The sequence below is a fragment of the Notolabrus celidotus genome, chromosome 19 (genome assembly GCF_009762535.1).
Source record: "Notolabrus celidotus isolate fNotCel1 chromosome 19, fNotCel1.pri, whole genome shotgun sequence".
Classification (NCBI taxonomy): domain Eukaryota; kingdom Metazoa; phylum Chordata; class Actinopteri; order Labriformes; family Labridae; genus Notolabrus; species Notolabrus celidotus.
In genome coordinates, this window is record NC_048290.1 from 30,771,245 (window position 1) to 30,908,431 (window position 137,187).

Here is a 137,187-nt window from a genome sequence, read left to right on the forward strand (position 1 = left end):
AGGAATAATCACTTCCTTATTAACAGATTTGAAATATGTATCCAAAAAATAGAATTTCATCTTGGCTCCAGTTTTCAGCTGAGGACTCTTTCCACCTAGGAATTCTTTCATGGTGTTTTTTTCCCTCTGCTTAATTGGCGTGTGAAAGGAGACTTAATCATGTTTACACCATGCCACCAGAGAGCACCAATACGGAACTGATATATCCCTTTCTATGTATTAACACCTTTACTGGCCATGGTGTGTTTGGTAAGTGGCTGGTGTTGATGGGTGGCGTGGGCTTGATGCAGATATTTAATAACACACACACACACAAACACACACACACAAATGGGCGTTGGATAAAAAAAAAAAGAGAGAATACTGTGCTTTTAGCATGTATGGAACTCGTTTTGTATTGACTTTTTGTCATCCTGTGTTCATTCAGACGTTTCTGTAGAGTTTACATCCATAATGTTTGCATAGGTTTGACCCAAAGGAAAAAGAAAAACACATGCCTCAAAAACAGAATTAAAAAAGTAGATATTTGGAGGTTTCTTTTTTTGCTCCAACCTTCCCAGACATTTTACAGAATTAATCTTATGACACCTCCAGGAGACAACAGTTCCTGGCATTCTAGAACCACCTCCACACCCGCTGTCAGAGCTGATCAGACCCCTACATGTCTACGATACACAAGCTCCATCCTGGCATTGAACTTACAGTCCTGGTTGTGCCTGACAAGCAATGTTTGTCATTTACTGTAAATAAGGGCACATAAGTATCACCCAGAATGCCTTTAGCGATCAAAGAACCAAACATCATGTAGCGTGTATAGGAGAGTGAAAAAGTAGAAACAGCAGGACAGGGTGGAGGAGAGACGGACCAATAGAGATGAAGACAGAGAGGTAGGCCTGAAGACAAAAAGACAAAATGAGAGAGTGACAACAGAGTAGTCTTCAACACATATTTTAATCAGCAAGTAGACAAAGAACAAACTTCCATTCACAGCTACAGTGTAAAGAGTTGGCAGAGGGTACATGTGTGGGTTGTGCTGGGAGTGGGGGTCTATATTAATAGATATTCACACTTTGGAGGTGCCGGCACCTACACTGTTCTGAAGAGCTTCATATAGGGGAACTTGATATCACATTTTGAAAACTGTTTATTATCTCTGTTTCACTTTCAAATCATTGAATGTATCTTTGTTTTTTCTCCTATTATCTCCACTCGTACTTGTCGCAGTTTTGCTATACTGCAAGACTATGTTTTAAGTGTCCGACCAGTTTGAGGCCTTTTGTCAACATATTCTTCTGACGTAGCAAAAACTGTGCATAATGCAAGGCATATTTTCATATGTCAGGAGTTTTGCTGCTGCTGTCATATTCTGTGCACTGCCTTCACTTTGCTTGCAATAGCCCACTGCTCTGACACTTTTAAGTGCTGGGCACAGGTTTCTGTAGTGTCATTCTTCTGTGTTTTGAATTGATACAGCAAAGGAGTGCAACACTGCACAATCAGTGTTGGTATGGTGAACAATTAATCCAAAGTAATTCTGATTACTCACCAACCTCCCATGTTAATTGACAATGCACTTTTCAGAAGTTCCAGTTTGGTTGCTTTCTCAGTTTCATACAGGTCCTGTATGCATGCAAGTATTGTTCCCTGTGACAGTAAGTTTGATGACTGGTCACAACCATAGACTGTATAAAAAGTGGAGGTAGTATTCGTAGTGTCAACCATCTGTTTCTGAGCACTGATTTGAAGCCAATCGTCAGCAGGGGCCATATTGGAAATGCCGAGCACAACCAGACTTCATCCGAGCTAGTGTGAAGTAAAGAGGCAGGCCTTTAGCCTTTTCACTAACAGCTACAGTGTGCCCGCCTGTCAATCAAGTCGGCCATGTCTTATTCGGGGTTCATATTTTAAGACCGTAGGTTGCCGCTTGGTCACAACATGCTAACCTGACTGGAGTAAACAAAAAGATACAAAAATAGTATATGTGATCAAAAAAACTAGTAAGACCTTTAAAAAATGTAATATGTTCATTTTGGGTCTTAACTGTGATTCCACAAAGTTGTTACCACTTGCAGCTTTAATAATAATAAGAAGAAGTGCATAAAGGAAACAAGCACATACAGGAGAAAAAAAAAAGCTCAGACTTTTTAGAGTGATTGGTCTTCACTTGTGACATACACTACACACAGTTTGTTTACATTTTTATTGTTTTCATTATCATTCTTTTTTAAAAATTAAGTATTCTTCATTATTGGGCATTGAAAGACTCATTGCAGTATACAAGTCAATAACAAAATACAAAATAGTCAACCAAGGCTGTGTTATATTTTAGCCAACAATGGTTACCAGATAGAAAAAAATATATGGTGGACCTCACAGTAAGGCAAGGCTATACTCTACTTGTCATGTTGCCCTAAGGATATCAGTAAATCTCACAATAACCAGTGTAAAATATATAGGGTGGGGGAAGTGCTACCTGACTGTATAACAAGAAATATAGGCTTATGTTTGATTGTACCATGTAGTATATTCATTTGCTACTTCATATTTATTTTGTATTGCTTGTGGTGAGGCTTTGTGACCCCAACACAGCACCCCGCCGTCACATTGTATAGGAATGATAATTTGCATGGCTCAGGCATTCTATTGTCCCCATTCTCTGTAAAGGTTTTGGTTGGCACATGCATGACATTCTATTGCTGTCTCCAGGGGGAACTACTATAGCATTTATAGTGCCAGGGGGACTGATGAAACTCTGTCTGCTAAGAAATCATTTCTGTGATGTTCCAATGATTGGTGAAATATTGGACTGTAGGTGGTTTGTGCAATGATTCATCTTCTTTAAACACATCTCGTGTGACTATAGCGCGTAAAAAGTTGATATTCGATATGACGCTCACAACTTAACTGAAGTGCCATGCAGCAGGAGGTATGGAATACGCATAGTTGCATGTCTCTAGAAGTGTTTGTGCGTCTTAACGGGGGCTTCAAGTCATGAGCCGCCGCTCAGTTCAAGAGTCTCTCACTCATGCAGAATGACAGTCTCGGTTGTAGCATCAGAAAGTGATTAAGCTGCACGAGCGCAGTATTTAATAGTCATTTGAAGACGTGGGTATATACCGCAGCATTGTGCATTACCTGTAGAGGATCTGCTGTGATTGGGGAGACTTGCGCTTCACTCCGCCCCCCCGGCGCGCCGCCCGCCTCTCCAAATCCAGAGCGCACACGTCTCTTCAGTATTTCCCTCTACCCCACCGATTAGTATGAGCTCCCCTTACTTTGAGCGGACGCGTGACGAAACAAATGGTTTCTTTACGGCATCCCGTTTCATGGTGACTGAAGCTAGGGTCGTATAGGATCAAATCTCCCCCCTGTTACCGGTTGTGATTTTCGGATGCGCCATGCAATCTCGCTGGTGGAGTTTGGGCATTCGTTTGGTGGCGTGGACATGGGTTTGGAGTCTGGCATTGCTTGGAGCATTGTGCATCCCCGCAAATGAAGGTAAAAAAAAAAGCTCAGCTCAGACACACATTTGAGTTACTGACATGGTTGATTGGTACACGAGTGTGCTTTTCTCGGCACTGACAAGTCTGTTCGATCAAAGCTCCGTCATGTGCCTCGAGGACCCCAGACCGTCGGGCTTCTCCAGGCAGGCTGCACGGCTTCGATCACCTTAGTCAGAAATGTAGGTCGCTTGTAAAATTTGAGGAGATCATGCTTCTGACAGCTTTTGTCCTGCAGGCTTGGATGACTGCGTGTTCCGAAACGCTTAAAAGTGAAATAAATAAGGACCTTTGTATGGAACATGATGCTCTTCAGATAACCAGTCCTTTGAGGTCTTGGCAGCGCCGACAGACGCACGGCGCGCTGAGACAATCACTGTGGGCTTCGAGTCTGTTATCTTTTGCAGAGTGAGAGACTGGTGTATGGAGGAGACACTGGCATTTTAACGCACTTTATAGAAATGTATAAAACAAGGGTAAAAAAAAAATCATTGAATATCTTTTCCATTCCATATCTGAACCTATAATTACATAATCTTTGTATTTTGTTGTGATATTTTTTCCAAATGGCTTAATGATTACAGATTTGTCTGGCATCCTGTCGTCTCAGATGCGACAAGACTCACTTAAACGTCACTATGTGAAGTTGTGTATTAATGTACATTAATCTTATACTTTATCTTGTTGAGATAACTTACCTTGTTGAATCATTAACAGTGTAGCTTGGCATTCATTGAGGTGGCAAACTGTTAATCAATTATAGTTCTAAATGAACTTGTGCAAGTTATTGTTCCCACGGTAGGCTATTGTCCGCAGGCTGAGCAGCATTTTAATAGCACGAGATGAATGCCTTTGTTTGAGGCTATTAGACAGCATTATCCGGAAAAGGCACCACATTCATCAACCTGCTTATTCTTCACATGACAGATTTATTTGGTCAAAGTCAAAAGTCACAACAGTGGTTCTAAAAAGTGTGACCACAGGACACTGAGAGGTCATGGAGTGGTTTGCTATAAATATTGTTTTACATAATTTACCTATAAAAACCTACACCTCTTATATTATATAATCACACAACAGCAGTGGTATTACTATTTGTATTGTGTTCACATGGTTAAAATACAATTTACCCAGCTATGAACTTGCATTTGAAACTTTACTATTCCATTCATTTATATGTTGAAACCAGCTCTAGTGTCATAGAACGAAGAAAATAATGTCAAATATTTGAATTGACCTTTAGCTTATCCCTGCCTTAAAAGCAGCCAAGAGAGAGAGAGAGAGAGAGAGAGAGAGAGAGAGAGAGAGAGAGAGAGAGGGAGAGAGGGAGAGAGAGAGAGAGAGAAATCACATCAGGTTAATATTGTTGAAATACATTGTCTTTTTATCAGACCTATCATTTGACATGTCAAATTGGACATACAAACAAACAACCTAATTGAATGGAGAATGGATCTTAGATAGCACTATTAAAGAACTCACCTATTGAGAAGCTTTGGCCAATGGCTGCCTGTTAGCATTATTTTTTTTGCATTGTTTGAATAAAAGAGTGAAACACAGCATTGAGGTCTTAATTCACTGTAAGACATTTCAAGCTGGGTTAACTTGAAATGTAAATTCCCCTGCTGCCTTGAAAATGTAAGTTCATTCAACTTCAAAACTTGCTTTGTCTTAAATCCAAAATCAAAGTTCAAAAAGTTGATTTAACTATAATGTACTAGTTGTCACAATATTGTAGTTTAAGTTATGTATGTTAATCAACTTTTGATATTTCATTGATTCAACTTTATACTGCAAGTTAAAACAAGGAATCATATAGTTTTAACTTGTAGTATAAAGTTTGTCTTACCTAGTTGAACAAACATATTTCTCTGTTGTTTCAATGTACATTTCAAGTTGTTCTTGAAATTTACATAGGTAAAATAATTACATTGTTTTATAGGTAAAATAACTTGACTATTTTTTTTTACTTGTCTTTATAAGCTAGGAGAATTTCTGTTTCTAATTTTTTTTCACTTCAGTTATTTTGACAGATGATTGTAAGTCTGTATACCAGTAGGCTATGTTAAAATCCTCAAACCACCAACATCATGGTTTTCAAGCTAGCATTATTGACCATGCAAACTAGCTAGTGTCAGGTAAAACAGAGATAGCTTCACAAAGAAAATAATATCGTGCACCCTTTTACGTTTTTTTTTCTCATACGATACAAATGTTAAAGGAACCAAACCAAAAAGGTTGTAGGCAGGATGGTGGACGAAGAAGAATTGGCTAAACTTAAAAGTCTCCAACCTTTCCTTTCACTAAACTATCAACAGCACTACATGCATCCTCTTACAGCCAAAGGAAAAGTGTAAAAGAACATAATAGAGAGAAAATAAATTCATCTTAATAAATAGATATAAACTCATATCAAAATCTCCTATTCCCACTTCTTTTGTTCTTTTATTTTTTAAACTTGGAACTTGAAAATGCAAGTTCATTGAACATGACAAAATATCTAAATTGTCCAAACATTCTTGCAATTTTTACACTCATATAATATAGCTTAGTTCAAAGTCTAAAACTTCTTTATGCTCTTTGAGTTAAAGAAAAAACGTTAATGGATATAACTAATTGGGGCTATAATGTTTTACAGTGTTGTAACTGAACAGGATTATGGACTTTAGACACTTTTTGTGTTCATGTGAGAGCAACTCAGGTTTCAAGCTCACATCTCACTGAAGATACATCTCATACACATCATATTAAAAAGTTAATTTGTTCATTTTCATCTGCAAGTTTGTACCCTAGGCAGAAAAGGTCTGATGGATTCTTAGCTAGAGGTGTCCCGACCATAATCTGAACCATTGGATCCGAGCCGACTTGGGCATTTCTAATTAATTGCAGATCAGCATTTCTTACTCATTTACTGTCAACAGTCACTGAGTACAACTTGTGGCAGAACCCAAACGCTAAAGCAACTTGGTACCCAATCATTCTGGGTTCATCTAACTTTATATACTTAATAAAGAAATGATCTACAGGTCAACAATGTGGAATTCAACCCACGGCTTAAGCTTTATTACATGACCACACATGCACAGCCAGCCAGGTTACTACAACAACATCTGCTGTACGGCAGCCTACAGTAAATCTCTATAGGGACATATTGTTCAGAAGGCAAAAACATAAAACACAGGACAGTCTGTTGCAGTAGCATTAGCATTGGCAACCCTGTGGCTAAAGTGTCAGCAGTATGTAAATATGCTGAAGTAGAATGCTGTTGATCAAGTCACCTATTGAACTATTGTAAAATGAAATGAAACAAGCATGTGGTTGCTGGATTGCCTCTGTATGTGTTTTTGCAAGAGGGAGTATGCAGGCCTCTGATCCCTGCGTGATCCAAACCAACATGTAAATGCTGAATCGATCATGAGGTATGGATGAAAAAGAGGCTCAAGAAAGAGGCTGTGTTGAGGAAATTGCAAGTTTTAAGACCTAACTTTTGGTTTCAAGAGTAGGAGGAATTGCATGGTTTCAGGTGAGGCCATGTTAAGTAAAGATAAGGGGGATACATTTGGCCGTTTAGCCCGTCACCTGCAAGAGTACTAAAAAGTGCCATTCAAATTTTACACTCAGGAAGCCTTACCCGGGACTTCCACCAGATCTGCATCTGGTCCATCTCTGATCCGCTGCGGTCTGGCTCCATGCTCTCTCATCCATCAACACCCACTGGTTGCGTTATCAGAATGCAGCCTTGAGCAGGACCACCGGACAGCTGGAGTCATGTGGCCGAGGTTTTCTCACGTTAAATATTACAGTAATGAATATCTGACTCCTCTCCTCCTCCATGTTGTCTTTCTGGTCCTCTGAAAACCTCTGTCATGTTTACTCCAGGCCTGGCTTTGCTCATTATGACAGTTTGTTGCCATAGTTAAGTGAAAAACAATCTGGCGATACCACGGAGTGGTTTTATTCTGAAAACTTTGTTTTAATTTTGTGTTCGTGCCTGACTTCCTGTCCCGCTCGATCTTCTCTTTTGAGATTTATGCGTCGTGCTCCTGCATCTGGCAAAACCGAAGTCTTGAGTATCTGATCTGGAGGGCTCCGGCGTGCTGGATCAGAGGAGCAGCTGGAACACAATAGAGTGGATCCAGTGGGATTTAACACTTTGACTATAATAGAAACCTATCGACTCCTGTGCCGTGACAGATCAGAGACAGACCGGAAAAGGATCAGGTTGAATTTGGCTGTCATAGTTGTCAGATCATACATTTAAAAGATACTTGCATCAGTCCTTCCCATTCAGAAAATCTGTCGTGTAAGTAGTGTCACCAAAAGACTTTCAGTCACTTTGTTCATTCGCTTGCAACCACTTTAAACCATTAGGTATGGTTATTGTGACGGCTGTGCACTGACTTGTTAGGTGGTTTGATCCTTGGAGAGAATAAGTGAGAGTGAAAAAGGTATTCCCCTTATGATCTAGTTCAGCATCACTTATCTCTTCTTTATGGCCTAATTAGATGTCTAATCACCTCCTAAGGACATTTTTTATTATTCTCTGCAGAGCAGTGAAGACAGTAAGACTAGAGTAGTGCTCATGACTGTGAGTGTGTTGAGGTGGGCTGCAGAGAGAGTGTCTCTTCCTGTAGCTCTCACTTCATGTGATAAACTTACTCCACTCTCTCATGATGGATGGATGTTTGTTTGTTGACATTGTTGCTACAGTACTTAACTAGAGCTGAGATGAGAAAGTGGAAAACTAATGTGAAGCACAACTTTCTCTGCAATACACATTAACATGCAACTTTATTTTATTATCTATGGGGAAGAAAGGAGATTACAAATCCTAAAAATCAAATTCAGTATATACATGTTGAAATCAAGACCAGTTGCCACTGATGGAGATTTGGTTAACCCTAACCAAGACAATACAAGCAGTTTGCATATAAATCTGAACAGTAGTTCACATTCTTTTTATCACAGAAATTGTCAGCACAGGTAAGAAAGTTGCTAACTATTATGTAAAGTGGTTACAATATTTTTTCCTTCTTATATAATGTAAAAAATAAAAAAAGCATAAATCCTGCCCATCAATATGATTTACTTGGTAAGGTAAATTCACATGGAAATAATAGCATATTACTTCAACTTACTGTGCTTGAAGAAATAACTGCTCATGTGTCGAGGCAGATGGCTGTCTAACAAGAGTCTGGTCCTGCTCGAGGTTTCTGCCTGTTAAAGGAAGTTTTTCCTCTACGCTGTAACTAGCTAAATACGAGGTGCAATGCTCATGGTGGATTAAGATGAGATGGGGGAATGGGTTGTATCTTGTCTTGATGTTGGGTCATTGTAATAATTAAACACAGAGTATGGTCTAGACCTGCTATGTTTGTTAAAGTGTCTTGAGATTGTGATTTGGTGCTATACAAGGATTGATGGATGGATGGATGGATGGATGGATGGATGGATGGATGGATGGATGGATGGATGGATGGATGGATGGATGGATGGATGGATTGATTGATTGATTGATGGAAGGATTGATGTTTCATGTGGGTTCACATTGAATGATGTTGGCACTTAAAAATGTTACAGTAAAGATCAAAAACCTTGGCGTCATCTTCGATCAGACTCTCTCCTTCCAACCCCACATCCGTCACATCACCAAAACTGCCTTCTTTCACCTCCGCAACATCGCCCGCCTCCGTCCCACTCTCTCCAAATCCGCTGCTGAAACCCTAATTCATGCTTTTATATCCTCACGACTCGACTACTGTAACAGCCTCCTGTATGGTCTTCCCTCCTCCCATCTACAAAAACTACAATACGTACAGAACTCTGCTGCCCGGCTACTCACCCACTCCCGCTCCAGAGACCACATCACCCCTGTCCTTCAACAGCTCCACTGGCTCCCCGTAAAACAGCGCATCCATTTCAAGATCCTGCTCACTACCTACAAATCCCTCAATAACCTGCCCCCCCCCCATACCTCACTGACCTTCTCCAGTACTACCACCCCTCCCGCCGCCTCCGATCCTCTGACTCCAACCTCCTCACTCCCATTACTAAATACGTCCCATACGTCTGCTTGTCTTATATGTCTTTATTGTATTTATTTATTGTCTCTCTTGTATAGCGTCTTTGAATTATTGAAGAGCGCCATATAAAACTTAGGTATTATTATTATTATTATTAATAAATGACAACCAAATGTACAGTTAGGCCCAGAAATATTTGGACAGTGACACAATCTTCATGATTTGGGCTCTGCATGCCACCACATTGGATTTGAAATGAAACAACTACAACGGAATTGAAGTGCAGACTTTAAGGTTTAATTCAAGGGGTTGAACAAAAATATATGATTAAACATGTAGGAATTGTAGCTATTTTTATACAAACGCTCCTCATTTCAGGGGCTCAGAAGTAATTGGACAAATAAACATAACCCTAAGTAAAATGTTACTTTTCAATATTTTGTTGAGAATCCTTTGCAGGCAATGACTGCCTGAAGTCTGGAACCCATGGACATCACCAAACGCTGGGTTTCCTCCTTTGTGATGCTTTGCCAGGCCTTTACTGCAGCTGTCTTCAGTTGCTGCTTGTTTGTGGGTCTCTCTGCCTTAAGTTTTGTCTTGAGCAAGTGAAATGCATGCTCGATTGGGTTGAGATCTGGTGATTGACTCGGCCATTGCAGAATATTCCACTTCTTTGCTTTAAAAAACTCCTGGGTTGCTTTTGCAGTATGTTTTGGATAATTGTCCATCTGTACTGTGAAGCGCCGTCCAATCAACTTTGCTGCATTTGGCTGAATCTGAGCAGAAAGTATATCCCTATACACTTCAGAATTCATCCGGCTGCTTCTGTCTTTTGTCACATCATCAATAAACACAAGTGACCCAGTGCCATTGGAAGCCATGCATGCCCATGCAATCACACTGCCTCCACCATGTTTTACAGAAGATGTGGTGTGCTTTGGATCATGAGCTGTTCCAATTCTTCTCCAAACTTTCTTCTTCCCATCATTCTGGTACAGGTTGATCTTAGTCTCATCTGTCCAAAGAATGCTGTTCCAGAACTGGGCTGGCTTCTTCAGGTGTTTTTTGGCAAAGTCAATTCTGGCCTTTCTATTTTTGAGGCTGATTAATGGTTTGCACCTTGTGGTGAATCCTTTGTATTTACTCTCATGAAGTCTTCTCTTTATGGTAGACTTAGATACTGATACACCTACTTCCTGGAGAGTGTTCTTCACTTGAGTGGATGTTGTGAAGGGGTTTTTCTTCACCATGGAAAGGATTCTGCGATCATCCACCACTGTTGTCTTTCGTGGACGTCCAGGCCTTTTTGAGTTCCCAAGCTCACCAGTGCACTCTTTTTTTCTCAGAATGTACCAAACTGTTGATTTGGCCACTCCTAACATTTCTGCTATCTCTCTGATGGATTTCTTCTTTTTTTTCAGCCTCAGGATGGTCTGTTTCACCTCCATTGAGAGCTCCTTTGACCGCATGTTGTGTGTTCACAGCAACAGCTTCCAAATGCAAACGCCACACCTGGAATCAACTCCAGACCTTTTAACTGCTTAATTGATGACAGGTTAATGAGGGAAGAGCCCATGCAGCCTTTTTGCAGCCTTCTGAGTCAATTGTCCAATTACTTTTGGTCCCTTGAAAAAGAGGCGGCTGTGTGTATTAAACCCTTGCTCCAATTTGGATGTGAATACTCTCAAATTACAGCTGAGAGTCTGCACTTTAAGCCCATATTGATTATATAATTGTATCCTGAATATGTTTTCGTAAACAGCTAAAATAACAAAACTTGTGTCACTGTCCAAATATTTTTGGGCCTAACTGTATATCTCAATGAAGCAACATTGTGCAGCACTGAAATGCTCAGTAACACTTGTAAAATGTACAGTAAAGAGAAGAAATAAGGAAGACATAGCCTGCTGAAACATTGAATAACAGAGTAAAAAAGTGTTTTACAGATCTACACCCATGAGGATGAGTGATTAGGTGCCCTGGAGAGATTCTAAGAGATTTAAAAGCATGTAACAGATACTAATTTGCTTCTGTGTTGTGTTGTGTTCATATGTCTAGCCCTTAATTTGCACCTTTTTAATGGAGACCAAACCCTTGACAGTCTCACTCATTTGAACTTCCTTTTGTATTACTGTGTGAGACACAGAACAGGACAGATTATTACTGATGAGATAAAGAGATGGAACCTGACAGAGATTAAATTACATTTATTCAATGCATGTCAGGCTACACTGACATACGTTTTAAAGCTGTTTCAAGGCAGCAATGAGAAAAACCTTTTTTTCATTGATATGATGTAGGCTATTCAGCAATGCTGGTGAGGAGTGTTCACAATCACTTTCACAAGCACCACAGGGTTCAGCACAAAGGCTGTTTAATTAATGGATGTAGTATCCGTGACGTCATCCATCTGTTTCTGAAGCCATATTGGAAATGCTAAACCCAACCTAACTTCTTTCAAGGCAGTGTGAGGTAAAGAAGCGGGCTTTGAGCCTCCTAGCCAACAGCTACAGGGTGCCAGCCTTTCTATCAAGTCAGCTGTGCCTCTCATGATGGAAAACTCATGCTCTTAATATCTTCAAAACTGCAGTGTTATAACAAAACTAAACCCCTTACAGTGTGTGCCCATTGAGATTCAGACCAAACTCATTTTTTGTACCAGGCTGTAAACATGTTTTTATCTCTGCCGTAAAGATCAGTTGGTGTGTATGTGGTTTCTGGTACTTCTGGAGCCAGCCTCAAGCGGACACTCGAGGAACTGCAGTTTTTTCATTGACTTCAATTTTCGCAGCTGGAGGTTGCTGCTTGGTTTATGATGTGGAGGTCATCCATGCTAAATAATTATTTTAAGTTTTACCTTCAATGCTAATTAAGCCACAAAGAAAAAATTGCACCCTGAAGACATACGTATTAGCTGCTTTAAATTTGTTTCCAAGTGGATCCAAAAACATCCCCTGTGGGTGCACTTTAGCCAGTGATATGTGTCTTTATTTAAGAAGTTTTGAGACAGAAACAGTGCTACTCATGACAAAATGGAAACACTTCTGAGGAGTGCAGTGGTCAGGTAATTGTACTTGACAGCTTTCATATAAAAAGCTGAAGGCAGACTTTAATGGATCAGTTTCAGTCAAGAGCAGTGTTGGTGAATTGAGCTCAGCAGCAGTTTCTTGGTCAACAAAATGCACCAAAGCACAGTTACATTAATGGAGCTGAAAAGAAAATTGCCACCTAATCTTTCAAGGCTGTGTCTGGGGTTATGTCAACCCTGATAACATTGTATATGATGTGGGTTTCGCACTCTTTAAAGTACCATAGGCTAAAACACCTTTGCAATTCTCATGTCTCTGTTTAGTATATTTTACAATTGAAAATGCACCCATGTCCAACTATATAAGAAATACAATATTATGTTGCAATACCTAAAAGATTAAGTCCAAGAAACTGGTACCAGTTCATACCAAGTAAGCTCAAACCTACTCTAATCCTTGACATGACCAATATTGTAAATGGATCATTTGTGCACATGTTGATGAAAATCACACGAGGAGAAAAAGAAGTGTGATTATGGAATTGAAAAGTCACTCCGTTATATCCTTTTCTGTTTGTTTTCATGATTTAAGATAATGATACAATTATTTCTGTTTAATCTTTTACAGTTAACCTGCTGGAGTCTCGCTCTGTGATGGGAGATTTGGGATGGGTGGCATATCCGAAGAATGGGGTGAGTATAAGGATTGATAAGATGTTGATGTCTCTCTCTGTCTTGATGTAGACTTTAGGTAGTTTCCAATGTCATTGTTCCTTTATTGGTTTTCTTTCATATGCTTTCTCTTGATGAGTAGATGTCTCTAAATGTGTAGGGGGAATTCTGCTTGTTTGTTTTTGACATGGTTCATACACATTATGTCATAATGAGAGATCAAATGAAATCAGCTGCACATCAGCATCAATCATAACCTCTGGATGATTAATAAATGATCACGATAGCTACTACTTCTACTACTACTACTATCACTATCCATCTCATCACTATCGTCGCTCTCTCTCTCTCTCTTATTCTCCTCTATCCCTCGTTACAACCCCAACTCGGTCAAAGCAGATGTCTGTCTAACATGAGTCTGGTTCTGCTCGAGGTTTCTGCCTGTTAAAAGGAAGTTTTTCCTCTCCGATGTAGCTAGCTAAATACTGCAAGGTGCAATGCTAACTATACTGTAAAGCGGTTAAATCATTTTACCATGTAGTATAATGTAAAAAAAAACACAAATGCTGTCCATGAATATTATTAACCTAGTACAGTAGATTCACATGGGAATAATGGCATATTAATTAATACAGTATGTGTGCTTCAAGAAATAACTGCTCACATTTGTCAAGGCAGATGTCCGTTAAAAGGAAGTTTTTCCTCGCCGCTGTAACTAGCTAAATACTGTGAGGTGTAATGCTCATGGTGGATTAAGGTGAGATAAGATCGAGTCCTGTCAGTAAGAGGGGACTGGATTTTATCCTGACTTGATGTTGGGTCTTTTTCAATAATTAAACATTGAGTATGGTCTAAAGCAGGGGTGTCCAAACTTTTTTCAAAGAGGGCCACATATGATGTTGTGAGAATAACTCAGGGCCAGTGGCTCCTACTGAGACTTTGGAATCATAAAAGTTATATATGAAATATTTAATAACAATTATTTTAAATGTTTTCTCAATAACACAGTAACTAGGAAGTACCATGTAAAGATTAGTAAACTTTATCTTCTTCTGGAGATAAATGTTTTTCATTAGGGTCGGACAATCTGGGAAAAATATGTTATTATTTTTCTATGGCAGGATCATGATCTGGATTTCATCACACTTCTTTTTCATGTTGTTTTTAAGACTTTTCTGACCAGCAGACAACATATTAAGAACTAAATAATTATTTACCTGCATTCCGAACATTTTTTAAGCTCCAAATGTTTCCCTTTTCTGTACAATTTCCTGATTTTGATCTTGTCTTGTGTCCTCTTTTGTGTCTTCTGAACTTTTAGTGTTCATCAAGAACATTTTCACATCATGATGAAAACATTAATTTGAAAACCTGTCAGCTTTAAGAGTTCTTGTGTTTCTTCTTTATTGCCGTCTTGAAGAATCCCCAGAACCTTGGTTTTAGACAGGTAGTCCATATGAAGCTTTTTGAGAAGTTTCTGGATTGACTTTAGTTTTATTTGTGCGCTTGAAAGAAACTGCAAATGTACAGCAATTTCTGTATAATTTCTGTGCTATAAATAACACAATTTAAAGGTGACATATCATGCAAAATTGACTTTTTAATGGTTCTTTACCTGAAATATGTGTCCCTGGCATGTCTACAAACCCCCCTAGAATGAAAAAAATCCATTCTGCCCCTGTTCTGATTTCTCCACCTTTCTGTAAATGTGTGTGAAACGAGCCGTTTCAGACTTCAGTGTTTTTGTTACGTCACAACAATATCCGGTCTGTCACGGAGTCAGAGCTCGGAGCTTGTTCAGCCCATAGACTGTATAAAATAATACTGAATCCCTCCTCCGTTTTTCATTACCTGCACACATGTGTGCTAACAAGGAGCTTAGGAGGGAGGCATGCTAGTTGTAGGCTGTCTTAATAAACACAAAGGTCGGTTTTACTCCCCACGTCTTCAGATTTGAAGATATAGTGGATGATTTTTATTTGTCATGGATAAGTGCTAGCGCTAATTAGCATAGCCACATAGCTATATGTTCATAGCTGTAGCTGTAGCTGTAGCTGTGTACCAAGACACACGTCGACATACTGACAAATAAAACAACAAGAAACACTAAATCTGTGACCAATCCTTCAGAAAAGGTCCTGCTGCCTCTCTGGCAGAGGTTGGTTTTACTCCCCACATCTGCAGATTTGAAGATCTAGTGGATGATTTTTATTTATCATGGATAAGTGCTAGCGCTAGTTAGCATAGCCACATAGCTACATGTTCGTAGCTGTGTACCAAGACACACGTCTACATACTGATAAATAAAACAACAAGAAACACTAAATCTATGACCAATCCTTCAGAAAGGTCCTGCTACAGGCGCCTCTCCGTCAGGATCAGATTCAGAGGGTTGAAGTAACGCGATCTCTGAGCAGCCGTGTATATTCAGCCAACATGTAAACATTAGATCAACGTGCTGGAGAGCCGAGGCACATCCACTTCCGGAGGGGGCGTGGTCAGAGGGAAAACAGAGTGTTCTAATGAGGAATGAAGAAGAGGGTTTTTCAGGCAGACCAAAATCTGATTTCAAAGTGTTTTTTTGAGCATAAACTTTAAAGACATGTTTTGGGGACCTCTTAGACCAATATATGTTGATGAAAAAAGCGTGATATGTCCCCTTTTAAGATGGAAGCTTGGGGCCATAAATAAATGGACCTTGGGCCGCAATTGGCCCCCGGGCCATACTTTGGACATGCCTGGTCTAGAGTCTAGACCTTCTATGTTTATAAAAGAGTCTTGAGATAACATTTGTTGTGGTTTGGTGACATACAAATAAAGATTGATTGATTGATATTGATATGAATGCACTATTTCCAAAATAACTAATGTCCATCTTACATTCATGATTGTTCATTATTTAAAAAATTGCAGATAAAGAGTTAAGGTCACTTCTGCGATGACTCTTGTAGCTTTAGCATTTCACCACAGTGTCTCTTGTGTGTTGAATCAAGGTTAAAGTCATTTCTCTTTCAAAAATTCACATTTATTCATTCATTCATTCAAAAAAGAAAGACATTGAAAGTCACCATGGAATATTCTCATATGAGGAATTTAGTTTTTATTTCTAAGTATTCCAAATAAGGGCATGATGAAAAAATAAAGAGCATTAAAAACTATCCTGATGAAAAAGAAATAACATTTAAAAAAATGAATTATTGTTTTCTGGTGTTTCAGCACTATTTTGACTTGTAGGATGGCATTCACCTCTATAGGAAAGTAATAAATTCTCCATCCTTCACTGGATTGATAGTGCTGTTGTTGGTTTGAAAAGGAATTGATTTATGCATCCACTTGATTCACTTGTGAAATCTCTTACGTTGTCACTACTACTGTGGGCTGCTATACACGTCTGACCAAATAGTGCTGATTGTGGGGTTTTATCTGCTCTGGGTATTCAAATCACAACCCACTCTGTGGCTGTATGTAGATGGGAGAGATAGTGCTGACAAAAGCAGCTGTATGTGCAATCATATTAATGAAGATGTGATCATTGTGTGTGGTTGCTACAATGCAATGGCATAAATAAGTGTACTCAGGGTAGACGAAGGAGAGAAAATAAAGGATGTGATAAGAAAACGTAGGGATCTCATTATGACATCCTTTCTTATTGGCTGTTTTGTTTTCATCCTGCTCCAGATTTAATTGATGGGAATGCTTTTTTCCTGCTGAATTTACTCTCTGGTGAAATGAGAACATGATTGACAAATAAGGAATGTAGTCCATGTTTTTCATTTTAAATAACAGACACCATTGTTGTTCATTTCGATTCTTATCATGCTCAATATTTAATATAACAAAACCCAGTCTGCTCTCTGGGCTCTCTTGAACATTCTCTGCACAAACACACATGCACACTTGGCAGCAGCAGCTTTCTGTGGCTAAATAAGATATTGTGGAGCATCAAGATTTTTGTTTAGTCTCACATTGCAGATGGTTTGTATCATGCCTTGTTTTCTCCTCCTCCACTCACTTCCACCCCTAAAATTGTTTCTCCTCTCATTCTTTTTTTTTTTTGTAGCTCAGCACTAATCAGTGCCCCTCCCATCCTTTTTTTCAACCTAGCATTGATTAAACTCCTCATTCCCCCCTTTTATTATTTTTTGTCATCTGCTTGTCTTTCCATTACACCATCTCCTCTCAACTGCTTCCCTATGTGAAAGTGCTAAGGTGCATTTGAATGTTCTTCAAATATGCATTCAAGCAAACAAGAAATGAAGTAAAAAGACTTTATAGAGAAATGTACAGATAACATATCATTATGAACTGAATATTACACATTTCCATGAATAGCATGGAACTACCATAATGGGATTAAACATGAAGATTAAATATGAATAAACATCAATCTTAACATTTTAAGAGATTAAGATGTCAGTGAAAACTACGGGTGTAAAAGTATATGTATTCATACCGAACCGTTTGGATACGGCCAATTTAGTTTGATGCACATTACTAACACGATTCAGCACAGTCCTAAAGGTGATGCAAATCCAAGGTCCCCACACTGACTGACAACAGGAACACACCACACACAGCATGCGTAGGCCATCAGGCAGGCTACTGAAGCACTGGTTTCAGTGCAGTCACTTTCACTTTGCAGTGTGTGTTAGTGAGGAGCGGCGTGTGTGTATGTGTGTGTGTCGGCTGTATGGAGCCGAGAGTGCACTGAGTGCTGAGTAGATTGCGTTGTCTTGTGGAAAGAAAATACATATCAAGTCTCTTGTGTGTTTGTAGAAAACAAAGCCAAAACAAGCCTTCATCTAGTCGCTTCGTCATGATGTCTTAATTCCAAAAGAAGTGGTTTCATCAGAGAAGCTTGACGTTCAAAGTAATAAACAGTGGCGCTGACGTTCCTGTGTGTGCGTTTGTATGCATGTTTGTGTATGTCAGCCCAGGTCAGACAGTCTTCACCAACCACAAAAACGCTGTCAAAGTTAAGCATAGTTTGTAGGGATGCACCGATCCTACTTTTTAGGTCCAGATGCTGATATCGTTATCAATGGGCTTTGGTATCTGCTGATACAGATAGCGCTGCATATGTTGCAAGTTTCCGGCGGAGTTGTTAGCAAAAGAAGCGTGACATGCACCTAAACTTCAGAGCCTCTGTAGTTATCCTCCATCATGCTCTGCTGGGCAAAAATGCACAGACCAGCCGGCGCTGATGATGAAGGAGGCTGTTGTAAACACAGGAAAGCATAATACTGAGATGAATAGATCTGCCATATGGATCGGCACCATATATCGGCCCCTTGTCACCGATATCCGATCTAACTTTTTGAGCCCGATCTGACCGATATCCGATACCAGGATCGGATCGGTGCATCCCTAATAGTTTGTATTAATAACATTTTGGTACGGATACTTGACTGTTATGTAGTGAATAAACCTCTGACATCTACTCATCAAATGGAAAATTTGCTCGCACTCTGTGCTTGGAGGGGTTCTGCTTGATTCCATGTTTTAATTTCTAAAAGAAAGAAAATAAATCGGAGCAGGTCTACAAACCTGAACTGTTGAGGCTGCATGTAAGACCGTTTGTAAAAGTTTTTTGAGCTCCTAAGATACATGTTATTTGTGCCTCTTCTTCTCCCCTACCGAAGCTTCAAAATTGTGTACCAAACCAAACCAAAATGTTTGTGTTACACTTAGGGATGACCACAATTAATCGATTATCGGTTAATTGATTGTTAAAAAATTACTCGAAACACACATTTTTGTTATCAATTTTCCGTCACGTGGAACAAACATCATGTGGTCTCATATTACACTCATCTATCAGGGAGGTGTTTTAAGTTTAAAGCATGTTTGGATGTGAATCAGCTGTTAAAGGTGTTGCGCACAGCGGAGATGCTCTGCTGGCGGCTGCGGCTGCGCATCAGGTCTCCACGTGTGCTTTTTAAAAGAGGATCAATACAAAACTGCTGCCAACAACAACACAGACACAAAGGTTCACAACAATAAACAGGACATTTGGACATTTGGACCACCTTTGGATACGAAGGCAACAGACAGGTGGGAAATTCAGGTACACTATGTTTGCAGACCAGCAACATCAGAGCTGTCTGAGCTTTTCTGCAGCTGGACTGATTATGACCCGGTTGCGCTCCTGGCTGACACCTGACCGAATACACGTTTATTTTTCTCAATAAGAACGAGTAGACAGAAAACTGGACTCTGTGAGTCTGAAGTAATTTTCTGTTAGTAGTCTCAGCCTTCACTTTATAAGATTATGTCCGCGGAGAATATTTTAATGAGCCTGATGGTTGATAATCTGCGTGTCAAACATGTACCCGTATTCAATCCTGTCAGTTATTTGCATTTTGTTGCTGTAGAACATATTATTTAGGGGGAAAACAACGTATTTGGCTTTGTTTTTGACGTAAGAATAATCTTTTTTTTTTTTTATCAATTAATCGATAATTGATCGTTAACATTTCCAAAAATCGATCAAGGAAAATACTTAAAATGTACATCCCTAATTACACTCTGTGAAAACCCTTTCACTCATTCTATGACAAGATCCAAATTCCCTCTTTGCCAACTGTTTATACTTGTGATAGAAAAGAAAAAAATAGGATACCATTAAGCAAATGCCGCACTAAACTATGAGGCAATGCCTCATTAACTGTCTCTGCTGACAATGCGTAAGTGGACCCAAGGTAATAGTATGCTAGTGTCAAAGGCGTACTTGCACACTGCAAAAAACATAAGAGGATGGACAGGCACAGAAACTCTGATAGCTCACAAGCGCCAACAGTTTAAAGTCCTAAGTGCCAATGAGGGAAGAGAAAAGCGTTTTGAACAGGTTGAAGAGTATTTGCTTAGTCTGTGGCGCTGCAGCTCATATGCTTTTCAGCAGGTGCTCTTTGTATTGCTTATATCACATCACTGTACATTGCGAGAGCTACAATGGTCAGAAGCGACAAGAAAAATATCAGAATGGCAGGAATTAGCTGGGAAAGGTGTGAAAGGAGGAGGGATGCAGACATTCGGGACAAAGGCAGGAAATCAAGCGCTAAGTGACAAGGGATGAATGAAGTAGGAGGGAAGTGGTTGAGCAGTATTGAGACATAAAATTGGATCATTAAAGAAAGAATAGAGGACATAGGAAAGGTGATAATAGAACTGGATGAATGGAAAAGGTAGAGGAATGAGGCTCTACAGTGGATGTAGAAATGGTAAAATGTGGAGAGGGGTATTCCTGTGTGGTTAAGGGCTATAAGGGACAGTTCTTTGTTATGGGACAAAGAGGTGTCAGGGCTTAAGGAGATGGTCTGGAAAGATTGACAGTATTGACTGCACCCAAAACCCTCAAAAACCAGTTGGCTTTTTGATTTTTCACATTAGAGCATCAGTTCATCAAAATCAGAAACACTTGCATATTGATCCCAATATTTAGTAATATTCCTGTCCAAGTGATTTCATTGCTGCACAGCTTTGCAGAGCCACAACAGGGGCTTCCTATACACTCTTCTTCATGTGTAAAAACACAATGCTGTTCCATCCTGCGGGCTCAAAGTGATATCATCTTGCTCCTGTAATGCCTCTATTACTACCTCTGCTGCCAGCACAGAAGTGTGATGAATTGGTCCCATCATTATCCCTCTCTGACATTCATATTGAATGGGCTGTAACAGGAGTGTGAATGTCACCCCTTGAACTACTGATGTGATAAGGGTTATTGAGAGACAAAGGGGCAAAGCAGAAGTAGAACTAGTGTAAAATTAAGTTTAAAACATGTTCATTTTAAAATGTGCCATAGCTGTGCCTGTTTTGGTCACTTCACACTAACTTGGGTGGTCTTGACCCAGTAGTGTTGGTATTTAGCCCCAAGCTTAACATTGAACATAGTTATTAACCTAGGAGGCCCCTAATGCCTGATACCATGTTCAGTAGTATTTAAAAGTCCTATCAAACAAGCACTTGAACGTCAATCAATGAATCAATCTTTATTTGTATAACGCCAAACCACAACAAACATTAGCTCAAGACGCTTTTACAAACAGAGCAGGTCTAGACCACTCTATGTTTGATTATTAACAAAGACCCAACACCAAGACAGGATATGATCCAGTCCCCTCTTACTGACAGGACTCGATCTTATCTATTCTTAATCCACCATGAGCATTGCACCTCACAGTATTTAGCAAGTTACAGCGACAAGGAAAAACTTCCTTTAACAGGCAGAAACCTCGAGCAGGACCAGACTCAAGTTAGACAGACATCTACCTCGACGGAGTTGGGGTTGGAAACGTCCTTGAAAGCAGTTTCTTCCTAAGAAAAAAGGCTCCTTTCTTAGTTCAGTCAGTCTTTTCTTGTGACTAAAAAACCCTTTGTATATTTTCTAACTTATAGTTACACAATCTTATTTTTCTTGTAAAGGTACTTTATTACTTTATTGATCCCCAGGGGGGAAATTCAATTTTTTCCACTCATGCTATTTTGGACATGCTACATATACAGTTTTTTTTTTGCTATATACATACAAATGCACACACATGCAGTGAACATGCTTAGGGAGAGATGTCAGAGTGAGGATACTGCCGTCAACCAGCGCACCCTGAGCAATTGGGGGTTCGGTGCCTTGCTCAAGGGCACCTCCGCAGTGCCCAGGCAAGTGAACCTGCACCTCTCCAGCCACCAGTGCACTTGCCAAGCTTCGTCCATACTGGGACTCGGGCCGGCGACCCTTCTGTTCCCAAGCCAAGTCCCTATGGGCTGAGCTACTGCCACCCCCAAAAATAATAAATCCATTACTCCTGAGAAAATAAGTATGTTTTAATGAAACCTTGAAAGAAAAAAGTAGCTCACATTAATAGAAGTTCTTATTTTAAAGCTAATATTGTACAGTAAAATAAAGTAACAGGTCTTCTTGTCCTCTTGTGTTTCAAATACATGGGCCTGACATGACCATCAAACACACGGGGGGATCTGACACTGAGGCTCCAGAGCACCTCTTCTTTTTGCATTCTTTGTATGGGATGAAAATGTTAAATCAAACATGTTTTAGTAGGTTTCATATCCCATTTAAATTAAGTAATCAAAAAAAGTTCACAGTCACACAGAGTGCTGCAAAGAAGGACTGCCAGAGGAAACAATGGAAAAAAATTATAAAAACAAATACTGGCCCAGTTAGCTACATAGAAAAAATAGACTGTCATCTGATGTAATCCCTGCTATGCCACTGTTAATGGTTGGTGTGTGAGTCTATGTGTGCATATGTGCATGTGTGTGTGTGCATATGTATTGTGTGTTTAAGCTGTGTAAAGCTCAGTGCAATCTAGTGGATCTGTGTGATCTTACCAGTAAGAGGCTTAATGTCTGCACTGGGACTAAATTAAGTCTGGGAGAGATATGGACTCTAAAACAAACACACACAAATCTTTCTTTTTGTCTATACATGTAAAAAATCTTATCAACAGTGACCTGTATTCTTAAACTGTCAGCACTCAAAAGGCGCATGTTTTTAACAGATAATACAGAGATAAAAACATGAACACATAATATAGTTAAGGAACGTTGGTGAATTTGAATTAAATCATATTCATTATGTGTATGTCATTAAACGCATGTGTGATAATCACAAAACAAAGACAGGCAAAACAACTGCTGGCAACCAAGACTAGGAGAGACAGCAAAAAAAAATATCGACAAAAGAATACACCAAACTGCTACAGCAAGGATCAGCTAATATGGGCTATTAAGCTATAACACCAGATCATAGTCTGGTCCCCTTGGCCACATTATGGTGACATGATGAAGAGCCTGTATTACCCACAGGAGAGTGCTAGTGATGCAGATAATAGCCTTGTCCCATGAGACCTTAGAGGGAATTAATGCCGCTGTCTCACACTCACTTGGGCATGGATGCAAATGCACACACACACACACACACACACACACTAGCTTGAACGCTGACACTCATTTACATATACACACATTTACAGCAGGCAGGAATAAATGAGCCCACACACACACACTTTTTAGTATGGAGGTGTGGCTATATTTTAGAATACACCTTTCAGTGTGTGTATGACAATAACCCTCCTCCAACACTCAGGGTAAAAGAACATATACTCTATAACACTGTCTCAGTCTTTCTGCCCATTGCAATAGGAAGAAACAAGGTGGAATGGGAATGAGTGTTAGGTGCCGTGTCCACTGCCACCAGTTTTGTTGCGCTGGGAGCGCCCACAACTTCAATTTCAGAGTGCTTCTCACCAGTGTTTACTGTTGCTAGGTTACAAAAGTTGTCTTGCGTCACTTTCCCTAAGAAGTGACCGTTAGGTATGTTTTAAAACGCTCTGTATGCTTCGTATTTGCTTTCATTCGATGACATTTCATCAAGTTACAGTAAAAACTATTGATAGGAATCGTGTCATAGCATTAGCAGCAGCTCTAAACTTGGAAATTGTACCTCAAAAAACCAGTGTGATAACTTTTCTCCGACCTCCGCCATTGCTATTGCCAAGTTGAAACCGGAAGTCCAGCCCCTTCTTGATTCTGATTGGTGTGATTGGCGCTGGAAAAGCTAAATCACATAGAGTTTAAAAAGCCAGCGCAAAAAACGGCGGCAGTGGACACAGCACCTTATCCTGCTATCTATACACAGACATAAACAAAATCCCACCATAATCCAATGTTAAGCAGCTCATGACTTTGCTGTAGCTCAGTTTTCCTAGATTTCTATCGTGTTCCATCAACTCTTTGTTCATTGGCATCATTTGGAACTTTCAAAAATACTACATTTGAGGAGAGTTTTGTAAGTGACACCAGACTTCTTCAAAGCTGTTTTTCCACTATTCTAGAGGAAAACCTTGTACTTAGTACCACTATGTTTATTTTACCCCTCCTTGTTAGAACGAATTGAATATATCATAATGCAATATATTGGAAGAGGTAAAGATTAAAATCAGTATTCCTTTGTTCTGTTTTTTATTAACCTCCTTTTTCTGTCTCAGTGGGAGGAGATTGGGGAAGTGGACGAGAACTATGCCCCCATCCACACCTACCAAGTCTGCCGAGTAATGGATCAGAACCAGAACAACTGGCTGCACACCAACTGGATCCTGACCGAGGGAGCTCAGAGGGTCTTCATTGAACTTAAATTCACCCTGAGAGATTGTAACAGCCTTCCAGGGGGCGTTGGGACCTGCAAGGAGACGTTTAACATGTACTACTACGAAACAGACGGGGATGAGGATGAAATGGATTACGGAGAAATGAGAGATGGAACAGGAATCACAGAGGAGGAGGACAGGGCTATGAAGGAGAGTAGATACGTTAAGATTGACACAATAGCAGCTGATGAGAGCTTCACTGAGCTGGATCTAGGAGACCGTGTGATGAAGCTCAACACTGAAGTCCGAGATTTAGGTCCCTTGACCCGGAAGGGCTTCTACCTTGCATTTCAGGATTTGGGAGCCTGTATCGCTCTTGTCTCAGTGCGTGTTTTCTACAAACGCTGCCCCTTTCTGGTTAAGAGTTTGGCCGAGTTTCCCGACACCATCCCAGGATCAGAAGCTTCTCAGCTGGTGGAGGTTGTCGGCCGCTGCGTCAATAACTCCCTGCCTTTATATGAGCCTCCCAGGATGCATTGCAGTACTGAAGGAGAATGGCTTGTGCCCATTGGGAAGTGTGTGTGCCAGCCAGGATTTGAGGAAATCAATGGATCGTGTCAAGGTAAGAGGAGAAAATAGATGTTTGGAGAAGCACTAAAACAGCTGGTTGATTATTTAAAACATCAGTCCACAAACTTCTGGTAGACATTTCAGTTACTCAATAATAACCAAAACACCAAAGTCACTCTTTAATGTGAGAGCCTCTTTCTAAATCAATGTCTAGTGCTCAAGATTTTCGTGTTGGCTTGTGTTTCCTTGTAGGTTGCTGTCTTTGCCATCTCTGTTTACTTTTATATCCATGCCTGTGTTTGTTTTTAGTACTGTGTGCTTGGTTGTGTGCTTGGATCTGTTTATTCTTTTATTGAGAGTGTTAGTGTGTGTGTGTGTGTGTGTGTGTGTGCGTGTGCGTGTGTGTGTGTGTTTGAGAAAGAGAGAGAGTTTCTTAGCTTAGTGGAGGGTATTCCCCCGAGCCCTGCAGCACTTTGCTGCTCTCATACAGACTCTGCTCTGCACTGACTCAAGCCAAAACATCCCCATTGCTGACCTTAACTGCCTTTTCCACGGGCACCTAGGGTATCTCTGTTTTTGTCTCCTTCACTCCTCTCCAATCTTCCCTTGTTATGTCCTTAGATTACTCCATTTTTTTTTACTAAAACACTAGACAATACTTGTCGACCAAAACCCAACCATACCAAAACTTCTGATAAAAAGTCTAGAGAGCAGTATGAAGCTGTGTGATGATATTTTTGCTTCAGAATACTTCTAATCTTTTCCCACAATTCCCTGCTGATAATGTGTCTGTCTGGCCATGAACCAGAAGATGAATCCTGAAAACTCAACTGCAAACATGCATTTCTTATACAGTGTGTACAGAGTTGACTGTATATTTACAGAGTAATAACCATGGTTTAGACTAACCCATCTTAATACCACAAAATAATCCCTTGTCTCTGTGGTTCTAGCTTTGTCTATTCATCAATTTTGTTCTATTGGTTTACAGCCTAAAGACAAATAAAACAAACATGTTGAATGGTCCTATGCACAAACCTTGATTACATCGGACACTGGTGTACATGCAAGGGAAGGAGAACAAAGCTGTAGGAGACCTCATAATAATAACAGGCAGTACATTTTTATCTTTATGAAATAAGATGTTTTGGTTTCTGTGAAATATACTGAGCATTGTAACAAACTGTGCATCATCCTCGGCTTTACTTTGTCATGAATTGAGTCTCTGTAGGGAGGTCATTAGGAAAAAGCTGTCAGAATGCCACTAGCCTGCCTGGAGTCATAGCGCCACAGACTATAGTTACACAGATTGTGTCAGGTCTGTGGTTGACAGGGCTTAAAAAGTAATTCTGGTTTGCAGCAGTTATACATTACACATGCCGTGCTGTGTACTGCACACCAGTGTTGTGTACAATGGATTGCACATCGCAGTCCAGATTATTAAAAAGGACAAACTGCATTGCATTCAGCAAGGGAGGTGTTATGCACAGAACATGAGAGCACCACTGTATGGAAACAGTGTTTAACGGGGCATACTGTATATCTGCAATAATGAATATAGTGTATGTGAACTGTGAAATGACACAGAGTACTAAGAATTGTACTGTATGTACTGTAGTTTCACCAAATATTACAAAAAGTAGCTTTTTATTCATATTTGACTAATAAGAAGATTTTTTCATCTTAAATTTGGTGTTGTGGATGTTAAAGCGTAATTAAGATACACTATATTACCAAAAGTATTCGCTCACCCATCCAAATGATCAGAATCAGGTGTCCTAATCACTTGGCCTGGCCACAGGTGTATAAAATGAAGCACCTAGGCATGCAGACTGTTTTTACAAACACTTGTGAAAGAATGGGCCGCTCTCAGGAGCTCAGTGAATTCCAGCATGGAACTGTCATAGGATGCCACCTGTGCAACAAATCCAGTCGTGAAATTTCCTCGCTCCTAAATATTCCACAGTCAACTGTCAGCTTTATTATAAGAAAATGGAAGAGTTTGGGAACAACAGCAACTCAGCCACAAAGTGGTAGGCCATGTAAACTGACGGAGAGGGGTCAGCGGACGCTGAGGCTCATAGTGCAAAGAGGTCGCCGACTTTCTGCACAGTCAATTGCTACAGAGCTCCAAACTTCATGTGGCCTTCAGATTAGCCCAAGTACAGTACGCAGAGAGCTTCATGGAATGGGTTTCCATGGCCGAGCAGCTGCATCCAAGCCATACATCACCAAGCGCAATGCAAAGCATCAGATGCAGTGGTGTAAAGCACGCCGCCACTGGACCATAGAGCAGTGGAGACGCGTTCTCTGGAGTGATGAATCACGCTTTTCCATCTAGCAATCTGATGGACGAGTCTGGGTTTGGAGGTTGCCAGGAGAACGGTACATTTCGGACTGCATTGTGCCAAGTGTGAAATTTGGTGGAGGAGGAATTATGGTGTGGGGTTGTTTTTCAGGAGCTGGGCTTGGCCCCTTAGTTCCAGTGAAAGGAACTTTGAAAGCCTCAGGATACCAAGCCATCTTGGACAATTCCATGCTCCCAACCTTGTGGGAACAGTTGGGAGCGGGCCCCTTCCTCTTCCAACATGACTGTGCACCAGTGCACACAGCAAGGTCCATAAAGACATGGATGACAGAGTCTGGTGTGGATGAACTTGACTGGCCTGCACAGAGTCCTGACCTGAACCCGATAGAACACCTTTGGGATGAATTAGAGCGGAGACTGAGAGCCAGGCCTTCTCGACCAACATCAGTGTGTGACCTCACCAATGCGCTTTTGGAAGAATGGTCAAAAATTCCTATAAACACACTCCTCAACCTTGTGGACAGCCTTCCCAGAAGAGTTGAAGCTGTAATAGCTGCAAAAGGTGGACCGACATCATATTGAACCCTATGGGTTAGGAATGGGATGGCACTTAAGTTCATATGTGAGTCAAGGCAGGTGAGCGAATACTTTTGGTAATATAGTGTATGTGTACCTCTATCTAAGTTTTAATTGTGCACATTAGTTGTTGTCATAGTAATGGTAATAGTTAGTTTTCTGTAGAAATAGTTACAATTTGGCAAGACAATAGTGTTTATATTGTTATAGTTTATGTTGCGTTAAAATAACCCTACAGAGCTTTGCTGCACAGCTTGCTAAAGTGTCTCTATCACAGACTGTATGAAAATGGACGGAGTATCCATGACTTCACCCATCTGTTTTTGAGCACTGATTTGAAGCCAGTCATCAGCACTCAAAAACAGATGGGTATTATTGATGGCCATATTGGAAATGCTGAACACGAAAACATCGTCCGAGCTAGTGTAAAGAAAGAGGCCGGCTTTTAGCCTTTTCGCTAACAGCTATAACGTGCTCGTCTGTCAATCAAGTCAGCCACGTCCTTTTTGGGCAAAACTTGTAAGTTTAATATCTGTGAAAATACAGAGTTATAGTAAAGTTCACCCCCCCTCCCCCCGTACAGTGTGTGCCGGTAGAGATGAGCTACTCAGACCTAAACCATTTTTAGAACCAGGCTGTAACCATGTTTATTAATGCTGCAGAGTTTGTCTTTTTTGAATGGGTGTGTATGTGGTCTCTGGAGTTTCTGCAGCCAGCCCCAAGCCGACACTAGATGAACTGCAGTTTTCAGTACTTCAGCTTGGGCTTCATATTTTAAGACCAGAGGTTGCCGCTTGGTCTCTGCACACTATTCACTGCAAATGCAGTGTTTTGGTCACAGGCTACTTCCGGCCATTGGTGAGGGCAGTGTTAAGAATTGATTACAAAATATGGATGCCAGGGGCGCTGGTGGCCTAGCAGTCTAAGCGCCCCACATACAGAGGCTACAGTCCTTGTCGCAGGGGTCGCCAGTTAGATTCCGGGCCGGTCGACCATTTCCTGCATGTCTTCCCCTCTCTCTACTCCCCACATTTCCTGTCTCTCTTCAGCTACAAAATAAAGGCAAAAAGGCCAAAAATATAACTTAAAATATATATATATATATATATATATATATATATATATTTACATGTATATATGGATGCCGGGCATAATGCTAAATAACATATTATTTACAGTAAAAAAACCTTAATTTAATATTTTCATTGACTACATAATAATCTAATTGAAATTTAAAGGCTAGAGATTTTTTATATACAGAAACAATTTAATATATTTTTAAATGCCATTGTAAAATAAGTCCTCTACCACTACACAGAATGGTTCAAGGATGTGATTTGGATATAGTGATACAATATTTCCCTGTGTGTTACAAGACATCGTGCCTTTGGACATCTTTTAACTGTCTGGTTGCAACAGAACAAAGTTTTAGGGTTAAAGAAGGTTGAACTGATTTTCATTTTAATGAGTTTCAGTGTGTTTTGCTTCCCAAGGAGATTAATTGGTTTGATATGCAAATGTTTGTCATTGGTTAAAAGTTATAGAATAAAAACATCCCCAGTGTTTACAGGATTTTATTTTCTTTTAATCATAGTCAATCAGTGAAGACAGACAGATTAAGTGGGTAAAAAAAACAAGTGTAAGCTGTCAGAGTAAACACATTCCCAGCCATTTTTGAAGCTCAAAGCTGATTTTCTTTCTTCGTTTTATATGGATATGAGATTAAACTGAGCTTTTTGAAATTGTCTACAGAAAAAAACATGACAGGGTTTCCTCTCCTTCAGTCTAGTTAGCAGCTTCAGAAAATTATTTTCTATGCACATTTCAGTCACTTAGCTGAAGATGTTACATTCTGGGCTCCATACTGTGAGCAGTTATGTATTCAGTTTCAAAAGAGACTTTTGACTTTTGGCTTTTTAGATAGGCAAATTCCAAACATCTGCTAATGGGGATATGATAATCTGCATTCAATGTCAGCCATTGAGAAAGACATGCCACATTGTTAATGCACTTCTAAAAAAGGCTGAAAAGGGCTTCAAAATAAATGTTGGTTAGCATATTGGTTTTATTGTAGATTGTGAATTAGTAGTTTGCAGGTTTGTGAGGAGGTAATGTTCAATCAGGAGGGACTTCATTGTGAGAGAACAATTATTTATTTTACAACAAAATATGAGTGAATGATTATCTTTCAATTTTAGAAAATGTAGCAATGTCTGAATTGTCTTTGTGGTTTGTAATCCATTGTGTTGTCTTTACAATCAAAGGGGTAGTGGAGCTGAGAGCAGGAAAAAGTGGGTTTACAGAACTGACAGTTTGGTACGTATCTTTGTTTCACAGGAATGTATTGCTGGATTTGTGTTGTTGCTGTTTGCTTAGAGCTCTGACAGTGCTGTATATCAAAGATAATGTTGTGTCAGATGACATCTAGAGATATTGTATGTTGTGTGAGATGTATACATGCAGACACTACTTCAGCAGGGATAATTGGTAATAGCCTGCAGCACCGTTGGCTCGGCACGGAAAGGAACAGAATAAGCGAGGACAGGGAGCACGCCACTGAATAGATGTATGGAAGGATGTGGGGATTACAGAGAGGTGATGTAGCAAATCAAGGGGACAAAGATAGATTAGAGGATTTCTCACCACGGGGGTGTGAGGGCAGAGACAGAGACATTGATGGGTGTTGTTTTGGTGGTGATAGCAACAGATGAAAGATAACTAAGGATGGAAGTGGGCAGATGGATGAAGAGAAAAAAAATCAGAAGCATTGGGGTATTGTAGATCGTTTTTGCCTCAAAAATGCATCGGTAACACTTTACAATAAGGGTCCCTTAATTAGCGTTAGTTAATGCATTATTAAGCATTAATTAACAGTTTAATAATAGTTTAATAATCGTTATAATGTATTACCTAACATTAACTAACACATTAGCTAATGCATTAATAAGCAGTTAATTAATGTCCACTGCTCAGAGTTAATTAATACATTATAAAGCATTAATAAAAGTTACAAAACTTAATTAGTTAACCATTAGTGAATGCTTTCTGGACCCTTATTGTAAAGTGTAACACATGCATCACTTGAGTAACACATTATAAATGCTAAACTGCCTCATAAGCATTACTTAACCATAATTAAGCATTAGTGAATGCTTTTTGGACCCTTATTGTAAAGTGTAACACATGTATCTCTTAGGTAACACATACTCTGAAGCAAAATTAGTTGAAATGTAGTTGAAGCAACACATATAAAGAACTCAACACATTTTATTTAGAATAAAACAGATAATCACAGATAACAACAAGTATGGTGGCCCTGAGAGCTCACAGCACTGCAACTTAAGAAAACACATGCAAAAAGACAAAACACAAGCAAATTAAGAAAACATCTTCATCAATTTGACAACACATGCGCAGCATTTAGAAAACGCGATGCAAAGACAACAACACAATACATTAGAAAAACGCGCTGCAAATAGACAGCAACACAACAGAAGTGTTTCCAGAGGACACTTAAAATTGATGCACATGCTTATGCTTATGCTTATGAGGCAGTTTAGCATTTATAATGTGTTACCTAAGTGATGCATGTGTTACACTTTACAATAAGGGTCCAGAAAGCATTCACTAATGGTTAACTAATTAAGTTTTGTAACTTTTATTAATGCTTAATAATGTATCAATTAACTCTGAGCAGTGGACATTAATTAACTGCTTATTAATGCATTAACTAATGCATAAGTTAATGTTAGGTAATACATTATATATATTAAACTCTTATTAAACTGTTAATTAATGCTTAATAATGCATTTACTAATGCTAATTAAGGGACCCTTATTGTAAAGTGTTACCAATGCATCTTAGGTTAATATCTTACTGAAAGGACTTTTAACAGTTAAGGAAGGAGAAAGTGGCAAAAGGGATTGTTTGAATGGCTTACTCTGGGAATGAGGTAATGTTGCTGTAAATCAAATATGGGCTACATAAAAAATTGATATGATAGATTTAAAAGTCAATACGCTGCAATAAAAGTTGCATGAAATATGTTAAAATGAAATATAAGCTAAGTAGAAAATTGCACATCGTGACTGTGAAAGAGCAATACTTTGGAATATTGGAATAAGGACTGGATTTAGGATTGAATAATGGACTATTACTAAATTAGGTTATCAAATAGTAGAACAAGTGCTGTCTGAATGTTGAAATGAGTGTACTAGAGCTGAGTACCACATTGGTAAGATTGAATAAAAGCTGAATGGATCACTGGAGAAAATTGCACATCATGACTGGGAAAGAGCAATATTTTGAAATATTGAAATAAGGACTGGATTTAGGATTGAAGAATGGACTATTACTAAATTAGGTTACCAAATGGTAGAACAAGTCCTGTCATGAATGTTGAAATGAGTGTACTAGAGCTGAGTACCACATTGGAAAGAATGAATAAAAGCTGAATGGATCCTTGCATTGACAGCTTTGTGATGTTGGATAGGAAGGCCACGCTGCATTCATTTAAATGAACTCCAAAGGTGGATGTGTAAAAGACTGGCAGTAAAGTGGGCATTGGAGGTGTGGGAAGGGCAGGGGGCGGCAGAAAAAAATAAAAGGGATGACAGCAGTTCAGAAATACAACTCACAATGTGAAAAACTGCAACAGAAATCAATCAGAATGTTAAAGCCCTGCTAACTGCATAAACTCATGACCATTTTTCCTTCAGCAAACGCCTTTAAGTGTGTCATAGGTAGAGCTGAATTTCCCTTGACAACTTTGTTTCTATGCCAGGGCTCCCAAGATGTTCCTCTATGTTTGCGTGTCTGTCAGACGTCACTGCAGCATATGTCAAACTCGATCTGATCATGGTGGCGATGCTTCCATCAGAAACTGTCTCACTGATGCAAGGAAGCTTTCTGTCTTCTCCCTCAGGGGATTACTGAATGGTGAACAAGCTAGTCACATTTGCAGTGTGGTTGATGCTGTGGTGACAAGGGTACTACAGTCCCTTGCATAATGCAGGAATACACTCATGATGAGAAAATAGAACATCTGCATTTCAGATTTGATAGGCCTTATGTGCTGATCAGAATGTAAGCTCTGACACCACCATGCTTTGATTTGTTTTTGTGAAACAATGTAGTTGTTAATTGACTTATTTAACAAGGATTATTTTCAGTCAAACCCAAGTAAAACATGGGTTACAGTAACATTTAATAAATCATTTTAACAGATTTTTCTAAAAAGTTAGAGCTACATTCTTTCTTTTACTTTATAATATCTCTCTTATTCTCCTCTATCCCTCTTTCCAACCCTAACTCGGTCGAGGCAGATGGCTGTCTAACATGAGTCTGGTTCTGCTCGAGGTTTCTGCCTGTTAAAAGGAAGTTTGTCCTCACCGCTGTAACTAGCCTAATGCTGCGAGGTGCAATGCTCATGGTGGATTAAGGAGTCCTGTCAGTAAGAGGGGACTAGAGTACAAGTCTGGTCTAGACCTGCTAGGTCTTAAGATAACGTTTGTTGTGATTTGGCGCTATACAAACTAAGATTGATTGAATATATTCTCATCATGACACTGCCAACTATTGATGCCTGTTTATGCTAAGAGTAGTATTATCTAAAAAGTTGTATCACATTTTCAGTAGAAGACACCATAAATCAGACATTTACCCTTCAGCTAATTCACTGTCTTTTTAATATATTTCAGTTGAGAAGTATTCAGCTAAATTTGTGAATATAGAATTTCTGTCACCCCTGAGTTGCCTAAAAGGCAGAACAGCATGGGGAATCAGAGTACCAAAATCTGCAATTTGCAGGAAGCTTTTTTTATTCCCTCAACTCCTGATTTAGCAATCTGCTGGATTTATTGAAGAAAGAGGCCATTCATCTTTTTGGATCCTTCTTCTTTGATACATTTTTTCCCCTTTCTGTTCTCTCTTCTTGCATCTCTCTTAAGCTCTCACCTCTTTCTCTCTCTACACCCCCTTTATCACCCCATCATCTCAACATGGGGATGCTGTCATGACAACTAAAGTGTATCTTGAGTGCTTGTTGGGTCAACTGACTTCCCCAGACGTGCGTCTTCTCTTTTACCCTCCCCCTACTAACATACACACACATTCATATGATGAATCTACACTTGTGTGAAGCTTCTATTTCCTTAAACAATATCTCTAGCCAAAACTAACATAATTAGGTAACCCCATATTAACTTAAACCTTATTATAACCATACCACCAAAGCCAAGGCATATACCCTTTACATTATAGAAATGTCCTCACAATGATGTCAAAGCACTTCTGCTTTACATCCTTTTCCAGGGGTTTTGTCCAGAACACACTCACACTTCTTCAGTTGGTGAAATATTAATAAAATGCTTCATCCAGCAAAGCAAGCTTCTTTCCATGAAAGCATGGTTATTTTATGAGTCCTAACAAGCATTGGCTTAAGCACTGGTTACTGGGAGTTAAAAAGACAATTCACATTTTATCTGGTCAGATGTTGTAACGGGTTGAGTTAGGACCCACAAGCAGTACCGGAAGCCAAGAGATCAGTTGGTAATGACCTTTATTGAACAGTTCATCAATAGACACGGGCAACAGGTGAATAGACTCTCTAACTCGAACACAGGTAGGGAATCGAGTCTCTCTGGGCTCGATGACAGCCTGACGAATCCAGCACCGGTGACAGACAGATCCTGGAGAGAGTTGAAGAACAGACTCACTCGTACTCCACAGGAGGACAGGACACCAAACGGCCACGAGGACGGACAGGCAGAACCCCGGAAGGGCGACGGCAGAACGACGGCAGAACTCGTAGTCAGGGACAGAAGGCGTAGCTGTTTTCCTGGGAAGCGGTGAGGAGGGATGGTCACGGGTAGGCAGGGTCGGCAACGGGAGATCAGTCCGGAGAAGAACGCTGCAAAGTCTTGCATGAGGTCAAAGAACAATCTGGCAAGGAGTGGAGAGTGGCTGCTGCTTATAAACCGGCTTGATTGCAGATGAGGAGCAGGTGAGTGTGCAGGTGAACCGGGTTGCCTGATGAGGGGGCGTGGCTGGCCAGCAGAGTGGAGCAGAGGCAAGGAGAGTGGAAAATTACTGACAGAGGGGAGGAGGTGTGCAGACTGTGGCAGATGTTAAGTGTCTTAGATGCTTCATGATAAACACTATAATTAAAGCTGTTAGTTATCAAGTTATTACATTTGCCATTTTATATTTAAAAGGCCTATATTCAATTTTCACTTATAGTGAGTGCTTATGCAACAGAAAATATGTGAACATCAATGTTCTAAGTATATGTTTTGAAATACATCAAAGACGTGTTGTTTGATTCCCAACCAGTTTTGACCTAAAATCTCTCGACCAATTTTATGTTATGCCACAATTGGGAGTGTTGTTTTTCCCAAGTGAATGTATGGTGGCTGGGAAGTGCAATACACATTTACGAAGCATGAAACACTTTTACAAATTTGGATAAAAATTTACATTATGGAAAACATTTTTATATTTTATAAAAAAAAAAATTAAGAATACAAATGTACAAAATCAGAAACACTTTTAAAAGCTATGAGACAATTTTATATGCAATGTAACGTCTAATGAGACGGTTCAGAAGATATTAAAGGTGACATATCATGCAAAATTGACTTTTTAATGGTTCTTTACCTGAAATATGTTTCCCTGGCATGTCTACAAACCCCCCGAGAATGAAAAAAATCCATTCTGCCCCTGTTCTGATTTCTCCACCTTTCTGTAAATGTGTGTGAAACGAGACGTTTCAGACTTCCGTGTTTTTGTTACGTAACAACAATATCCGGTCTGTCACGGAGTCAGAGCTTGGAGCTTGTTCAGCCCATAGACTGTATAAAATACAACTCAACCCCTCCTCTGTTTTTCATTACCTGCACACATGTGTGCTAACAAGGAGCTTAGGAGGGAGGCATGCTAGTTGTAGGCTGTCTTAATAAACACAAAGGTCGGTTTTACTCCCCACGTCTGCAGATTTGAAGATCTAGTGGATGATTTTTATTTACCATGGATAAGTGCTAGCGCTAATTGGCATAGCCACATAGCTACATGTTCATAGCTGTAGCTGTAGCTGTAGCTGTAGCTGTGTACCAAGACACACGTCGACATACTGACAAATAAAACACCAAGAAACACTAAATCTGTGACCAATCCTTCATAAAAGGTCCTGCTGACTTTCTGGCAGAGGTCGGTTTTACTCCCCACGTCTGCAGATTTGAAGATCTAGTGGATGATTTTTATTTATCATGGATAAGTGCTAGCGCTAGTTAGCATAGCCACATAGCTACATGTTCGTAGCTGTGTACCAAGACACACGTCGACATACTGATAAATAAAACAACAAGAAACACTAAATCTATGACCAATCCTTCAGAAAGGTCCTGCTGCAGGCGCCTCTCCATCAGGATCAGATTCAGAGGGTTGAAGTAACGTGATCTCTGAGCAGCCGTGTATATTCAGCCAACATGTAAACATTAGATCAACGTGCTGGAGAGCCGAGGCACATCCACTTCCTGAGGGGGCGTGGTCAGAGAGAAAACAGAGTGTTCTGAGGAGGACTGAAGAAGAGGACTTTTCAGGCATGCCGAAATCTGATTTCAAAGTGTTTTTTTGAGCATAAACTTTAAAGACATGTTTTGGGGACCTCTTAGACCAATATATATTGATGAAAAAAGCGTGATATGTCCCCTTTAAGATTATGAGTTTTTGCCCAAAAAGGACGACTGACTTGACTGACAGGCGGGAACACATAGCTGTTGGCTAGGAGGCTCACACACAGCCTCTTTACCTCACACTGAGCTTGACTGAGTTCAACAGATGGGTGACGTCACGAATACTATGTCCATTATTTATACAGTCTATCGTAAAATCTTAACCACAGGGAATCTTAACAGGGCAGTCATTTGTATATGTTGGAAAGCTTGTTTCAACATTTTGTACCTCCTGTTATTCTCTGGAGGCCTGACTGTGAGAATAAACGGCTTCTGAACAATGACCCCCTCTGACATCCAACAGACAGGAAGCCCTCACTGACTCAATTGTTTATTGTTATGGTACTATGATCTGGCTTTGTTTGTTCACACAATGGCATACACCAATATGAGCATGCATGGACACAAACACACACAGAATAATACACACAAATACAGTAATACAACAATAGTAGGTGAAGGTATGACTTCTCATTCTTATGCACACACACGCACACACACACACACACACACACACACACACAAACACACACACTGTTTATATTACTTTGGCCAGTACCTCACTGCGGGACAAATACAGGAACGGGATATTTACTATTTTTCCTTTCTTGGTTTGTCACTTCACAATACTATCTGGTGACAACACATGCATTGTATTGAAATTTAGCCTTACTATTTTTGTGTTTCTTCTTTTAAAGATAAACATTTTGTTGAGTCTCTGCACAGTTAGAAGAGTGGCAGGAATGATGGGAAATGTAGATTTCATGTGTCATGTAGCATTTTGCCTAGGGATGGGTACCTTTCACATTTGAACCAACACGGTACCGATACCCGGTACCTGGGAATCGGTACCGGTGCTCAACGGTACCAATTTTTGTTACTTTTGTGTGTTTATGTGGTAATAAATGTTAATTATTTTGATAGTAAAATCTCATTTTTTTTTAATGTAACTTATTTATTTCATTTAACATGAAATGAACAGAAACAGGATTATATAGGTGATTGGATATATTAGCTGACACGTGCTCATGGCGTCTAATTGCTCTTTCGGGAGTTTATCAGTGAACACATGAACGCCTGCGGATGGGAACAAGTCAGTTCTCCGTCTCTCGGACGGGAACAAGTCAGTTCTCCGTCTCTTGATAATAACAGGACACACAACTTACTTGTTGGGCATTCACACACACAGGGACGGTTATAAACAGGGCAGGTAGTCGGAGCGTCTCAACTTAATCCTCCTGCAGTTCTGCCTCGCGGTAAGTGCGCGCGCCCGTCAGCTGCAGGCTCCAATTCGGTGGGGACCTATAAAAGTACCAAATTCAGTACCCATCCCTAATTTTGCCCATTTCTCTCTTATTTTGAAGTGTTGTTTCTTAGTCAGTGGAGAATCATCACTTCAACTAGGGCATTTAACAGAAACTCAACATACTGGTGCCGGGCCCCCTCGGCCCTGGTGGCTCCTTTGGCTCCGTCTTGGGGGGCTGTGGGGGTGGTGTTGTGGGGGTGTCCCTTGGGGGGGCTGCGGGATCTCTCTCCCCTCGCCCCCCTTTCCTCCTACTGGGTGACCTGGCGGTCGCCCTGGGTGCTCCGGCGGTACCTGCTTGCTTCCGGTCTGGGTCCTTGGCTTGTCCCCTGGCCTGGGTCTCCCGCGGCGGGTTGGGTCCTTCGGTCTGACTGCTCTCGCGGCCCGGGTGCTGAGCCGTACCGCTCGGCTGGTCTGACCCAGGTGGTTTCATCTGCACCAGTGGTGGTCTTGTTACACAAATAGAACACAGCACGGTGGCAACCCTCTGCGACCCAAGCTTCAGTAATGATTGTGGACACTAAGGGTGGCTTAATCATTAGGATCACCACACAGAGTTTTTTTTTGGCATCATGGTGAGATGGTCCCTCTCCATCTAAGTGTGTTAGGTCTCTCTCTCCTTCTCTCTCCCTGTCCCTTTGTATATCCTTATGTAATCTTTCTTTCACTTTCTCTTATTTTTATTATTTTTATTTATTTTTGGTCCACCTAGGTGTTCACGCCCTCTTTTACAGAACATGATATTAGCTGCCAATAAAAGATAGGCCAGAGTTCTAAGAGGGATGGTGATGGTTGCATGCACACAGTCACAAGCACAGAAGAAAAAGCTTTTCTTTCTTTTCTTTTGCTGCAAGAATAAATTGCATGAATATTTGACAGTTTGTGACAAACATGACACAAACCAGAAATATATATGCAGACAAGAGGAGAAAAGAAAAAAAAAAAAAAAAAAAAAAAAAAATAAAAAAAAAAAAACTCAAAAAACAATTTAGAGAGAGTGTTTACCCTGTGATTAGTTTCATCTTGATATTGTGTTCCAATATCAAATGTGTCCCCTACCATGCATGGGACAACTTGAACCCCCCTCTTCTAGTATGCCTTTGCCTAACTGCCTCTAATTTCACTGCATGGCAGTTACTGATATAAATCAACCTGTTTACAAAGAAATGTTTCCAATTAAAGATGATGCTCATTAAGAGGTATCAACGGACACCACTATATCCTTAATTGCCTGGGATTCCACTGAGCGATGCATATTAATTACGTATTAACCTCTAACACATTACTGCATACAGGCATATTAGTGTGTATTGCATATTAATTACCTATTACCCTTTGTGCTGTGCATTAAGAGCTGCGTGGCATCAGAAAGACAGCTTGCCCAAGGGCAACACACTGACACACACATTCCAACCCCCCCCCCCCCCACACACACACACACACACACACACACACACACACACACACACACAGACACTCGGATTAAGTTACTCCAAAATGTATTCAAGTTTTTTTTTTGTGCTAAGAAATGAGCTGTTTCAGTCAGCCAGCAGTAACCACAGCAGGTACACAAATGTCTGTATAAGTTGTGGATTTAGAAATATATGCACCAGTTTTATGAATCCCTTTAACACAATTAAACAAATAACGAGGATCCAAAGAGTTGATACCTTATTTGTCATAAAATTCCATCTCATTTTGGGGTGCTGTGTCCACTGCCACCGTTTTTTTTGTGCTCTGAATGCCTGCGACCTCAATTTGAGAGCGCTTCTCTCCAGTGTTTACTGTTGCTAGGTTATGAAATTCATTTCACTGCCTATTTCGTGACCATTAGGTCTGTTTTAAAATGCTCTGAATGATTCTTACATGCTTTCATTCAATGACATTTCATCAAGAAACTGTAGAAACTATTGATAGGAATTGTGTCAGACTGGGACCCAGAAATGGCTCTGGCATTTTTGGCCAATGGCGGCCCACCATGATTTTTTATACGATATGTGAAGGCACTCGACGTACCAGAGGATATATGTGCACATTGTGTTGTTTCAAATATTTAAATAAAGCCCAGCAGCCTACATGGAAGAGAGTAACCATGTCAAAAAATGGATACGCTCTTTCACTACTCACAGAGACTTTCATCTTGGGAGAGATGGCCACAGTGTCATAATTCCCATCTTGAAGTGAAAGTGGATGTCAAAGAAACACTGCTAGAGATGTCTTTTCAATGTTTAATGATATACTCTTTATAGGGGTGTGCGATATGAAAAATAAATCATTTTACAATTTTTTTTTGGCAAAACCACGATCACGATTTTATCACGATTCTTTCATTTAGATTATTCAGACTATTTTAAAGTCATTTAACACTAAAACAAAACAATGTACCTCTTTAAAATCATAGCCTTAAAGGGATAAAAGGATCAAAGATCATTTCAGACAGGAGGATACTGTTCCAACACTGTTTTGATTTAGGTAAGCAATTTAAAAAACTTGTGCCAAGTGCAATTAACATCAAACAAAAATATTGACATGCTTCTTTTGGTCATAGTCTTTTTTTTTTTCTTAACTCAAAATGAAAAACAACTTAAACACAACATTAAAGTAAGGTGCACAGGATCATGTCTTTTGCAAGATTTAATGTTACTGCTTCAGTTCCATCTTTCCAGGACTTACTTGTTTCCTCATACGGAGTGCCCTTATCAAACGCCCGTGTCAAAGTTGTTTGTTTTGCCTGTGTGGATGGGGGCATGACACCGCTCTCCTCGCCTTTTGACTCTCTGCATCCTGTTTGGGGTGCTGTCTCTTCAGGTGGTTAAATAAGGTTAGTTGTGTTTCCATCAGAGGTTTCGGACCTTCTCATTTCAAACTTTGCAAATAGCAGTTGTTTGTGTTTTGTTGCTTTGGGAAAATCCAAACCAGTTCCATATTACCGAGGTAGAGTTTGTTTTAGGGACCAACTCCTCACTTTCACTTTCATTAGCAGCCATGCTTTCTCTCACATAGTTGGAGCAAAAGGCACTGCCTCCAGCTCGCTCTGATTGGTTAATCCGTGTGTCTGTAGTGCTTACATGAAGCGGACTAACACATGGTGTGATTCGGCTGAGAGGAAAAAAACTTTGGATGCGGCTGTGCATGGGCACACAGACTGAAGGCACAGACACGGCACAACGAGGGATAGAATGTGCACTACAGCCGGTTCTACGATCTCTGTGCTTTAGCAGATCGTCGTCACATTCTAATCCTTCACGATCTAAGATCGTCATATCGCACGCCCCTAACTCTTTATACAAATGCACAATTTTGACCACAGTAAGACCATACATATATCCCTGTAAAATAAAGCGCTCCTTGTCAAAGTGGCACCTTAAAGTACCAAAAACAGAGAGAGAATGAGAGAGAAAGATAGAGTGATGCAGAGACTGGCAGACAAAGGAAAGAAAGAGAGCAGGGATCAGTTAAGGTATAGTTAAAATAATGTTTTGGTGAACAGAGAGATAACAGCTTATTTTGTACTTACATATGCTGAGACAAAAGGCTGCATGGACCCTGGTGCTCTGAGGGAGACAGAGGGCAGAGGTGAGGTCAGATATGCTAGATTCATCTGATACTGTCTCTTCAAGAATTAAAATATGAGCTATTTAGTAAACTCCCAATGAAAGAAAAAGAACATGTGTAAACATCACATCAGGGAAAGGCCGAGGAAGGCTGAGAGATTTCATTGTTTTTTCTTAAATCAACCAATGGGTCGTCACGGTTGATGAAAATGATTTATAATATCATGACGTCCGTCCAGACCAAGCGGCAACCTCCGGTCTCAAACGATGAAGCCCATGCAGAAGTGTTATAAACTGCAATACATCGAAAATCTGCTTGAGGCTGACTGCAGAAACACCGGAAACCACATAGACATGAATGGGACAAAGATGATCTTTGCAGCATTAATAAACATGTTTACAGCCTGGTTCAAAAAACGGCTTGGCCCTACAAAGCTAATCTCTCAAATGGCACACACTGTACGGGGGCTGAATTTTTTTCTAACGTGACGGTTAAGAAGATATTAAGATTACAAGTTTTGCCCAAATAAGGACATGACTGACGTGACTCCCGGTCGGGAACACATAGCTATTGGCTAAGAGGCTCACACTACGTCACACTCTGCCTGGTTGAGTTCTGCATTTCCAATATGGCTGCCGCCGTCGATTTGCTTCAAAACAGCTCTCAGGAACAGATGGGTGACGTCACGGATACTACGTCCATATTTTATACAGTCTATGGTCCAGACGCTGCAATGATGGCGAGCCGACTCATGTACAAAAGAGCTTTATTAACTGGTCACTGTCGGCCGTGACCACGCCAACTAACAAAACGAAAAAGAATAGAACTATCAACTTCCCCTGCGCTGTCTCTCGTCCCTCAAGCTCACACAAAGTCTCACGCACACACCTCTGCCCCTCCCTCCTGCTGCACTCTGTACCACTCACAGCCTTCCTGATGCCTTCACTGACTGTCAACACTGTAGGAATTATCAACATCTGCACTCAACACATTTAACAAACATTAGAGCTGTTACAATATACTTTTTTGGTTAAATTATGACAGCCCAAAAATGTGTGTTGCCCGGTACACCAGATGGCCTGTCCATGCCTGGTGTCGGAGCATTAGCAGCAGCATTAAAAAAAATGGAAATTGGAAATTGTACCTCGAAAAAAACAATCTTTTCTCCTCCCCTATAGACCTCCACCATTCTGTTGACAAAGTTGATTTCAGAAGCACCGCCCCTACTTGATTCTGATTGGTCAGTGTTCAAGAAGTGATATTGATGACCGCGGTGGTTTTCCAAAAGTAGATTTTTTTTCAATTGAGAGTACTGCAAGAAAAATCAATGAGTTTGAATAGAAAACAGTCACTGCCAGTGCAAAAAACGGTAGCAGTGGGCACGGCACCTTAAGGACATTAAGGAGAGCTATAATAAATACATTATTGAATCAAATGAAGTAAGTGATGACTGGAAGAAGAGATCATTTTAAGATTTCTTAACAAAAGAAAAGCTAGTGAGCATGTTTTCATACTTAAACTTAATTAAGTAGAACAGTGTGGTGTTGTAGCTATAAGTGTGATGTACTATTCATTACAAGAATGTGGACATCTAACTTTATTTGAGACTTATGATTGGTCTATTGCAAATCTTATTGTCATAAGATTGTAATTGCTGGAAGTTACATTTTTCTGGAGGAAAAGGTTGACAGTTGACAAGGGGTGCATTCTTCTCTCCCTCTATTGACTAAACACCATCTCTAAAAATGACAAAGCGTACCAGGCTCCAGGTTAAAGCCAAAAGCTGAAATATCTTCACTTCTTGGTTTAGCATGTGTGCATGCAAACATTTTAGAAGCATTATATTAATTTATAAGACGCCACATCTGAGAAATGTTCACGTCCACTGGCTGAATGGCTTTCTATCTGTCATGCTGTCAGAATAGACACAGCTGTTGGCAAAGCCTAGCACCATAAACAATAATTATAAGAAAAACAATAACTACATTTCATACATGCTCAAAGAAGTTTTATTAATTAGAACTTTTTATTTCAGATTTTTCTCCACTTTTCCTTACTTTACTTTGCTTGGAATACGGGTTCTGCCTTTGTGTCTGTACATGTGAAATTGGCTGCCGCCCCAATATTTATTGATTTGGCCATGGGGGGTTTGAGGCTGGAGTCAAGGAGAGCTAGACAACAGACCATGGTAATAAATCTGTATGCAACCATAAATGTGTTTGGAGCAACTGTGCTGAAGCAGAAAAAAGATCAGATGTGTCCTCCTGCCCCCACTGTTGTGTTCCTCCACTCTGTCTTACACACACACACACACACACACACACACACACACACACACACACACACACACACACACACATACACACACACACACACACGGATGTTTGTGAAGTATAGGTGAGACACAGAGCAATCCAGGGCAGAAGGAGAATTTTTCAGGCTTAATGTTCCATGACAATGGACCAAGGTTCCGTCAAGGGGAATCAGAGCCATTGCTGCCTAACACCCGAAACACACATGCGCACACAAGCGCACACACACACACACACACACACACACACACACACACACACACACACACACAAATAAATCTTGCCCTCCATTCTTCCTTTGTCTCATCTTCCTCCCTCTTGTCTCTTCCCAATTCCCATTTAAACTTGGCTATCTTCTTCCTCTCCTCTCCTTTTCTTCTCATCATTCCCCTTTACCATACTGCTATACTGCTTCCATTTGACCCATTTAGCTGTATATTTTCGTTTTTTGTATTTGTGTGTCATACCCCTCTGAAGTCTAATTCTTAATCAGCCTGCATGGGCAACAGCCACACTGTGGAAAATATTTGAAAACAACTCCTCACCTTAGCGCTTTTGAGAACAAGGATAAAGAATCCTTTCATTTGGTCTTTTCTCCTCTCTCTGGTATCTCTTACTCTCCTTGACAATAAATGGACATACATTTGTTGTTGACTTCAGTGTCTATGGATACAGTAAACCATGGAACGCATGTTTCCTTTTCAATGTGTGTTTCTGTGTGGCACAGCAGCATCAGGCGAAAAATAATGCAGTGATAAATCAATTATTGGTCATAGCTTGAGGGTGTAGCCATGGTGACAGAGGTTGTTGGTGTATTATTGTGTGTTAACATTCTGAGTGTGTCACCCTGGTGTCTACCTGCCCCAAATAGATCAACCCGTCTGACTGCTTGTGTTTGTGTGAGGAAGAGGGATTATGTCTGTTCCAGTGGTGGATGCTTGGTTTAGTATGTCTCACATATGGGGGTGTTTGGGTGCAGTATTATGCAGAGCAAGAGGAAAATCGTATTTAGGTGCTGGTCACAAATCAAGGAATGGAATTCTGACTCAAAGGGAAGGGAGGGGAAGCCCTGCTCAAGGACAGAAAAAAGCATTTCCTTTGTATAGTTGCAGAGGCTCTGTAAAATAAATAGAAGATGTTTAAAAAAAAGGTTCAAGTTGAAATGATTAACATAAAGATGAAATCACCAGTGCATCTTTGAATTAAAATTCTGCATCTAAAGTTTTTTCTCTGATGAGGATGTTCACAACAACTGAAACCATGAGTCTACTGTTTGATACTGACCTCCTTTTTTCAAAGGAACTAAGCACTGTCCTGCTCTCTCTCTCTCTCTCTCTCTCTCTCTCTCTCTCTCTCTCTCTCTCTCTCTCTCTCTCTCTCTCTCTCTCTCACTTCTACTCTTATCATCTCTTCAGTCTGTAAAATAGGGTTTTACCGTTCGCTGCTGGAGACTGTGGGCTGCAGTAAATGTCCACCCCACAGTGTGGCCAGGCAGGCTGGAGCCACTGCTTGCAGCTGTGAGGATGGGTACTACAAGATCGACTCTGACCCTCCCAACATGGCCTGTACACGTGAGGATAATCCATCTTTCCATTTATTTACTCTTCATTTTTGCTTTTACCTATACATGCACAGATTTTGATCAGATTGTAAAAGTAACTTGGAATAACTTTTGTTCCTTGAATGCTGCTGTATGATTACCTAGGGCTGGGCAATAATTCGATAATAATAATTATATAATCGTGATATAATTTTTCTTAATATAAATATAACAAATGTTCAAAAAATCAATATATTTTAACCTGTTATTACATCCCCCAACCACTGGAAAGGGAGAGGGCGCCACTGTGCCTGAACACTAGTTGAATTGAATTGAATTGAATTGAATTGAATTGAATTGAATTGAATTGAATTGAATTGAATTGAATTGAATTGAATTGAATTGAAAGCCTTTATTGTCATTGTACATAGTACAAATGAGATTAGGGAGAGCAGCTCCTTAAAAGTGCACACACAATATAATATAACAACACAAGAGGTAGATGTTGTTGCACAAAGAAAACAAAGACAAGACACCCAGTTGCCACCCAACATTAGACAGAAGAAGAAGACAGAATGGAACAGCCAATCATGTTGCAGGGTAAGAGGGAGGCGGGCTTACAGATGTTTAGAGCGGAATGTAAACACAGCTGAAATGAACGACAGCGACACTGAAGAAAATGCTAAACCTACCAGCTTAAAGCAAAGTCATTTATCTAACACTGTGTTAACTCTGCATTAACCATTAACTTGATAATTAAATATACCTTCAGGATGTGGGTAAAGGAAGAGAATGGAGACAGCTTCTTCTGAGCATTTCAGACAAGTTTAATGTCCACTGTGACCGTAGGACAACTGAACACTGAATAACCGTGATGCTTTCACTGCACTGTGGGAATTAACATCATTCCGCCCGTAACCCTTAGTAATCTTAAATGGGAGTGGACTACTAAAAAACGAATTTCTACTAATGATACACAGATCTATACTGATACACAGTATACAATGTGATATATATTTTCTGTAAAATTAAATCAAATTATGCAATTTACCCCTGCATGAGAAAAATAAGAGTCTACAAACTAAAACTTGACAAAATCTCATTTTACACAAAATACCTGTTTCCTGTTATCACCGTCAAAAATGAGGGTATTCAAGAAGCTTATTGGAGTAATAAATCCTGATACAAGCTAACAAACCCTCTGGTTTCTTCAACTTTCACTCAAAAATCTGCCTTTAAAGGTGACACGTCATGCAAAATCGACTTTTTAATGGTTCTCTACCTGAAATATGTTTCCCTGGCATGTCTACAAACCCCCCGAAAATGAAAAAAATTCCATTCTGCCCCTGTTCTGATTTCTCCACCTTTCTGTAAATGTGTGCTGAAACCAGCCGTTTCAGTTTTCAGTGTTTTTGTTACGTAACAACAATATCCGGTCTGTCACGGAGTCAGAGCTCGGAGCTTGTTCAGCCCATAGACTGTAGAAAAAAAAAACTCAACCCCTCCTCTGTTTTTCATTACCTGCACACATGTGTGCTAACAAGGAGCTTAGGAGGGAGGCATGCTAGTTGTAGGCTGTCTTAATAAACACAAAGGTCGGTTTTACTCCCCACGTCTGCAGATTTGAAGATCTAGTGGATGATTTTTATTTATCATGGAAAAGTGCTAGCGCTAGTTAGCATAGCTACATAGCTACATGTCGTAGCTGTAGCTGTGTACCAAGACACACGTCGACATACTGACAAATAAAACAACAAGAAACACTAAATCTGTGACCAATGGTTCAGAAAGGTCCTGCTGCAGGTGCCTCTCCGTCAGGATCAGATTCTGGATCAGATTCAGAGGGTTGAAGTAACGTGGGTCTGTGAGCAGCCGTGTATATTCAGCCAACATGTAAACATTAGATCAACGTGCTGGAGAGCCGAGGTCACATCCACTTCCTGAGGGGGCGTGGTCAGAGGGAAAACAGAGTGTTCTGAGCAGGGCTGAAGAAGAGGGTTTTTCAGGCATGCCAAAATCAGATTTCAAAGTGTTTTTTTGAGCATAAACTTTAAAGACATGTTTTGGGGACCTCTTAGACCAATATATATTGATGAAAAAGAGCGTAATGTGTCACCTTTAAATTTAAATGAAATAATTATTTGATATTTATTGTGATAATTATGGAAATCAACTCATATGAAATATGTTATCATGATAACATCTTTTTCAATATCGCCCAGCTCTACGATTACACCATTTTTTGTGTTTTCTGAATCCTTTCTGATTTGCTTAGGCCCCCCTACTGCTCCACGCAATGCCATCTCCAATGTCAACGAGACCAGTGTCTTTCTTGAGTGGTCTGTTCCAATGGAAACAGGTGGCAGAAAGGATGTCCACTACAACATCCTGTGTAGACGTGTCCTACCAGATGGAAGGGGCTTGGAAGAATGTGGCCCTAACGTACGTTTTTTGCCACGCCGTGTTGGCCTGACAAACACTTCTGTGATGGTTGCCGACCTGCATTCGCACACGAACTACAGCTTTCTGCTGGAGGCTATCAACGGAGTCTCAGAGCTGGCCAAGGATCACGCCAAGCAGTATGTGTCACTGAATGTGACAACCAATCAGGCAGGTATGTTGTGTAAGGCATCTAAAAAATGTCTATACTTGCTTTTTGTCAATCACAGCCTTCCAGTGAGCTTTCAAAGAGCTCCCCATTTTATACCCTTTTCTGAATTTTCCTGAATTTCGCACCTAAAAATCTTCACCAACATGACTTTTTCTTAAATTGATTTTTCTTATTTAGACTGCCTCAGAGTGACCTGTGTGCTGAATTCATTGCACAATTATCTGGGCTTGTTAAAAAAGACACAAGATGATCAAACTATAACAGTGTTTGTCCAACAAATCTGTTGCTATGTTCATTTCCCCACATGCACTATCCGGGCAGTAAATAAGAGAACATTGCATCGTGAAAACTCTTTTGGTAACACTTTATATTAACTACACACTTTTAAGCATTAATTAAGCATTAATTAATACTTAACTCATCATCTGTAAAGCATTGTTCATACATTAATACTCATTTATATATCATGTAAAAACACAGTTATAAATGTTTTATTATTCATGCATATGACTCTCTATAATGTGTTAACTAACTCTTTGTTCATACTTTATAAATGATGGATTCACCTAATACAAATGAGCTATTATGGTCATTATAAACCAGTTATAAACACATTTACAGGTTATGATTCTAACATTTAGTAAGGGTTAGTGAGCACCTTATTACATAGCAAATTATGATTAATCAAGGTAGTCACAAAATACTCTGCAACTGAACAAGAAATCTCTCAAACTTAAAGTGCTCACAGTGGAAAAACTCAAATAAAATATGACATATCAAATATATAAAAAGACACAGTAACATTTCAACGCTGGCTGTATAAAACCATTTGTTAACACAAGTTAAAATGCAGCTGCAAAACTGAAATATAACTTGGATTCTATGTTTTAAGGTGCTGCTGGTCTTAAATCTCATTAATGAATGCTTTGTAAAGCATAAAAAGTCCTCACTTTAGATCAGCTCACAAAACAATGAACAAGCAGCTTATAAGTCCTTTGTGACTACCTTAATTAATCATAATTTGCTATTTAATTAGGTGTTCACTAACCCTTACTAAATGTTAGAATCATAACCTGTAAATGGGTTTATAACTGGTTTATAATGACCATAATAGCTCATTTGTATTAGGTGAATCCATCATTTATAAAGTATGAACAAAGAGTTAGTTAACACATTATAGAGAGTCATATTCATGAATACTGAAACTTTTATTACTGTGTTTGTACATGATATATAAATGAGTATTAATGTATGAACAATGCTTTACAGATGATGAATTAAGTATTAATTAATGCTTAATTAATGCTTAAAAGTGTGTAGTTAATATAAAGTGTTACCACTCTTTTCTGCTTGTGCTTTTGCTTCCAGATTTGTCATTGTAAAATAATCTTGGTCCCCTGGATTACAAAGTGCATTTCATCTGTGAGAAATTGCTAAAACTGGTTGCATATTGAAAACACAATTTGTGGGTTGTTAGAAATGGTGTGTTAATCTCAAAAGCATTAAAGTGAGCAGCACAGTGGTTAAACAACAAAAAAAAACACCAACAATATAAGCAATTAAATAATCTAATAACTCACCATTGCTGCAAGTATTGAAAGCTGTGTTGTCTTTCCTTTAAAAGGAGATTAAAACTGATATCTTCCTTGGTAACCTTGTTTTATATTTATGGGAGGTCTGCACTTGTTTTCTTTTATTTGCTTGTAATGAAATGAGTGAAACAGTTGAATGTGATGAGAAAAACAAAAGGCCAATGCTCTCCTTACCAAGGCTACCATCTGGAGAGTGAGCTAGAGAATAAAAGAAAGTCGCGAGGGCAGAGTGTTTGCATCCCTTTGGTCCATTGTCTGTCAACACATTAGGAGTCTGAGTAAGAGAAGTGAACAGACTGCATTTATATAACTCTAGTCCTCTATCACTTGTGCCACAAACTCCTATTTAGATGCATACTCATACACTTTTGGCAGAAGCTGCTTTTCAGGATCAGGAAAAGGATCTCAATGTAACACACAAACTCACATTCAAACACCAACAGTTATGCCTCTGGATTTGAGGTTAGGTGTTAGCCTAAACAAAATTCAACATGACTCATGGAGACAGGAATCAAATTGCTGAACTTTTTAATAGTGGACAAGCCACAGTTGCAGCAGGATGGATACAGAGAGAGAGAGAGAGAGAGAGAGAGAGAGAGAGAGAGAGAGAGAGAGAGAGAGAGAGAGAGAGAGAGAGAGAGAGAGAGAGAGAGAGAGAGGAGAGAGAGAGAGAGAGAGAGAGAGAGAGAGAGAGAGAGAGAGAGAGAGAGAGAGAGAGAGAGAGAGAGAGAGAGAGAGAGAGAGAGAGAGAGAGAGAGAGAGGAAGACACTTGTCTGACAGCTGAGAGTACTGACAGCCGTCTAACTGTGCTGTCATTGTGGCTGTCAGTAGGCTGAGTGGATTACAGCATACTGCAGAACACACATCCAGCGTGTTGGAGTTCTAGCTGGATTAGAGTTAGCCAGTCACTGGACCAAGTGGAGATTAGGGATTATGCTAGATTACACATGGTTGGCAGAATGTGTCGCTCTTTGTCATGGCTGAGGTGCAGACAAGGTTTTATGAACAACAATGAAATCATGTACAATCCAGGTTTGTGCAATTCCAATTTCTTTACAGGCGACTAATAAACACGTTTGTATAAACCTACTGTATATTTTAATCAAATAGAGTGAGAGACCTTGCTAACACAAAAAAGAACATTTAAAATTTAACTTTGAAAATATATCAGAACTAAATTTGAATTTGTTCAGACCTCCTCTGACCCCTTACTTCTGCTTTGACTTTGGTTCCTTTTGTTTTTACAACTAAACACCCATATAGCACATTTTCACTCATCCACATCCTACACATCTGACTTTACAGACTCTTCACATCCATACATTTCTGTAAGTTATGTTTGTATTTTTCTTGTTAATTAATTACTTTTCTATTTAGTAGGGATGTCCCGATCAGCTTTTTTTGCCCCCCCGATCCGATTTTTAAATATTGAATATTTGCTGATATTGAGTCCCGATCCTATACTTGTGTTGCCTAGATAATAGTTGCACAAGAGTTAAGAGAGTTGAACTGCACACTGTTTTTGGAAACATGCTAGATGGAAACACACCTGGTTGTATACCACTAGCTACTGAGCAGCATGCTGGTATGGAGAATCAATCAATCAATCTTTATTTGTACAGCGCCAAATCACAACAAACGTTATCTCAAGACGCTTTAACAAACATAGGAGGTCTAGACCACTCTATGTCAAATTATGAACAGAGACCCAACTTCAAGACAGGGTAAGACTCAGTCTGACCCCACCTTAATCCATCATGAGCATTGCACATCGCAGTATTTAGCTAGTTACAGTGGTGAGGAAAAACTTCCTTTTAACAGGCAGAAACCTCGAGCAGAACCAGACTCATGTTAGACAGCCATCATGCCTCGACCGAGTTGGGTCTGGAAAGACAGGTAGAGGGGAGTAGAGAGAGATGATTGTGATGAGACGAGTCGTAGAAGCTGTTGCCGCTGGAGTCCAGCATGTCCGTATCAGCTGGAGTCCAGATCATCCGCAGCAGGAGGACGTCTACGGCAGCTCAGAGGAACCTACGAGACAAGGGAGCTCAGGGACTCCAGAAAGGTCTATGGTTAGTAACTTTAATGGGACAGGCAGAGTTAAAGTAAGTGATGAAGGGGTTGGGGGAAGGGGGTGAGCTAGGATCCTCTTGTGTTAGTGCGCCAGTTCCCCTGGCAGTCTAGGCCTATAGCAGCATAACAAAAGCTGATCCAAGCCTGATCCAGCTCTAACTATAAGCTTTATCAAAAAGGAAAGTTTTAAGCCTACTCTTAAAAATAGAGAGGGTGTCTGCCTCCCGGACCCTGACTGGTAGATGACTCCAAAGGAGAGGGGCCTGATAACTGAAGGTTCTACCTCCCATACTACTTTTGGAGATTTTAGGTACAACTAGCAAGCCTGCATGTTGGGAGTGTAGAGTTCTAGAGGGAATGGCTAGCCACAAGGATGCAAATGCTTATGTGACAGACAAAGGGTTTCTGAAACATTTGGTTTCTGTTTTCACCGTTGGTGAACCATATGTCCCTGGAGAGTTACCGTACGGTGCGTAAAGCAGATGTTTTTTCTGTGCCGTGTCTGGCGGTCCACATGTGAGGTCTACAATCAAATTTAAATCATGGCTTGAGTTCTACATCAATGTCCCATTTATTATTTACTCATTATGTATACATGGTTAAGCAAACTCAGAACGCTCAATTACACTTGCACATTAGCCTTCAGCTGCAAATTTAGTTCAGTGACAGCGGACGTAAATGATCAGATGAGATTATCGACTCATTATTGGATCACCGACTAATTAAAAAACACACAGATCGTTTCTGACCTGATAGTTGAAATCAAAATCGGGAAATCCCTACTAATAAGTTTACCCTTTGGTCTTCCTTTTCTGTCTAGCCTAAGAGCTTGGCTGTGAAAAATAAATAAAAGTCATAAGGGAATATGATCAAGGGGAATATTTTAGCTTAAACAGGAGAGGTGGCTATGAGATCATACATAGCTAAAGCCAGGCTTATTTGAATTTTCCATTTTAAAATAAATACTCTGACAGTTTTTTTTTTTTTTTTTTTCATTTCTACTCTTTGTTACAAAACTTTCCACAACTTTTAATGAAAGTTAATATAAAATATAAAGTCTTTTTCAAAAGTGTCTCAACATTAATATGAAGTACATCCTCAAACTGAACAAAGGGTGGAACGTTTTTAAATAGAACCCCTTGAAAGTGGAAAAAGAGTCAGAGAATCTACCATTTGATGTGTGGGAAGTGTCACATAAGAGATCCTTGATATAGGTGATTTCACAGTGTCCCTGTGAAGCCTTGCTGAATAATCAAGTGTTGGTAATCCTGATGAAGGAAGGTGGAAAGAGAAGGACAGATCAACATGATAGAGGAAGAGTTAAGTGGAAACATGTAAGATAAATGATAAGGTGCTTGTGATAAGCAAATATGAAAAAGCATGAGCTAAAAAAGAGAGAAAGTTGGGTTTGACATTTACTGCTTGTCAAAAAACACCAGAAGTCTGGTGCAGCTCAACAATTTAAAAAATGTGAGTCGTATATTTGAAGTGCTTTAATGTTGTCTTTCAAGCAACCTATAATCATTTGAAGAAATCAATTTAAAAAGTGAAAAACACATGCCTATTCAATCAAAGTTTAAAGGCTTGGATTGCAGTTTATAATACTAAAGGGAATAGTATTTTTCATCAATCCAAATCATAAAAACAGGTAGCTTTGAAATCTGAATTTGCCTTTTATCATTAATTGACGGACATGACATTGAAGGTAGTTCAATGGATTTAAGCTAGTTTCTATGGAAGCTCAGGACTATTAAGTCTATGTCCCATGTTCATTTAGCTCTCAGTGTCTGATCACTGTTCTAATGGCAAGCAATGTTTCTGTTGATTGCTTCCAATCAAATGGGTCGTGAAACATTAGCAAGTGGGTGGTGGAAATAGGTTCACAACCTGACGATACAGCAGCGCAGTTGCCACCAGCTCTCAGCAGACGGTACAATTCCCCCCCTAACTAATTAACATAACTGGCTGTTAGCACTGGTGTTAGTGACTTATTTTTGATGTGAGACTCATTGCATAGAAGTGGCATATTTTGCTCCACATTAAATACATGCAAAACACTGGTGCACAGAGACACAGGCTGCCCAATCCTTTTGTGATATAAAGGCCTGCCTCTAAAACAAGCCTGCTTCATGTGATAGCATTTAATAGTACACAAGAAGATACACTTCTTAGTTGGACTATAAGAGAACAGAAGAATCAAACCATTAGCAGTGTAATGATTACAGTGGATATTTACTATGTTCTTCCTCTTGGCAGTGGCTAAGGTAATGGGTATAGGTGTGGTATTCCTGGGTGCTGGGTTAAGTACTGATTGGACCCCGTTTAAACAGAAGGAGGGGGATAATGGAAGGCTGAGTTTCAGGAGACTGGACATTTTGTTGATGCCCCCCTCCCAGAAGCTATTAACACGGGAACAAAGCCACATGGTATGGTAATACATATCTATTGTGTTGAGTGTACAGGATGGGCATGTGTCTGAGTCTGAGTCCCATCTTGTACATTTTATTTTCGGGGAGATGAGTTCTATGGATACTCATGAACTGTATCTATTGTTTTTTGACATTGTGACAGTGCTCTGACAGATTTGTGACTAGTAATCGGCACTGGGACTGATCAGTAGGTCATTCTTTCATTTTTGTATGGAAGGTTATATTGTTGTTCCAGGTTTAATAGAAATGTATTTTGTTTAGATAAAACTTGTCTGTGTCTTTAGTTTTGATAGATCCTCTGTCAGCACTGGAGGCTTCAGAATGTTTTTTGTGATATTGATGTGTTTTAGAATCAGAATCAGAATCAGCTTTATTCGCCAAGTATGCTTGAACACACAAGGAATTTGACTTCAGTAAACTGTGCTCTCTTTGTACAAGGCAGAATAGGAATAAGAATAAGAACTACAATAAAAAAATAAAATGAAAATATAATAACAATAACCTTAGCTATAAATACAAAGAAACAACAAATAGGCTTGACTAATATGTACAGGCTAAAATAATATGATAAAGTGCAGTGGTGAGTTGCAGAGGTAGTTTTACATTATAAAAATAGAAGTTAAATAATACAAATAATAGAAATATGGAATTCTGCTTTGAGAATTGTTGCATTGTGTATCTACATGTATATTTACAGAGAGTATTTATCTGACAGGTATGACACTGTTATGGTTTAGTGTTCATCAGAGTGACAGCCTGGGGGAAGAAACTGTTCTTATGGTGGGTTGTTTTGGCGCACAGTGATCTGTAGCGCCTGCCGGAGGGGAGGAGTTTAAAGAATTTGTGTCCAGGGTGTGAGGGGTCAGCGGTGATGCTGCCTGCCCGTTTCCTGGCCCGGGACCGGTACAAGTCCTGGATGGGGGGCAGGTCGACACCGATGATTTTTTCTGCAGTCCTTATAGTCCGCTGCAGTCTGTGTTTGTCTAGTTTGGTTGCAGAGCCAAACCAGACAGTGATGGAGGTACACAGAACAGACTGGATGATGGAGGTGTAGAACATGATCAGCAGCTCCTGGAATAGATTGCAGATATTAAAGATACTGGTCAGTTCCAATGCTGTAAACAAGACAATCATTGCCAAGGTTGTCAAATGAGATTAGATTATTATTTCCCTATATATTTGTTCCATTTTATTTCCAAGTAATGAAGTTAAGAGGTGAGTTGTTTGGTGTCCAGGTTGTGCAAGATAGGGGTGAATTTACTGGGGTTTGATGTTGATTTGGAGTCAGTTTATTTCCACCAAGCTATCATAGTTGTTGAAATAACAATATGTTTTAAACCAATGTCAATCAATCAATCAATCAATCAATCAATCAATCAATCAATCAATCTTTATTTGTATAGCACCAAATCACAGCAAGCGTTATCTCAGGACTCTTTTACAAACAGAGCAGGTCTAGACCACTCTATGTCAAATTATGAACAGAGGCCCAACACCAAGACAGGATAAGACTCAGTCTGACCCCACCTTAATCCATCATGAGCATTGCACCTTGCAGTATTTAGCTAGTTACAGTGGAGAGGACAAACTTCCTTTAACAGGCAGAAACCTCGAGCAGAACCAGACTCATGTTAGACAGCCATCATGCCTCGACCGAGTTGGGTCTGGAAAGAGGGATAGAGGAGAATAAGAGAGAGAGGGAGCGGTGATAGTGATGAGACGAGTAGTAGTAGCAGTTGCAGCTGGAGTCCAGCACGTCTGTATCAGCTGGAGTCTGGAACGTCCACAGCAGGAGGATGCCTCAGTGGAACCTACATGTCACGTTTTAAGCTTTTGTTCATGAATGGTAGGTCTGATAGTGAGATATGATTGCATTGTTATCGCTGTATTTCTGTCCATGAGTGTTGTTGGTCTTAGTATTAACACCACTTGGAACATTTGGTCATGTACTATAGTTGATTGTGAGGAAATAAGAATAAATATGAAGTGCTTCTAGTCCTTCTGTAGTTTTAGTTTTTTGTAATGTGAGTGTAATCACAACCAATAAAATGTACTTGTTATTTAGTCTAAGGATTGAAACCAGTTTGTTATGGGTTGATTATTATTTTTGGTAATATTATAATTTTGACTGCAGCTTGTCGACCTATAAAAGAGAGTGGCAGGTTCATCCTCTCTGTTTTTTGATGTTGTGTTGAATTAAATTTAAACAACTCTGATAGCTTTGAGGAGATGTGTAATACCAAAGTTTTTGATGTTACAGATATAATAGACAAGAGAGAGGGTTTATGTGAGGATGCAGCAGTTCAAGCTTCTCCATACATGGTATCATAAATTGGCAGCTTCACATTAATCAATTAATGACAAAAACTTGATGAGCTCACAAGCCAGGTACAAACGCAAATACCTGCTTATCAGTGTTAACATGGAAATAATGAATAGGTTAATTATAGAAGATTTTTAATTACTTTACAAAAGTAATGTCAGGCAACTTGGGCACCCTGACACGTGAATATTTCCATAAGAAATTCTCAAAAAAAAGACACCACAAGCACTACTAAGAGGTGCATTAGTTGAATTAGCTGAGGTTACAGCCAGTAGATAGCTAGCAGTCCCTTCCTCACTGAAAGAATCAGTGCTATGCTGAAAAAGGACTGTCACTGTTGCCCAAAAGTTGGTGTGAGATTGTGTGAAAGCTCAGACAGGCAGCAAAATCTTTTGTACTTTACAACTTTAAAAAAAAAAACCACTTCTGTCAGTCTCTCTAACCTGTCTGTGTTTTGTCTGTGGAGCCCTCTTTCTGTCATTCTCTGAGGGTAGTTAAAGGATGATAAATCAGATAGTTGAAGGTCTGTATTGATTTCAGTGATGCTTTGGACAGATACTGGTCTGAGAGGCTTATGTTCTGCTCTGTGATAACATTGCTCTTATTTGAAGTGAGTATTGTTACACTGGAATAGCTTTAACAGCATGTTTCAACTTGTGTCCTCCTTAAATAGAATGTTTCAAAGCCTCACTTCTGAACTGAAGAGTGTCTATTCATTTATACTCAGTGTTAACAAGCAGTGGGAGTGTTTAAACAGGGAAGTGTGATTCCACTGTCTTCCCTACTGTTGTTAAAATGTTAGTGTTGCTGAAGTGTTGTTTATTATGGGGCTCTGTTTGTAAAGGTGTGCACACTGAAAATAACAGCAACACTTCTCCACATTTAGCTCCAAAACATCATAAAAACATAGTGTGAATTCTTAGAAGTCAGGTTTTTTTTTATCACATTTAGAGCAATATTTGTGATCTTCTACACAATTAATTTTGTTTGTAAAATACAAGCTTCATAAAGCGATACTGATATCCCAATCACAGTCTGGCAGTAGCCTACTGACTCCTACGGGTTACTGACCTGCTGTAAAAATGTTGGAAAGGCAGTTTTTGAAGCCATAAAGAGATTTCACAACACTCAGAGACAGTACTGACCCAGTCTATGGTGCAGACAAGCTAAGTTTCTATTTCTAAGTCTGTATCGCTTTATGAAGCTTTTATTTTGGTATTCCCACTAGGCGGCAGTGTGAATTTGCATATTAGCTAAACATTTTATTTTTTTTTTATACTTTATTGTGTCAATGTTATATATACATGATATACATTTCTTACAGGTTCGAACATTTTTTGACACAACACTTTTTTTTTTTTTTTGTTTGTTTTTTTGACATTGTGACCCTCCACCCATACAAAATTGGAAAGTAAATTATATAGAAATGAAAAATAAATAATAAGGGTTATCTAAAGATAATCAAAACACAAAAATTGAAAATACATAAATTCATATATAAATAACCCAGTAGAATAAAATAAATATACATATATATATACATATACACACATACATACATAGACATACACATACATATGCATATACATACATATATGTACATACACATACACACGCACATACATACATACATACATACATATAAGGGGCATAAGCTTCAACATTTTCTTAGCTAAACATTTTTGATCACAGAGAAACAGTTAACATTTATCATTCAACAAATGGATATAACATTTAACATTAAGATTTAACAATCAACATTTATATTTGTCAATCACCATTTACCTTTATATTGAACATTTATATTTAATCTTTAACATATAGATTTATATTTAACATTTAGATTTAACAGTAATTGTAACAAATTTATTTTTCACAACAAAATTGAATTATGTAGAAGATCACAAATATTGCTCTAAATGTAATTTTAAAAATTGATTTTTAAAATTTCACACTACGTTTTATGGCGTTTTGGAGCCAAATGTGGAGAATTGTTGCCGTTATTTTCAGTGAGCACAGCTGTATAAACTGCGCCCCATAATCTACACCCTGTCATCGTGTTTCTCTTCTTTGTCCATCTCTAATTATTCTTTCCTCACATTCTCTCTATTTTTGTCAACCCACTTCCTTTTCTTACACCCCTCCTACTATTGTAGCACTTGCTTTTACACTCTTCCAACATTTCCCATTCAGTTCATCAACCACCATTTTTGTGATATTTCTACAATTAACATATGTAGTTGATTTTTAAACACTTGTGTGTTTAGACTCAGCCTTTAAGTTATGGCACTGAAAGGTGTCACATTGTCCAAATATGTACATCCGTTAATTTTTAGTAACTTTTTGTAACTCTTTTTGTAAATATAAAATTTGGGTATTGGAATATTGAATTTATTTATTTATTCATTTATGTATTTATCTATCTATTTAGTTATTGTCCGAATGCTTTAGTTGATTAGTCATCAAGAAGATCAATGAGTAAAAATGCAGGTTAATCATTTAAATACATATTTCTGGAGCTTTATTTCAGTTTAAGTTTTATACATTTAGTTTTTGGTCACTTCAATTTAATTTATGTAGCTCTAACTCGTGAAATTATGCATCAGACTTTAGAGTCTATTGTAAACCCTAATAGGACAATCATTTAAAACTTTTAATCTAAAGTAGCAATGCAAACTGCATTCATTTACACAGGATTAAAACTTAGTTTTGATGTAATATTCTTCCTCTCTCTCTCTCTCTCTCTCTCTCTCTCTATCTCTCTCTCTCTCCTTCTCTGTCTCTCATTTTTTACACCGTTCAAGCATTGAGTTCAAGCATTGAGTTGGTGTGATACGGTTTCTGGTTTCAGGCTTTTAAGATGTGACAGATAACACTTCTGTGCAACCATCAACTCAGGGTACAGTTACAGTGTTGAAGCAATGATTTATTCCCTGTAGAGTTCTGCTGAGGCTATTGAAACCTTGATAGTGTTTAGCATTTGCTGTAGAGGCTTACACACACACACACACACACACACACACACACACACACAAACACACACGGGATGGCGCCTCAGGGACCATTTTGCCCGTAGAAAAGCTCTTTATATATCAGAGACTCACCAACTGTCCCTGAGAGATTGGCCAACAGATCAGGTTACAGCAGTCTCGTTGTACTTTTAATCTTAAATAAGATACTCCTTTATTCGTCCCACAACGGGGAAATTCATGGAGTTACAGCAAATCACCAACAAATCACAATCACAAATCACAGTAGTTTAACTCCCAAATTAAAATGATAAATCATAGAAAGAAATGGAATTGGAAACTTTTTCAAAAAACCACAGTAATAAAAAGTTGAGATTGGTAAAATAGCTCTTTAAATATATATTATATATATATATATATATAAATATACAGAGAGAGAGAGAGACAGAGAGACAGAGAGACATATATAATACAACACTGTTGAACAAAATCTCAGTGCCAGACTTGTAGAGTTGCCGTTATATCTACTTTATCTCCTTTTCATGGACTGAGTAGAAAAGTATAATGGATGCAGAATCAGGCACCTTGCTTCTGGATTGCACAAAGTTTTTGCAGAGGTAGAGCTGTCCAGGAATCAAACACATCTGCTAACTTACAGCTCAAAAGACTACACCTAATTGCTTTTCATACAATGATATTGTAACACAAAGTGCTGTGCATAAAAATAATACCAATTGAATAAATTAAGAATGCCAAAAAATAAGAAGACCCTCCCCAGCCCCCCATCCCAATCCCAACCCCAGCCCAAGCCCCGGCCCTGGCCCCAAACCCGTCCTACAATCAATATATAAGGTTAAGAACATGATATATGTAATACAAATAATAATAACAACAACAACAACAATAATTCTAAACAAAAAATACATGAAAAGTAAAAAAGAAGTTGCTGAATGAACAGAGGAAACCCCGTCATGATATCTTAACGAGGAAACACTGGAGGTAAAATAAGACCTTAGGACTCAGCACAGGAAATTAAACTCACCAAAGTAAAATAAATAAATAAGAAAATAAAACACTAAAATATTAAACCAGTAAAATAAACTAACATGCTACACTAAAAGTAAATACAGCTAAGTAAAACAGAATAAAACATTCAAATGCTGAGAGTTAATCTGTAAAAATAATATGATAAAATCAACTTTTATATCTAATGAAAAATTGAATAATCCATAATAGACTTAAAGAAAAAACCTGAATAAATAATACATATGTGTCTATAATAATTTGAAATAAGACAGTATATACTTTAAAAAGTTACTTAAATTGATGATATCCACAAACCTCAGGTCCATTTCAAACACATGGTAAAATATGATGAAAATTTAGAAGAGTTTTTTTCCCTCTGTAAAGTAAGAGAGGAGAAATGTGCATTACATTTTAATATGTTTAACACTTCGGTAACACTTTATATTAACTACACACTTTTAAGCATTAATTAAGCATTAATTAATACTTAACTCATCATCTGTAAAGCATTGTTCATACATTAATACTCATTTATATATCATGTACAAACACAGTTACAAATGTTTTATTATTCATGAATATGACTCTCTATAATGTGTTAACTAACTCTGTTCATACTTTATAAATGATGGATTCACCAAATACAAATGAGCTATTATGGTCATTATAAACCAGTTATAAACACATTTACAGGTTATGATTCTAACATTTAGTAAGGGTTAGTGAACACCTTATTACATAGCAAATTATGATTAATCAAGGTAGTCACAAAGGACTTATAAGCTGCTTGTTCATGTTTTTGTGAGCTGATCTGAAGTGAGGACTTGTTATGCTTTACAAAGAATTCATTAATGAGATTTAAGACCAGCAGCACCTTAAAACACAGAAGTCACAGATATTGATTCAACAGAATAAGGAAACAGACACAACACATGTACTTAAACTTGTATTCATTAAAAGGAAACAACCTCTGTATAAAACCGTGTTTATCAAAATAACTCTTCATATGAACTTTAAATACTCTGCAACTGAAAAAGAAAATCTCTCAAACGTAAAGTGCTCACAGTGGAAAAACTCAAATGAAATATGACATATCAAATATATAAAAAGACACAGTAACATTTAAACTCTGGCTGCATAAAACCATTTGTAAACACAAGTTAAAATGCAGCTGCAAAACTGAACAATAACTTGGATTCTGTGTTTTAAGGTGCAGCTGGTCTTAAATCTCATTAATGAATTCTTTGTAAAGCATATAAAGTCCTCACTTTAGATCAGCTCACAAAACCATGAACAAGCAGCTTATAAATCCTTTGTGACTACCTTAATTAATCATAATTTGCTATGTAATAAGGTGTTCACTAACCCTTACTAAATGTTAGAATCATAACCTGTAAATGTGTTTATAACTGGTTTATAATGACCATAATAGCTCATTTGTATTTGGTGAATCCATCATTTATAAAGTATGAACAAAGAGTTAGTTAACACATTATAGAGAGTCATATTCATGAATAATAAAACATTTATAACTGTGTTTGTACATGATATATAAATGAGTATTAATGTATGAACAATGCTTTACAGATGATGAGTTAAGTATTAATTAATGCTTAATAATGCTGAAAAGTGTGTAGTTAATAGTAAGTGTTACCAACACTTCTTTTCATTTTCCTCTTAAATATTATTCTGGGTCCAGCACATGTTAACATCAAAGAATGAAGGGTCATCAAAAGACAAATGACTTATTGATGCTCAATGTATCCAGCAAAATTAACATTTTTGGTGCTGTTTCTTTTGTGTTAAATCCCTATTTATTTATTTATTTATTTATTAGCTTGTTACATCAGTCATCGCTTTTACTTAAATTAAAGAAATGCACCAGGAAGCATGATATCAAATTTGCTGGATCCCTACAACTAGAACAAGTGAATGCACTGCACTGTTTCATCTGTTTCTCTTATCTTTGTGTGTTCAGCACCCTCCCCGGTTAGTGTGGTGAGGAAAGGTCATACTGAGAAGAGCAGCATCGCCCTTTCTTGGGCAGAGCCTGATCGCCCCAACGGCATCATCTTGGAGTACGAGATCAAGTATTTTGAAAAGGTAATACACCTATTATCTGTTCGTTTGGCCTGCTTACATACTGATGTGCATTATGTTTAGAGTATTCTAAATGAATTTTCAAACTGCGTTCATGAAGCTGTATATCATTTTGTTGTGTGATTTGTGAAGGTGTTGTCTGTTTCTTTGGGAGCTGTTCTTATCAACCTTCAACATACACATCCATACACAGACTGCAGAGGCTACTATTCAAACACTAAGTTGCCCATTGGGGTGTAATCTAACTATTTGCACACATCCACACACTGATGGCTATGTCTTCTGAAAAATAATGGAGTTGGCAACTTGCCCAAGGACGCTGGGAATCACATCTTTAATCAATGATTGGGAGATGACCTGCTCTACTTCTGAGTCACAGCCACTCTACACTGGAAAAAATGCCCCTACAAAAACAGGAAAAAAAACATATTTGAAGGTACTTGTACCTTGAAATTAGCAAAAAAATCTGCCAATAGAACAAGTTAAAATTTGCTTTGTAAGATTTCTTAAAATAAGACGTGATATTTAGAAAACTGTGATCTTAAAATGAGCAGAGAAAACTTATTTTAATCAATATTTGACCAGTATTTTAAATCTTAGTGTCTCAGAATAAGCCAGGAATGCTAAAAATTAGTATTTCTTCACTGAAATTAAGATTATTGCAATAATAAATTTCATGTCAACTTCTTCATTTGAGATATATTCACCTTAATTTGAGTTGTATTATAGCAGCACTTCTCTAGGTTTAAGACCATCTTGTACTTGAAATAAGATGACAAAGTTTAATTTGAGCATGTTGAGATATAATGTCTTCTCATAGTGAGCTGGATATACTAATATTCAGTCATGTTGTTTTTTAGGATAAGACAGCTATGCTCTAAAGTAGGTGTTTCATTGTGTGCATGTAGTTTGAGGATGTTTATTTTTATCCGATGTAGAAGAAACAGTGTCTGAAAACTGAAACCCACCCTTAAAAACAACTTCTCTTTCTTTCTTTCTTTCTTTCTTTCTTTCTTTCTTTCTTTCTTTCTTTCTTTCTTTCTTTCTTTCTTTCTTTCTTTTATCAAAGGAGCTTTTTTCTGATAGATTCTCCAATAAAATGCATTTTCTTAAATCAAGTAAAGGGTTTGTTTTAAGACATTTTGACTAAAAATGAGACAATTTCACTTGGTAAGATTTTGAGTTTTTGCAGTGTATGTTCCATAAATGTGTTGATATTCTAAGGGAAACCAATTGTTGAAATTTGGAAAAGGGATCTATTTTGATAAACATTCAGTTTTCCCTCTTTTTTGACAAGGTCCATTGAGAACATATCTCTTATGTCCTGTTTCTCTTAGGATTTTTTTTTTACGTAAGACTTGGATAGAGACAGAAATGTGATGCTTCTATGCAGATCCTTGTTCCTGTATCCTTCTTCTTTCCTCGTTTTATCCTCTGACGTCTCCTTTTCTGGGAAGGTCAGAATAAAGGTACACAGACGCAGAGCAGTATTTGTGGTCAGTGGTTAGCTAATGGCTTCTGGCTAATGGACGGGGCATTTAGCTTTGTTTAAACCTGATGTGGTTACAGCTGAGAAACTGATACTTCCACAGATGCACTTACGTACACAGTACCACACTCACTACAGGTATCTCAGCTATAACAATTTGCAGAAGAATAGAGAACACAATTGCAGGCAAGTACACAAAAATAAATTATGACAGCTTCAAATAACCATGAAGAATAGAGAATAGGTTTTTTGCATGTGAGAGAATTACACTAACCCCAACTTGTTTTACCCTGCCACAGGAGCAAGACTCCAGCTACACCATTATTAAGTCCAAGGAGACTGAGATGGTGGTGGAAGGCCTGAAACCCTCTTCAGTCTACATCTTCCAGGTCAAACACATGCCCGAAACATATTTATGTGTGAACAAAAGATATAAATATTCACTCATTTAGACTTGCCTTAAATCCCTTTGGTGCAGTCTGAAATTAATAGGCAGTTATATAGAAGTTGCTGGATAAAAGTCACACATATAAATATTTTTATCAGTAGAAATGTTTTGTATTCAATGCATTACAGGTACGAGCCAGGACATCGGCGGGCTATGGTGCATTTAGCCGACGTTTTGAATTCCAGACCAGCCCTTACTGTGAGTATATTTGAGAGAGTGTTTGAGAAGAAGCATTAAAAGTGTCAAACAGTATGTGACTCACACCTGCTTATAGTAGCTGGTGTGTAGCATGTGTTTATAATTTAAATCCTCTCTCTTGGCAGTAACTGCTACAAGTGAGCGGACTCAAGCCTTGATAGTAGCTGTGGCCATCACACTTGCTCTGGTCCTACTGGCAGTCGTCGCTGGATTCCTGCTTAGTGGACGGTAAGAAATAAATAGACATGGACACAAATAGAAACACACATGGCTTTAATTTCTAATGAACATTTAGAAAGAGGCTTAATGTGAGGATCCAATATGATTATTTTTATATTTGTTGTTATCAATTGAAGTTATTTGGCTTGTAAAGCCCACTTGCTATGTACATCTCGGTAAATAAGGATATCATTATCTTACTTATGAAGTTTTATTCTGGGCCAGTACTGTTGGGGAGCAGAACTTTGATATCAATCAATCAATCAATCTTTATTTGTATAGCGCCAAATCACAACAAACGTTATCTCAAGACTCTTTTACAAACAGAGCAGGTCTAGACCACACTATGTCAAATTATGAACACCAAGACAGGGTAAGACTCAGTCTGACCCCACCTTAATCCACCATGAGCATTGCACCTCACAGTATTTAGCTAGTTACAGTGGTGAGGAAAAACTTCCTTTTAACAGGCAGAAACCTCAGGCAGAACCAGACTCATGTTAGACAGACATCATGCCTCGACTGAGTTGGGTCTGGAAAGACAGATAGAGGGGAGTAAGAGAGAGAGGTGATAGTGATGAGACGAGTCGTAGAAGCTGTTGCCGCTGGAGTCCAGCACGTCCGTATCAGCTGGAGTCCAGATCGTCCACAGCAGGAGGACGTCTACGGCAGCTCAGAGGAATCTACGAGACAATGGAGCTTAGGGACTCCAGAAAGGTCTATGGTTAGTAACTTTAATGGGACAGGCAGAGTTAAAGTAAGTGATGAAGGGGTTGGGGGGAAGAAGGTGAGCTAGGATCCCAGTGTGTCAGTGTGCCAGTTCCCCCGGCAGTCTAGGCCTATAGCAGCATGACAAAAGCTGGTCCAAGCCTGATCCAGCTTAACTATAAGCTTTATCAAAAAGGAAAGTTTTAAGTCTACTCTTAAAAGTGGAGAGGGTGTCTGCCTCCCGGACCCTGACTGGTAGATGATTCCAAAGGAGAGGGGCCTGATAACTGAAGGTTCTACCTCCCACACTACTTTTAGAGATTTTAGGTACAACTAATGATATGAGATGTTTGTTTGCTTAATTTTTTTTTTTTTTTTCAAAAAGTCATGGTGATTGAATGTTTTTTGGTTTTAGCATTAAAGGTGACATATCATGCAAAATCGACTTTTTAATGGTTCTCTACCTGAAATATGTTTCCCTGGCATGTCTACAAACCCCCAGAGAATGAAAAAAATCCATTCTGCCCCTGTTCTGATTTCTCCACCTTTCTGTAAATGTGTGCTGAAACCAGCCGTTTCAGTTTTCAGAGCTCAGAGCTTGTTCAGCCCATAGACTGTATAAAATACAACTCAACCCCTCCTCCATTTTTCATTCCCTGCACACATGTGTGCTAACAAGGAGCTTAGGAGGGAGGCATGCTAGTTGTAGGCTGTCTTAATAAACACAAAGGTAGGTTTTACTCCCCACGTCTGCAGATTTGAAGATCTAGTGGATGATTTTTATTTATCAAGGAAAAGTGCTAGCGCTAGTTAGCATAGCCACATAGCTACATGTTCGTAGCTGTGTACCAAGACACATGTCTACATACTGATAAATAAAACAACAAGAAACACAAAAGAAACACATTGGTCTGTGACCAATGGTTCAGAAAGGTCCTGCTGCAGGCGCCTCTCCGTCAGCATCAGATTCTGGATCAGATTCAGAGGGTTGAAGTAACGCGGGTCTGTGAGCAGCCGTGTATATTCAGGCAACATGTAAACATTAGATCAACATGCTGGAGAGGCGAGGCCACACCCACTTCCCGAGGGGGCGTGGTCAGAGAGAAAACAGACTGTTCTTAGCAGGGCTGAAAAAGAGTGTTTTTCAGGCATGCCAAAATCTGATTTCAAAGTGTTTTTTTGAGCATAAACTTTAAAGACATGTTTTGGGGACCTCTTAGACCAATATGTTTTGATGAAAAAGAGCATAATATGTCACCTTTAAAGTTTATTTACATAAGTCAGTAGAGTCTTTAGTATTGTGGCATAGTGTTATTGTGTTACAACATTTCCTAAGCTGCATGCAACAACAATGGTAAATTTTAAATGGTTTTACTTATATAGCGCTTTTCTAGTCTTTCTGACCACTCAAAGCGCTTTAACTCCTCACATTTATGTGACTGCAAGATCGAAATGCCAACCTTCCAACTGGTAGACAACCAACCCTACCCACTGAGTCCCAGCCGCCCCAGCCAGCAATACATAGAACATTAATCCTGAATTTGCATGCCTCAGGGCTCAAATGACCTTCACTTACCCTTGTAACAACCAATTTCCTTTTATCTGAATCTAAATTGCATGCAATGTGTACAAAAATGCAGAAGCTGGGCTATGTTCAATGTGCTTATGTTAAACAAATTTAGCACTGTCATGCAATGTAATTTCACTACAGCAGCTCTTATAAGACATCCTTGTATTTTTTTCATATTGACGTAAATCCCACAGACGTCTGTGAAGCTCTGTTTGGATCATCAAGAGCAACATATTTCTTCTTAGATATGCCCTCCAGATAATTACGTGTGACATGTGCCCCAGTTCATTTTACTGGAACATAATTAGGGGTCAGTTTTACAGGGCTCAAAATTGTCAATTTTAGACTTTTATCCAGTATCTGTTCATCCCGGCATCACTCCATTCATACATATTAATACACACAAGTTATTGCTTATTATCTTAACAGACTCCATGTCCCTTAGGCCTTCATAACTGAGTTTACCTTTATTTGAGAATTATCCAAAAAGATGGTGGATATATAGTTTGGTAAAATGATTGAATGAATAGCTCTCTTCCCTCTCTGGACGTGAGGTTAAGTTTGGCAGATAGGCTAAACAGTTCTTTCTAAAATGAGAGACCGTTTGAATATTTGGGGGTTTATTGTGGCCTCACAAAAGTACTGTAAAACTGAAAATACAAAAGAACATATAATTTTTTACAGGTGCATAAGAGCTAACTTGGCACATGTAACCACACATACCAAGTCAGAACAAAGATGGCTAGCTTAAGAGCCTTATGAGTGCAGTAAACTGCAAACTGTGAACAAACGTATGACGATACTACATCACTGCTTCTAACTAAGACGGCTGCTTGAAAGGATTAAAAATCTCAAATTTAAAAAGTCAGCCGCATTCCACATAAACTAAACAACCCCATAGATGGAGGTAACAATAGACAGTGAACTTAATTTTCAAGGATTAAAAAGTAAATCAGACCCAGGAGATTTTGGTTAAGCAATATCAGACTGAAGATTGATGATCATTTTGTTCTTGTGTGGGGGAGATCACATGGAGCAATGCCACATTTTTTGGTGATGAATTTGGGACACAGGCAGTTCAACCACTGTACTCTTCCCTACCCCCTCCTGCATGACCCTCCAGTCTACATACACATGCATGGACTGCATAGACATGCAGCACATGATTAGACACATACACATACACACATACCCAATGAATCATGCATTCATGCATGCATGGGTTGACACACACACACACACACACACACACACACACACACACACACACACACACACACACACACACAAATGTCGGAAGTTAGAGGGCAGGCTGGGCACTGAGCGTGCTCAAACCCCTTGACTCAACATATCCCACAAACTAAACACCCTAAGGCAGACAAATGTAAGACACACACACACACACACACGCACACACACACACGCACACGCACACACACAAACACACGCGCACACACACACACACACACACACACACACACACACACACACACACACACACACAATACAGACAACCCCCCACCCAGACTTGCCAGCTGCCCTTCCCAACCCCTCAAGCCAAACCCAGTTATCCTAAAAGAGACATGATGGAAAAGACTTCTGTATATGAGTGTTTGGGGGACTGCTTTTTGTGTCCATGCACCTCTTGTTGTCAAGAACAAAAGGAGTAAAAGTTAGTCATATTGTGTTGACTTTTGGCTTTTACAAATGTAGTTAATTAAATAAAACACATGTGTGTTCTGATGTCATATGTTTCTGTGTGTTTGCAAGTCAGATCAAGCTTAAAAGCAAACTTCCTGGTAAATCTGGGTTATCTGTGATTATCCCTGATGCTGACTGTCAAAGTATTGACATATTGAAGCTTCAAGTACGCACACAAACACACTAGTATGAACCATGAAACCAATCGACAAGGGGTTTGGCCTATCATTGGATGCATGTATGCTTTCTCACATCTGCAAAATACAATATGAGATAGCTGCTTACAAACCAGTGATTTAAATTGATCCTTTATGTCCATATTTTGTGTAGATTTGAGCCACATTTGTCATGTCTTTAAAGACAGAGGTACTTTTGAGCATTTTGATGAATGATATTGGTAACCGGTCTAAATAAGCAGATTCAAAAGTTTGAACTAGCAGTAAGATCCAAGTGTGATTTTGAGCTTTATTGGCCAGAATTTGTGTGTCCGCGTCCTGGCTATTTTCTATGCACACAAACAATACCGAGGCAGGTCACGAACTTGGATATATTTTTGTCTTCTCATTCTCAGACGTTGTGGCTACAGCAAAGCAAAGCAAGATCCTGAAGAGGAGAAGATGCACTTCCACAATGGTCATAGTAAGTTACTAAAACCTGAACTCCCTCTCTGTGTTTCTGGTCCAGTTTGTGTGTCTTCATCTAAACTTTAACTCTATATGTGCAATAAAGGGTCAAAACATTTTTTTTTAATTATTATTCTGAGAAAAAAGTCAGAATTCTGAGATTAAAGTCAGAATTCTGAGATTAAAGTCAGAATTCTGAGAAAAAAGTCAGAATCTCAGAATTCTGACTTTAATCTCAGAATTCTGACTTTTTTCTCAGAATAATAATATAAAAAAAGAATTTGACCTTTTTTTTCTTTTTTTTTTCAGTGGCCCTAATCCTCTTCCATAGGGTTTAGACAGCGGCCATGTCCACATGAGTTTTTCCATCCCCCCAGGCAGACGTGTGTGTGTATGTGTGTGTGTGTGTGTGTGTGTGTGTGTGTGTGTGTGTGTGTGTGTGTGTGTGTGTGTGTGTGTGTGTGTGTGTGTGTGTGTTACCAGTACAGTTGACTGTGTTTTGTGCCAGGAGTTATTCTTTAAATGGCAATGTCACAAGCCTGCTCCATTGCAGCCATGTTGGCAAATGAGACACAAAGCTATGATAATTTGCAGGCAACGACAGCTTTATATACCCAGCACATTTTTGGCATTGTATCCTGCTAACCATCTGTTGGCATCAGAGCTGGTTGTGATGGGGCCATTAGCACCGAACAAGTGCCAGTATGTGTGGTTTATTGTCATATTGATGCATACAGTAAAAGAAAATAAGCTTAACGACTATTAAGAATTTCCAGAAGAGATAACTCACACAAATCTCAGACCCGATGTCATCCTCTGGTCTTAGAGTACCAAGCAGGTTGCTCTTATCGAGCTCACAGTGCCCTGGAAAGAGAGGATAGAGGAGGCACACGAACGCAAGCAATTAAAATATCAAGCTCTCATCCTGGAGAGCCAGGAGAAGGGGTGGAAGACCTGGAATCTACCAGTGGAAGTCAGCTGCAGGGGCTTCGCAGGGAAATCACTCTGGGGAGCTCTTGGATTGCTTGGTATTGAAGGCCTTGGTAGAAAGCGGCTGATAGCCGACATTACCAAGCAGGCAGAGGCTGCACCCCGGTGGATTTGGCTAAAAAGGGATGAGCAGTGGCAGAAAAAAACGAGCAATAGGCCAACAAAACAGCATTGAGTTGAGTGGTGGACAGGGGAAGTGGTTCCAGGAGGCTGGCTCTACTGGCAAACCCCTTGGAGATCTCATGGGCTTAATTTGATGAAACATTGAGGAAGGGGGGTGCCTATTTGATAACCTGCAGAAGCTACTCAACTCAATGCTAGGCCTCAGTCGAGAGATGCCTTGTGGGATGGAAGAATGAGAATGATGCCACTGGCTCGAAGATGGTGCAGGGGAGAGTACCTGTAAAGTTGAGCCAGATACGATAACCCAATCATATTTTTGCATAGGCATATCATGCCCAAAGAAAGTGATTGAAAGAATACCATGATCTGGAAGCAACATTTTAACTGCATGCCCATCTCTAATGTTTATTTTTGCTGTCATTCTAATGCTTGGAGTACTGACTGTATAATCAAACTTGCTGTAACAAAGTTGCATTTCCTTCAAGTGTACAGGGATCACCTCTGCAATTTCTATGTCTCCTAAATGTTTGTCAGTAATGGTCAATTGTATATAAATGGTAATGATGGAAATTCATTCTATGCATGTGTTTTTTGCAGTTAAGTTCCCAGGAGTGCGTACCTACATTGACCCCCTCACCTATGAAGATCCCAATCAGGCAGTGCATGAATTTACGCAGGAGATTGACGTTTCATTCATCTCTATAGAGAGGATAATTGGAGCTGGTGAGTTAAACTTGGAGTTTTTACATTTCAATAACACGCTTAACATACAAACACAACACTGTAAGTCTGTCATCAAGTTGTATAGAATTCAGCTATTTTCTCATTAACTCTACAATAGTGCCCTATATTGTCTGCAGCCTGCATAAACCTGTCTCATCCATAATTGCTTTCCATTGTATAAAGGCACAGTTAGACACAGTCAATTAAGCCAAACATTGGGTGAGAGAATGACAGTTCCAATGGCTATAAGCGGTGTTTGTCCTCTGCTGACAAACATATTGATTTGCAACATTTGTTTTGCTTTGCAAGGTTTCAAGCTGAATGGTAAATAGACTTGTACTAATATAGCACTTTTCTAGTCTTTCTGATCACTCAAAGCTCTTTTACACAACTTGTCACATTTACCCATTCACTCACTGATGGTAGAGGCTGATATAGTAGGGGACCATCAGTATTAGTTAATGTTATTCATACACATTCACACACACACACTGCTGAACAACAGCTGGAGCAATTTGGGGTTCAGGACATTCTGATATATGAGTGCAAGAGCTGGGACTGAACCACCTACCTTCCGATTGATAGACGACCAACTTTAGCCACTGACCCACAGCCACCAGTTGTAGTTACACAGGACAGACATTTGTAGGTCTTGAACAGAACAAGAATTCAGTTTAAATTGCTAGTTTATATATCAAATTATTAAAGCTCCTGTAGGGAACTTGAGTTTTTTATTTTTATTTTGTATTTTTTCCAAATAACAAGAAAGACAATGACAGGGACCATACATGTCATCAATAACATCACCCGGACTGCCTACTTCCATCTTCGTAACATCAATCGTCTCCGCCCCTCCCTCACCCCCCACACTGCCGCCATCCTTGTCCACAGCCTTGTCACTTCCCGTCTGGACTACTGCAACTCTCTCCTCTTCGGCCTCCCTCACAAATCCCTCCATAAACTCCAACTGGTCCAGAATTCAGCTGCCCGTATCATTACCCGAACCCCCTCCATCCACCACATCATTCCTGTCCTCCAACAGCTCCACTGGCTCCCTGTTCAGTTCCGTATTCAGTTCAAAGTCCTCCTGCTAACATTCAAGACCATCCACAACCTCACCCCCCCCATATCTGTCCGACCTCCTCCATGTTCCCACTCCCTCCCGCTCCCTCAGACCCTCTTCCTCCATACACCTGTCTGTCCCCTCCGCCCGTCTCACCACTATGGGGAGCCGAGCATTCAGCCGCTCTGCTCCCCGTCTCTGGAACTCATTGCCACCTCAACTCAGAAACACAGATTCTTTCCCCATTTCAAATCACAACTCAAAACACATCTGTTCAAAACCGCTTACTCTGTCTGACTCCAATTGCACTGTCATTTTTGTTTCTATTCTTTTTCTTACCACTTTGTCAGTTTATATTATTTTCATTTTGACTTTGATTTTGTTTCCTCTAATGTAAATTTGTGTATGTATATATATATATATATATATATATATATCTGTGCGGTGTCCTTGAGTGCCGAGAAAGGCGCCTTTATATAAAATGTATTATTATTATTATTATGTGAGACCAAAACACACAAAAAATAATAATAAAAAAAAACCAAAAAAAAAACAACAACAACAGAAATAAACAGAAAAAACAAGGAAGGCCTTGTTTCCAGCGGGAACATATGGTGTGTAGGGAGGCAACATTAGCACAGTTTTTCATTATTATTTTGATTTAAATGATCTTACATGCATAGCCATGCCTACATATTTAGGGATCTATTATTCAAGGTTTTCTCTGATTATGGTCCATAGGACATCCGGTTTGGTATGCTCACTGAGAGTTGAGGCTGCATTCTCCATCGATAACAAGTCCAAAAAGTCTACAAGCCAGTTCTGTATGTTGTAGCAGACGGTTTGCGAATTTTCCAGTTCATGAGTATTGTTCTTTTTACAGACAAAAAAAGCTAAGACAACAATGCATCAGGTTACTCTTGAATGTGTAGTTTCCATCATATTTCCAAGTATGCATACATCAGGGTGTTGAGGGATATGAACATTCATTAACACCTGTAAAATATCAATTACCTGGGTCCAGAATCTTTCAGCCAATGGACAAGACTGCAGTAAGTGCATAAGTGTACCAGTCCCAACACAACCATGCCAGTACAAAGCAGAAGTATTTGGAATTTGGATGATTGTGATGATTGTGGTTTGCTCTGTAGACAAAGAAAAAAAAACGGCTGTTTCAGCAGTTTTCTGCTCACCACTTTTTCTAACACCTACCCAGTAGCAGCACTCTAAGGCATTGGAATTAACCATTATAAGTCTTGCAGTTGGTATTGTTTGCTGAAGAAGATCATACAGAGGAGTCAGTATTCATTTCAGTCTACTTTATAACAGTAAAAAATTCTCACAGGAGCTTTAAAATTATTTTTTATTTTATTTAACCTTTATTTAACCAGGTAAGTCATTAAGAACAAGTTCTTATTTACAGTCGACGACCTGGCAAAAGGCACAGCCTTTTGAGGGGTAAAGGGTCAGGGATAAATCATATGTTTTTATTTAGAAAGATGAGAAGTATTTCCGTTATCCACATTTCTACTTTGCATTAGAAGGGAAATTGGGTTTGTTGTCCTTATCTTTACACTTTGTTTCATAAACCTATATTAAAACAGTATACCTTATAAAATGAACTTTCAAATTTACGTCACTTATAAAGGCTGGTGTGGTCATTTCACTAAAACACTTTTCTATAGGGGAGTTTGGTGAGGTGTGCAGTGGACCTCTAAGGCTGCCAGGGAAAAGAGAGATGCAGGTTGCCATTAAGACCTTGAAAGCAGGATACACTGAGCAGCAGCGACGCGACTTCCTATGGGAGGCATCAATCATGGGCCAGTTTAACCATCCAAACATCATCCGTCTGGAGGGCGTGGTCACCAAGAGTAAGTCATCAGCATGTTTCTTCTGGCTAGCTTTTAGACAGATGATAGTAAGGTTTCACCCTGTTAGATGTATTACATACTGTATGTAGCAATACAGATCACTAGACCTCGTATATGGATTGTGGGGATGTGTGGGGTCTTGTTTTATGTTAACTGTATTCAATCAATCAATCTTTATTTGTATAGCGCCAAATCAAAACAAACATTATCTCAAGACGCTTTTACAAACACGGCAGGTCTAGACCATACTTTATGTGAAATTATTAACAAAGACCCAACATCAAGACAGGATACGATCCAGTCCCCTCTTACTGGCAGAACTCAATTTTATCTCATCCTTATCCACCATGAGCATTGCACCTCGCAGTGTTTAGCTAGTTGCAGCGACAAGGAAAAAACTTCCTTTTAACAGACAGAAACCTCGAGCAAAACCAGACTCATGTTAGACAGCCATCTGCCTCGACCAAGCTGGAGTTGGAAAGAGGGTAAGAGGAGAATAAGAGAGAGATAGGACGATGATAGTGATGAGACAGATAGCAGTAGTAGTAGTAGTAGATGTTGCCGGTGTAGTCCAGCACACCCGTAGAAGCTGGAGTTTGGAACGTCCACAGCAGCAGGACATCCACAGCAGCAGGAGGACATCTACGGCAGTGACTCAGAGGAACCTACGAGACAATGGAGCACAGGGACTCCAGAAAGGCAGAATAACTAAGACCTGGTCAAAGCCTGAGTCAGCTCTAACCATAAGCTTTATCAAAAAAGAAAAGTAGAGAGGGTGTCTGCCTCCGGGACCCTGACTGGTAGATGATTCCAAAGGAGAGGGGCCTGAGAACTGAAGGTTCTACCTCCCATACTACTTTTAGAGACCTTAGGTATGACCAGAAGGCCTGCATGTTGGTAGCGTTCTAGAGGGGTAATAGGGCACTATGAGCTCTTTCAGATATGAAGGTGCCTGGCCATTAAGAGCTTTGTAGGTCAGAAGGATTGTATTTTATTATTATTTTATCTATGTACAGCACTTTATATTACATTATTGATGTATGAAAAGTCCTCTACAAGTAAAGTCTGATTGATTGATTGATTGATTGATTGATTGATTGATTGATTGATTGATTGATTGATTGATTGATTGATTGATTGATTGATTGATTGATTGATTGATTGATTTAACTCATCATTTAAGTGTTCCACTGAGTAGAGATCTCAAGCTGTCAGCTTCAAGTCAGACTTTCTTCAAAATGTTTCAGTTCCCAAGTTGTTCTTTGTCAAAGTTTTCAACCATCATCACACTGGGATGTGCTTGACAGCTTCCACTGTGCTTTATCAAGTACAATCAGTCCAACTTTGGGATATTTTTTGAGAATACCCATTATCAGACTTGTACATATAAATGATATCGGATGGTTCAGTCGTGGAAAAAGTGCATTCAGAAAACTTTCATATTGTCATATTGCCAGAATTCATTATTCATTGATGCTTTCATGCCTTATAGTTTTGTACTGATGTAAAATATCTGTTTTTTTCAGGCAAGCCAGTGATGATTATTACTGAATATATGGAGAATGGATCACTGGACACTTTCCTCAAGGTAGGACAGAAAAGGACAAGAATACTAAATAATTGGGTCATGGTAAATCTTTAAGGAATGAAGCCAAGGACTTTAAGGATACAGGTTAGAAATACTTTGATGAATAGTAATATAATAATTATAAGAAGGGAATGATGGGTAAATAGGAGGAAGAGTAATATAAGGAGTATGCACTGTACTGAACTGACTGCAGTTAGCAGGTAGATTTTCAGAGCCACCACTTGCAGGCATTATAACAGATAGGACTCATATCACAGAACAGGACCTTCTTGGAATAAATACACATCACTATGAGCAAAGAGTATGAAATCTTTTCAGCTTAGAAACTTTGACTAATCCAAACTTTGAGGTGTATTACCTTGCTGCTAAATTTGAATACACAAGAGCATTTGGGGCTGGAATTAAGTCTAGAGTTCCCAGACAATATGAATTTGAATGTGTTGACATGGCGGGATGTAATGGATGAAGGGGAGGGTAAGTCTCTGAATGAAGAAGCTCAGTTGGCAGACAATGCTAAATCCAGCATGAAAAAGGATAGCAGCAAATGGCTCATGGAGAGATGAGAAAAATAAGGTCCTACAATCACAGGATGGTAAGGGCATATATCAGATTATCAACTACCAAAATATCAGGACAATGACAACAATGCAGTGTTTGAAATGGTGGGTTTGAAAGGTAATGCTGATCCTTTACATTAACAAGATATTGCAACCCAGACTAAGTGGAATGATATAATGCTGTGCGACAAACAACAGAGGAAGGTCGTAGGAGATGTTCTTTATGGACACTGGAAACTGCTGACATGAATAGTCTGTGTGCCTCGGGGAGTAATCCTGGATGGCAATGGCAAGGCAGAGGAGCTTGGGGACCAGCAGGCAGTGCAGTGAAAAAAAATCTGTGAAGTAATTACATGGATGGCTGATGTACTAAGGTCAGTATAAATGACATGAGACATGAGAGAGGCAGGGGCTGGGCTGGTTGCTGGATTTAGTGTCACAGCCATGGTCAATGTACCATAGGGCTCATACCTCACATCTGTGGCTTAACATCTCATTTCACATGTAAGTGGGATGTTCTTGCTGTGGATAGACAGTTTGTTCATTAGTATTGGAAGGGAACTGCCGCTTAAACCAAAAGTGAGAGCTGTCATTGGAGGAAATCTAGCTGGGTTTCCATAAGAGGGATAGGCTGCAGCATATTCAAACCGCTTTTAAAGGCTTGGGATCCCTTTTTTAAGATGTATTACTTTGCAAGCTCATGGCACCGTGGTGACATTTAAACTGTGTTTGAAGCAAACTCCCATGTTACCATGAACTATTAAAACTCAAGGAATTGGCGTCTGTCCTGAAGCACAAGTACCTAATTTAAAGGGAAAAACTTATTTTACTATGTGTTCAACAAGTTAACAACCAGGGGACCATTAACATTTCAAACAAGTGCATATTTTATACAGAATTATGTGTACTGCAGCAGAGCACTGTAAAAAAAGATTGACATTGACATTTAGATTTTTGAACACTGTTGTTCATTGTTCATGTTGAATGTTTGCATTGGTTCAAATAAGTAAGGAATAATGTATCATTGGTAGGTAGTTATATGAAATAGAATCCCGGTCTTGTCAACCCTGAAGGGGTTCTATTTCCCATAACTGCCTGCTAACCATACAATATCCCGCTTATTACCTGTCTAATAACTTAAAAAACAAAGACGATGGCAAAAAACCTTGATTGAAAGATCATTTTATTGATTTATGTATACGTTTTTTTAAAAAAAAATGATCCCAGTGATTCCACTGCAGTTTAAGTTCTATGGCGATGGATTCTTATCTTCCTGTTGCGCTCCATTCAACATGAAACTGTCCTCATTCTGCTCTCCTTCTCTGAGCTCTGCAGTTGACACACCTTTAAAAACAAATGAGGCAAAAGCATAGACTGTTTATAAAATGGGCGTCATCTCGCTCAGCTCGAAGTGAAGCTGCCACAAAAACTGCTCCCCCTGGTGGCTGGCTGCAGTGTCGCTAAAAAACCTGTCTCCCCCATTCATTTGAATGGGGCTGTGGTCAAACTTTAAAAAATAAATACACGTCCTACAAATGTTTCTCACATCCGTATGCTGTGGTGACATGTAGTTATTATTTGACTGTTTTGTGTTCAACGCATTTTTTTCTGAAAAGTTTCTTCTTCGTTAGTTATCAGAGTTTAAAAAACAGGGTTTTGCATTTGGGTTTACTTTGACAGCTGCCGTAGAGAGAAACTCCGTAGAACCGTGGGACGCTACGCTGTAGGGCGGAGCTTGTTACCGTGGAAACACAAATTCCCTACAGTGCAGACTCTGGCTGCAGAAAATGTACAAGATGGCAGCGTTCTACAACGGGATATTTTGGCTTCAAAACTGTACAATGGGAAAAGCCGGAGCAACGCTGTCCATTATATACACAGTCTATGGGCAAAAGTCACAACTATGAACTCTGCTTTTATCATCACCACCTCATTATTTAAGTTTGTTTGTAGCAATCGGTGACTCAAAGTTGCTCTCACCTGCTCCGCTCATTGCTTGGAATGCTGGACAGGATCCAAGATGTAGATATCCATGTTGTTTAGCCAGCTGCATTAGCATGCTAACTGAAACTAGCATTTTAGCCATGTTGTTTTGATGGGAACGGAAACTAATGGTACCAACTAACGCAGATTGATTTGACATGACCTGTGATCAGTTTGCCTCTGGTGTTGCTCATATTAGTGAAACTTAACAACCGTTGTTAAGGGGTTGTCAATGGGTTTCGACCAATCAAAATCAAGCATCTTACACAACCGGAAGATCAGTAAGAAAGCCGGGTAATAAAGATATTTAAAACTGACTTTAACAAAGATGGTTTTTTTTCTTTTTGTCTCCTCTCTCATCAGAAAAATGATGCTCAGTTTACAGTTATCCAGCTGGTTGGTATGCTGCGTGGCATCGCATCTGGCATGAGGTATAGATAAAAACCCTTGTAAACAATGCATTGTTGAACATCAAAATTAAGGCACAGTGTTTAGGTATAAACCTCTGCTTATTTTTGGTCCTTGTAGATACCTTTCAGATATGGGCTACGTCCACCGTGATCTTGCAGCTCGTAACATCCTAGTCAACAGTAACCTTGTGTGTAAAGTGTCTGATTTTGGCTTGTCCCGAGTCCTGGAGGATGATCCAGAGGCTGCATACACCACACGGGTAAGACTTTGCATGTTTGTGCATGTATGTATTATTTTCAGCCTTAAATGCTAGTTATAATTCAAATTACTTGGTTTGTAAGACTAACTGTTTAGAACCCAAATACATTTTTTTCTACAATTTACTAAAATTTGGATTGTTATGTTTAATAAACAACTTAAAACATTCATCTGACACTCAACACAACAGTGTCTTGGAGGACATTGTATTTAATCCTGTGTGTGCATGCAGAGGTTACTGCATTTAAAATTTTGGATTAAGTGAGAAAATGTTAAAAATGTTATGCAAAAGTCTTGCTGAAATGTCATGACACACACACACACACACACACACACACACACACACACACACACACACACACACACACACACACACACAAAGGCAGCAGTGGGTTTCAAATTTAGCTGAGTCCCGGGCTAAGTGGCACCCTGTCAGCCAGAAAGCGGGCTGCTTTCTGAAGGACAGCCGGTTACTACTATTCAGTCATTTAGCACTAGGCCTTGCTACAGTCCCCCTCCTGACATACACTAAATGCCTGGCTCTTTTTGCATGAAAGAGCTGTGGGGATAACATAATTCACCCCTTTCAAATAACCCCAACCCAGAGATATCCCACTGTTGTGTTCATCAATACCCTATCAAGCTAATTTCACCCCTCATCAGATGAAAACACATTTTCCTGTGAAACACAGCAGTCAACTTGAACTTTTCTATCTTTGCACGATAATGAAAATGAGGGAAGTGCATAGTATAACAGTTAGTACAGGGAATTTGAATAAGGAAAATTTTGTATCATTAATGGGTTCCTAGATTGGTATTCATTAGTCTAATTGTTAGTTGGACCACATGCAGCAGAAATGTCTCCATTTACATCTGTTCTTGGTTGCTGTCATATTATAAAAACAAACTGTAAAACTTTGAAAGACTGCAGCTGTACCTAGAAATTGGAGGTAATTTGTGTAAGAGTAGCACTGAGGAGTTGTTGATGTTAATGTATAAGGTTTGTTCAAATCAAGCAACACAACATGGAATGCTTTGGTCATATTTTTTAAATAGCATTCCTTTAAATCAGGGGTGTCAAACATACGGCCCGCGGGCCAAAACCAGCCCGCCAGAGGTTCCAATCCGGCCCGCAGGATGACTTCACAAAGTGAAAAATTAGTAACTGCTATTACAAATTTGTCCTCTGGGGAGCGCATACAATCAAACGGCTGACTGAGCACACCTGATCGGCGCTCCAGGACCTTCTTTCTATGAGGGGGAAAAAGAATATTTGCAGTTTGCATAATCTGGTTGAATTTCAGATACTTTTTAGGGCACTTCAAGATCCAATCAACACTAATGTTTTTAAGTATATGTAGAAGCGGTGGATCCACTATTTTCGAAAGGAGCCTCATATCGTGCATGTGCGTACCATAAATGTGGGTGTGTCATAGTTGCACTCCTTCACTACTAACACTAACACTACTGTGTCAGGTGAATGGGAAACCTGTGTGCTTGGTGTGTTCGCAGCAGGTCTCAGTCCTTAAAGAATATCATATTTGACCCCACTATGAGACTCATCATGGTGAAAAATGTAACAGCTGTTTATGTAAAAAGATAGTAGATTAAATGTGAACATTTTCAGAATGTGCTTGTGCTTTTATGCGCTAAAACAAAAGGGAAAGATTTAGAGTTATGGTTATTTATTGGGTTATTATGTTTAATTTTACTGGTCCAGCCCACTTCAGATCAAATTGGACTGTATGTGGCCCCTGAACTGACATGAGTTTGACACCCCTGCTTTAAATACTCCAGGCTTTTTTGTATAATGTAAGAAATATTCTTCTATTTTTGTCACAGGGTGGGAAGATTCCTATTCGCTGGACAGCTCCAGAGGCCATCGCATATAGGAAGTTCACCTCAGCAAGCGATGTGTGGAGCTACGGTATTGTCATGTGGGAGGTGATGTCATACGGAGAAAGACCTTACTGGGAGATGTCAAATCAAGACGTAAGTTTGAAAGTGCATTTTTATGGGAAGTTTTAGGTTAGATTTATCCTCATTTATTTTATTTCATGACTGTGCCAAAAACTTAATTGCATTGGCCAATACTTCATAGCAATGGACTGTAATAAAATATACTAAACGTTACTTTACTAAAGTACAAAAAAGTGTCATAGCCAGCAGACTAATAGTTAGCATACTTTAACACAAGAGTGTTAAATTGGAACAACACATTTTTGTACTTAACATATTTTAGCTGTATTTTGTTATATACTTTTATTTAGTATATTAAGTGTACTTAAGTTGTACAAAAACTCAATTTGAAGTGTGTTTAGCAGACTTCTCCAAGTACATGAAAGTACACTTCCATTTGGGTGGCTGTGGCTCAGTGGTAGAGTCGGTCATTTCTCAATCAGAAGCTTGTGGGGTTCAGTCCTAGGTCCTGCTGTCCACATGCCGAAGTGATCCCAGGGCAAGACACTTAACCCCGAACTGCCCCCGGTGCTGTGCCATTGGTGTGTGAATGAAATGAGTTAATACTGATGGGCTCTTTATATAGAAGCCTCTGCCATCAGTGTATGAATGTGGTGTGAATCCATGAATGTGACTTTTAATGTAAAAGCACTTTGAGTGATAAGAAGACTAGGGAAAGGACTATATAAACATAGTCCATTTAACATTTACCAATATTGAATATTGACATTGTATTTTCTCACATAATGGTTTATGACGAGGTTTAAAACCCTTAGTTATTCACCTAAAATATCAAAGCAGCAAATAAAAAACTAAAGCTAGAAGATACATCATCTACCAGTATAAAAAAATGGAAAACCATTACCAATGGGAAACCAGAATAAAGGCATCACTGCATATCAGAAATCAGAATCAGACATACTTTATTTATACCAGGGGAAATTCAGTCATTAAAGTTGCTCCTATACACAATAAGTAAGAATATCAAATAATATTAATAGAAGAAAGTAATTAATAAGATATACAAACAAATACAATGAAAATAATGATAATAAAAGTATGTACAGTACAGAAGACAGAATAAGCTATGTAGAAAATAAATACATGGTTGAAGTCCCCAGAGATCAGGAAGAGGGCACTCTGGTGGTCTGTCTGGTGATTAGGTAGAGGGCACTCTGGTGGTCTGTCTGGAGATCAGGTAGAGGGCACTCTGGTGGTCTGTCTGGAGATCAGGTAGAGGGCACTCTGGTGGTCTGTCTGGAGATCAGGAAGAGGGCACTCTGGTGGTCCATCTGGAGATTAGGAAGAGGGCACTCTGGTGGTCTGTCTGGAGATCAGGAAGAGGGCACTCTGGTGGTCTGTCTGGAGATCAGGAAGTGGGCACTCTGGTGGTCCGTCTGGAGATCAGGAAGAGGGCACTCTGGCGGGCTGTCTGGAGATCAGGAAGAGGGCACTCTGGTGGTCTGTCTGGAGATCAGGAAGAGGGCACTCTGGTGGTCTGTCTGGAGATCAGGAAGAGGGCACTCTGGTGGTCCGTCTGGAGATCAGGAAGAGGGCACTTTGGTGGTCTGCCTGGAGATCAGGAAGAGGGCACTCTGGTGGTCTGTCTGGAGATCAGGAAGAGGGCACACTGGTGGTCTGTCTGGAGATCAGGAAGAGGGCACTCTGGTGGTCTGTCTGGAGATCAGGAAGAGGGCACTCTGGTGGTCTGTCTGGAGATCAGGAAGAGGGCACTCTGGTGGTCTGTCTGGTGATCAGGAAGAGGGCACTCTGGTGGTCTGTCTGGAGATCAGGAAGAGGGCACTCTGGTGGTCTGTCTGGAGATCAGGAAGAGGGCACTCTGGTGGTCTGTCTGGTGATCAGGAAGAGGGCACTCTGGTGGTCTGTCTGGAGATCAGGAAGAGGGCACTCTGGTGGTCTGTCTGGAGATCAGGAAGAGGGCACTCTGGTGGTCTGTCTGGAGATCAGGAAGAGGGCACTCTGGTGGTCTGTCTGGAGATCAGGAAGAGGGCACTCTGGTGGTCTGTCTGGAGATCAGGAAGAGGGCACTCTGGTGGTCTGTCTGGTGATCAGGAAGAGGGCACTCTGGTAGTCTGTCTGGTGATCAGGAAGAGGGCACTCTGGCGGGCTGTCTGGAGATCAGGAAGAGGGCACTCTGGTGGTCTGTCTGGAGATCAGGAAGAGGGCACTCTGGTGGTCTGTCTGGAGATCAGGAAGAGGGCACTCTGGTGGTCTGTCTGGAGATCAGGAAGAGGGCACTCTGGTGGTCTGTCTGGAGATCAGGAAGAGGGCACTCTGGTGGTCTGTCTGTAGATCAGGAAGAGGGCACTCTGGTGGTCTGTCTGGAGATCAGGAAGAGGGCACTCTGGTGGTCTGTCTGGAGATCAGGAAGAGGGCACACTGGTTGGCTGTCTGGAGATCAGGAAGAGGGCACTCTGGTGGTCTGTCTGGAGATCAGGAAGAGGGCACTCTGGTGGTCTGTCTGGAGATCAGGAAGAGGGCACACTGGTGGGCTGTCTGGAGATCAGGAAGAGGGCACTCTGGTGGTCTGTCTGGAGAACAGGAAGAGGGCACTCTGGTGGTCTATCTGGAGATCAGGAAGAGGGCACTCTGGTGGTCTGGTGGTCTGTCTGGAGTCTGGCTATGGCAGCGTTGAGAACGTTGGACGCCGTAGTCGGGTTGGCAGAGGGGGGATGTAAACAGCTACCAGTATGACATGTGAGATCTCCCTGTGCAGATAATATGGTCGGAGGCCCACAGCGCTCTCGCTGCTATCCCGGTCTGCCTGGAAGCCGTCAATGGAGACGTGGTCGGGAATATCCTGATAATTGAAGACGTGAATGTGTGTGACTTTGATGGAGAACTAACCGCTTATTTTGTTTAAGTAATGGCCAATTCTACTTTTTCCTTAAAGACTTGGTTTTTGGTAGGTAGATAGGTAGGTAGGTAGGTAGGTAGGTAGGTAGGTAGGTAGGTAGGTAGGTAGGTAGGTAGGTAGGTAGGTAGTTAGGGCAGAACACCGTAACTGTTTGAAAATCTAATAATTTAAATGTAGAAACTAGAATAGATTGATACCATGTTACTAGTTGAAGGTGGATGGATGGATAAATAGATAAACAGATAGACACTTGCAAATGAGTTACTGTTCAGTGATATACATGCAGTAACAAATAAACTTTGCTCAGCAAGTATTCAAATGACATGCCAGTGTCTATTCATCTGAGAGGGGATGAAGAATAGTGACTCACAGAAGAAGAGGGTGATGCTGGAGGGGGTCTAGCACTACATTACAGTGTGTCATGGAGGTCATTTTAATGAGGAAAACTGTAGCAAAGAGTGACAATATGCTATTTGAGTCAGATACCACACACTTGCACTCATTTCCCACCCACAGACACACACACCCACACACACACACACACACACACACACACACACACACACACACACACACACACGGAGACACACACATACACATAGGCTACATAACATATGCACATACAGCCCTCCAGTGACCTCTTCATCCCCTGCATCATACCCTTCCCTTCTCCTCTTGGTGATTAGGCTGCCTGTCTCAGAGAAGTCTAGAGTAAGGGAAAAGAGGAGAGGAGGATGAGGGGAGAGCAGAGAAGAAGACGTTTGATGTTTAATTGAAAGCGTTATGCTGGATTTTCTCTGATCTGCACCAGAAAGTACAGGCTCTCACACGGTCTTTCTTTAAGCTCTCTCCTTCTGTTTCCCAATGCAGTTCCTCATTTCTTCCTGTCTACCTTTCTTTGTCTCTTTAAAAAAAATACAATATCTATCTGTGTTCTTTCTTGCCTCTTTTCAGACTGCGCTCTCTTTCTACCACCTCTCATTTTTGTCCTCTGATCTATCCTCCTTGCCAGTTAGCTCCTATGTGTAGTTCTTCCCCTGCTCAGCACGTATGAATGATTTGATGCAGCGCAATGGTGCAATGTGTATGTGAGCTTTAATGTGTATATCAGTGTTGGACTGTTATGGTCTTTTTGTGTGAATCCGACACAAGTAAATACTGTCATGAACTAAACAAATCCATTCCCCTCAGTGTATTGCATTGGCAGAACTCATAGACTGTATATGAAAGAACTAGACACTCCAGCCTCTTTTCTACAGCAGAGTGAAACAGAAAGAGCTACATTTATTTATTATTCATCTAACCCAGCCCCCGTCACATTCCCCATTTAAAGAAGAACACATCAGTTAGTGAGTTCTGCATCTTTTACTAACAGAACTGATTTTCTGGGCTTCGAAATGTATCAAAGGAAGAAATGCAGCTGATATTGTATGTTTCTGTTTGCTATTGCTATTGCATGTTTGAAGGTTTGTCAATGTCTTGTTATGCAATTTAAACTCATCATATTCCCTAAAGTGTGTTACCTATGGGGCGCTGTTTGTAAAGTTGTGCACACTGAAAAAAACCTAGCAACAAGTCTCAACATTTAGCTCTAAAATCTCAGCAGTGTGAATTTTCAAGTCTTTTTAAAAAAAAAATCACATTTAGACCAATATTTGTGATCTTCTTCACACTTCATTTTGTTGTGTAAAATATATTTAAGTTACAATCACTGTTAAATCCAAATGCTAAATATAAATGTTAAGTGTTAAATACAAATGTTAAATATAATGGTACATGTTAAATCTAAATATTAAACATAACTATAGTTGATTGCTAAATCTAAATGTAAAATGTTGCTCTGCAATCCTAAATATTTAGCTTATATGTAAATTCACACTGCCACATAGCAGAAATACCAAAATAAAAGCTTCATCAAGTGATACAGACTTAGCAATGGTACCTTAGCTTGTCAGTATCATAGACTGGGTCAGTTCTGTCTCTGAGTGTTGTGAAATCTGTTTATGGCCTGCCTTTCCAGCATTTTTACATAATTTATGTTTATCATTTATATTTAAAATGTATATTTATATTTAACATTAATATTCATATTTAACATTATGATTTAACATTTAACATGTATATTTATATTGAGCATTTGGATTTAAAGGTGACATATCATGCAAAATCAACTTTTTAATGGTTCTCTACCTGAAATATGTGTCCCTGTCTACAAACCCCCTGAAAATGAAAAAAATCCATTCTGCCTCTGTTCTGATTTCTCCACCTTTCTGTAAATGTGTGCTGAAACCAGCCGTTTCAGTTTTCTGTGTTTTTCATACGTCACAACGCCATCCGGTCTGTAACAGGAAGTCAGAGTTCGGAGCTTGTTCAGCCCATAGACTGTATAAAATACAACTCAACCCCTCCTCTGTTTTTCATTCCCTGCACATGTGTGCTAACAAGGAGCTTAGGAGGGAGGCATGCTAGTTGTAGGCTGTCTTAATAAACACAAAGGTCGGTTTGACTCCCCACGTCTGCAGATTTGAAGATCTAGTGGATGATTTTTATTTTTCATGGAAAAGTGCTAGCGCTAGTTAGCATAGCCACATAGCTACATGTTCGTAGCTGTCTACCAAGACACACGTCAACATACTGACAAATAAAACAACAAGAAACACTAAATCTGTGACCAATCATTCAGAAAGGTCCTGCTGCAGGCGCCTCTCCGTCAGGATCAGATTCCGGATCAGATTCAGAGGGTTGAAGTAACGCGGGTCTGTGAGCAGCCGTGTCTATGCAGCCAACATGTAAACATTAGATCAACGTGCTGGAGAGCCGAGGCCACATTCACTTCCTGAGGGGGCGTGGTCAGAGAGAAAACAGACTGTTCTGAGCAGGGCTGAAAAAGAGGACTTTTCAGGCATGCCAAAATCTGATTTCAAAGTGTTTTATTGAGCATAAACTTTAAAGAAATGTTTTGGGGACCTCTTTGACCAATATATGTTGATGAAAAAGAGCGTAATATGTCACCTTTAACAGTGATTATAACTTAAATATATTTTTCACAACAAAATTAAACGTGAAGAAGATCACTAATAATGCTCGAAATGTGATTTAAAAAAAAGTGACTTTTAAAAATTCCCTCTACGTTTTTAGGATGTTTTGGAGCTAAATGTGGAGAATTGTTGCTGTTGTTTTCAGTGTGCACAACTTTACAAACTGCGCTCCAGAGTTACCTGCTCTCTAAATTCAAAATCACATGTGCAAACTTATCCCTCAAGATTTACATACTGAGTAGTTTATATTCCAATGGCAAAAGATGGACATCTAATAACCGAATAATTTTTCTGTGTCATGCAATTGGTTATCTGCTAAGGATGAGTCAGCTGATTTTAATCATGCATATAGAGTTGTTGAGTAATGGTGATGATCTTGTTTTTACATTTATACATTTGACTGGATGATGGTGGATGGATGAATTTGCCACTTGTGTACTGTCTTATGTCATACTTGTCGTGCTAGATGTTGTAATTGGCTCGTTGCCATCTTTTTGAATAGAGTTGAGACTTGTATTGGGGTTTCAATGCTCTGGCATGCAACCCCAAATATTATGTACTGTCAGTGTAAACTGGGCGTTATAGTGTAATCTGTTGTTTCCAGTCAACCTCATTTCACAAACATCTTTTGCACATCATTTGAACTGTCCTAAAGAGCTGTGCCCCCTGTCTCTCTGCAGGTAATAAAAGCAGTAGAAGAGAGCTATAGGTTGCCGGGTCCTATGGACTGCCCTGAGGCTCTGTACCACCTAATGATGGACTGTTGGCAGCGGGAACGCAGCAACCGTCCAAAGTTTGATGAGATAGTCTGCCTACTAGACAAACTCATTCGCAACCCCAGCTCATTGAAAAAGCTGGTCAACTCCTCCCACAGGTATGAATTTAGATCAGAAATCATTGTATGTGTGCAGAATCTCATTACATTTAAAATTGTTCAAGATAATGTTTGGAAACTGGTTTTCTTTTTTTGTAACCTTGTTTTATTTTTTTTTATATATATTTTTTTTTTATTTATTTAAAGTGGGATTGCATGAGGTCCTTATCTAGTCAGTGTTTTACCCACACAGTTGACCTTAGAAAGTATGGCCTCTGTTTGGTTGAGCTACGCATAGCTTTGGACAAGGTTTTCAGCAAAGCAAAAAAAAAAGAAGAGAGAGGGAGCAGAAATAAATGAAAGAGGCACAATTTTCTTCAACTGGCTCATTAGTGTGGATTGTATTCAGTTGGATATCCTCAAGTTATCTTGCAATTGAACATTTAATTAGTATGTCCGTAGCATTCTTTGAAATGGCATGGAACAGCTATGAGTTCTCTGATGCAGATATGTAGTCCAATATCCTCATTACCATTCTACAATTATAGAGATAATGTCCTCTTGTGCCTCATCAACAAACAATATTACAAGTCACACACTTATTAGATCAGTGCCATATCCTACGGCCCAATGCAATAACATATGGCAGATTAAAGAGATGCCAGCAGTATGGATGATTGTTCCACATGACACTCCTCTAGCTACAGCGTGGAGAATATTGTTAGCTAACATGAGTGTCTTTGTTTGATAGCATGGAAAGCCCCTTTTTACATAAAGAGTGTTTTGCATGACAAAGAGTGGACAACATGTTCTGGAATTATAAAGCCTGGCAGTTGCTAATATGGTTGACTGCGATTGTAAACATCATTATATTTTTCATTTAATGATATGAGAAGGGGCATGTAAACAATATACCCCATTTATCCAGACAGTGAATACAACATGATAACTCTTTTTTTCTTTCTTTTACTGTATTTTGCTTATGTTACCAGGATTTCTAACCTGTTAGTGGAGCATGCAAGTGTGGAAGGGGCCTGCAGCACTCGGAGCCAGACTGTAGGAGAGTGGCTTGACTCTATCAAGATGGGTCGATACACTGAGCTCTTCATGGAAGGAGGTTACTCATCACTGGAAACAGTTGCTCAAATGACATCAGAGTAAGACTCTTCTCACTTAAGTGAAAACATGATCCAGTAAATGATAGGACATTATGCCACACGTAGTTTGGGGTTTTCTTCACACATGGAAAGATTTTATGACTCTCAAAGCAGAACATACAAGCTTTCACATTTATTTTGTATTATGACTGTCTGGTAAGAGACTTAATTAACATTACCACACAATGTTGTGAAGGAAAAAGTCAAATGACAATGTTGAATCTATTAAATGGCTGCAACCCTGTGAAAATGCTCAGAAGAAGCTTGGCCCTTTAATTGAATCAAAATCTTCCATATTATAATTTTCTAATTATTAGTTTGTTTTATAAATGCATTCATTAAGGATTATCCAGGAACTATCAATTCACTCAGGTGGATGTGTTAACAGTATGAGAGGTGAGATTCCATGTATTAATTGTCTATCATGTATCAGCATTGTGCTAGAACGTAATAAGAAATGACATCAAAAAATGGCACAAAAATGTAAAAATGTTCAGAAAAGGTCAAGTACAGTAATTTGACATCTCTTGCTTCATATATATGTCCTTGTCTTAGCAGACTGATCAATAAATCAAGTTATTTGTGTGCTGTTTTTCAGGGATTTGCGAAGAGTAGGAGTGAACCTTGCTGGACATCAGAAAAAAATTATCACAAGTATTCAGGAGATGAGAGTCCATATGAACAACATGAACTCTACTGTAAACATCTAATTCATATGTAAAGGCAACACACAAACACACACATGCACACAATGTATGGACCTAGTATGGGAAAAAAAAAACAGATTTGCTGTTGGACCTAGAGTGGCTTAGCACTTTCTACGGACAAGGAATCCCTGTGTCTATGGATCTAAACTGGAGGATCCACATATTTGTGGTGCTTTTAAGAGGAGTTTGCTTGTGGAGATTTTTGGGACATTGCAGCATGAAATTGGACTGGACTAAACTGAGTGGTGCAACAGAAAGGGGAAATGATGGTTAGCTCAACTAAACTGAAACCAAGTGAAGATTATTCATTTTCATTATTCTATTCGTGTGAAGCTTTGGGATTACAATATTTATTGCACTGCTTGGATTCTCTCAGATGAGAAATGAAAAAAACACTACAGATCTGGCTTTGAGAGCAACTAGCACTTTTTTGACAATATCACAACTATGGAAGTTTCACACAGCAGGCCGCGACTGAACTATGTCAGCTTGTCTCAGGGGACCTGAACCCAGTGGCTCTGAACAGTACTGACTTTCTCTCTGGGAATTTTATCTGAAAGTACACTTTCATAACCAGTCAGTAAATCAAACACCATGCCAGCAGTGTAAACTGGATAATGGACCAAGAGAAAAAAAAATGAAGTTGCTGTTTGTGCTTTGTCATGCTGACGTGCTTTGGATAGAGTGTTCTTGTCTCAGGTAGGTCTTCATCGCAACAAGACTTCAGTTATAATCCAACGACTCAACAAAGGCCCAGATTTATACTCTGCAATATCTATATCATCATATTTCAGAGCAAAGCAAGACCATACTGTTTTCACTGGCCAGAAAATTGAAGTACAGAAAATATTAACTGGATTTGTCCAGAAGAGTTTGAGTCTTATTGTACCAAGAGACAATAGCTGAGAATGAACACAAGGCTTGTGGATACTCTATAACTTTTCTTCTTGCTGAATGTATAGGCCTACACTTAACATGGCTCAGTAGCAACATCAACCAGGTTATTTTATGCATATGCTGTCAACAGGGGTAGAATGGGGCTTTGGAATCTGAGTGAATCTGAAGGTTGTGTAAAAAAAAAATCAACTGTCTTATCATGTGTTTTCTGAAGTTATGCAGGGTATTCAATGAGAACTTGATGCCTCCACTAACCTCAGCTATCAGCTCCTAAACCACAAAGAAAATTGAAGATACTACACACACATTTAATAGATCTTTGTCTCAGACAAGGTACATTTCATAGGTTTTAGCAACCAGTCAACACTTTAACATTAGTCACATAGTGTCACTCAGAGTCTAGCAGATTTCACAATATTTTGATCCTTCACCCAGATTCTCAAGAACCCATGTGCACACTCTGAGTTTAACACCAAATTTGTATTATTTTCAAAAGCACTCCCAGGAGGGTGTAACTGGGCTCTCCCGCTCCCATGGAAAGTAATAGGAAGTTAAGTCAATCCTTATGGAATATTATTCCCTGTCAGAAGGGGACTGCCTAACAGTAATGAACCACCAGATTCTGGTGGGTCTGTTTGCTGATTCGTAATAGAACCTTTGCTTGGATTCTAATGGAATCTTTCCATGCAGCCTTCGCTCAAGAGTGCACTCAGATTTTCATGGAGCCTTCACCAACAACTTTCAGGTACCACAGAAAACCCTCAGTTCACCAGTCTTTCTCCACCATATGTATACCACACCACAAGAAACCTCACTCTTAAAGGACTGCAACAAATAAGGAGGCAATATTGATCAACTTAAAAATCGTTTATTTATTGAAACTTGTAATTAAAAAAACACATTTTTTTAATGAACAGTTTGTGTTCCATCATAATACTCTCTTTGACTACAGAAAAGCCTTGTCTACATGTCTTTCATGTATATATTGTATTATAAAATTAAAGCAGGGAGCATTGTTCTTTTGTCCACTATCATGCAGACCGGTTGGCATTGATCAAGTATCTCAGAGTACACATTAGTAAACAGTGACAGATATTCTAAATCAGCATTCCTACTACCTAGACTAGGGCCACTGTCAGGTAGAGGCAACCAGCACATTTGTCACTTAGACAGGTGTAAAAGGTATTAAATATCAAATACTCATTTTATTTTGTTGGTAATTATGTCTTAATTTGAATTTGCAAGACTTATAATTATATTCAGCAGTGAATACTTCTCTCTAAATAGCAAAATAAGTATGTACAGAGATTGTTACATGAAGTTCTGGTTTAAAAGTATACAATGATGTCAATGTTAAAGCCCTCGCTTTACTTTTTCTATGGACGGTATGTTATATATTGCTATTCAGTGCTTCATTGCTGAAACTTGACTCTTTTTACTATTGTGTTCACGTAAGCACGCGTTCTGGCAGTATATTTGTTGTACTTGAAGGTGAAAGGATTTTTTTTAACACACAGTGTACTGCTAGTGCTGTGGCTTAAGAATTGAAACAAGATTGTAAAGCTAGTTTTTTAAGAGGTGGTGCCACTTGTTTATGAAAAGCACACAAGAAGAATGTAACTTTTTAAAGAGGTGTTTCACTTTTTTAAAGAACATTTTCTTCTTTAAACACACAGGCCACCCTGTGTATTCAAACTGAGTCGAAGTAGAAGTCTGATTGGTGGTAGACGGCAACCTTGCTTACATGATCACTATCATACTTTTTGACTTATTAGATAAAAGAATGTGTGTGGGGAATGGTCACATTTTTTTTTTTTTTTTCATATTGGCCATGTTGTTTTAAAACTCAAAATGTTCTACCAAAGTGAAAGTTCACTTGAAAGATAGTCTCTGTAGTCTACAATTATGACTTGCTCCAGATCTAACATGAAGAACAGTTGCCCAAAAGGCAGTGGTTATATTACTTTTATAGGCCATAGTGTAATTTTTGATACTGGAAGGTCTTGCTTTAAAACAAAATAAAATCAACTCAATAATAATGAAACATAAAGTTGACTATCTTGGCGACACATTTTTCATTTAGTTAAGGGAAGCATTATTAACGCACCTTTAATTTTGGACAAGGTTTATATAGAGGAAGAAAGTGTTGGGTAACCATTCAGTAAAGATTTGAGTTCCCTGTTATGAATATCATGGGGGTTAAATGACATTTGAGTGTTTTAATTCTACCAAAAGTTTATCAATTTGGATTTTGAACTTGATTTCCTACTGAAAACTTACACCAAGGGCATGAACAATTGATAAACTTTACACCCTTAAAAGTGCCTATTGTCTTTAAACCAACACTATTCCCTTCCCCCCAAAAAATGCTCAGCCCCAACTTTGCCCAGACTTTTGATGTATTCACCAACAATATCTACAGACAATAAGAGGAATGTCAGATAATGTGTATGTTGGAACTACTTTAATTTGCACTTTATGATCTTTTTTGTTTTGCTCTCTTGTTTGACTTAAACTGTATGATTTTGTCTTTTTTGTGTGTGTAAAGGATTTTTTAAAATGATGTACTATACATTTACTGTAATTGCCATAGTCCCATTTGCTGACTCACTTATATCCTCAATGCTTCCCATAAGATAAACAGAAAGCACAAAGCATTGGTAATATTTTTTAAGACAAAGAAAAGCTATATATAGAAAATGAAAGCATCACTGATATAGAGCACCTTCAGAATGTAAGCACAGAGTTGAGAGAAAACATATAGGACAGTAAGAGTATGATATAATTTATACAAGGTTAATAGCAGTAACCTTTGATTTCAAATAACTTCAGTCCCACCATTTATCTGGGTATTTGTTGCATTCAGTATTACCAATGCTAAGCACAAAAAGTGTGAAACATGTAATTGTTTGTTTGTTTGTTTGTTTGTTTGTTTATTTGTTTTGTCATTTTTGTAAAAGGTTGCTGGGTTCAAAGGAATATTTGAGTATTTTTGAAGTGGGGTTTTATGAGTTTCATGTCTCTAGTAATTGTACTACCTACAATGGATGCTGTTCAGCCCCCCCCATTAATGATTAACTGCAGGGAGTAACAGCATGCAAGCTAGGCTACAGTTCAATGCAGATGGGGCCATATTTGCCACGCAATTTAGCACATTTTGAGATACATAGACCCAAGCACTCATCACAATTTAAGTGTACGCTTTACTTAGAATTTTTTAGTTTGGCACTGTTTAAGGATGCAAACACAGATGTGCTCTTTTGCCTGCAGCGCACTGATAAGCTGTTCAGATTTGAGGGCTTCAAAGGAACAAAAATAGGACCAAACTAACAGTATCCCTGGACCTATGAGAATCCATATAAACCAGCAGTTCAAAGAGGGCTACAGTCTGCAATGCTCATCAACCAGAGTCAGCTGCCATACTGACGCCCAAGTTTGTTACAGATTTTAGTCAATATTCCAGAGTTAAAGTTGGAAAACCAGAAAAGCAAAGAAGTGCATCTTCAAAGTAAGTATTCAGCTCTTATTGTTTTTTATTTCATAGTAACACAAACCATGGTCCACACGATATGTTTAGCTTATCAAGATACATTGAGTTAACTGCTGAAGGGGAACACTGAGCTGAAATAAAAGGATTGGCCCCATCTGCAGAAAACTGCAGCTGCGCTTGTGTGCTGGTTCTCCCGGCAGTTTCTCACTGAGGGGGGTGAGCGAAACGGCATCCATTGTGACTAGTACAACTATTAGAGACATGTAGCTCATACAACTCCACATACAAAATACTCAAATATCACTTTAAGTGCTCAGTTGGTGAAATCATTTAATCCAGCACTTTTGCAAAGACACAGTTTTGCCCTGATCATCTTTGAAAAAGCAATCATCATTTAGCAGAACAAAGTAGCAAAGCAAACACACCAGCAGAGACTAAATTTGTGTAGTTACTCTACAGTGGGTGACAACTAGAACTCAGTGAATCATGCATTGCATTGAAATGTGGGAGCCTTTTTATGTGAGTGCTGAATTTCTTTGAATGACACATTGACACAATATCTGAAGCAACAACTCTGGACTCTCAAACTGAGTAACCCTTTTGTTTTCACATAAAGATACACAATTTTCATGAACAAAGGTTTGAATTCATACTCATTGGAGATTGCCATTCTGTTATAAGTGCATAAACTGTTGGGTAGGACATGACTAAATTTCAGCAAATGTACAAAAGCAATACCTGATGTTGATAAGCAAAAACTATTTATACACAAATGTGGGGTGATTCAACTTCCATAAAAGGTTGCACTAACATCTCATAGGTTTGGGAGACAAATGTTGAAAAATAATTGGATTGGCATCTTGAAGCAGAGAGGTGAGCAGGGTCACATTTAAGCCTGGTTTGAGGTAGAAATGTTAAATTTGAAGATGTGATTAGTGTTTTCAAAAACTGTTTTTAAAATGTATTCAGGTTGAATATATTTCAGTTGAATTACCAGTTCTAAATAACACTGCAGATGAAGTCAAAGGCACAAGACAAGTCAAGAATATGTTTGTCTGGAGCAGAGCTAGCATCTCTAGCTACAGTCTTTGCCTTGGCTACAGTCCATAAGGCACATGGGGATTGAAATATCGTATGCCACTGAAAAACTCCTTTTGGGAAAGAAACGTTCTCAAAAGCTAATGAGAGCTAAAATAATTCTATGTGGTGAAATGGTTTCTAAGACTCCAGTGTTTTTGTCATGAAAACTTCGAGGAGAACAAACTTTTGTTACCAAGACCAGTCCTGTTCACAGCTGTATATATTTAACTTCTCAGGAAGAGAAAAAAAAAAAGGTACATTTATTTGACCATGACAAGTTAGGTCTTTGGTATGCAGTACTGAGGTTTTTCCCCTAGGTCAAAGACAATGACCATGTTATCAGTAAGTCACACATAAGGTTTTAATCCAATGAACTACTGTTCTGTGATTCTTCAAAAGCACACTAAAGATACAAGCAATTGTTGTGTTATTGGTTCGTCTTTGAGACTGTCGCATTTTATGTTTGTGTTGATGTTTTTGTAGTGTAACAAATTCTATATTTTTGCAATAAAACATTAAAAAAACAACTTTTGAATGGCATTGTATGTCCGATATCTTAAAGGTGACATATCATGCAAAATTGACTTTTTAATGGTTCTTTACCTGAAATCTGTGTCCCTGGCATGTCTACAAACCCCCCGAGAATGAAAAAAATCCATTCTGCCCCTGTTCTGATTTCTCCACCTTTCTGTAAATGTGTGTGAAACCAGCCGTTTCAGACTTCCGTGTTTTTGTTACGTAACAACAATATCCGGTCTGTCACGGAGTCAGAGCTCGGAGCTTGTTCAGCCCATAGACTGTATAAAATAATACTGAATCCCTCCCCCGTTTTTCATTACCTGCACAAATATGTGCCAACAAGGAGCTTAGGAGGGAGGCATGCTAGTTGTAGGCTGTCTTAATAAACACAAAGGTCGGTTTTACTCCCCACGTCTGCAGATTTGAAGATCTAGTGGATGATTTTTATTTGTCATGGCTAAGTGCTAGCGCTAATTAGCATAGCCACATAGCTATATGTTCATAGCTGTAGCTGTAGCTGTAGCTGTGTACCAAGACACACGTCGACATACTGACAAATAAAACAACAAGAAACACTAAATCTGTGACCAATCCTTCAGAAAGGTCCTGCTGCCTTTCTGGCAGAGGTCGGTTTTACTCCCCACGTCTGCAGATTTGAAGATCTAGTGGATGATTTATCATGGATAAGTGCTAGCGCTAGTTAGCATAGCCACATAGCTACATGTTCGTAGCTGTGTACCAAGACACACGTCTACATACTGATAAATTATACAACAAGAAACACTAAATCTATGACCAATCCTTCAGAAAGGTCCTGCTACAGGCGCCTCTCCGTCAGGATCAGATTCAGAGGGTTGAAGTAACGTGATCTCTGAGCAGCCGTGTATATTCAGCCAACATGTAAACATTAGATCAACGTGCTGGAGAGCCGAGGCACATCCACTTCCGGAGGGGGCGTGGTCAGAGAGAAAACAGAGTGTTCTGATGAGGAATGAAGAAGAGGACTTTTCAGGCAGACCAAAATCTGATTTCAAAGTGTTTTTTTGAGCATAAACTTTAAATACATGTTTTTGGGACCTCTTAGACCAATATATATTGATGAAAAAAGCGTGATATGTCCCCTTTAAAAACAAGTTTAACTTAATGGGTACAACACTTTTACATGGATGGGTTTAATCAGCATTGCATAACTGTAAAAATCTACTACCTACTTAAATGATCACATAGACAGAATTAGACCTAGAATTTGATCAAGACGTTCACAGATTCCACTAATGATGAATTTACCATTTGCTTGCCATTTAGCCCAAACATCTGGGCACACGGTTAATCTGCTCAATCATTTATTTTATGACTAAACAACATTAACAGCCTCTTCTTTCCTCATCTGGACCTTATTTTGTGTTAATAAGCGGATGTTTGTGTGATTACACTCTTAGCTAAGACTGCAAACACGATTATGTCACGACTGGGGAAAACAAAAGAAGGAGGACCCAAGGTGCAGACGAACAAAAGGCTTAATAAAGAAAAGAAATACACTTAAACTTACTTATAAACAAATCCACAAGAAAAAACGAGAACACTGGAGAACAGGAACACACAGACTCACTCAGGTAAGAATCAAAATATGAACTGACACAGCAGGGAGGAAACACAGAGACTATGGGTGCGTCTCAAAGCTCTTGACTTCCATCCTTGCGTCGTTCACTTGCATCGTTCACTCGCGTTGCGTCTTAGTCCCGCCCACCAGAGATGCAAGGAAATGAAAAGAGAGGAGAGAGGAAACGAGGAGATTTGTATTAAGAGAAATGAGACGTCCTCTCCTCTGGAGCGTCACTTGAAGCAACGTTAGTTTGTGATGACGGCTTTAACAGCTGTTTGTGTCTACACACATGTTCACTGTAATAACTCTGATCAATATAAAGAGTAACAGAGCTCTGTCTCTGTGTTTACCTGTTTAACACACACCTGTTTAACACACACCTGTTTAACACACACCTGTTTAACACACATGTTCACTGTAATACCTCTTATCAATATAAACAGTCACAGAGCTCTGTCTCTGTGTTTACCTGTTTAACACACACCTGTTTAACACACATGTTCACTGTAATAACTCTGATAAATATAAACAGTAACATAGCTCTGTCTCTGTGTTTACATGTTTAACACACACCTGTTTAACACACACCTGTTTAACACACATGTTCACTGTAATAACTCTGATCAATATAAACAGTAACATAGCTCTGTCTCTGTGTTTACATGTTTAACACACACCTGTTTAACACACATGTTCACTGTAATAACTCTGATCAATATAAACAGTAACAGAGCTCTGTCTCTGTGTTTACCTGTTTAACACACACCTGTTTAACACACACCTGTTTAACACACACCTGTTTAACACACATGTTCACTGTAATAACTGATAAATATAAACAGTGTGTTTACCTGTTTAACACACACCTGTTTAACACACACCTGTTTAACACACATGTTCACTGTAATACCTCTGATCAATATAAACAGTAACAGAGCTCTGTCTCTGTGTTTACCTGTTTAACAAACACCTGTTTAACACACACATGTTCACTGTACTCTATCTGTACTATTACAAAAGCCTATAAAAACAAAGCTATAGCTAAGCTACATAAGCTACAGTCTATAGTCTGTTTAGGATGCTGGGCAGGTTGAAGCATTGAGTGATTTAGTCTGTTTTAATGTTACAGAGATTAATCAAATAATACCTTCAAATCACATATTTTGATTTAGATTGAATTTTGGGCAATCCCACAAGGGGCACTTTGTTTAAGTAGCTCTAACCTCTTATTAATTGTAATTAATAAACTTGATGTGATAAACTTGAACACAATAAAGTATCAAATCTAGCGTTGCTGATACAGAACAGCATTATAGATCTATTATTCTGCATGATTCAGTACTACTCTTTTCTGTTGTGCATTCATTTTTAAAGACTGTTGTAACTTTGATTATGATGTTATTATAAATGATATATTACAAGACATATATGGGGCCCAATGTGATATTTTTTCATGGGGCCCAAAATCCCTGGCGGTGCCCCAGAACACACACCTGTTTAACACACATGTTCACTGTAATAACTCTGATAAATATAAACAGTAACAGAGCTCTGTCTCTGTGTTTACCTGTTTAACACACACCTGTTTAACACACATGTTCACTGTAATACCTCTGATAAATATAAACAGTAACAGAGCTCTGTCTCTGTGTTTACCTGTTAAACAAACACCTGTTTAACACACATGTTCACTGTAATACCTCTGATAAATATAAACAGTAACAGAGCTCTGTCTCTGTGTAACACACACCTGTTTAACACACATGTTCACTGTAATACCTCTGATCAATATAAACAGTAACAGAGCTCTGTCTCTGTGTTTACATGTTTAACACACACCTGTTTAACACACATGTTCACTGTAATAACTCTGATAAATATAAACAGTAACAGAGCTCTGTCTCTGTGTTTACATGTTTAACACACACCTGCACATGAAGAGAATCTGCTCTCTGTTTATTCTGTCCTGAAGCATCACGGATCGATTTACTTTAAAATGTCTCATTATTAAATTATTTAATACTTCAAGGGAAAATATAAACCATGCAACTCTTTTCAAACCCTGTGCTCATGAATGATCAGCCTCGTATGAAACTTTATTAACCTGACAGGAAATATAACAAGTGTTTTTACTAACAGACAAACTTTACTGTCAGACTTCTCTTCATGAAGAAAACCAGAACAAACAGGGAAACTAACAGGAGAAATAACTGATCATTAATATCTATTCTATCTATAATATGATATGACTCTATTTCGTTAGACAGTGAATCTGAAATAAACAATCAGATATAAACTCAGGAGTGATCCTGTTATTTTGGTTTAGGGTTTAGGGTTCTAACCCTAACCCAAACTTTTTCAAAATTAGCAAAGATTTCACTGAAAAAACACCTGTGGGTCACTGATCCACAGCTGCCATTTTGGATGTCTAAAGTGACGGCATTCTGGTGCATGAATTACTCACCCCCTGGTGGACTATCTGACTGCATACATCAAGTTTTTTGGGGAAAAAAAGATCAAACTGATAATGTAGAGGTCTCAAAAAGTGATGTATCAAATATGATACGCTTGGCGTTATAGGATTAAAAAATTGTAAATGTGAGAAGATGCTTTCTTAAAATGCAATTAGACATGGAGCTGACAAATCAGCTTCCTAATGACGAGTATTGACTAAAACTAGGAAGAGGGAGCACATTTCTCCAGTGTGCTTCTCTACACTGGCTCCCAATAAAATGTAGAATAGAATTTAAAATCCTTCTTTTAACCTACAAAGCCCTTAAAAATCAGACACCCTCGTATCTTAAAGAGCTCATAGTGCACTATTACCCCTCTAGAACTCTACGCTCCCAACATGCAGGCTTGCTAGTTGTACCTAAAATCTCTAAAAGTAGTATGGGAGGTAGAACCTTCAGTTATCAGGCCCCTCTCCTTTGGAATCATCTACCAGTCAGGGTCCGGGAGGCAGACACCCTCTCCACTTTTAAGAGTAGACTTAAAACTTTCCTTTTTGATAAAGCTTATAGTTAGAGCTGGATCAGGCTTGGACCAGCTTTTGTCATGCTGCTATAGGCCTAGACTGCCGGGGGAACTGGCACACTGACACACTGGGATCCTAGCTCACCCTCTTCCCCCCAACCCCCTCATCACTTACTTTAACTCTGCCTGTCCCATTAAAGTTACTAACCATAGACCTTTCTGGAGTCCCTGAGCTCCCTTGTCTCGTAGATTCCTCTGAGCTGCCGTAGACGTCCTCCTGCTGTGGACGATCTGGACTCCAGCTGATACGGACGTGCTGGACTCCAGCGGCAACAGCTTCTACGTCTCGTCTCATCACTATCACCTCTCTCTCTTACTCCCCTCTATCTGTCTTTCCAGACCCAACTCAGTCGAGGCATGATGGCTGTCTAACATGAGTCTGGTTCTGCCTGAGGTTTCTGCCTGTTAAAAGGAAGTTTTTCCTCACCACTGTAACTAGCTAAATACTGCGATGTGCAATGCTCATGATGGATTAAGGTGGGGTCAGACTGAGTCTTATCCTGTCTTGGTGTTGGGTCTCTGTTCATAATTTGACATAGTGTGGTCTAGACCTGCTCTGTTTGTAAAAGCGTCTTGAGATAACGTTTGTTGTGATTTGGCGCTATACAAATAAAGATTGATTGATTGATTGATTGACATGGTTTAATTTTTTGGGACTCCAGATGCAGTGGTGACAAGGGATCAGACAGACAGAGGGAAGGAGGAGGGAGGGGTTAACCATTACCAATGAACAAAGAGAGTGTTTTATTTAATACATTTATTTATTTTGTAAACTTAGGAAGCAATTCGAGTGCTACCAAAATGAAAAATAGTCATCCTCGATCGCATAACACAACCCTGTCTTAATGCTGAGTTTTTGAAAGTCATTAGTCAAAGTTATTGTCAGTGGTGCATCATAGCTGACAAAAGGATCCAGTAGAAAACAGTTCAACTCTGGGTTACAGTGATAATGAGCTGTGAGGATCTGTTAAATTCATGAGGTTTTAAAACCTCATGATGCAAGGCCTTGCAACAGCATGTCTGTCAGATGAATTAGCTGCTGATGTCAGCAGTCAGCTGGTAATCTGCGATCGCTCTCTTACAAGAGACTCTGTGAATGCCTTGCAAAACAGAATTTTTGGGGAAAATGTGAATTTAATTAACAAATAACATATGGAAAGGTCATAATGCATGTCTTCTTCAAATCATAGTATATATGTTCTCCTGTCTTTTTTGCAATACATGAAATAAACTCATGCACATGTCTGGTCATCATTTTTGTGAATACCTGCATGTGTGAAGCTGATGCTAGCTTATACGAATCCACAGTTGTTCAAATCTAAACATCAAAACCTAATGGCTTCCTGTGTGTGCGTGTGCGTGTGTAGGTGTGTGTAGGTGTGTGTGTGTGTGTGTGTGTTATCATGTCACATCAAATGTATGGGATCTCTGGGGAAATCCACTGCCTGCATGGCTCAAGGTAACACACACACACACACACACACACACACACACACACACACACACACACACACACAGTTTAAAGGTGAAATTAGCCATCACACCATCAGCGTGCTATTACCAAAATCTCTATATCAGCACCTTGAAGAAAAGAGCCAGAGGGCTTGTGTATTATATGTGTATGTGTTAACTGGGGCTGTACTCCCATTGGTGCTGATGATTGTTCCTTGATGGAGGAGAGGGTTTTTGCTTTGAGCTCGCTGGGCTGTCTCCCTGCATGTGTCCATGTCCTCACATACCTGCCTGCTTGCTTTGTGCTAATTATGTCTGCCCTACTGCTACATGGCTCCATATTGTAAATTGGTAACTGCATGGTTGTCTGTTAGAGCATAACTGTGTCAGTCTAAAGCCAGGTATCCTAGGGCACATAACAGTAATTTTATATTGAAGAGTTGTCAATGGTCGACACATCCCAAGGGTCATTTGAAAATCATTGCAGAGATTTCTCTTTAATCATTATGAATGACCTTCATCAGAACCTTAGCTGTCAGTTGAAGTGTTGATGTGTGACTGCCTGAATCTAATGGTTTCTTTGTTCAGATGTCTGAAGGTATATTGTGTTTTTTGGTCGTACGTTTGTGCATGTATCTACCTAAATGTGTACCTGTTTCCAGGTTTGTTGCTTGATTTAGGTGGACTGTATTACAAATAATTATGCAATTTGCTTCCAAAAAGAAAAAAAAAGAGGTACCTTGCATTAAAAGCTTGTGCTGGTGAAAGTGATGGTCCTAGTGAAAATGTCCTAGTAGGCTATGTGGTCAAAATTGGAATGGTATTTCGAATAGGACTAACATTTTAAAATATACATAGAAACATGAAGGGGAGCTTCTTTTTGTTGGGTTGACCTAACCTTATATTCATTGTAGTTTACCCAGAAATGAATCTTCATCCAAGCTGAACTATTCACTGTTTGTGTGTTCCAGTGGCGGCTGGTGGAGTTTTCTCCAGGGGGGGCTATAACTCCAAAATAGTACATGTTTGCTTGCTTTTTGGTAAATGTCTGAGCTATCACACCAGTGTATTTACATACACGAAAACAGCAAAAGCAACATTGTAATGTCATGTACTGTTCTAACTTTTCCTGTGACATTGTGTTCCTGAGGAAGGTCTTGATTCTCTTCAGTGTTGAGAAGCACCTCTCAGATTCAGCAACATTCATTTGATTGTCTTGCTGCATCACCTGTAATAGATAAGTGACCATGGTGATGGTGTCTCGTGACTGTAGTATTCATGCTGCCACTGGTGCAGTAGGCTAAATAGCTTCAGTAGATCATTGATTAATAAGATTTGTGTTTACCATGTGTATAAGCTGTGTAAGCTAATCATTGTCTCAGTACTTATTTAAAGAGGTGTAGATATTATTCATGCATCACCAATTAATGTGTGCGTAGTAATATTACATGCTCGCCAGCAGAGGGCACTGTTACACTGTGTATAATGCTTGTTAACAAATAATCTGTCAAATAATAGCATTACTATTCCTGCCAGTTTAACTTTTCTGAAAAGTTCTTTAAATCAGTAATACCTGTCTTTATCCATGCTGGGTCAGATCCTGATGTTTGGAAAAGGAGGCAGGGAAAGCAGAATAACGCATTAGCATCACTGCATGTAGTTAGCCTTGTTGCTAAACCAGGTCCTGGAAAAAGACCGGGTGTGTTGTCTCCCTCTGTCTTTGGACTGATGATTAATGTTGATGTTGGGCTGATCAGGTCCACGCTCTTTCACGTGGAGCTTCTCCTGGTATGTTCTCCTCTCTAAAGGTGATGTTTTGAGTGACTTCACTGAGTTATTTACTTTCTCTCCCTCCATTTTGCGTCTCTGTCCGATCGTCTCCTACTCCCACGCTCGAGCTGTCAATCAACCGCGCTTGATGACAGACGGCTGTGACGTCAGCCCCATGACAGGAGGGTGGTGGTATGTAAATCAAGCTGCATTCAGCTCTGGGCGCAGGGAAGGTGCGCCCCGACACGGCCCTATCTCTTGTATTGAAGAGGAGCTACTGCGCATGTACAACTTTTAACCAGAGTCTATGGCCAAAGATTTCTGCGCCCCGGAGGAAAACCGGAGAAAACCAGTCTATGGGGAAAAACCCATGGGGAACATATGTCACCAATCAGACAACACAGATGAACGAAACAGCTTTGCTAATAATTATTTAACCATACAATATTAATCTTGCTCATTTTAAAATATATATACATACAGTTCAGAATATTATTTTATTATTTAAATTTTTTTTTTTTTTTTTTTTTTTAAATTTAATGTCTTGTGGTGGGTGGTGGGGCGGCGCCCTAGTGCCCCTATTGGCCAGCCGCCACTGGTGTGTTCATCTATTGTGTTACAATGTCTGTATTTTTTTTTACTTTTAAATCGTATAAAGAAACAGTCCCTCCAGGATTTTGCAGTTTTTTTCCGTGATTGTTGCGGCCGAAAAAGCATGACTTTGCAACAGCTTTTTGAAAAAATTGCGGTGAAAGTTGTGATTTTTTATTTGTATTTTTTTTTCCAAATAAGTAGGCAAGTAAATACGCTAAATTACAGTTGTCTTTAGAAAACATTCTTGATGTGGCCACTGTGACTGTATTTTGATTCTCTTGATTCACAGAAAAATGCCATTAAAGGGCTGTGTTGCACATTTACGACGGTCCTTGAATGTACCTGGCGTACAGGCGCACAGACAGTCGGTTCACGGCACTCTGAAATGCATCTGCATCTTTCAACAAGGAGTTGATCAAAACTTTCTAAATGTGTCTGATGTTTCACCAAACTGGATTAAAGGTGACATATCATGCAAAATGGACTTTTTAATGGTTCTCTACCTGAAATATGTTTCCCTGGCATGTCTACAAACCCCCCGAGAATGAAAAAAATCCATTCTGCCCGTGTTCTGATTTCTCCACCTTTCTGTAAATGTGGGTGAAACGAGCCGTTTCAGACTTCAGTGTTTTTGATTTGAAGATCTAGTGGATGATTTTTATTTATCATATAGTTAGCATAGCTACATAGCTACATGTCGTAGCTGTAGCTGTGTACCAAGACACACATCGACATACTGACAAATAAAACAACAAGAAACACAGAATCTGGAAGTTCCCGCTGCCTTTCTGGCAGAGGTCGGTTTTACTCCCCACGTCTGCAGATTTGAAGATCTAGTGGATGATTTTTATTTATCATGGATAAGTGCTAGCGCTAATTGGCATAGCCACATAGCTACATGTTCATAGCTGTAGCTGTAGCTGTAGCTGTGTACCAAGACACACGTCGACATACTGACAAATAAAACAACAAGAAACACTAAATCTGTGACCAATCCTTCAGAAAGGTCCTGCTGCCTTTCTGGCAGAGGTCGGTTTTACTCCCCACGTCTGCAGATTTGAAGATCTAGTGGATGATTTTTATTTATCATGGATAAGTGCTAGCGCTAGTTAGCATAGCCACATAGCTACATGTTCGTAGCTGTGTACCGAGACACACGTCGACATACTGATAAATAAAACAACAAGAAACACTAAATCTATGACCAATGGTTCAGAAAGGTCCTGCTACAGGCGCCTCTCTGTCAGGATCAGATTCAGAGGGTTGAAGTAACGCGATCTCTGAGCAGCCGTGTATATTCAGCCAACATGTAAACATTAGATCAACGTGCTGCAGCCGAGGCCACATCCACTTCCTGAGGGGGCGTGGTCAGAGAGAAACAGAGTGTTCTGATGAGGAATGAAGAAGAGGGTTTTTCAGGCAGACCAAAATCTGATTTCAAAGTGTTTTTTTGAGCATAAACTTTAAAGACATGTTTTGGGGACCTCTTAGACCAATATATATTGATGAAAAAAGCGTGATATGTCCCCTTTAACATTGATATTTGGTATTCTGTAAGTGTTTGTTATATTGTGTTTTATTTCTATATGAGCTTTAGCAATGATTAGAATGTTTTCCATGCTAATAAAGCCCTTTGAATTGAATTGAATTGAATTAAATTTAAATCAAATGTACACAAACACCATTGAACTAATGTTCAAACAGAAACCCTACCTCATGTGATCTGGTCACATGACTCCTGGCAGGGTGGAGTGTTTTTATTCAGAATAAATGTGACGCAAATTGCGTCAAAACAGTCCACTTGGCATCTTTCAGCATTAAATTACAGCATTAAAAATAATGTTGTGGACAAGTTTTAAGAGATTATGTTGCATTTGTTACAAATAATAGCTCTCCCTTGTGCAATTTCATAGGAAAGTATATTTTGTTTGTCTGTCCAGATCCTGGCCTTCTAGCTGTCAAAATGTATCTTTTAATCATTTGTCACACAGATGAGAGCTCAAGGTGTACACTGCCAGATAAAGCTGATTGTTTCTATTTACCAGTAACTCTCAGTACCCATTAAACTGTTACAGGAGGTCAGACCCTAGCTAAGTAAGCTGCTGGTAAATAGCCTTATCCACTCTGCTAGTGATCCAAGAGGCTTGCCATGAGGGGGCTGTGTGATGTCAAGTGGCTGGCAAGGACATACTTTCACAAAGAGGCACACACACACACACACACACACACACACACACACACACACACACACACACACACACACACACACACACAGAGAGAGAGACCTAGACAACATTAGCTGTCTGGCAGGTCTTTGTGTACCTCTGGAGGTAACCCAACATGCTAGCTTCTCTCTCTCTCTCTCTCTCTCTCTCTCTCTCTCTCTCTCTCTCTCTCTCTCTCTCTCTCTGTCTTTTTCACCAACAATATCTCTCTCTTTCATCATACAAAGGCAGCCAGGGGGATGTATTTGTCACATGCCCAGATGTTTTTCCAAGGTCCTATATTCAAAGTAGTCAATCATATGAGCAGAAATGTCCCTAATGTGAAGTTCCTTTGGTGCCATGACTCTCTATCCCTCGCTCTCTTTCTGTGTGTGTGTGTGTGTGTGTGTGTGTGTGTGTGTGTGTGTGTGTGTGTGTGTGTGTGTGTGTGTACGCCTGTCTGCCTGTGCCTGTCTGTGTTTGTTACTCAGTTTGTGTTTTGTGTAAGTGCGTTCATGCATGTGTGTGGAAGGTCAGTCAAGGTAAGAAGATAGTTCAGATGTAAGGTGCATTTATAGACACTCCCACTCTTTGTCTATTTAACCAATAAATTCAAATTTATGTTTAGAAATAATCATTTCTGGATGACATAAATACACGTTCTTTTATGCATGAAAAATATATCATGCTACCTTTTATTTCATTATACTTCATCATTACACATTAATACTCCAATAACCTTGTTTTAAAAATATTTTCAATGCAATTAAAACAACTGGTAGCTTTTAGAGAACCTGTGTTTTAATAGCAGGCATTCCATAAGTGGTCCAGGAGATAGAATACAGCCGTGGTATAACCCAGAAGCAAAGGACTCAATAGAGTGGAGAAAAAGAGCTGCAGAACTACGGATGAAGGTGAAAAGGATTTTGAGGGTTTCATATCAAATGTTGTACGGTGTACACAGACACATTAAAGTTGTTAGCCCCCTCAACCTTGTTCTATAATGAAGAGGTGTCAGTCTGATAATTATTACGATATTACCCACGGAGAGCTGGGAGGGAATTATCCTGCACAGTGACTGTGTGCTATACATTCTCCAGAATAAGTCTTGTATGGATGAACATGTAAATGCACTGAGTCTCAGTATAAAATACTCTAGCATCAGTGTTGGAAATATCTCTGAAGGAATTAACAATGGTCACTGTACTTTTTGTAGTTTTAACGATACGTTGATTATTCTGTGCATTATTGTCTTAAGTTAAAATAGAGCATGTGACTGTACGTCCTAGTTGTAAAACAGTAAAGCCAAAACTCCTTCCCACAGTGGGTGTTGAGCTCTTGCAGACAAGGGTATATTTGGAACTAGAGTATGTGAATTTTGAACATCAAAACTCACAATTAACACAAATGCAAGGCAGCACTTCAGTGCTTCTTAACATTGAATTAGACTTTCCAAGTCTTGGCAAAGAAGCCTGAACTACACTTTCAGTAGCACATGATTTTCCTCTGATAAGTATTAGAGTTAATTGTGGTGAAAATGTCACGGTGCAAAAAATCCCATTTGTCTTAATATTTCCTGTGTGCTGCACTAATGACTGTAATGCATCACTTGAATATTGCACTCCAATAAAACATTTGTGTGTGTGTGGATGTGTATGGTATTTGATCATGTAAAAATGCTCCCCCTCAGTAGGTTTCTCTCTATGAGCAGTAAGCTGTTGATAATATCTTGCTTAGTGTTGCATTCATGTAATGTGTGTTGAGTTTGAATTTCCTTTTATGAGTTCAAATTGTGGGGTACTCTCACTTACCAATGTACCATATAGTGTGGCAGAAAAAAAAGGAATGATTCTCTGCATCCCAGAAGCCTCTGTCCTCAATCTGTGGTTGAACCAGAAGTAGTTTTGGGTCCCTGATGTTTAGGAATGTCTAAAAGCTATTGCTGCAGTACGGAGGAGAGAGGATTTGGATGATAGGAGGGAAATCTGAGGAAAAGGTCAAGGAAATCTTTTAACTGACCCTGTAGAAAAGACAGACCTTTTAACGGACCTGTTGACCAATGGTGTTCAGTTTATACTGTCATCACAAACAGACTTCACGTCATGTGACATGAAGGAGAGTCTCGTTCCTTTTAGATATTACACATAACATACATAACATGCTCCCTTCTGTCCCTCACTTCTTCTTATTGTGTCTGATCATGCATCTCTGGTGGGAGGGACTAAAGGCTGATTTATACTTCTGTGTCTCCCCTACGCAGCAGTGGCTGACGCAGACCTGAGCACCACATACTAATCAACGCCGCTGATTTGAAGCAGAAGTATAAATCAGCCTTAAGAGGCAAGGAAAAGACTGTGAGTGATGCAACTTAAGAGACATAAGAGTCAGGAATATTTTTACTCAAAGACACTTAAAGATTGGAAGGAAACAGAAGCGAAAAGTTCTAAAGGTTTTTTTAAAAAAAAAACATCTATCATGTATTCTGAAAGCAAAATTTGATTGGCTTGATGATGGCCAATCAACCAACGGTAATCTCAGAGCTCTGTGTAAGGGAGGACTATTCAGTTGTGGGAGTGGGGAGTGAGGCGGTGAAAGATCCACTCTCAAACCAAAGGTTTTCCCTTGAAACAATTTTTTCTAATTTTGTAAACTCACTGACAATAGAACCAATATCAATCAATCAATCAATCAATCAATCAATCAATCAATCAATCAATCAATCAATCAATCAATCAATCAATCTTTATTTGTATAGCGCCAAATCACAACAAACGTTATCTCAAGACGCTTTTACAAACAGAGCAGGTCTAGACCACACTATGTCAAATTATGAACAGAGACCCAACACCAAGACAGGGTAAGACTCAGTCTGACCCCACCTTAATCCATCATGAGCATTGCACATCGCAGTATTTAGCTAGTTACAGTGGTGAGGAAAAACTTCCTTTTAACAGGCAGAAACCTCGAGCAGAACCAGACTCATGTTAGACAGCCATCATGCCTCGACTGAGTTGGGTCTGGAAAGACAGATAGAGGGGAGTAAGAGAGAGAGGTGATAGTGATGAGACAAGTCGTAGAAGCTGTTGCCACTGGAGTCCAGATCGTCCGCAGCAGGAGGACGTCAACGGCAGCTCAGAGGAATCTACGAGACAAGGGAGCTCAGGGACTCCAGAAAGGTCTATGGTTAGTAACTTTAATGAGACAGGCAGAGTTAAAGTAAGTCATGAGGGGGTTGGGGGGGAGAAGGTGAGCTAGGATCCCAGTGTCAGTGTGCCAGTTCCCCCGGCAGTCTAGGCCTATAGCAGCATGACAAAAGCTGGTCCAAGCCTGATCCAGCTCTAACTATAAGCTTTATCAAAAAGGAAAGTTTTAAGCCTACTCTTAAAAAATGGAGAGGGTGTCTGCCTCCCGGACCCTGACTGGTAGATGATTCCAAAGGAGAGGGGCCTGATAACTGAAGGTTCTACCTCCCATACTACTTTTAGAGATTTTAGGTACAACTAGCAAGCCTGCATGTTGGGAGCGTAGAGTTCTAGAGGGGTAATAGGGCACTATGAGCTCTTTAAGATAAGAGGGTGTCTGATTTTTAAGGGCTTTGTAGGTTAAAAGAAGGATTTTTAATTCTATTCTACATTTTATTGGGAGTCAGTGTAGAGAAGCTAGCACTGGAGAAATGTACAATACAAGTTTGAAACACTTCGAATAGATAACTTTGTCTGAATGGACAGAATGATGCATAAGGTGAACATGGAGCTAAATGTAATCCTGCTTCTTGACTTCTCTCTCAGTTGATAAGAAAAAAAAGAATTCTGGACTTCCCGGCATCATCTGATGCAACGGTTGATGTCACCAAAGGTTTTACATGTGATTATTAAATACAGGTATCTCTATATGCATACATGAGCATCTGTGTGTTTGAACCCTTTTAGCTCAGTATCAGATCTTCTGAAAGTGAATGTTGTAATACATGCAAGTCCATTAATGCTTGGGAATGAAACAGAATCTGAAAGAGGACACACACACTTGTACAGAAATGCATACGCCTGTGCACAGGCAGAGTGCTGTATGTCTCTGATAGCTTCTATTATCTAGGTCTCCCTCCTGGCTGCACATCAAACATGGATGAGCTCCAACCATAAAAGGCTCCATTTTCCTTTGATTTATACAAGGAATAAAAATCGGAAAGGTGAAAAGTCCAACCCATGCATATTTTATCAGCTCTCTGACACCAAAGGCAAGATGGAACAAATTTTAACATAGGGCAAAATTTAAAATAGACCATGATAGGACCAAACACAGAAACTGCTGTACCAAACCTCCCAACCCTTTAAGCCAGGATCCTTCTTCCTGATCTTTACCTGAAGACTTGTCTATATGGCAACAAATAATTACAATAATACATTCTAGCCATTAAACCATGAAAACAGAAGTCTAGACAGCAATACAAACATGACATTATTTTACATATAGTCCCAACAACACTCCAGAAACTGCTGTAGGATACGGGAGAGTGGAGTAAGATGAGCCAATTTTTCCTTATGTTGCTCTCTAGGCTAGAAATAAATAGACAGAAGTACACTTAAAACATATAATATATTTCAGGATGTTTCCTATCAACTGCAATTGTAAAAATGCTTCTAGTACAAAGAACCCTGAAAATATGACTTCCCAAAAAAAGTGTAACTGTGGCTCAACTTGCCCCAGGTTAGGGGTAAGTTGATCCAAGTCAGTGGGTAAGTTGAGCCATCATGAGGTAAATTGACCTTCTGATTTTTTTAGTTTAAACCTGACCCATCTCGACCTAAAACAATATAATTCATACTATCAAGATATAAGTTAGCCTTTGCAGACTTTCAGAATCATGTCATTTCATGCACACCCTACCTGCTAAACCCTTTTCGTTCCAGTTATTGGGTACAGGAATGTTGTTCCTCTCTGCTAGTTCTAATGCCAGTTCACAGCATTTCTTTGGAGTAAGGCCGTGGAACTGCTCAGCTAGCTTTTTTATGTGGTCTGCTAGATCCTTCTCCACCTCCTTTGTGAAGACCCTCTTTGCTTCTGCTGTTCCACTGTACCCTACTGATTTTACTTCCTTTACCTCCTTCTTTTTTATGTATCTCCGCAGGGTTGACCTGTCAACATTTCTGTCTTTAGCCACTGATCTGATGGATTTTCCACCCTTGACATCAGCTGCTGCTCTCTCCATCTCTTCAAGGGGTGTTGAGCCCCAGTTGGTCTTTCTTTTGTAGCTCCTTGGCATGATAGCTTTTCTAAAATGTTTAAAACCAAATCAGGTGTGTCATTCTACACTGAAATACAGTTTTATGCTTCAGAGACTTTACTTAACTTCAGTGCATGGTGGCGAGGTAAATTGAACCAGTGGCTCAATTTACCCCACAGCATATGGCTCATTTTGCCCCATAGACGCCATTTTGGAAAAAACAGCCTAGCTAAGCCATTTGGGCTAATCTTTAGCTAAATGCTTCACTTGGTTTTATATGTTAGCAAATCACCAACATGCATAATATGCATTTTTAGAGCTATATACATTTGCTTTGAAATAATATTCATTATAGCTGACATGCAGAAAATTTACTTCGACTAGTAAAAACATGTTTTTTGTGAAAAAAAATACCAACCAATTGTCCCATGTGCTTCTCTTGAACAGTGCCAGGTACAAATGATGGGTGCTTCCTGAATTTATGGTCACATGACAACAAATGTACACAGTTGCCTAGAAACAAGGGGTGGGTCAACTTACCCACTGGCTCATCTTACCCCACTCTCCCCTAAAAGAAAACAGTTTTATGGGAAACGTTTCTTTAGATCCCTTTTTCAATAACATATATTACTGATCAGTATGCTGATGCTTCTAATAGCAGTGAGGGTAGGAACTGGGTGCTGTGTGAGGCATGCTGACAGACATTAGGTAAAGATATGAAATACTGAGTTTTGACTGTAAATGTTGGTCATCACAGCAAGGAATGCCTGTCTAATATGAAAATCAAGCTATCTTACAAAAATAATGTATTTTGAAAATGCACTCTTATTGCTGTGTATGGCCCATGTGTATAGGTTGTTTGCAATAACGTCAAGCCAGTGACATGTGGAATTCAAATGGGGGTCAGGAAGTAAATTTCAAAATGGACGCAACCGAGGAAAGTCCATGCTGTGCTGCTAAGACAGCGATACCGAAAAAAAATCTGGATTTTGTTAGAAGAGATTTTTTAACTGACCCAAGCTTATTTCTGAATGTGTCTGCCATTGACATCACTAACTACCTCGTCCTCCATTTTTCTTGTGTTTATGTGTCGCAGCAGACTGCTGTAAATCACTTCCTGACCCCCATCTGCATTTTGCGCCACTGCCATGCAACGGAAATGACGTCATATGCAAAACGACCAATTGTGCCATATGTTTCTCAAAGCAGCCAACAGTACTTATTTTGTTCAGTCCTGTAACTACAAAATAACTTTGGTCAGTTTGTTCAATTTTGGTATATTATGTTACTCTGTTTGCTTTTGGGTTCTGACGCTCATTTAGTGTACATTTTTTGTAGAACGTCTGAAATGTCAATAATGATTGAAATCATCAACAAACATGAAATATGTATGGATTTACCTGATATTCTTTAAATGAGCATTACACTAACTTTAGCAATGCACTCCTCTGACATCCCCATGATTATGGAGCGCCATTTGTAAAGTTGTGCACACTGAAAATAACAGCAATGTTTCTCTAAATTTAGCTCCAAAAAATCATAAAAATGTTGTCTGAAGTTACTTTTTTTATCACATTTAGAGCAATATTCAGGATCTTTTTACTTTATTTTTGTCATGACAAATATATTTAAGTTAAAACCACAGTTAAATCTAAATGTTAAATACAAATCTAAATGTTAAATGTTAACTATGAATCTGAAATGTTAAATTTTAATTTTAAATGTTAGATCTAAATGTTAAATGTTATGTAAATTCACAGTGCCACCTAGCAGAAGTACCAACATAAAAGCTTCATAAAGTGATCCAGATATCCCAACCATTGTCTGTCAGTTCTGACTCCTACAGGTTACTAGGACTGCCTGTCATCCATAATGTGCACTGATTTAGCAGAAAATGTTGGGAAGGCAGTTTTGGAGGCCATTAAGAGAATTTACAACACTCAGAGACAGTACTGACCCAGTCTATGGTACGGACAAGCTAAGTTGGTATTGCTAAGTCTGAATCACTATATTAATCTTTTATTTTAGTATTTCCGTAGGGCGGCAGCGTGAATTTGCATATTAACTAAATACTTAGGATCGCAGAGCAACATTTAACATTGATATTTTACATTTATATATAACAATCAACATTTATATTTAACATGTATAATTAGATTTAACATTTAGATTTGACGTTTAAAATTTCGATTTAAGATTTCGATTTCATTTAACATTTGCAAATGTTTCGCATTTGGATTTAACAGTGACTTTAACTTAAAATATATTTGTCACAACAAAATTAAACATGAAATAGATCACAAATATTGCTCTAAATGTGATAAAAAAAAGTGACTTAAAAATTCACACTCCATTTTTAAGATATTTATTAGCTAAATGGGGAGAAGTGTTGCTGTTATTTTCAGTGTGCACAACTTTACATACAGCACTCCATACAAAGGCAATCCTAAAGGAATCAGACAAAAAATTGCTGCACTACTTTTTTTTTTTTCATTGGGTAAAAATTGACAAACGTATCCAATTATTATATTGACATAACTCTAAAACTTGTTAGCATAGATAAAGCATTTGTCTTTATATTAAGAAATAGTCTTCAGTAATATTGAAACAACCTTTAAAGCTGCTGTTTGTAGTCATGATATAAACATCAGTTCTGAGAGAGATTTTGAATGTCAATACTACCCCCCTCACCAGATTTCCTCTCACTCACCTCTCGCTCCTCTCTGCTCCCGTATCCCCTCCCACAAAAGGGCAACAGAGGGTCAGGGAGGAGCTCTGATTGGTCCGTGATAACGGGAACAAGGGGAATAATAACATTGCTTGATACAAAGGCATTGGAAAACACAGAGATTTTGCCATAATCTCAAATGACTTCAATTACTGATGAGTACCAATTGGTATTATGACCCTTTCTCCAAACCCAGCAGGAAAAAAAATACAGTTTTTTACACCATTCCTACCAACAGCAGCTTTAAGGCTTTATGCTTAATGCTCTTGGTAATCATAAACACAACACTTACATACTAGATTACCTGCAGACTATCGTGTTCATTTCAAATTCTATCAAACCACAACCCCCCTCCATCCACCACCTTAACCCAAAGCACCACCACCTCATTATTAAAAATAAAAATGTTATTATTATTATGATCATACAGCTGTCCGGTACTGCCATCTCAGTTTCATCCATAAATCGTTCCTTACATAGCCCCACTTCCCACTTTCCCTCCCTACTCTCATCCTTCCTTCCTGCCCCCTGTTGTTCCCACTCACCATTTTTTCCTCTTACTCATTTCATCCATCCATCTTTTCTGAATAATGCCATGGCCATGCAGCTGCACTGCCATTGTCCCTGCTTCAATGTTAATGTGGTGTCCTTGTCACAATTATTGGTTCACTATCATCCATCACAGCTAATCATTGTCATACAGATACATGGACAAACAAAACACATTAGTGAGAACAAAGGCTCACACATGTAGGGAACAAAGGCACACATGGAGACTAGAACCAGGTTACAATTAATGACACTTTTGTTGAATTAAATGATGCACTTTGAAAAGGCAAGCAGCAGGAGCTTTAGTTTTCCACTGAAGAATATCACATATGCAAACTATATTTTATAAATATATTGTGTTTAAGACATATGTCCGTATGTTTTAGGAGTTCAGTAAACATGATAAGATATGATTCAAAAGTCTTCTGAATTATCTTTAGCGTTTTCAGATTTAAGACCATCATGGACTCTCATCTAGTCTCATGTATTCTCAAATGTTTTATTTTTACTGATGGCGGAGGGTTCAAAAGTATAAATGACTTCAACCATAAGGTGCTGTGTCCACTGCCGCCATTTTTTTTTTTTTTTGCTGGCAGTGCATGTTTTCTATTCAAACTCAAAGTGAGTCAGGGGCTGTTTCCGAAACGGCCTGCTACATACTACTTACTAATGTAGTAGGCAGTAGGTATTGCCTACTACATACTGCATTTGAATTTAGTCTGTAGTATGACTGTTCTGTCCGATCTGTCATGCAGCATGCTGAGCCAGACTTCGCTGGATTTCCGGTTTCGGAAAGCGGAAGTAAACAACGGCGAAGCCGATAAATAAAAAGCTTATTTAGCATCCATTTATGATTTAAAAAGTTAGGAAGTGGTTTATATGTAATTTGATAACTTTCACAGCACCCAAAAATGGATTTCCTCCCGTCAAAAAATGAGGAAAAAGAAAAAGCAGAACGAGCGCTGTGCATTGTGGGAAACAGTATGCGAGGAAGACTGGTCCGATGCACACTGAGATATTTTCCCGAATCAGTAGACATCCGGGGAGTTTTGGCTTACTGCAGATTTTGCTCTTGTTCACATACTACTTACTACATACTGAATTTTGGACATATCAGTACGTACTGCTAGTATAGTAGGCGATTTCGGAAACAGCCAGAGTTTCCAGCACTCTCAACTTTTGGAACACCGCTGCGCTCGTCAATGTCACTTCTTGATCACTGACAAATCAGAATCAAGAAGGGGCAGGACCTCTGAAATCAACTCTGTCAACAACAATGGCAGAGGGCTGTACGGAGGAGAAATGTTATCACACTTGTTTTTTGGAGGAACAATTTTCCATGTTTAAAGCTGCTGCTAATGTTATGACACGATGCCTATCAGCAGTCTTTAATAATAATAATAATAATAATAATAATAATAATAATACATTTTATTTATAAAAGCGCTTTAAAAGATTCTCCAAGCGCTTTACAGGAAAATAAAATTATACAACAGAAAAGCAAAGGAAAACAGTGCAAAAAAAAAAAAAAGCAAAGAAAAGCAAGGCAGCAAAATAAAACAAAACAAGAAAAAAATCAATCAATTATAGTTTAAAGCCTTTGTAAATAGGTGAGCCCGGATTTGAATTTGGTGAGTGAGGGAGAGAATCTGAGGTGTTGGGGGAGAGAGTTCCAGAGGGTGGGGGCAGCGACAGAGAAGGCCCTGTCCCCCCAGGTTCGGTGCTTGGGTTTGGTGAGAGGGGTGAGGAGGTTGGCGTTGGTGGAGCGGAGGTTGCGGGAGGGATTGTATGGCTGCAGAAGGTCGGTGAGGTAGGAGGGAGATTGTGGAGGGCTTTGTAGGTGATGAGGAGGAAATTGTACTGTATTCTTGAGGGGATGGGAAGCCAATGGAGGTTCTGGAGGACTGGGGTGATGTGGTTTCTGGAGCGGGAGTGAGTGAGGAGGCGTGCAGCTGAGTTTTGTATCTATTGTAATTTGTTGAGGAGGGTGTTGGGTGTACCGTAGAGGATGCTATTGCAATAATCGAGTCTTGAGGTGATGAAGGCGTGGATGAGAGTTTCAGCTGCAGTGAAGGAAAGGGAGGGCGGATTCTTGATGAAAATGCCATTGAATGAAAGCAAATATGAAGTATACAGATCATTTTAAAACAGACCCAACGGTCACTTAATAGGGAAGCGGAAGTGCTGCAGAACAATTTTCATAACCTAGCAACAGTAAACGCTGGAGAGAAGCGCTCTGAAATTGAGGTTGTGTGCGCTCTCAGTGCAAACAAAGGCGGCAATGGAAGCTAAAGCATTGACATTAAATGTGACTGGCTGCTTCCCAGCTATCATGTGTTCTAGTTCACTTTGTGAAATATGGAACTTGTGAGTTGTGTCTCTCATTTGACTGAAGTCATCAAAACCTGCTTGTTACAATTGGAAATCTGCTTGTTTATAAAATAATTTGTGTGGTTTTCATTACACAAAAGACAAGGATGTAATGCATGGATTTGGACTACTATGCTGAAGAATTTGTGGGCATGAGGCTGAAAAATGGGGCTTTATTTGGATTAAGTTAAACAAACCCATTAAAACATGAGAGGCTGTTAATAGCTGATGTGGGAGTATCAAACATCTCCTCGTAGAGACCAGAAGCTTTAGGGTATTGGGCCTGCAAATAAATCAATACTGTTGAGAGCAGACTGGTTTCTATTACCTATTTAATTATCCTCCATCAAACAAACATGATAGCACCTTGAGATCACTTACACCACAGTCCTTCACTTATTCACAAACCCTTAGACACCTAAAAAACGTATGACTAGAGAGAGATGGTGCAAAGTATAAGGGTAACTTGTACCTTTTATGTGTTAGCAACTCAGACAGAATTAAAGTCTCCATAGTGGATAACATAATAAATGTACTCCTGAAAAAGCATAGATAGCAGCTTCTTTAATTAACCATTTTATCTGACCTCAAGAGTGGTGAATAATGAGACCAATTGAATCAGATAATAGTACTCCATATCTCTTGTTTTATTCTGTACAAATAGCCATTCTAACGTCATTGGTTAAAGAATTATACCTGTGTGCTAACACTGACGACCTGCTGATGAGTGTTAGCTCACAGGAAAGAGATATTAAGTCTTGTTCAATGCCCCTTAGAAATCAGCTAAGCATTTGTCTGCTGTCACCTGACTTTCTGCTGAAGTTAACTTGTCAACAACAAATCAAAATAAGCTATTTTGATGCTTCAGCTGGGAAAAAGTAACACACCTGCTGTCAGTGCCTGACATACAGTTGTGTAGTAATGTGTGCATGTGCAATTGTGTGTCTGCTTGTGCATGATTATGCTAGGCTGTCTTTCTTCTCCTCTCTTTGGCATAACATAACAGGACTCTTAAGGTACAATTGTGCTGTGTTTTATGTATGTGTGTACAGTATGTTCATACCAATGAGAAGAAGTTTGTGTCATGTGACTTAGTGCATCTGGTTGGCCTTGAACTCTCAAACTATGAAGGCACACAGGGGCAGACGATTCTCAACAGCCCAAACGATGTTCATTTAGAAAAAAGTGCTGCAGAAACTAATTTTGAAACAAATTCTAAAACACATGCAAAACTCCATGAGAGGGGTAGGATTAGATAAGTTTTAACTTCTTCCTACTCCTTTTCAAACATGTAAAGTAAATTGTTTCACTGCTTGTGTAACCGGTGGGAATCTGCGTTGTGTTTGTTAAAGTTGACTGGCGACCAACACCAGGACCTCGTTTGTTCTGCGTTTATTCTGTTAATCAGACAGACAAGAACCTCTGAGTTTAGAAAGTATGCAGCCCGCCTCTGCTCCTGCACAGATGAAAGCACATTTCGACTAGCTTAAACCTTCAGTGCACGTAAACCAGCACGTGCATGTTCAGTTAGTCTGCTTAAACATGACCTTAAAAAGGAATAAAAGTAAACTCTGTTTAATATACACATTAAAACACTATACAGGACAAAAGCACACATAGAATAAGTAAATATATGGAAACAGAAAAGTTAAGTGATGGACACCTACCTCTCCCCAAGGGATAACATACAAAAGGGAAGAGGGAAGGGGGCAAATCAAATATAAAGGTCAAGATACCAACGAAGAAGAAAATGACCGGAAGACGAGGCTGCACTTCAAAATACTTTTAGAAAAAGAAATATACAATGAGGCTCTACACACACACACAGGTATAATTTGTGTAATTATAAAGAAACAATAATTAATATTGCATTTTTAACCCTGTTACACTTGCTAATATTGATTTTGTTTCTTTTTTTCTTGTATGTTTGTATAACTTCTTCCTTTCTACTTGTATGCTTTTATTTTGTATTTTTACTTTTACATGTTCAAAAATAAAGTCATCAAATCAAAAACAACAGTGAAAATACACAGCAAACGAAAAGACATTCTGCAAAAAGTGGAAACAGCTGCTTTAAGAGCAAATGCGCTTCAAATACACAAATGATGCAAAGCAAAATCATGAAAAATAAGATAACAATTGAAAAAGATAACAATAAAATCAAGATTTGAGACGGAAGGACTCCAAGCCTGTAGCCCCTGCTGTTACCCTGCTACCAGTCTCAGGCTCAGAGTACAGAGGTATGTTACTCCTTTAACAACTTTCAGTTCCAAACCACCAGCAAACCAAATTGAATGCCCTGTTAAATGATGCAAAGTTTAACAACAAGTAGCAAACTTAAAGTTTCTGCAGCCAAAATATCAGCAATTCCATTCTGGACTCTGACACCGAGGATGAAGAAGGCATTGCGGGGATAGGAGGGGAATGTAAGAGGGTGTCGGGCACAGTTCTCCCCACATCTCCGGAGACCTAAGCAGGCCTTTAATGATAGCAGACTGGGATGCCCGGAGCCAAACCTGACAAGAATTCTACTGCACTGCTGAATGCAGTTTCCTCAAGCTACGATCCCTCAGTAGTGCTAGCCGCACAGCTAGCAGTACAATAAGCTGACTCTGCCCTATGTCAGGCTCTGAGAACACGGGCATGTTGGTTAGAAAGCTCCTTTAGCTAGCTCCAGGCATCCATAGGGCAACCTCCATAACTCCTCTCAGGCCTCCAAAGATAAGGAGATAATGATGCCTGACATCTCTCTCACTGCTCTACTATCCCCATGCTGTCTTGGTTATAACCAGAGTCCAGTTTAGACTCTACTGACTAAAGTAAGTTAAAGTCTGTGTACAGATAACTTTGAGATTTTTTTTCAACTAGATTTCCTATGTTAGAATATTTGTGAAAACGATGAGACCACTAAACCAATGAAATTCAATGTGAGATAGTTCATCTAATTTTCATTATTTTAAAATGTTTGGGGTTGTTGGGGTTGAAAGAAATACTTCATGAACCACTGCAGCTGCCTTAACATAACCTCCCCCCTTACAGTATAATGATATAAAAAGCAGAGCTTGCATTAACATATGTGGCCTGCCCACACAATCTCAAGTTACTACACCTTCAACAGCCAAAGCACCTATTACAGTAATGGCTAATAGGTGACAATAATATTGATAAACTGTACAGCTTTTTTTTTTAAATAGTAGAAACTTATTGAAAAATACATTTTGGAGTGTGTTGTTTAGCCTGTGTAGCTTGGTCAGGGGTGCCCACCCTTCTTTTGAACCAAGATCTACTTTTTTTAATTTGCCATCAGTTTAACGTGAGATACTTCATACTTTCTGAAATGGATGTCATTTCTGACTTTATGATTCTTGTTATTATAACAGGAATCACATCATTTTAATGTCAAATAGCAATATTCCAGGAGCTGTGCCTCATAGTATGAATAGGTGGTTCTTAAAAGAGCTGTTTTAAATCTGTTTGTGCACTACATCATCTCCTGCCATGGGACACTTCATCCTACAGAGGAGGAGGAGGATGTTATGGTATTCCAGTATGGATGGCTTTCTTTGCTGAGGTGTTGGCTGCAGGTTGTCCCAGGCCAGGCAGATGCTCCACCTCACCTCACTGCTTGCCACAGTGAAGACCACAGTTGTTAACCAGGCTCCTGTATGAATCACCTGTGGTACCTGAGACAGGTAGACAGGCATGCCGCAGTCGGGATGGTCCCAAGCTCGTCAAGGTGGGACAACGTTAGCCTCAAGAAGCTCTGGAAGTGTATATCCTCCGGCCTCCAGAGGAAGGCAGTGACGGTTTTGACAGCAAACATGATGGCGTTTGGATCTGCGGCGTCTTTGAGACTTCCACAATAGATTAAACAGCAGCTAACGAGTTGCTTCAGTCATCCTGATGACAGCACGACAAGGCACAAACAAACGCTGCTGGTATCTAGGAGACAGACCCCTCCTCCCACTCTTGTCGCTTCCGTGTTCAGAGGAGCAAATATTTGCGTCACTGTGTTATTGTCACTGAGTTAGTGTCACTGTGTTATTGTCACTGTGTTATTGTCACTGAGTTAGTGTCACTGTGTTAGTGTCACTGAGTTAGTGTCACTGTGTTAGTGTCATTGTGTTAGTGTCATTGTGTTAGTGTCACTGAGTTAGTGTCACTGTGTTAGTGTCATTGTGTTAGTGTCACTGAGTTAGTGTCACTGTGTTAGTGTCACTGAGTTAGTGTCACTGAGTTAGTGTCACTGAGTTAGTGTCACTGTGTTAGTGTCATTGTGTTAGTGTCACTGTGTTAGTGTCATTGTGTTAGTGTCACTGAGTTAGTGTCACTGAGTTAGTGTCACTGTGTTAGTGTCACTGAGTTAGTGTCACTGAGTTAGTGTCACTGTTAGTGTCATTGTGTTGGCGTCACTGTGTTAGTGTCACTGAGTTAGTGTCACTGAGTTACTGTCACTGAGTTAGTGTCACTGAGTTAGTGTCGCTGTGTTAGTGTCACTGTGTTAGTGTCACTGAGTTAGTGTCACTGAGTTAGTGTCACTGAGTTAGTGTCACTGAGTTAGTGTCACTGTGTTAGTGTCGCTGTGTTAGTGTCGCTGTGTTAGTGTCACTGTGTTAGTGTCATTGTGTTAGTGTCACTGAGTTAGTGTCACTGAGTTAGTGTCACTGTGTTAGTGTCATTGTGTTAGTGTCACTGTGTTAGTGCCACTGAGTTAGTGTCACTGTGTTAGTGTCATTGTGTTAGTGTCACTGTGTTAGTGTCACTGTGTTAGTGTCACTGTGTTAGTGCCACTGAGTTAGTGTCACTGTGTTAGTGTCATTGTGTTAGTGTCACTGAGTTAGTGTCACTGAGTTAGTGTCACTGTGTTAGTGTCATTGTGTTAGTGTCACTGTGTTAGTGTCACTGAGTTAGTGTCACTGTGTTAGTGTCACTGAGTTAGTGTCACTGTGTTAGTGTCACTGAGTTAGTGTCACTGAGTTAGTGTCACTGAGTTAGTGTCACTGTGTTAGTGTCATTGTGTTAGTGTCACTGTGTTAGTGTCACTGTGTTAGTGTCACTGAGTAAGTGTCACTGAGTTAGTGTCACTGTGTTGGCGTCACTGTGTTAGTGTCACTGAGTTAGTGTCACTGAGTTAGTGTCACTGTGTTAGTGTCATTGTGTTAGTGTCACTGTGTTAGTGTCACTGAGTTAGTGTCACTGTGTTAGTGTCACTGAGTTAGTGTCACTGTGTTAGTGTCATTGTGTTAGTGTCACTGAGTTAGTGTCACTGAGTTAGTGTCATTGTGTTAGTGTCATTGTGTTAGTGTCACTGAGTAAGTGTCACTGAGTTAGTGTCACTGTGTTGGCGTCACTGTGTTAGTGTCACTGAGTTAGTGTCACTGTGTTAGTGTCACTGAGTTAGTGTCACTGTGTTAGTGTCACTGTGTTAGTGTCACTGAGTTAGTGTCACTGAGTTAGTGTCACTGAGTTAGTGTCACTGTGTTAGTGTCATTGTGTTAGTGTCACTGTGTTAGTGTCATTGTGTTAGTGTCACTGAGTTAGTGTCACTGAGTTAGTGTCACTGTGTTAGTGTCACTGAGTTAGTGTCACTGAGTTAGTGTCACTGTTAGTGTCATTGTGTTGGCGTCACTGTGTTAGTGTCACTGAGTTAGTGTCACTGAGTTAGTGTCACTGAGTTAGTGTCGCTGTGTTAGTGTCACTGTGTTAGTGTCACTGAGTTAGTGTCACTGAGTTAGTGTCACTGAGTTAGTGTCACTGAGTTAGTGTCACTGTGTTAGTGTCGCTGTGTTAGTGTCGCTGTGTTAGTGTCACTGTGTTAGTGTCATTGTGTTAGTGTCACTGAGTTAGTGTCACTGAGTTAGTGTCACTGTGTTAGTGTCATTGTGTTAGTGTCACTGTGTTAGTGCCACTGAGTTAGTGTCACTGTGTTAGTGTCATTGTGTTAGTGTCACTGTGTTAGTGTCACTGTGTTAGTGTCACTGTGTTAGTGCCACTGAGTTAGTGTCACTGTGTTAGTGTCATTGTGTTAGTGTCACTGAGTTAGTGTCACTGAGTTAGTGTCACTGTGTTAGTGTCATTGTGTTAGTGTCACTGTGTTAGTGTCACTGAGTTAGTGTCACTGTGTTAGTGTCACTGAGTTAGTGTCACTGTGTTAGTGTCACTGAGTTAGTGTCACTGAGTTAGTGTCACTGAGTTAGTGTCACTGTGTTAGTGTCATTGTGTTAGTGTCACTGTGTTAGTGTCACTGTGTTAGTGTCACTGAGTAAGTGTCACTGAGTTAGTGTCACTGTGTTGGCGTCACTGTGTTAGTGTCACTGAGTTAGTGTCACTGAGTTAGTGTCACTGTGTTAGTGTCATTGTGTTAGTGTCACTGTGTTAGTGTCACTGAGTTAGTGTCACTGTGTTAGTGTCACTGAGTTAGTGTCACTGTGTTAGTGTCATTGTGTTAGTGTCACTGAGTTAGTGTCACTGAGTTAGTGTCACTGTGTTAGTGTCATTGTGTTAGTGTCACTGTGTTAGTGTCACTGAGTTAGTGTCACTGAGTAAGTGTCACTGAGTTAGTGTCACTGTGTTGGCGTCACTGTGTTAGTGTCACTGAGTTAGTGTCACTGTGTTAGTGTCACTGAGTTAGTGTCACTGTGTTAGTGTCACTGAGTAAGTGTCACTGAGTTAGTGTCACTGTGTTGGCGTCACTGTGTTAGTGTCACTGAGTTAGTGTCACTGTGTTAGTGTCACTGAGTTAGTGTCACTGTGTTAGTGTCACTGTGTTAGTGTCATTGTGTTAGTGTCACTGTGTTAGTGTCATTGTGTTAGTGTCACTGAGTTAGTGTCACTGTGTTAGTGTCACTGAGTTAGTGTCACTGAGTTAGTGTCACTGAGTTAGTGTCACTGAGTTGGCGTCACTGTGTTAGTGTCACTGTGTTAGTGTCACTGTGTTAGTGTCACTGTGTTATTGTCACTGAGTTAGTGTCACTGAGTTAGTGTCACTGAGTTAGTGTCACTGTGTTAGTGTCACTGAGTTAGTGTCATTGTGTTAGTGTCACTGAGTTAGTGTCACTGAGTTAGTGTCATTGTGTTAGTGTCACTGTGTTAGTGTCACTGTGTTAGTGTCACTGAGTTAGTTACACTGAGTTAGTGTCATTGTGTTAGTGTCACTGTGTTAGTGTCACTGAGTTAGTGTCACTGTGTTAGTGTCACTGTGTTAGTGTCACTGAGTTAGTGTCACTGAGTTAGTGTCATTGTGTTAGTGTCACTGAGTTAGTTACACTGAGTTAGTGTCACTGTGTTAGTGTCACTGTGTTAGTGTCACTGAGTTAGTGTCACTGAGTTAGTGTCATTGTGTTAGTGTCACTGAGTTAGTGTCACTGTGTTAGTGTCATTGTGTTAGTGTCACTGTTAGTGTCACTGTGTTAGTGTCACTGTGTTAGTGTCACTGAGTTAGTGTCACTGTGTTAGTGTCACTGAGTTAGTGTCACTGTGTTAGTGCCATTGTGTTAGTGTCACTGTGTTAGTGTCACTGTGTTAGTGTCACTGTGTTGGCGTCACTGAGTTAGTGTCACTGTGTTAGTGTCATTGTGTTGGCGTCACTGAGTTAGTGTCACTGTGTTAGTGTCACTGTGTTGGCGTCACTGAGTTAGTGTCACTGTGTTAGTGTCATTGTGTTGGCGTCACTGTGTTAGTGTCACTGTGTTAGTGTCACTGTGTTAGTGTCACTGAGTTAGTGTCACTGAGTTAGTGTCACTGTGTTAGTGTCCCTGAGTTAGTGTCACTGAGTTAGTGTCACTGTGTTAGTGTCACTGAGTTAGTGTCACTGTGTTAGTGTCACTGAGTTATTGTCACTGTGTTAGTGTCATTGTGTTAGTGTCACTGTGTTAGTGTCACTGTGTTAGTGTCACTGTGTTAGTGTCACTGTGTTATTGTCACTGAGTTAGTGTCACTGAGTTAGTGTCACTTAGTGTCACTGAGTTAGTGTCACTTAGTGTCACTGTGGTTGTGACATTGTGGTTGTGGAGTGTGCATTGGTCACATCCTTTGGAGGACCCAGCCTACTAAGGACCCGGCCCTCCTTGCCTACTTAGACCACTCAGACCGAGCTGAGGTGGGATGGTCTTGCCTACAGAGGTTGTCAGGTTCACATAAACAGCTGTTTCGCCCTTATCCTTTTGTTACCAAGAACCATTCCTGTCACCTAGCAACCTTGAGACTTGCACCTGAAATAACTTACATGACTAACATCATGAAGCCAGTTATTAAATACCACTTCAAGTTTAGAGGCCCTGTAACTCTCCTAACATTCGTATCATCAGCTGATATCTGAAAGCAGTAACTGACATTAAAAAAGATTACTACCCCCTTAGGTGTCTGCGATCTTCTTTATAGTAGTGGTTAAGAATCATGGGATCTGTTGGGCCACAAAGAATGCATCTAATGCATCCTTACTTGGTCCCATTTGATGGAGCCTTTAAAACAGGACTGCCTTCAACACACCGCTGTGACTTGAGCTGTCTATATAGATCAAGACCAAGATCTACTTTTAAAGTTACCAGTCTGTCGAGATCTACCAGTCTAAACTCAACATTGCAAACACACACACCAACGCACTAGCACACGGAAATACAGTTGTCAGTCTGCATAGGAGCCATAGCCATTACTGAGAACTTGCCTTGGTAGTTAATATCAACCCCATCAAACTGAGAAGTAAATCAGATACATAGCTAATAAGGGCAGTTCTCTGGGTTTGAAAAGTGAGAATAAATGTATGTCTCTACCTTACTTATGGGACCTGTGGCACTTGGACTCTGGCACTCCGGAAACGCTTCTTTCACAACTTTGATGTCCTTTAAAGACTTACCGTCTTTGGCCAGAACGCAACTGATAAAATGCAATGGTGAAACCCTTACTTCCAGTTAGGCCTTGTGAAAACTGCCTGTTGTTTTGCTAGCTGAGCCTTCAGCTCTTAAACTTTTTGTTTTTTTGAGCAGTTTCTGCTAGGAAATCAGCCACATAGCTTTTGTGCACTGTCATGAAATGTTGTTCCAAATAGTCATCTGCAAGACAAGACTGAGCTTGGATTGCTCCTAAAACACATTGACTTCAAATTTGGGCAAACAAAAAAATGAATCCTCTTTGAAAATATTACATCTTTGCTTTATCAGCCATCTGTAATTTTTCAGTACTGCTAGACAACTAAATCATTGACAGCTTCCCACAACCACTCACACCCCTGCCCTGATAGCTACAGTCTAAATCACCAAGCAACACGCCCAGAGTGCACCTCTCAGCACAGACAAGTACCCGACAGAATAAAGACAGGGAACTGATGATACGCATTTAACAATAAAGATTTAAAGAAAAACCTGATTTTTTTCTGCACTCCTTTCAGAAACTGGATATCAGTCCGCATTCTACTGGTCCGTTATCCAACTTCCAGGCCCTACTGTAAAGATGACAGAGCGACTGGTGCTCCTGGCTTCTGTGCAGTTATAGTTGACACTCCCAACATTACAGAGCAGCGATTACTGCTAAGTGTTTCATGATTTTGATTCCTAATTTTATACACTTTTTTTTACAATTTGGCTGGTTGGTTGATAACACCTTTTTAACGCATTATTTGAAAACAAATGGCAATACAATTGCTTGCACCTGGAGCCGTAGAGATGGGTCTTTTCTTTTAAAGACCAAAGTGAGGCTGAACATGACCCTGACTGAGTCTCAAGATCATGTGATCCGAGCGACTGCTCCCAAACTGAGAACTGGAAGGAAATGGATCCCGTCAGAGGCCACAGAGCAAGCAAAATCTGCTCTCAGACATTGAGACATAGTAGAACAGGTCCAGCATGGAAGAAGTGGGTTTGGGCTTGGGACCAGTCGACCCACATGGCACAAAGGCAACACCAACCCAGAGAAGAAAGCTGGTGGTTGCTCAGGTCCGACAACAAGAGGAAGCAGAAAGATGCTCAAAGGAGGTTTCACAGTCCAAACAGGGCCAGTGGACCAGCTGGAAAAACCTAGAGCATCACAAGTTCACGTGGAAGGGTCTTTGGGAGATGGAAAGAAGCCAACTCAGCTTCATCATCAGGGCCACCTATGATGTTCTTCCTACTCCAAATAATCTAAACCACTGGTTTGGAGAAGATCATTCTTGTGCACTCTGTCAAACCCCTGCAAAACTGAAGCAGATCCTCACCGGTTGCAAAACCAGTCTGTCCCAAGGCCGCTACACCTGGAGACATAACTAGGTCCTATGACAAATGGCGATTGCCCTGGAAGGAAGGAGAACTACCAACAATGCCCTCCCTCCCCCAGAGCCCAGGCAATCAAACACCACACCTTTCGTGAGAGCAGGACAGCTTCCAGTAAAACCAACTGCCAGAGTGGAAGCAACCCTTCAAGACGTGACCAGGGACTGGAAAATGCAAGTTGGCATGCCCAAGTGCTTCTGGTCGAGGTCGGATGTAGAGGGTTTGTTGCCACATCTACTTCCAAGTTCCGCAAGGGAATGGTATTGCGAGGACAGGCCTACCGACAAGCCATCAGACTAATGTCGGAAGCTGCCGAACAAAGCAGCAGATGGCTATGGATCAAAAGAAGGGACCTTCAGTTATCAGGCCCCTCTCCTTTGGAATCATCTACCAGTCAGGGTCTGGGAGGCAGAGACCCTCTCCACTTTTAAGTGTAGGCTTAAAACTTTCCTTTTTGATAAAGCTTATAGTTAGAGCTGGATCAGGCTTGGACCAGCTTTTGTTATGCTGCTATAGGCCTAGACTGCAGGGGAAACTGGCGCACTGACACACTGGGATCCTATCCCACCCCCTTCCCCCCAATCCCCCCATCACTTACTTTAACTCTGCCTGTCCCATTAAAGTTACTAACCATAGACCTTTCTGGAGTCCCTGAGCTCCCTTGTCTCGTAGATCCCTCTGAGCTGCCGTAGACGTCATCCTGCTGCGGAAGTTCTGGACTCCAGCTGATACGGACGTGCTGGACTCCAGCGGCAACAGCTTCTACTACTCGTCTCATCACTATCACTTCTCTCTCTTACTCCCCTCTATCCCTCTTTCAAGACCCAACTCGGTCAAGGCATGATGGCTGTCTAACATGAGTCTGGTTCTGCTCGAGGTTTCTGCCTGTTAAAAGGAAGTCTTTCCTCACCACTGTAACTAGCTAAATACTTTGATGTGCAATGCTCATGATAGATTAAGGCGGGGTCAGACTGAGTCTTACCCTGTCTTGAAGACCTCCTATGTTTGTAAAAGAGTCTTGAGATAACGTTTGTTGTGATTTGGCGCTATACAAATAAAGATTGATTGGTTGATTGATTGATTGAATGAAGGAGGGTGCCCACCTGATGACCCCAATTAAGCACTTACCCCCACCCACTCAACACCAGTGCTGATTAATCTGTAAGGGATTGTAATATCAAGTCCCTTGAGCTCAACAGCTGCTGTTTTGTCTGGATGATTTTGTCTTGTGTTTTTTTGCCTGTGTTAGTGTTTTTGCCTGTCTTGATTGTTTTGCCTCTTGTTGTACTTTTAATCGAACCAACTGGTTTATTTTTTGTTTAATGCTTTTGTTAAATCCCCTGTAGTGAGGTGTTTGCCAGCTGCTGGTCGAGGCTAGGCACTCTAGGTGGTTCCCTGCACTGTTTGTAGTGATATGCGCACTGGGACACAACAGTTTGCCGTGTTTGCTGTGAGTTCACAAGTGGTGAGTAAGTTGCACTCCTGGAACACACCCCTTGATGTTAGGCTGCCTCCCCTCCGCTGGCACCCCTCCCTTCCCCCTCCAATTTTGCTAATTTTAAATCACCTTGGATTGGAAGTGTCCTTTTCAGATAAAATAAACAAATTATACTGTAATAAACCTTAATACATCTCCCTAAACTGACTAATTTACATCCTTACCGCAATATCTAACCCCCTTCTCTTCACAGATACTTCCATTTGAAATGATCAATAAATGTACATTGTCTTTTGGACCACGTCTCTGTCTACTTCAGTTGTTGAACCTGTGTTGCCTTTTTATTTATTAAAGTGTATTTCCTGGGGTGAAATTCCTCAGGTGGCGTTGTCGGATCAGTTACATTTTTGTTTCTTTATTTTATGTCAAACCCTTAAAGCTGGGGTTGGTAATCAGATTTAGATCCACTTTTTGTCATACTGGTTAAAATGATCTTTATGTCCTGATGGCAATCAATACATAATGTGTTCTTAAAAAAGAGGTAAAAAAAGCTGCTCTCTACAGCCGGAGTAAACCTGGGAAAACACCAACCAATCACCGTTTTTTGGGTGCCAAAATTTTAAACCATTCAAATCCCGTCTTGTCATTCTGCCCACCTCCTGCACGTACATTTCCCCTGCGTTCACTCCGAGTCCCCTGCCTCTGCTTCCCCTGACTCTACTGACTGCCCCTCTCCCTCGACCTCGGGCCTGTCCCCTCTGACCCGATGAGGTGCTTTGCTCAGGACTGTAGTCCGGATCAGAGTCTAAAAAGCTCTCACCACGGGGGCTCTGACAAGCAGAAGAATGAATGACGTTCAGTAAGTCCTACAGAAATGTATATGTTGTAGCGTCCGTCCGGACGCTGTAGTGATGACGAGCCGATTCGTGAACACGTTGATCTTTAATAACCAGTCACTGTCGGCCGTGATCACGACAACCAACAAAACAACAATCAATGTTTGAATGAATGAAGAACTTCTCCTCTTGTCTCTCCTCTCTCCCGCACGCACTCTACACCTCTCCTGATGCCTTCACTGACCGTCAACACTGTAGGAATTAAGAGCATCTCCACTGAACACGTTTAACAAACAGTAGAGTTGTTACAGTATTATATATGTGTTGTAACTTTTCTCTTGATATCATGTCACCAGTACAACTGGATAATGCTAGAATGACAGTTGTGAGTACTAACAGCAGCCATGTTTGTTTGTGTTTTTAACTTTCACTATGAGAATGTTTTGGTGAGGACCGGTTTTGAATCAGTCACCATCATATGGTCGCAAGTCAGCGAGCATGTGAGCGGGGGGGGGGGGGGGGTCGTTTTGGAGGAGCTCTGAGGGAGGAGGGGAGGGGTTAGACGGAGTCGTGAGGAAATGCTACATTCAAATTCATGCTAGTTTTCCGAGACTACCAACCCCAGCTTTAATGCTGCCCCCCTCCACCTTGCCACACAAACAAGAATGAGATGCTGCTATTGCCTTGATTGCGGGGCAGAATCGTGAATGACGCAATTTCATCTGCGCGAATGATGCAAATTTTACGCACGAAAAATTTGCGAGAGTTGATAAATATAAACTCCAGCAAATGTATCCCACCGTGATAGCCAATCAGGGTGCAGATGCTCCGGTGACGTATGATGCGATTATCTTAAGTTGTGAAAAACTTTGTCTGTCACTTGAATCCAGCTATGGGTTGTACTAGGAAGTTAGCTTTCCCCCCTTGTAGCATAATCGGCTTCCCCATTCAATGTACTTGAACTCAACCTTGTTTGATAACAACAGGCTGGCCCCTCCTTTGTATTAGCGCAAACTGCGAGATCACTCACGTCTGGTGTGAACACGACACAAGAGAGCTGGGAAGTAAAATAATATAATATATTGTTGCTCATACATAGATTTAGATACACAATGTTAGAGTTTTATACTGATGTTATATAATTAGAGTTAATGCAAATAAAAAATAGATTAATTGATCCTTCTCGTTCCCTTGTTTGCTCACTCATGGAGACGATGAAAATGCATGTCTTAAATCAACACCTTTACATTCAGTCAGATGTTCTTGTTCATACTATGAAATATAATCTTGGCAGCCTCACTTTTTTCTATTTTTCTTTTCATACTTGACCTTGAATGGCACCAGTTTCTAACACAGCTATTTTTTTGTTTTTGTTTTTTTGCACAGAAGACCCAACCAGGAGACCTTTCCAAGCTTTGGGAGTTCATCAATGACAGTCACCGAACATTGTGTATCTAGAAAATAAACAAGACTCTCTACCAGAACTCCATAGATAGCTGAAATGACTCTTGTTGTGCAACTCTGTGATGGCGATAAGGAAGGCAGAGCAGGAGAGTTATCAGTCCCAGGTTATTCACAAGGAGACAATGCAGTGTTCCTCTCTCTCTCACCCTTCACTTTTCCCTTCTTTACTGGATCCTGCCCCATCACCTTTCTCTCTTTCCGCTGCTCTGACATTCTCTCATCTTCCAACCCCCACCCCCACCTTACTGCTGCATCCTCGCCCCTCTCTCCCCCCTCCTCCCTACATGTCTGTCTCTTCGAAACTGGAGCAACGTCTTAATCGAGGCAGAGAGACGTGACAGGAATTTCTGAGCAACCCCGTCTCTGCAGTACAGACACAAACACACATACATACACACATATATTCTGCTTGGCAGCCAATTAACAGCCTGCGATCTGGCGCCAAAGGAATAACTGCATGTTGATAAGCTGGCACTTCTGCGTGTTTGTGTCTATGTTTGTGTGTGTGTGCGCGCGTGTGTGTGTGTTAGTAATGAGTTGGTGGCCGTCAGAACCACTTAGACGAATAGAAAGATATCTCTTTTATGTGTGAAGGGGGAAGAGGGGGATTATGGCGCATTAAAAAACCATCTCCGTGAGGGACAAACTAAGACAAGAACGAGACAGTATGTGCTGGTAATTTTCTGCGTGAGTGTGTGTGTGAGTGTGTGCTGTGTTTCTGCATATAGGCAGCATTAGGAAAACAGTGTAGATGAATTACACAGAGCTGAGTCCTGCTTTCTTCTCATGAGGACTATTCTGCCTTCACTTTTAGGAGTTCATCCAAAGGTGAACACCTGATAAAACAATAAAATATCATTGAAAAAAAATCAATCCCTTCAATAAAACTCTCATATTCTCTTTGAATACCAAAAATATTGACACCAGCTTTTCCAAATTTACCAGTGCAGCAAAACATTGGGTTTTTCCAGACCAGTTGCGATCATCTGTCCTTACTCTATTTATTCTTTAAAGTATGTTGAAAACATAATGTGTAATGAATGTACATTCAGCTGATAAATTAAAAACTAATGGGTGTAAAATCCTCTTATCAAATTAATTCAAATAATAAGTCATAACCCTATTGGAGCTTGTTATTTATTTATTTACAATAATTAAAGGCAAGACAAAAACTCATTGAAAACAGCTTAACGTTAAAGTTAATTGTTTACTTTTTTAATTGATATCCATTTTAAAATATATCTACAGTTAGTTTTAAACTTGCTTTGTCCTGATTGGACCTTTGAAATGATGATCCCTTTTTACAAAAGAGGGAACCATATACTGAATGCATGCAAATTAATGCATGCAAATACATTAATCGCTGTCGTGGAGATGAGAAGCTCAGAAAAAATTGTGTTGTAGAGAAACTTAGTCTTCTTGAAACTTGGATGACAGCTAGTGGCAAGGTGGTGTAGTAGCAGGAAAGTTGTTGCTGTAATTGTTTTTTCTACTTTCTTTTTTTTAGGAAATGTTGCCATCTAGTGGAGGTATGTGTAAATGACAGGAAAGGATCAGTGTAGGCTATGTGCAGAATACAAAATACTCTGAAGCTGAGATGGGAAAAAGCACAATTTTAAGAGGCAAACTCAAAAGAGTTAAACATCTAATAAAGAGGTTTCTCACATGGATTACAATACTCCCACATAAATAACTGAAAGCACTTTGTATTTGTCAGGCCAAGAAGAGACGCTGTGTCTCAATGGAATAAGTTTTCCTGTTTTTTACAACCCTGATCCCCCAGACGATAATACATCTTCAATTTTATCTTCAATCTTTCAAATTTGAAACGAACCAAACAATGTAGGTTTTCTTTTGTCTTCTATTTAACATTAATCAGTGTGTCACAAACCCAAACACACACACACACACACACACACACACACACACACACACACACACACACACACACACACACACACATGATTATAAGTAGGGTATTAGCAAATGACGTGATCAGAAGTGTCTTTGAAAAAATGTCATAACCTGACAACATGTTCTGGAGTAGTATGGTGCCTTCACTAGTATATACATTTTCCTGTATGATTTGAACACTGCACATACTGATGAATTTAATTGGATTATTTCAGACAGCTAGTTTCATTTTTAAATAAGACTTAACCAGTGACATTGGTTTGAGTTACAGACATGTAGTTGATAAATCGGATGTTTTTGAAAATAAAGGAGCATCCAGTGATGTACTTTTATATTGGTTTTCTAGTCTTTGTGACCACTGTCTTTTTTTACACACTGATGGCAGAGACTGCATAGCATGGGACCATCAGTATTAGCTTATGTCATTAATACACACACACACCGCTGAACAAGAGCGGAAGCAAATTGGGGTTCAGTGTCTTGCCCAAGGACACTTCCGCATGTGACAGCAGGAGCTGGGATCGAACCGCCAACCTTCTGATTGAGAGACAACCAACTGAGCCACCGCTGCCTGTTATCTTAATAACGATGCAATTGAGCAGGTGTGTTCATAGAAATATAGAGGATACATCACGACTATAAGTTAAACTAGTCTGCTCCACTTACTTCGCAGAGTAAGACTGTTTGGCATGTGCATCAATATTATGTTAACATTTTACAGTGCAGTTCTGAAAAATATCATCAGATATGGTATGTTATGGTAACCTTAATGTTCAGTTAAAAACAAAAGTCAACACACTGGTTAAAACAGCCTTGAAAGTGATCAGGAGAAAGGAACATCTGTCCCTTCAGTTTATTTGTTGTTACCTTAGGACAGATGTTACAGAGTTTGTCAGTTTAAGTGCAACAGATTTCATGTTGCACTCTGGACACCTTTAAGTCTATCTTAAATGAAAGAAAGACCCCAGAACAGTGCCTGGGTTTTTAAATGCTGTTTCATATTCACAAACTGCACTTTACTTGAAAATAAGTTGCACTTTTTAAATTATTATTGTTTGCTTCGACATACTGTCTGCATATATGTTCCATGTTGTTGAGTTGTGCCATTTATTCTGACGTGTGCTGCTGACCTCTTGGCCAGGTCGCCCTTGAAAATGAGGTCTTGATCTCAATGGGACTCATCTGGTTAAATAAAGGTTAAATAAAATAAATAAATAAATAAATAAAAAGATTTAAGATTTCCCTCCTTCCAACCTCAGTTACAATGTTTAACAAGCAGCCAAACCCGTCCCAGGCTCCATGTTAACCCGGTTTTACTCTTGTTACGATCTTTTTCAAGTCCTAGTCTTACCCACTTTGGTAACACTTTATATTAACTACACACTTTTAAGCATTAGTTAAGCATTAATTAATACTTAACTCATCATCTGTAAAGCATTGTTCATACATTAATACTCATTTATATATCATGTACAAACACAGTTGTAAATGTTTTATTATTCATGAATATGACTCTCTATAATGTGTTAACTAACTCTTTGTTCATACTTTATAAATGATGGATTCACCAATTACATATGAGCTATTATGGTCATTATAAACCAGTTATAAACACATTTACAGGTTATGATTCTAACATTTAGTAAGGGTAAGTGAACACCTTATTACATAGCAAATTATGATTAATTAAGGTAGTCACAAAGGACTTATAAGCTGCTTGTTCATTGTTTTGTGAGCTGATCTAAAGTGAGGACTTTTTATGCTTTACAAATAATTCATTAATGAGATTTAAGACCAGCAGCACCTTAAAACACAGAAGTCACAGGTATTGATTCAACAGAATAAGGAAACAGACACAACACATGGACTTAAACTTGTTTTTATTAAACGGAAACAACCTCTGTATAAAACCGTGTTTATCAAAATAACTCTTCATATGAACTTTAAATACTCTGCAACTGAAAAAGAAAATCTCTCAAACTTAAAGTGCTCACAGTGGAAAAACTCAAATAAAATATGACATATCAAATATATAAAAAGACACAGTAACATTTAAACGCTGGCTGTATAAAACCATTTGTAAACACAAGTTAAAATGCAGTAAGGTTTAAGGTGCTGCTGGTCTTAAATCTCATTAATGAATGCTTTGTAAAGCAAGTCCTCACTTTAGATCAGCTCACAAAACCATGAACAAGCAGCTTATAAGTCCTTTGTGACTACCTTAATTAATCATAATTTGCTATGTAATAAGGTGTTCACTAACCCTTACTAAATGTTAGAATCATAACCTGTAAATGTGTTTATAAATGGTTTATAATGACCATAATAGCTCATTTGTATTTGGTGAATCCATCATTTATAACATATGAACAAAGAGTTAGTTAACACATTATAGAGAGTCATATTCATGAATAATAAAACATTTATAACTGTGTTTGTACATGATATATAAATGAGTATTAATGTATGAACAATCCTTTACAGATGATGAGTTAAGCATTAATTAATGCTTAACTAATGCTTAAAAGTGTGTAGTTAATATAAAGTGTTACCAATACTTTTTTTTTTAGATTTTACACTACTGTGCATATTTACATAACTAATTTATCTTCAAGTATTTTATCTGTACCTCATTGTTTAATGGTTACTCTATAGTGTGTTGTTTTGTTTTGTCTACAAGCAGGATCTACTTAAGAGAAACCTACTGAAGCTCTTTAGAATTCTTGATCTAGAGAAAAAATCTTCTACACAACATCATAACAACATCATGGAACTCTCCTGTAGGAGTTGAATGCTGGATTTCACTAAAACCCAGGCTATCAGGTTACAGTTTCCATCAAACAAATTGTGGTTGTCATATTCACTTGTCGTTCATAGCAACCAACTCTGCTTCACACTAGTTGTGGTTTTGTTTGTCCAATTCTTCTTGGTCCATCTCAAATGAAAAAAAGTGCTGTCCTTCCATGGTGGTAGTATTTAAAGGTACTTAAAGCAGCTTTGGTAGTCAGATTTTACTAAGATTTGGTTCACCTCCACTAATTCTTTCCATGTTCTCATCAATATTCAGCAGTTGTTTTTCCTGTGGCCGCTGGAAAGCCTTCTCTTTTTCTGCAACTATTTTACTCTTAAGCCCCTTTCTGAATATAGTGCAAAAATCAGATTTCAGACAAGAGTAGACTTTGAAGGGAAAGTTTTTTATTTTTTTATTTCCAAGTGGGCATGCATGGAGTATTTGTCAATAAATAGTCAGTGTATTATCAGAAGGGGATCCAGGTGAACTTGGCCCCTTTGTTGGGGAAACTGTCCGGAGAATCATCACATAAGCTAGGCCATCAACTGCTGCAGATGCAGGGGTCAACTCTACCATTTAATATTACTAAGAAAGTCTGATCCTAAACACCAGCGTCACTGTGGGTGTAATTCTATTCATACATTTTTCAGGGCCCTACATTGCGGACAGAAGGCCCGTCTGTTTTTGCATTATTTGCAAATCAATAATCAAACTCATTGAATCACACTGCATCTTGATTGAAGTGTGAATCTTAGCATATCACATCAGTAGTTGCTGCATATTGTGTTTTTGATGTATTGGATCTTTGACATTGTATCCAGAAGCGGCCTCACACCAAATGGACTGCAATAGACTGTTTTATATATATACTTTGCCTAGTCTTCTGACCACTCAAAGCGCTTTTGCATTACATGTCAATTTCACCCAACTCATCAACACCATATGCATACACTGATGGCAGAGGCTGCTATGTAAAGACCCCATCAGTATTAATTCATACACTGATAGTATAGCCACTGGGGGCTGTTGGGTTTAGGTGTCTCGCCAAAGGACACTTCGGCATGTGGGCAGTGGGACCGGGTATCAAACCCCCAACCTGCCGATTGAGAGCCCAACCTTATTGTTTACTGTTTTAGAATTTTTCACAACAGATTCAGTTACACTCAGTTTCTTCTGCTTATTTTTCTTGGTGTTTTTCAGCAACAGGTTTCATTCTGTATGGACTTTCATTTTCTGGGGTCTCATTTCAATTCTCCAATTATTTGCTTTCTAGCAGAGCAAATGAAGACTGTTTCCTCTTATTTTGTTTTGTTGTTTTTCGTCACAAAACCGAAGTGTACCCTGCCAAAAGCCAAATGTTTACTGTAGATTCAGAGAAATAAAACATATAACAGGGATGGAAATTCAAATCATCAATCTTTTGAGTGAACACCAACATGTGAGCTACTTCAAATTCTCAATGACTAACATATGTTTTTTTACTTCTTTGAAATTATTAGTGAAATGTTATTAATGTGCTGACCTACACAATAGAATGGCTTTTATCCCTCTGACTTACAGTTGTATGAAAG

The 137,187-nt window shown here is 39.5% G+C and overlaps 1 protein-coding gene across 1 annotated transcript; it reads left to right on the forward strand.

Annotated features, from left to right (window-relative positions):
* Positions 1-3,165: 3,165 nt before the first annotated feature.
* LOC117831612 (ephrin type-A receptor 5) lies at positions 3,166-91,966 on the forward strand. The gene is made up of 19 exons (XM_034710379.1): positions 3,166-3,498; positions 13,180-13,244; positions 24,227-24,947; positions 45,095-45,250; positions 47,495-47,833; positions 62,222-62,346; positions 64,132-64,221; positions 64,409-64,478; positions 64,604-64,706; positions 69,248-69,315; positions 71,010-71,135; positions 73,884-74,069; positions 75,596-75,657; positions 78,561-78,628; positions 78,726-78,867; positions 80,709-80,858; positions 87,422-87,615; positions 88,548-88,712; positions 89,311-91,966. The coding sequence occupies exons 1-19, from the start codon at positions 3,399-3,401 to the stop codon at positions 89,420-89,422; spliced, it is 3,042 nt and encodes a 1,013-aa protein (XP_034566270.1). The 5' UTR covers positions 3,166-3,398; the 3' UTR covers positions 89,423-91,966.
* Positions 91,967-137,187: the final 45,221 nt, after the last annotated feature.

What these genes read in the sequence shown, in the direction of transcription:
- LOC117831612 (XM_034710379.1), top strand. Translation starts at nt 3,399, where the DNA reads ATGCAATCTCGCTGGTGGAGTTTGGGCATTCGTTTGGTGGCGTGGACA. An exon ending in AGATCAAGTATTTTGAAAAG is followed by an intron (nt 62,347 to 64,131) that starts GTAATACACCTA and finishes ACCCTGCCACAG; the next exon opens with GAGCAAGACTCCAGCTACAC. An exon ending in GGAGGGCGTGGTCACCAAGA is followed by an intron (nt 74,070 to 75,595) that starts GTAAGTCATCAG and finishes TGTTTTTTTCAG; the next exon opens with GCAAGCCAGTGATGATTATT.